At 38.6% G+C, this 144,179-nt stretch overlaps 1 protein-coding gene across 4 annotated transcripts; it reads right to left on the bottom strand.

Annotated features, from left to right (window-relative positions):
• Window positions 1–80,746: 80,746 nt before the first annotated feature.
• Window positions 80,747–130,978, bottom strand: PLOD2 (procollagen-lysine,2-oxoglutarate 5-dioxygenase 2). Of its 4 annotated transcripts, none has more exons than XM_082767080.1 (20): window positions 130,624–130,978; window positions 116,602–116,693; window positions 115,073–115,209; window positions 109,468–109,631; window positions 108,228–108,340; window positions 106,571–106,634; window positions 105,714–105,811; window positions 103,266–103,367; window positions 99,221–99,346; window positions 98,518–98,639; window positions 91,189–91,293; window positions 89,865–89,990; window positions 88,493–88,631; window positions 87,266–87,328; window positions 85,932–86,045; window positions 85,448–85,513; window positions 84,376–84,480; window positions 83,315–83,461; window positions 82,950–83,075; window positions 80,747–81,902 (listed from the first exon to the last, which is right to left on the bottom strand). In XM_082767080.1, the coding sequence occupies exons 1-20, from the start codon at window positions 130,736–130,738 to the stop codon at window positions 81,747–81,749; spliced, it is 2,280 nt and encodes a 759-aa protein (XP_082623206.1). In that variant the 5' UTR covers window positions 130,739–130,978; the 3' UTR covers window positions 80,747–81,746. The 4 variants fall into 4 exon arrangements, with proteins under 4 accessions (XP_082623206.1, XP_082623204.1, XP_082623205.1 ...); XM_082767078.1 differs by lacking the exon at window positions 130,624–130,978 and adding an exon at window positions 116,787–116,841; XM_082767079.1 differs by lacking the exon at window positions 91,189–91,293 and having other exon boundaries at window positions 130,624–130,881.
• Window positions 130,979–144,179: the final 13,201 nt, after the last annotated feature.

The following is a 144,179-nucleotide window of genomic DNA, read 5'->3' as shown; positions in this document are numbered from 1 at the left end:
TCAGTAAAACTGCTGCCTTAGACTTCCAGAGGGCTGACTTTGAGCTGTTCAGGACACTGGTTGGCAGAGTCCCTTGGGAGGTGGTTCTGAAGGACAAAGGAGTCCAGGAAGGCTGGGTGCTCTTCAAGAAGGAAATCTTAATGGCTCAGGAGCCATCTGTCCCCACGTGCTCAAAGATGAGCTGGCACAGAAGACCAGCCTGGCTGAACAGAGAGTTGTGGCTTGAGCTTAGGAGAAAAAAGAGAGTTTATAATCTTTGGAAAAGAGGGCGGGCCACTCAGAAGGACTACAAGGAAGTTGAGAGGCAGCGCAGGGACAAAATCAGAAAGGCCAAAGCTCATCTGGAGCTCAAACTGGCTACTGCAGTTAAAGATAACAAAAAATGTTTTTATAAATACATAAATACAAAAAGGAGGACTAAGGAGAATCTCCATCCTTTACTGGACGTGGGGGGGAACATAGTTAAAAGAGATGAGGAAAAGGCTGAGGTGCTTAATGCCTTCTTTGCCTCAGTCTTTAGCGGCAAAACCAGTTTTTCTCTGGATACCCAGGACCCTGAGCTGGTGGAAGGGGATGGGGAACAGAATGTGGCCCTTATAATCCATGAGGAAATGTTTGGTGACCTGCTACGGCACTTGGATGTACGCAAGTCGATAGGGAATGACGAATGGGATCCATCTGAGGGTACTGAGAGAACTGGCAGAGGAGCTGGCCAAGCCACTTACCATCATTTATCAACAGTCCTGGCTATCAGGGGAGGTCCCAGTTGACTGGCAGCTAGCAAACATGACGCCCATCTACAAGAAGGGCTAGAAGGTAGACCCAGGGAACTATAGGCCTGTCAGTTTGACCTCAGTGCCAGGGAAGCTCATGGAGCAGATTATCTTGAGTGTCATCACGCAGCACTTACAGGGCAACCAGGGGATCAGGCCCTGTCAGCATGGGTTTATGAAAGGCAGGTCCTGCTTGATGAACCTGATCTCCTTCTATGACAAAGTAACACACTTAGTGGATGAGGGAAAGGCTGTGGATGTGGTCTACCTTGATTTCAGTAAGGCTTTTGACACCGTTTCCCACAACATTCTCCTCAAGAAACTGGCTGCTCATGGCTTGGACTGGCATACACTTCGTAGGGTTAAAAACTGTCTGGATAGCCGGGACCAAAGAGTTGTGAATAGAGTCAAATCCAGCTGGAGGACAGTCACTAGTGGCGTCCTCCAGGGCTCAGTACTGGGGCCAGTCCTCTTTAACATCTTTATCGATGATCTGGATGAGGGGATCGAGTGCACCCTCAGTAAGTTTGCAGATGACACCAAGTTAGGTGCGTATGTCGATCTGTTCGAGGGTAGGAAGGCTCTGCAGGAGGATCTGGGTAGGCTGGATTGATGGGCTGAGGCCAACTGTATGAAGTTCAACAAGGCCAAGTGTCGGGTCCTGCACCTGGGGCACAACAACCCCAGGCAGAGCTATAGGCTGGGAGATGAGTGGTTGGAAAGCTGCCAGGCAGAGGAGGACCTGGGAGTATTGGTTGATAGCTGAATATGAGCCAACAGTGTGCTCAGGTGGCCAAGAAGGCCAACAGCATCCTGGCTTGCATAAGAAACAGTGTGGCCAGCAGGGCTAGGGAAGTGATCGTCCCCCTGTACTCGGCTCTGGTGAGGCCGCACCTCGAGTACTGTGTTCAGTTTTGGGCCCCTTGCTACAAGAAGGACATGGAGGTGCTTGAGCGAGTCCAGAGAAGGGTGACAAAGCTGGCGAGGGTTCTGGAGATCAAGTGTTACGAGGAGCAGCTGAGGGAGCTGGGATTGCTCAGCCTGGAGAAAAGGAGGCTCAGGAGCAACATTATTGCACTGTATAGGTACATTAAAGGGGACCGTAGCAAGGTGGAGATTGGTCTGTTCTCCCACATGTACCTGGTGACATTACGAGGGGGAATGGACTAAAGTTGTACCAGGGGAGGTTTAGGTTGGATATTAGGAAAAACTTCTTTACTGAGAGGGTTGTTAGGCATTGGAATGGGCTGCCCAGGGAAGTGGTTGAGTCACCATCCCTGGAGATCTTTAAAAGACGTTTAGATGTTGATCTTAGTGATATGGTTTAGTGGAAGACTTGCTGGTGTTAGGTCAGAGGTTGAACTAGGTGATCTTGGAGGTCTCTTCCAACCTAGACTATTCTGTGATTCTGTGTGAAAACATTTCTGCACATGCTGGACTGTAAAGTGACACTTGCCAGGTGGTTTCTGTGTTTGAGTACATCTGCTCTGCCTGTCCCTGTAACTTTCTAATTGTAAATGCTGTTGGTCCTGGGCATGAGTCTCCTCTTACTTTCACCACTGACATGTTATAGTATCTCTTTTTATATAAACCAAATTATAGCAGTCAGTGCCATGGAATTACTAACACAGTAGTCTCTGAACTATTAAGGTGACTGTGGTGGCAGCATGGAAACCTAAAGTTTCTACAGTCAGCTCTAACATTACACTTGGTAATAGTGCTCTTAGGGGAGGTAGAGAGGAATTTCACACTGTTTTCTATTGCCTGTGATTTAAGGTAAGAAGGTCTTACGCTGTTGGACACAGCATCTCTTATTTATTGAGTGATTCCCTGCACTACATATAAATAATTGCTGGAAAAGCATTAAAGTGAAGTTAATTAATCTCTAGGCATATTTAGGCTCTTAAAAACTTCAGGGCAGTTTTGTTTAAAATGCCAAAATGTTGTAAAAGTGCTGTTTTTGAAGTACCACAGACTCTTGGTTATATCATTTCAAGGATATTCAAAGAAATGTAGCCTACTAAATGTTTAATTTAATAGCTGATCTTTTTTTTATAGATAATGCATCAATATTATGGTGCTTGCTTCAAAGTTGAGATTTTATGGTCTTGGATCCTCTGTTTAACAGTATTTTTTCTTTCACTTTAGTGTGAACCTTTCATAGGGAAGGCAGCTCAGGTGTCCAGACCCTGTTGGCAAAGCACTTCCTTCAGCTTCCCAGGAACCTGGGCTTGTTGGAGACTGGTGTATGTTTGCCTGGGTAGGTGTGTAGACAGTAACAGGCATTGGTTGGGTTGGAAGGCTTAGATGAAACACCATAAAAACATGGTCAGCTTCATTTTCTTTCTGCCTTCTGAATGTATAGCTGGGAATAATATGTACTTTGGAGTTGTGCTTTTGGCTTGGTTCTCTGCTTGTTTGTTTGGACAGGACGAGGGGGAATGGGCTAAAGTTGCGTCATGGGAGTTTTAGGTTAGATGTTAGGAAGAACTTCTTTACCGAAAAGGTTGTTAGGCATTGGAACAGGCTGCCCAGGGAAGTGGTGGAGTCACCATCCCTGGAAGTCTTTAAAAGACGTTTAGATGTAGAGCTTAGGGATATGGTTTAGTGGGGACTGTTAGCGTTAGGTCAGAGGTTGGACTCGATGATCTTGAGGTCTCTTCCAACCTAGAAATTCTGTGATTCTGTGATTCTTTCAGCTGAGGAAAATAGCATTTGTAAAGTGCAGATACATTTTGAAAAACCACAATAAAATGAAAGAAAATAACAATAATTACAAAGACTGACTAAAAGTCAAAGATAGAGTTGATCAAAGTCATCACCCAAACTTGCTCTGTACTTTTCCTGTGGTGCGTCACAGCTCCTCAAACTTACATTGGGTACTGCTGGTCCTGTTTCCTTAACTGTCTTTCTCCATGTCTCTGTCTTTTTGTAGAAGTCCTGAGCCCACAGTTGCATGAAGAAACAATGTACAGACAAACTTTACGAATTCATATTAAACCCACGGTTAGTTTTAGTCTGTAGTTAGTCAGAGGTAATCAGACTGAAAGCATCAAACCTTTTTTATTTTATTTATTTTTTTTTTCTCAGACTTCTCTTACAGTGCCGTTTTGAGGATCCTGGAATTTTTACCATTTTTAGACTTCTTTGACGGTGATTGCAGGAAAAAATGACAAGCATGTAATTATTGAAAAACTGTAGACTCAAGGGATATGACTGGAGGCTCATAGGAGTAATTTAGCAGCTAGTACAAAAAGATCTACTTAGAGATGTTCAGACTTTGGTACATGGGATTTGGGTTATGTTTGAAGCGGTTGTTGGGTGCACAATAAGCTTGTGACCAGATAATATTAGCTTTACACTGACCTTTACATTTTTAAACTTCATTGATAAGGAAATACCATGAAGATCTAGCTGTAAAGGAGAGTTTGTGGCCTGCACCATTCTGAGCAGTAGTCGAGTAGTGGAGCCGGTAAGATAATCATTCTGCCAGTAACATCTGTGCAAATGAAAAGATATGCATAAAATCCTTCACCTCCCTCCAGAGCCAGAAAGCTTGGGAAAGAACATAAGAACATCCACACTCGTGCAACACCAGACAGAAGCTGGGGAAGAGAAGAAAATATTGGCACAAAGAATAAAAATCAAACTAAAGGCTCAGGAAGTAAGAAGTCACAAGTGAAAGCCAGACCTGATATAATGACATAAAGCCAGGGCTGATATAATGGGGAGAAGAAGCTGTTGAAATGTGGACTGTCTCTCTGGTGGGAAGGTTGTGCCCACTCTACCTACAGTTCACTGGAAGAGCCTCTGGTGTTTGCTAAAGGGACCTTACTCAATTCTGAATTGTCTTTGTTGCTAGTGGAATTTTCTTTGGCCCAATACAGTGAAATGTTTCTTAAAAAAAAAAAAAAAAAAAAAAAAAAGAGAGAAGAACCAACAACCCAAAACCACAATAATAGGGTTTAGAAACAAAACCAAATGTTTATAGTAACAGACTGGCTGTTAACCTTCTTGTACACAGATTTTTCTCATTTATTTTTGGAATATGGCACTAAGCTCTAAGATTTATTCAAGAGTGCTCTGAGAAACTTACTTTCACTGTCCTTTATTATAGGACACAACATGTCACAACTCTCTGATCTTGTTTTCTTTCACTTTCTACCTCAGTTTAAAAGACTTTGTCTTCCTGGCTCCTCTGCATAGTATTCCTTGGCTTTTATAGAAGTTCAGTTTCTGCTTGCCAAACTCTTTTCAAATAATGTAACTCAATCCATATGTCCAGTTCATACAATTGAATACAAATCTCTGGCGGATGCTCTCTCAAAATCCAGCTACCACTTCAGCATTTTTTGTCCCATGCATGTTTTAAGAGATTTTTGCAGCTTTAAATTTTGGCAACTGGAAATAAAACAACTTCTTTCCTATGATAAATTTCCTAAAACTCTTAAAGATCGGTTCTCTTTCTTCATTCAAAGAATGGTGACCTGGCAATTATTTTTCTAGTCCCTCCTATTTTCCAAACAAAAGCTAAATGTATGAAGACATCTTTTAAAAAGTGTGGAAACTCCAGTGCTTTGCCTAATGTTCCTTTGCCCTGATCCAGTTGAAGCACAGGTTGGACCTGTATTTTGTGCTTGGTTATAGATGTTGTTCTGCCTATTACTTGCTGTAGGAAACTGCTAAAGAAGTGGTAGCTGTGGGCTGAGTGTTGTGTTTAACCATCACATTTCAAAGAAGCTTGTCTTCTGGACACAAAATAGGTCTGCCAGCTTTCTGCTTCTGTTTTAGACAGAAAAAATATATATTTAAAAAAAAAATCAGACTTCTACAGCAGTCAAATTTTATTCAGTTTCCTTATCTGAAGACTAAAATTTTCATTTTTATACTTGTGAAACAAAGCTATATTTTCATGCATCCTTGTTCTGTGACCAAGATCTGTAAATTAAAAAAATAAAACACTAAAAGATGTGCACACAATGTACTTCTACTGCACTGAGCATGAAAAAAAAAATAAAATAAAAAATAAAAAAATCAAGCTGTAAAAACCATCTGAGCTACCAGAAGGAGTCAAGAGGAAGTATCATTGCTTCCAGAGGTATCTGGTAAAAATATGTGTTTAGACAGTAAATTAATTTCAAACAAAATCAGTTTATCTTGTCTGAAGATTCACATGTAATGTAGTGCAAATGAGATAGAAAAACAAGAACAGGACACTTCAAAATTCTTACTTATTTAAATGCTGCACTAAGCACTTTCTAGTTTGGGACAGGATTTATTTGGATTCTATAAAGCGCACTGGCAGGATGGTCATTTTCTTACCAGCAGGTAACAGCAGTTCCAAAAAATGTGCTTTCTCCAGTGTAGCTGTAGGAACTGTTGCTACTTAGAAACTAGCAAGGTCATTAATCACAACAAAAAGAACAAACTGTTATATAAAGCAATAATTTTGCCAGACAAGTATTTTAAGTCTGTCTAAACCAGATGATCAGAACATATTACCCAGTTCTTGGTTTATTGTCTCCATAAAACATTGGAAGGATACATGTCTGCTCTAGTATTTTATTTTATTTTATTTTATTTTATTTTATTTTATTTTATTTTATTTTATTTTATTTTATTTTATTTTATTTTATTTTATTTTTTCAGGCACAAATATGATGATCTTCTTAAAGTGTTGTTTTTTTGTTTTCAATCCTTCTGGTTCTTGTAACATTTTTACCTTTTCAATGCCTAACTTATTGTCTACTGCAACAATGCATTGAAAATTCTGAAAAGGAGTGAATACCAATGGGAAGCTTCACAGAAGACGTTGTTATCAGGAGGTATGTTGCTGGTAGTAACCATGGAAACTCATTTACGATGACCTGAATTAAGCTAAGGAGACAATGAAAGCGAGTACAGATAACTTTAGACTGATTAGTAGAGAAAATTCATTCTTCATGTTGTACCCTGTTAAACAACATGAAATGCTGCCAGGGAACATGTAGATGTATGAGGTAATTTAAAATTATTTTGGACAATGGAATTTGAGATTCTCTTATAGGAAAGTCTTTTGGCAGGAGAAGGGCTCTGTTGATCTCAGATTCATTTCAGATAACATTAATTACAAATTTTATGATTCCATGAGTCTTGCTCTATACCAGCAGCTTTCTCAGTTCAAGTGTCCAAGTGTCTCACATATATCTTTTTGAATCAACACTGGAAATCCCTGTTCACTGATGATAATCCCACTCTTCTGAAAAATCTTGATTGAAGGAGGAGACATTTTCAGAGACTAAGCCACCAATGTGCTGCTTTAGCAAGTATATAAATTAAATAGATATTTCTTAAGCAGAGGCCTGTAACTGGAACTAAAACAACTGATTTTCTCCTAGTTTACAGCAAGTGAGGGAGAAGAAATAATTTAGTTAGAAACTTGAGTTTGAATAATAAGTTATTTGGTTAGAAATATTTTAATAGTCATTCAACTACTTACTTTGCATTTGTATTCCATTTCAGAGAGTCTGTGAAAAGGGAGTACAAGAAATAAGTAAATGGAAATGTAAAGTGAAATTCAGATGTGGATGAGTAAATACAAATACATTGAAAGCTGGCAAAATGAGGTAAGAAAAAATTTAAATTTACCCTACACAAGCTACTTACTGGTTCCAATAAGCTTGCTCTTCAATCCTTGTTATGCTCAGTTTGATTTTGCTTTGGCACCTTTTCTCTCTTGCTAACCCTGTTTTAAGGATACAGTTTTAAACAATGCCCTGGTTTACTTGTGCCTTCTGCTCTCGTGAATAGGTGAGGACCTGCAAATCTATGTCTGACTTTTCCTACTCCTTCATATTGAAGAAGTATTTTCTAATTTTGAACATCTTAAGGCTAAAACAGTGACTGACACAGATTACTTCCTCCTGGTCCTCTCACAGGCAGTACATTAGTGGTAAAAAGAGAATACTCTAATTTTCTTTATCATACAGTCATTTGGTGTCTGTTATAACAAAAACATTATAATTGGGTTGTAAATATAAAAGAATATAAAAATTTCATTGGTTTCAGTGTGTGCAAATAGAGCATTACAAAGAAGGGTAAAAACCCTAAAAAATGCTTTTTCCTCACTTGCTAAAAAGAAAAAAAAAAAAAAAGAAAGAAAGAAAGAAAAAAAGAAAAAAAAAAGACCTCTCTTGATTCAGTATGCATACTGAGCTTGGTAAGTTGCCTGTGTTGTCAAAAGACAGTGATCTTTTCTGTAGCATTCTCATGAATGGTGGCTTGCACTACACCCTGGTTGGAGAGACAACTTGTTCATGTTATTTTGAAAAGTAAGATGGCAATGAAATGAGACATTTCATTGAAGAAGCTGGTAGACATTTTGGACATTACCTCACTTTTTTGTTGTAGGGCTTTTTTTTCCAATAAAACCAGGAAAGTCACTTCCACAGAGTTTTCCTTCTAAGGATTTTGATGGTAATTTATTTTTATATTAATGAAAAGCAGCAGAGAGAAATCCTAAATGGGTGACTTTCTAATTGATAGAAATGTTAGAAATGATAGAAATAGCCTGTGTTATAAATAACGCTACATCGAGTTGCTATTTAAAGTGCATTTTTATGCAATAAGATTAGATTTGTTGAAATTGATGAGTAGAAAAACTGTCTCCACCTCTCCCTCTTTGCTGTTATCTTTGCTCAACATTTGGAAATGTACAACCTCTAAGAATCTCTTGGAAATCCTAAAGTGATATGTAGGAAGCAGCCAAGTGTTACTAGTGCTATCTGGCTTGTATCTTCTTTGATCCCACAAATGTGATTTAGGCAGCTCTGAACCTGCTTTTACACAATCCTTGTTGTAAGGAAGTCAAATTGTCCATCTCTAATGCCTCAGATTCATAAAAGACACAAATGGTATAAAGCCACCTTGGGTTTTCTTACTAGATGTTCAACTTTAGGCTGAATATATCTCACCAAAGCTGGACTCTCCTGACTGTATTTAGAAATGTTCCACTTAATAATTTGTACTTTTTTCTAAATACTTTGAAGTATTATTTTCAATATATTGAGACACAATTTTTGCTTTGCTGTACTCAGTATAATCCACACGAGTGTTCTTTATATATCCACTTACATTCATTTAGCTTCAAATCTGCACAAAAATAGTATTCAAGTATTCATCATCTATATGATGAAGAAAAAATCAGTCAGCCTTTGAACTGCATTTGACCTACCAGAAACTCAGTTTAAAATCATCAGTAGCCCAAGCTCACAAAGACAATAGAGACTGAGGTTTTCAGCCAACTTGTACTCAACAAGCTCTATAGTTTTCCCTGATCTGTAGCAACACAGAAGTGTATTGACTTAAATAGTCTATAGCCATCTTTTCATTACAAAGATGTCACAATGTTTTTTGTTCAAATAAATTTAACAATGCACTGTTGTTGTCAATTCAGTATCTTCCCAGGTCATTTCTAAATGAACCAATTTAGCAATATATATTTTCATCCTGGTTCTGTTTGAAGTTTGAAGATGCATGGAAAAGTACAGGTATTCCTGTGCATCACCAAAATAATTATCAATGGAGGTCCCATTTCTTCTCATTCTAAGTACTGCTGCAAGTCTAGGAAATAAGCTTCATTTTACTGGAAAGTTTTAATCTCAGCTTCAGGAGATGAAGCACTTCTGCAATAAAATTAATATTTGAATATACATGCTGTTGCACATGCTTTTTCTTATTAGATGAATTAACTTCTAGTTCTGAAAATAAATAAATAAATAAATAAAGTGTAAAAATTAAAGAGGGCACTAAAAACATAGTATTGAAAAGGACATAAATCAGTTTAAAAATAATAACTTCTCTAGTTGAGCTGTTTATTGCCATTCATATTAAAATTTTATGGGACAATAAAAACGTTGGCTATTTCTGTGCAACTGACCATTAAACTGCAAGCTTGCACATTAGTTAGAATAATGAAGTTCAAAGCACATACTCATATCTGAATGGCCTAGTCATCTGGAATTTCAAAATACTTTAAGTTAATGACATAAAGAAATAATGTATTTCAAAGAAGTTATGCAAAGTTAATATAACACAATATAAGCAGGTAAGGAATGATTGACTGTTAGGGAATAAATTGTTTTCTTAAATAAGAAATTTCCGTCGGTACTACTTATAAAGAGCCTTCCACAGAAGTACTCTTGGTTCAGCACAATTCTACCTCTCGAATAACAAGTGTAACAAGAATCTGAAAGGTAATATGAAATCACTGCTAGTAAAATTTGCCAATGACAAAAAAAAATAATGAAGTAGCAGTAAGTAATGGTGACAGATCAGTTCTACAGTTCAGCTTGGGTGATAAGGCATACTTACTTAAACACAAATGACAGACTCAGTGCAAGTGTCCCTGGCTATTACCATGTGTGCTGCAGGAGATTAGACTAGATTAACATAATGATATTTTAGTGGCTCTTGAAGCTCCAAACTGTGTAGTCTTCAGTACAGTAAAAACACCCTTGGTCAGTCTATATATCAGATCTCTGTAAATGATTGTGGAAGTAGTTCTGTGGAGAAGAGGTTTTGTTTTGCCTTTTTTTAAGCTTTATTTTTACACGTAATGGTTTATTGCTTCCAAGATACACCTCATGTTGCTAAGATCTACACATTTGCAAAAAAAAAAAACTATTTTTTATGCACTTTAGGAAAAATGTTCTTTATAGCCTGTGATTGCAGATGGGTTCTGGTTATTATTTTTCAGTCTGATATCACATTCTCCTCACTGAAACTCTTTTTACATTTCCTTTTTGTCACTGTGAATCTGATTATTTACACAAATATAAACCTTTAAGACTAAATACTCAAGTATTTACTAGTGTTTTCAGTAGTTTGCTAACATCTATTGACACACAGTGTCTCCTGCAAAATTTCTTTATGCTCTTCAGTGTTGTAGTTTTAGCTGTCCTAAGTCCTGTTTTGAGTCTGGGGTTTTAAAAGTCTCAAAAAAAAAGGGGAAATATTTAACTCTGGTTTTCACTTCAGAATCATACAAAAGGAGGAGTCTGACATAGTTTCAACATAAAATCTCAAATCAGAACTATTTTTCCTATGCCTGATACCAGAGCAGCTGTTAGAATCTGTAATCCGTGGTGTGATTCATACTATATCCACTTACTTTTGAAACTAGATAAATTTTCAATAATCTTAAATTTTCCTTTATGCTTTCTGTAAAACCAGTAGTTAACCTCTGGCCTTGCTCTCACTAAAATGTCCCTTTGTTGCGGGACTTCTTTCTGTGACGACTCCCTCCCTCCCTCCAAGGTGCCTTTCCTTTCAATGATGATGACAGTGTTGCAGAATCTTTACTGTTTGCTTCATAACATATTTAATATAAATAGCTGCTACCCAAGATGTAAATTCTTCTATGGGACTAAGCTAAGTGATCACTGGCTCAGGGTAAATAAATCCTCTGTGGCTTTGGGCAAGACACTTCAGTATTCTGTAACAATGTTCTACATAACAAAATGTGAATGGCACCACTTCAGTTATTGCTTAAGAAAACAACAGTAAAGCTTTATGCTTCTTGCACTATGATAATACATACCCAGTAGGTGTTTTTGTTCACCAGGAAAGAAATAACTGAGTACATTAGCACTAAGTAATTAACCATGTACAAGTTCAAGATTTTGAGAATTTTATCCTTACACACAAGTGTTTCAACTTTTGAATCCATATGTAGAGACTTGGGAGTTTGCTTATTATTACTTTAAGACAAGTAAACAAAATTGCTGTTGTTCTTTGTTCATTACTGAACCTGCCATGTGGTTATCTGAATTTGGATTTTGAGCTTACATTTGCTTTCCAGTTTTTGAATGCATTGCATTCAATTTGCTTGGTAGATGCAATAAAGATCTGAGCCCTTGAAGTCTGCAGAGAGCTATCCGTCAATATGTCATTATAACATGGGTTCAGGAAAACTACAAAGTCCACTGCTGTGGCACAACCTGTCCCTTTCCACCACACTGAGAAATTCCACACTGACATCACCAAGAATGAGCTGCGGCCATCTGCAAGGAATGCTTGTTTTCTGAGGTGGGAATATAGTTAGGTTAACAATATTTTGTGATTTAACATCAGTATTTTAGTTACTAATATTTATACTTTTCAGAAAACTAGGTTTTCTGAAGGACTCCTTAAGAGGCTTTAACTAACCAGTACCTTTATATAGTAGTATGCTTCTAGGTACATAGGAGGTACAAATATCTTCTATGACTGTAGCTAGGGAGAAGTGCCTAGTTTGCTTTTATATTTAATGTAGTTGCCAATCTTGAGTATTAAAACAATAAACCATTTCTAACTGCCTCACTTTAAGTGATGGGCTGGAATTATTTCTCTTTTTCTTCCAAACTACTCAGAAATAGAGTTTTTTTCTTTTGTTGATGGTTTATGACTTAAAAATAATAATAATAATAATAATAATAATAATAATAATAATAATAATAATAATAATAATAACATCACCTCCCATGGTACCAGTCTTCTAACCCACAGCTCATCTCCATCTTATCTTGCAGATTCACAGGACTGTTCCTCTTCCCCAGACACACTGGAGCTCACATGCAGGTACGTGCTTCCTGCTAAGCCATTAATAAACAGCATGTTGCTGTGTTTCCAACAATTTGCAAATCACAAAATACCAAATACATATTGAGCATATAAATTAATTTAGCTTGCAATTTCTGCAGTAAAGGATTGCAATTGTTCCACACAGTGCATTCTGATCCTCACCGCAATTTCAAGTTAGGTAACTGAGAACCTGCAGATACTCACTGGTGGGTTGGGACAAGAGATTTCCTCATTCTCACCTCAGTCATTGACTCTAGAAACCTCAGATAAATTTCTGCTGGAGAAGTTATTAAAACAGATTCCTACATCTGGGCTATAGGTATGCTGCTTCTAACCATGACTGAAGTTGAATGCAGTGATCTCTCTTCCTACCTGTTTTAAATGTGTCTACAGTGTTGCATATAGAGAAATCTGAGGCTTTTGAAGTTTAGTTATAAAAGAATACCTTGGCTAAGGTAACTTTATTCTATATAATGTTTTCATAATTTCCTATTCTTGTTCGTTGCTAATTTAAACATCATCAGAATATTTTAGCAAGATTTTTGCAATGTGTGAATTGAATCAGATATGTTTGCCTGTCAGGTTCATGAGGCGTCATCTGCACAGGTGAGACTGTGTAAGCCAGAAAGGATTTTTCTTCTGTTCCTTGCACTTTCATTTCCAGAGGAAATAAAGCCAGGCCCACAAAGGCTGGAAGAGAAAGTGCCCTCCAACATTGTCTCTCCTTGATTCCTGATCTGGATAGTCAGAAGCCTGAGACACACCAAAACATACAGGCAGCCTAAAAAAAAAAAAAAAAAAAAAATGCTATGTTATTTCTCTGGGTGCAACGATGTTCCATATGCTTTTCAGAGAGCTGCATGGCTTGAAGTCAGAGAAACCAGAGTTTTTCTTCTGATCTTTCTCATGTCCTTTGTATAATTGTTATTTTTAAATCTTTTGGATTTTTTTAAAGTCCAAGAGTGGGAAAGTGACTTCTAGTTCAATAAGCATTTCTTAAGACAGATAAAAGGGTGCAGAATTTCTGGTATCAGGTTGCCAGTATGTTGAAGAATGACAATAAGTGATTTAAAAGTTGACACAGAGTGAGTCTTTTATTTAAATTCAAATCTGCTGTAAGTAGACTTTGAGTGCCCTGAAACCAGTGAAGTGGAATGCTTTTATGAAAAATTTCATTGATTACATTATTATCAGCTAAAGAGATGACTTCATTTGAAGTATTTCTCACCTCCAGCACCAGCATAGAGGTGCCCCTGCCCCAAAATGGTGCACCAGCAAGACAGCTGGCAGCTACAGCAACCCCTACATCCTGCTCTGGGCTGCCTTTTTTTCCAGGTTACCTAATATGTACTTCACAGCTTGCAGGCAGAAAATAGCCTGTAGGTTGTAAGATTGCAAGAGTCCTTAGATTTTGCTTTCTTTTTATAAAAGAAAACATAATGCAGAACTCAGTAAAAAGGCAGGTGCATGGCTTTGCTTCTTATGTTTTGTTTTATAAAACTTGTAGAGTAGTAATGCCCTGAGCATTCTGAAGAGCCTGGGACATTTGGACTGGAAGATTTTGGTGAAGTTTGATTTTTCTTGCTATTTGTCTTGGTGTGATCTTAGCCATGACTGATCTGGATTACAGAATCAGAAAAACACCTGATGAAAAGGAGTGGCATATCATCCTCCCCCCTACCCCCACCCCCCAAAAAATAAATATAAAATTAAAAAAATGAGGCAATAGGTAGAAAAGAGAATGTTGAAAAAAAAAAAAAAGTGATACTTTACATGCATGTTTCTGGGCATGTCATGCAGGACGCTCACTGTTTTTTACATTGTCTAGTGGCGCTGCAGGGACATGATACAATAAACACTATTGAAAATATGGTTCTGTGTACTGAGGCGCAATGAGAAAGAGGTATAAGAAGAAAGTATGAGAAAAAACGTAGAGTTGCACACACTTGCAAATCAGCAGTGTGACAGTTAACCAGAATAAAAGCTGCTCACCTTAATTATGTCTTGAATATATGCAGTAATTAGGCATGAGAGACTTGAGATGCACTTCTTTCACAACATCAGGCATATGATAAGCATTTAACTCACAGAGATACTTTTTGAATGATTACTCAAGCATGGTTTTAATTTTTTTTTTTTATTTTTTTGAGGAAAAATGTTAGCAGGAGTTAAATTCCTTAGCCTTCGTGCACTTCAGAGATTCTTTTCTGTATCAGTTTTGGGTAAACTAAAAGGCTAGGGAAGGAGTTTGAAATTGTGTTTTCAACACAGTATAGATTTTTTCCAAGTATTAATATTTATAAGAGGAAGTTTAGTACCTAACTAATACCAAATCTATTTAATGGTGTAATACTGTGGCTTTATATACTCTTCTCTGGAATAAGCTAAGGCTTCCTACCAAAAAAATGCAGGAACTAATTTCCTTATCAAATTGTGGGGTAAAGACATGCAATATTTACTTTTTCTTTCTAACCACTCTCTTAAAAATTATTGTGCAAACACATCATCTTCATGCTGCTGAATGATATGAGGCATGTCTCTATATTGAGAATAGACACAGCTGATTAAAATCTTCTTTCTTTCCCCTCTGTTCCTCCCTTCCTCTCTCTCACAGTGCACCCATGTTGTTGTATACATTGTCCAGTACTGATATTTTACTGTTTTTAAGGGCTAGCCACATCAGCAGCTGCTACTAGACTCTTCAATGGCAGAACATGAAGGAGAGGAACTGCAAAAACCCTCCCAGGTCTAATTGGTTTGGATGCTTCCCACAACCTCAGAATAGCAAAACCTCTGGTCTGCTCATCAAGAGGAAAACAAGATAACTTGTTAAAACCCAGGCACCAATTTCTCTGCTTCTGGTGTTCACTAAATCTCAGATACTGGGATTTTAATGCTGGGCAAACCCAGGAACATTGATAATTTCATGGCTCAAGTAAGTACAAAATGTCATTAAACCATTTATGGTTTACTGGTTGGTTACTATATAAAAAATTGCTGTGAGTAGATGGAGCTGTTAGCTACATAATGGGATGACAGATTCCTTTTTCAACCCTGTTAGAGTTATGTAGAGACCGACACCCAAAGTGCTTCACATTAAGTCTTCTGAGCAGTGTGGATGACACAGATCTTGGATGAGCAAATAGAAATAATTTGATAAGTTGTTTATCACTGGTAGTAAGGAAAAGACTCTATATTGTTGAACATGCAATTTATAGATGTATCATGGGTTTTAGTAGTATTTTGATTAGTTTTCAGTATGCATTTTTGTTTGCTGTGCATAGTGAGAATATATAATGAGCAGGCATGGATAACTTTTTTAATATACTTTTCATTTTTCCTACTCTGATATATGCACTACTTTGCCTATAATATTTCTCCACAATATCCTACATAGTGTTTCCTTTTTTCTTTAGCAGGATATACAGGGAGAAAGGCCATAGCGAAGAAAAGACATAAATATTGACATGCCATTGAATCAAAATAATTCAGTATCTATACAACATCAGTATTGTAATCATAAGACATACAGAAATATTAAAATTTGAATTAAACCAGCTGTATCTTTATTATCCTTCAAATGGACCAGGTAAGAAGTAATATTAAAACTGCTAAAACACACACTCGTAGTTTTTAAGACATTTATAATTTAATGCAAGAAAATAAAGAAGATCAATACTAGTCTTAGGTTGTACTAACTCAAAAGTTGGACTAAGTTAAGGATTATAACATGAAGTTGCCCAAATTAGGTTCACCTAATTAGGTTCACCTAATTTGGTGATAAAAGCATGGTCATAAGCATTTTGGTCATAAAAGCATGTCTAACCAGAGAAGAGATGTGAAATTTGCACTACTGATATGCTCAGTTATTACAAAGTCCCTGGGAGGCACCTGTACCTATTCTAGGGATGCTCTGACTTACAACAGGAAATAAAGGAATATAGAAAATGACTCAACTGGGTTTTTGCCTCAGCAGTCTATTCCTGTGCTGGGCTTAGTTCGAGCACAATAGAGATGGAGGCTCAGAACGTATCAGAGCGTTATTTCTCATCAGTCAGAACACTGAGCCTATAAAATATTCATAAAAACTCCACAATTTGAATTGGCCTTTCAAGTAATAAAAGAATACATCAAAGTAATACAATAAATTAGGAGTTCCCTCTACTGCATGTGATATAAAGCATAAGAATTTCTATTAAATTTTTGATTATTGTAAAGTAAATTAGGCTTTTTCTGATGTGACAATTATGGGATTTCATACAATATGATATTAACAAGAAAGATACTGTGTTTTTGTTAATGCCTCTATTTCTTACCATCTAAACTAATGAGCATGTTTGATCTTCCCTGATTTCTTCATGCTTCATTGTTTCCATCATTGTCAAAAGCCCACCTTTTCACTTTTCTTGTGAAATAATCTGAAATAACACAAACTGACTGTTTATGGAGAACAGTGAGTATTCCACTAGCAAGGAAGAAAGGGCATCATTTGATAAAAGCAGACATATCATTGAAACAGTTACAAAATTAGATAATTTTAGCAGAGAGCAGATTTTTTTTTTTTTTTTTGCTGCCAGTCAGGATTTAAATAAAAGAATAATCCCACATTTGGCAGATAATTACGCTTCTCCAAGGGAAAACACAACACTGAGTGAAAAGAGTTAAGGTCTCCTTTTTCTCAGATAATTTTGTTCTTTGAACATTTGCAACTGTTTGTTTAAAAAAAAAATAAAAAATAAAAAATGAAACTGTAGCAATTATTGTTCCAGAGATATAAGCAATGTTCATGTCATCATTATAAGAGTTATTTTTGTTGTTGTTTCTGTTTCCAGACTCCTGTGTCAGTATTTTTTTTTGTTTTTGGTCCCCAGAGCTGCAGACATGAGATGGGATTTCCCATCTCTAAATAAGCTGATTTTTCAAAGTGGAAGCAAATTTGAAGTACAGCTGCCTTCTGCAATGCCTTGACCTGCCCATTCAATGTGTCCAGGCACTCCATGTGTCAGTATGTGCAATTTTTCTGTTTTGTTACACATTAAAGTGCTCTCCTCTCACAGAGGACAGTTTTCAAACTGCACAGCTGCAGCTTGACTCCCCCGACCTTTCTTTGTCTGAAAGTGGGAAAATAAAGCAAAGTTTGTCTTAGGAAAATAAGATAGGAAAATTGTAGGATGCTTTGTTTGCAGTGGGATTGGGACATGGAGCGTACTAAGGAGACTATGATTGATAACTCACTGCTGTGCAAAATATTTTATATACTTTCCGCATACAGAACATATCAATTTGAATTTTATGCATGTTTTGTCTGCTTGTAAATTGAGCTGAAAGGGGGATTAATAATAATAATAATAATAATAATAATAATAATGATAATAATAATAATAACAGTAATGCACATTAAAATGCAGAGGTAATAGGGGTTGGGACAAATGTTTGCTGCACCAGAGGAAAAGATTGTTCAGACTTTACTGGGCACAGAATGGGTTCCAAGTCTCTCTCTCTAAATTAAAAGGCAGTCTTGAAATACATAAAACACAAAGGTATAATGAATATAGGAGGAATTTTCCATTGAATACTTACAGCCCACAGTGCTGGAGTTACAGAGGCAGTGGCTGGAAAGGCCATTTTAGCAGAAACTGATGTGTTACTGTATTACTATCAGTGGAACAATTCTGACATGTTATGTGCTCATTTGAAGACTTCAGGATGTACCTTGCTAGCCTGGTTTCAAGAGAGACAGAATTTGAGTCCAATCCCAGTCTGGTGATAAAGGCTATTTAGGAAAGTCCAGAAAAATCTGTAAACATTCTCATTTTAAAGGAAACTGAATATTTACAATTTTTCAGAAATGTTAACTATAAAATAAATATGGGAGTCTCGCTGCAGTACCTCAACCCATGCAAATCAATATATGTTGAGTACATGCAAACATCAGGTATTAGATTAGATTTAGATAATATTATTCTAAATATATTAAAATATCTCTATATAGATGCCTATAGTTTTTTAAATCATTTTTCTTTATGACCTTTCCATATTACATCTTATATCTCTGTAAGCTGTTGTGTTTTGTTTTGTTTTGTGTTTTTTTTTTTTTTTTTTCCTGGCAGTGTCTAAAAGTTGCATTCACTTCTCTGCTCTGTTACTGAGGCACAGATGGACTGCTTCATGGAAATTCCCATGTTCACAATTTTACAATTTTTCTTTTTTTTTTTTTTTTTTTTCCTTTTCTCTCACATTTTATATTTTACTTTGCTAAGGTAACGGTTACTTTATTGCAAGTTATGCATAAACCTTAGATTAGTAATAGCTAAATACAGAAGGCCAAATTCGTAGCTGAAATGAAAATAGGAATACTTGTGCAGCCTGATTGACTGCCTGAGAGTTATGTTGGCTTTCATGGCCAAAGTGCTACATGGAGAGAAGCTGACTAAATTCTGATGTTCGTTTCTGAAGCCAGCCTAACTGAAAGGTTGACAACAAGAAAACAAACCAAACAAGAGCCAGTTTTCAAAGAGGGAGTAGGAGAGAGCAGCAAGCAGCTGCCTGGAGGATAATTCCCTGGAGGAAGATTTTGTTCATTTTCTTCCCTGCTCGTACAGTCCTGGGGATATCTCGATCAATATCAGAGCTCTAATGCAATATGTAAAAGATTATATTTCATAACATATTTTAAATAGTACCTTTCCATACACAGTCTTAATTTTATTTATTCTTGCATGGATAGAAAGTGATTTTGTTTACTGTAAGTGAGGAGCTGAGGAAAGTCACGCAGCTCAGAGTGGGGAATGATTTCCAAATCTGAGATACAAACGGCACAGCCTGGCTCTGCAGAAGGCTGGTGTCGGCAGGTCTCTGTGTGGTGGGGACATCTCCCCGCCTCTTCTCCATGCACTGCTTGGAGGAGGGGACAAGGCAGGGCTGGGGCTCATGCTGAGAGGTGCAGACTTTCCTGTGTGTGACTGAGTAATGAACACCCCAGTGCATCTGTTGCCTTCAGTGAGCCAACAGAGAAAAAGCTTGCCAGCTGTTCTTATTTCTTTCTTTGCAAAGCACTGGGAGGGGGTGCAGGGGTGGACCGTGTTCTGGCTGCTAAGATCATTCTCTGCTTGAAGTTTGGAAATTGCTTAAACACATATACCCTTTCCCTTTGATAAAGACATCATTACTGAAGTTATTACAAAGTAATATTAGCCTATTTCATATGCATTGAAGAGTGCTACTTCATGCAAAGCTAAAGTGAATGTATCTAGAACAGAGCTCAAAGTTAATTAGCAATGATCATGTTTTGCCACCTTTTTCTTAGTCAGACACTTTCAATCATTGTAAATAAGTAGCACCTAGCATTAATTATTTATTTTTATATAATATTTTATTTATAAGTTCTTAAAGAAAAAAAAGTAGGCCTAGAATCTTGTAAAATTTTAGTCTGGAGCAGACTTCACTGAAGTTAAAGAGCTTTGAAAAATAAGATTTAGCTTGGGAAGGCTGCTAAAACCCTTTTAATTATTAAGAAAAAAAAAAAAAAAAAGAGTACCTTTTTGGCACCAAGAGCATGGTAATAGCTTCAGAGGCAGGGAGAGGATTTGTCTGCTGGCAAAATATTGCTCTGAATAGACCTCTGAAGATCACCTAGTCCAACCCAAGCAGGATCACCCAGAGCACATTGCACAGGGTGGCATCCAGGTGGGTTTTAAATATCTCCAGAGATATATATATATATATATATATATATATATATATATATATATATATATATATATATATATATATAAGGGTGACATATATATATATGAGATATATATATTATATATATATAATATATATATCTCTGTCACCCTCACAGGAAAGGAGTGCCCTCTCATTTTCAGATGGAATTTCCTCTGCTCCAGTTTGTGCCCATTGCCCCACCTGCTACCCTGCTTCCTTCTCCCCTGTCCAGAATGCTCCTTCATTCATCAACACCTGGATGGAGCTCAGAAACTCCCACACCATCAGTAACGAAAGATTTTTTCCCTCCCCTAAGTCCCTGTAGTAAAAGACAGTAAATGTGGGATGTGGATCTTTTCATTATTTTTTTAAAGTATGAAAAATGGGAAAAAGAAAAATTCTGCTTTAGTTTTGCAAAAAATATTCCTGCTATGGAAAGGGATATTCTCTGTTGACCCTATTGCAAACCTAAAAAAATAAAAAAAATAAAAAAATAGTACATATTAATATACATAATAGTACATATACATAGTGGTTATTCATATATATGTATATATAGGCTTACTTAATTACACATTTGTGTAATTAAGTATGATGTATATATCATAAATAAGTATGTATAGTAAGTATACCAAAGGGTGTATTTTCCTACATATGCAGGGAGAAAGGTATAGCTTTCAGGTTGTAACAATAAGTTGTATCAATAAGCTCTTGCATTTTGAAAATGTCATTGTACTGGGAGTAGGGGGAACATTCATTCCATGCTTGCTGTGTACCATATAACATTGCATACCTGGTGAACATGATTGAAAATGATCATAAAACACCCTTGTTCTATGCATTATTTGGGTTTGTCTCTTTTGTTTGTTTGTTTTGTTTTGTTGTTTGTTTTATTTTTCTCATAACCTTGAACCTTTGTAATCTGGACTGAGAAAATTTACAAAATGCAATGGTGAATTTAGGAGACTGACTTTTGTTATCATGTGTCTACACATTTACTTATTTAGCAAACATTTTTGTTTTTTTCTCACGCTGCTTGGTAGGATCATATAAGAAATGACATATAAAGGTCACAGAACCATCACTTCTATATTAAAATGAAATAGCCTCTCATTTTCCAGGCTTCTTCACAGTTTTCAGAACTTAATATCAATAAACCAGTGGCATAAAAATGGCATTTATAAATTCAGTCTATTTTGCTGTAGCTAGAAAAAAAAGAAATGGAAATTAGCACCTTCTGGGTGTTTTCTTGATAGCAGATATTTAGAAAAATATCCATCTACAAGAAGAATTTTTTATCAAACTAAACATGCTATCTATATGTAAACACCCCTACCTGTTGCAGGGATTACTTTTACATTCCCATTTTTCTCCAGTCTTCTTGTCATATTGTAGCACTAGTGGTGATAAAAATGATTGGATCCTGCTGACTGCAGAATAGATGAAAATTCACAGATTAAAGTGAAAATAATTGCTGAACTTGCTCTTGTTGCTTGTACATATCTTCTTGGCAACACTATGTTCATATTAAATAGACAAGTGTAATAGATAAATTTCTCCAGCCTTACTATCTCTGTCCAAAAAAATAATGCCTTACAAAATAACTGGCTACAAACATTAGTACTCCATCCTAGTGGGCGAACATTGTTATGAGATTAGTTACTAAACTTCCCTCATTACTTTTTTGAAATGATACTACCTGCTGCCTGTCAGCACCTAAGTATCTATGACCATCTGGTCCATGTGAATAGATACTTAAAGGGGCATGACAATGGGTAATGCTGGAATGGATACGGTTCCTTAATATGTGGAAAAGGAGAGCTCACACTCCAGACTAAGAAAGTTTCCTGACCTGAAGTACTTCTGAGAAACCTATCCAAAATCAAAGTCCAAGGGCTAAACTGTCATTGGATCCAGCTTCTTGTAAGCAAGCCTATGACTTCAGCAAACTCCATCCTAAGAACAGCTGAAGCAGAACAGCTGCTTTCCTTCTCCTGGCTTGCCATACCACACCTACACTATCTTCACATTCATAATGCACACTCATACTCTTACTGAAAATGTAACATAGTTATCCCCTGTAGAGCCCCTCTGCATTGTCTTAAACCTACCATTTTCCTTTCCCTTTCATTTGGATATCCAAGATTTTTATTATAGTTTTTATTTCCTTTGCATAGTCTGACAACTTCAACTTCCTCCTTTCCCTTTCTCCCTAGATCTCCTTTTCCTTGCCTAAATCTTCTCCCTGGAGCTTTGGCTCCAGATAAGTTCTTTTTGACTCCACCTTTCATTCAGCATCCCAAGAATTGGATGCCATCAGTGCATGTCTTACAATATATGACTCATCCTGCAGCAGAACTTCTAATTTGTTTTACTCCCCTCCCCTGAAGGTTTTTTTGGTTTGGTTTGGTTTGGTTTGGTTTGGTTTTTAATCATCTTTCCTTACTAACAGACATGACATCCTCTCTCCTTATTAAACCTAGTTTTATGACATGACAGCTAAGAAGCTCGCTGTCTCCGTTGATGAAAGGTAATATTTTCATATTAGTAAAGCCCCTTTGTAATATTTCGTCAGTGCAGCTGTAGAATGTGAGTTCTGGATTATTTCTGTCTCAATCCTTAGAAAACCATTTTGTGTTTAAGATGTAATGTGTTTTCCTGATCAAGGGAGATGCAGTGACAGATTCTGCTGGATCGAGTCTCTAGTGTATTCTTTCTGCTACTGTTCAGGTAAGGCAGATGAGTGAGAGATGGGCTCTTCTCTTGTTGTCGATAATTCCAGAATTTCTCAAGAGAAAAATCCATGTTCTTGAATGGAAAATACTGGATTTTCAGTATTATACTTTCCTTAATATTTGTGATTATGAGTGCAGACTATTATTTTCTCAATGAGTAGAAGGAGAAATGGAAAGAACGCTTTGTTGTTCCTTGGTCTGTAAAAGTGATTTTTTTTCCCATTACTTCTATTCATTGGCTATAGAATAGGAAAAGTAACTCCCAGAATTTGGCAATTTACACCCGTTAAAATTTGCAGCAAAACTTCCATTCAATTTAGCAGAGATTGCATGAGAGGGTTTTCCTGTCTTTTAGCAGTATTCAGTTCCTATTCCACTCACCAAAGGAAGTAATCACAATCCAGCAAGGGGTAGCTGTGGTATTTCATTTGTCCGCTGCCTCTCCATGGCATCAGTGAAGTGCAAGCTCAAGTATACAGTAGGTATGAGATATCTAAGGCCAGTTAAGAACATATGAACATAAAGATCATTAAAAACAGTTATGGATCAGACAATGGACTAGTCTGCCAAGAGAAATTTTCCAGGACCATCTCCAGCCACTCTAAAGTTACTCTGGGGTGCAGTAACTGAATTACCCTCTTTTTCATAACCTCTAGCTCAAAACCACTTTGGTTCTTGAGAGCTGGAAGACAGAAAAAATGTGACAAATGTGTATCATGGAAAAGCCACAAAGATACTCTACCAGTGAATCTGATGTCCCTACCATAAAAAAAAAAAAAAAAAAAAAACTATAAGAAAAACAGAAACAGATAAACTAGAGCTTTCTCTGACTCAAGTGTGGTGTAAATGCCTGGAGTAACTAGGAAAATAAAACTAACATTCACATTTTTTGAGGAAAAGGTGCAGCATTGAAGAGGCTTTCAGGGTAGGGCATAACTGCATTATTTGAGCGTTCCTTAGGCTCCCAACCTTTGATGCTATCGCGCTGGGGAAACTTGGTGTGCTAGCTCTAAGGAACAGCACGGAGCGTAGAGTGGAGTGGAGACACCACGGCTAGGCTCTGTAATCAGATGGGGCCTCGATTGTTCTTGTGCACACAGCTGCACTTTTTGCCACCCTAAGCCAAAGACCTGTCATGTTTTGACAAATGCTGTACCCTAGTGTACTTTTTGCTCATTATAATATCATTATAATACCAAAACACACCTCCATCCCAAAAGCTACCCGCCTCCAAGGTGCGACCACCCCTCACTGAGCATGCGCTCTGAATTTCTCGGAGCCTATTACTTTAAACGGAGACGGGAAAACTTTACACCAATCATAACTAAGATATGCTTGACTAGAGCCACTCAAGCTCCACCTAAAAGATAGAAAATAATATAAATTGGCCCAAGAGAAAGGGGATGTTAGGGAAGATACCACCGTCAGGGGAGATACCGTCCCGAGGACAACATCCTTAGGACCTCCTGACTCTTGGGATCAGTCGACGGGCTGAGCCTCTCTTCCCCCCCCATTGGGACGCCTTTGGGTGAGATCTAAATACTTGCTTATAAATCTCTATAGAGTCTTTGATCCTTTTAACGCGTTTATTTCTAGGCTGCGCACCTGTAACATCTATAACACCTGTAACATCTATAACACCTGTAACACCTGTAACATCTATAACATCTATAACATCTGTAACACCTGTAACATCTATAACATCTGTAACACCTGTAACATTTGTAACACCTATAAACACCTGTAACATCTATAACATCTATAACACCTATAACACCTGTGTATTTTATGCATACTAGCTTGCTTTTGCAGACAGTCACTATCGCCGGCAATCCAAAAGAACCTGATTATCTGTTGCTGTAATAAACCATGCTTGATTGCATTGTGATAACTCTCATTGAGTGCAACGAGGGTGAGGGTGGTTATCCGTGATAGTTCAGTGTTCTGAATCTAACCAGACCCCCAGGCGGTTAATGCATTTTTGGTGAATGTCCGAGCGGACCCCCAGATGGTTAATGCGTTTTTGGTGAATGTCTGAACGGACCCCCAGGCCGTTAATGCGTTTTTGGTGAATGTCTGACTGGACCCCCAGGCGGTTAATGTGTTTTTGGTGAATGTCCGACTGGTTCAGTAACCTGAATCTGACCGGGCCTGTAACGGTTAATCAGCTACACCCCTTAACGCGACACTCAAGTAGTTTCTGATTTCAGAAACTGTCTTAGGTCTGTCCTAGGCATATCCTTTCATCATGGATAGAGACGGCATACTAGGATGTTTGGTCTTGACCAATATAACCATTTTTAATGTTTTTACCAAAATGATTCAGAGAATTAAGCACTGTATATCAGATATCACAACTGCATTTTATTTGTTGTTGATGCAGTTTCTTCAGTGTTTTTGTTTGTTTATTTTGTTGTTTGTTTTGTGTTTTGTTTTTTGTTGTTGTTGTTGTTGTTCTTTGTTTGTTTCTAAAGATTTCCATAAGTAATATACATAAGCCTAATTACATCAGGCTTGTTTTCCTTTCTTATGGGTGTATATATCCATTTTCCACCCATTTCATTCCTTTAATCTTAAACTGTGATGTTGCTTTTGTTCCATCTTATATCCTTTATATTTATCTCTCTTTAAATGTTCCGAATATGTATGTTCGTCCAAATCATGGCTTTGTCTAGGAAGGCTAAGGAAGTTTAATATCAACTGTTCTGAACTTGACGGGACATAATTTAACTGGCAGGTTGCGTTACATATGATGTTGTTCTCTACATATGCTTTTGATTTTACATCAGAAGTTTCCCTGAAGCAGCACTTACATTATGATGCTTTTCATAAGACAGGTTAATTGCTATTCTTTTTAATTATCCTCTACTCAGCTTCAAAAGAGTTGTAAAAATACACCTTTATGTTAATATATTTCAGATAAAATTGGAATGAGGACTAAACTATTGAAACTGAAAGTAAAAAAAAAAAAAATCTAGATAAATTAGTTTTTCTCATCAGCTATCTTGGAAGAAATTTGTACAGCATAATGTATTGCATACTCCTTTTGGAGTAAAGCATGTAGGGTATGGAACAGCTTATTTAGAGTGAGAATAATTAAAAAAGTTTGATAGAAGATGCCAGCATATGAAGACTCATAAAAATCATAAAGTCTTTATTAGATTCAATTCATACAGCAAATGGGGCTGCTTCAAGTAATGTCCTCCTTTTGATGTTCCTACCTCAAGATCAAAATAAATCGAAAAATTTTGATAGAATTAGGTCCATGCCTTGAAAACGTCTTAATCACTTTATTGTAGGTTGCCAAAGAACATTATCTGTATTATAAATGAGGGTCTAGTTTGGCTGTTGCCAAGTTATTTGCTGTCTTCCCTTGGCCTTTGAGATATATTTTTCTCTTTTGGCTTTTGTTGTTCTGATTGAGTCACAGCTTTTCTGTTACTCACCATTTCTCTCTGCACGTGACCAAGTTAGCTTTATTTTTCCAAAGCCCACATGCCTCGGGAGTCTTTGAGCACAAAGTGTCTTCAGAGATAGGCATAGACAGATGCAGGATGAAGCTTCATTACCACTTTAGGCTGATCTAGATCATAGAATCATAGTTATAGAATGGTTTTCTACCAGAAAACATGGAATTATCTACACAGAAATTTCTACATAGATTTTCTACTACTTTTAGTGGGGTTGTCTCTCCAGTGTGACTCAAGATCCTCTTTAGCTGCAATGCTCATTTCTTCTGTTATATTTAAGTCCTTCTGTCACCATCCCTCTGGATGACTGCAGGTTTTTTTAAGCATCAGGGAGTTTCATAGACTTTAAGGACAGGGGAGAGATTTTCAAATCTTGTATTCTCCAGACCTTTAGAGTTCATGCACAAACCCTATTGCTTTGCCAAAGTGGCTGAGTTTATAATCTTAGACATGTTTTAAGAGGTGCATACAACACTTGCAGGACCCTTTGCCTGCAGCAGAAGTTGCAAGCAATATCAGACCTTATATCTGTCACTGTGTCCTTTGGATCTGCCACAGTGCAGGAAAGCAAGGGAACTGTCATTTGGTTGCTATATCATCATGTCCATGCAGACCAACATCTCCAGTTGTTGGAAAAGGCACAGAACAGAAAAATAAAAGAGAGAAAATCAGGTTGCTGATCTTTCAATCACCTCAAAACTTGAACCAGCCCCTCTGCTGGGTTTTAGACAAGTCCAATAACAAGGAACACAAAGCTAAATTACAGAGGCCAGTAAACTGATCAGAGGTTAATCGCTAAGGTCATGTCTAAAGTGTGGTTAAAGATATTTTGGTGACTTGTTCTTACAAAGTATGCAAAGCAAATACTAGCCATATATCCCAGTTACAACAATCTTAAAACCTAACTAACCTTCTGAGCATCAGTTCTATTGTAAATTATGCACAAGCCCAAGGCTGTATTATTTCACATCATAACAAGAGAACATCATAACCATGGAAAGAAGTAATTATTTGTTGAGTTCCTTGGGGAAACAAAGACCCAAAGAAAACTTCTGCTTTTGAATTCTGCTTTGTTATCATATGCACAACTTCAGACCTATAGACATTAGCTGTCTTACAGATGCTAGTTAAAATATGTGGGATCTGGCCAGCAAAGAAAAGATACAAAGGCACACTCACTTTCCATACAGATATATTCCCTTCTTCAGCTCAGATAAGAAAGTTACATATTTAATTCATAGAAAAAATATGCAATTGGTCAGTTTAATTAGCATTTATAGTGTATTTACAGGTATGGAGAAAGAAGTGAATGCCTTTGACAAATGTAAACCATTAGCATTATAATTTGATAACTTTCAATTAGCCAACTTGGAGGGTATGTTTCCCAAAAAATGCCTGTACTACCATTCATTGGTCAAAATAAACATCTACTCTTGAACTATCACTTTTTATTGGGATGTGAAATAAACGTTTATAGCCATCTTGCTTTAATTTATTTATTCTTAGATGAAAATATATAGGCTGGAACAGAGCAACCAATGTATGCCCCATCTACATATGGTTTTTGTGCATGAAAATTATTTCATAAGAGTAAATGCTTTAGAAATTTCCCTGGAAGTAAGCCAGTGAAGTATTGCAAGAGCATTTCTCAGCTGTATGCTTGTGCCAAATCCAGTGAAGTCTGTTTCAAATTAGACATAGAAAGTATTTGTTTTACTACCTGTTTGAATATCTGAGAATCAAATTCAAGGATATTCCTTTGAATCCCTTTCCTTCGAGAATAATCAAAACCATCCATCTCATAAGATCAGTAAGGCTCAACATAGCCAATAAAAATGGAGCCCTGTGTTGTATGTCCCACTTATAATTTCTAGATACACATGAACACCTTTTGCTGGGTGAGGTGAATGCATGAGACTGCCATGTCTGCATGCCTTGGCCTCCCTTTCTAGTGCGTGGTATCCAGTGCTTTAATCCATGGGGCAATATAATGTTTTTGCACAAATAATCACTGTCAGTGCCAAAAAGACCAATATGTCTGAAACTAGTTGCAAGTAACTAACAGAAAGCACAGTTCTGGCTTAAGTTGATCTTTTGGTAAGACACAGTAACATCAAACATCTGTTTAATACTTCATATTTGTTTAGAGGTATAACATATTTTTCAAACCTATACAGAAAAATAAAAACAGAGAGGCCAGCATCTCTCACAAGGCTGCCTTTTGTAAACAATATTCCATTGAAAATTTAAAAATGTTTTTTGCTTACGTGATTTCTGTTCTAACATGCCTATTAAATGTAGTTTAATACATGCAAGTCTTCCTAGGATTTTGTCTTTCAGAGGGCTGTAGGAAGTATTTTAGTTCTTGTGTGTCACAGTACTCACTGTTACCGGACTGGTAGGGCTTTGTATAAAAGTTCAAACCCACCCAGAGAGAAAGCATTTTAGACTTAAGTAAGGGCAGTGAGTCCTTACAGATGTTCTTGTCTTGGTCTGCACCACTCTATATCATGATTATACATTAGCAAACATCATAGATAAGTGAGATATTGCCCACCCCAGACTGTCCATTCACAACTACTAGGTTTAACTAAATGTTACTCTTCAGTTTTATCTTTCTCTGAATCTCAAGCATTGGAGTTGTTTTTTGTTTTGGTTTGGTTTGGTTGTTTTTTTGTTTTTTTAACAAAACAATACATCTATGGGCCAAGGTTTAGCTCTGAGATAGAAGGTTGATTGCAGAGTGAACTTGTTTCATATCTCTGCTTTCAACCTTCTTTCCTTAGCAAAGTAGGGCTTGTTCTGGAATAGAAAATGTACTACTTCTGTGCAATTCTTTTGTCAACATTTTGTGGTTGGTCAAAGCCTGTTATTTGGGAGCCTTTTCCATGGAATTTAGCCATTCCAATGACACTTTGTAATTTGCTTTGTTCAGGAGAGGTTTTCAGTCATGCAAGTAGCATGAATATGGAAGACCAAAATAAATACTTTTCCAAACAGTGAGATGTTTATATAGAAGGCTTACCGAGAACTGAAGTAATTATGGGAAGAATCCATATATCCTATGTAGTTTCATTGGCCACATAACAGCTTTAGTGACAAGTGTTTCATGTTCAGAATAACTATTCCAAAAACAAACAAACACACACACTCAAAAAAAAAGAAAAAAACTTTGTCCTGCAATTTTCTGGGCCTCAAAAATGTCAAAGCTAAAATAAAATCTGAAGTTGCAAACTCTCTGAACCTTTGGAAAAATACACTGTTTCAGTGCTTTTTGTTTTCATTTTTCAATCTGTTGATAAAAAAAAATTCACTCCACACAGATTGTTCATTTGTATGATGGTCATGTCCAAGTAGCCCAGGCAGAATGAGGTACAGACATTGTATGTAAGCTCTGTAAATGCCATTAAATTCAACTGATTGCTTATGTATTTTTGTACTTTGTACTCTTAGGGAATATCAAGAATTAAATCTTTGCACAGGCACCTGTTATTTTGATTCTGTTCCATCTTTAAGAGCAATAATGTGACCAACAGAAAGCAGCATACAGTCATTGGACTCATTGCAATATTGTTTGGAGGTTTTTTTGTCTTGTTTTGTTTTTACTTCACCTCCCTTAATAAGACCCTCTCAATAAGAAATACCATCTTTACATCCACCTCTATCCTCCCACTGGATGTGGGAGCCTCACATTCCTGATTTTTCTATTAAGTATTTCCTGTGACATATTTACCATTTGCAGACACCAACATTCCAGGCCAGGGTTCCATCAAGTGTGTGTAAGACCTGCATCTCAGAGGACACCAGGGTTGTAATTGAGTTACGGATTGCTGCTTCCCCAGGACTGAAGTCTGCAATATATATGGCATTTCTAGTCCTTGCCAGCTAAAGCAGAGCATCTTATTTTTACAAGTTTAATCAATAGGGATTGAAGAGTGCAACAAAATATAAATGCCTGTAGTAAGATAGTTTTCCATCCATCCCTAGCATATTGTTACGGCTTTTGTAGATCACTTTTACTTTTGTTCCCAAAGTAGCTATCTACAAACCACTCGATATTCAGACAGAGTGGAAACTGGAAACCCACCTATAGTGATGACAGCTGAATGAATATGCAGTACGATGCAAAAAGCTCCACATATTAACTGGAAAGGAAAGAAAGAAATTCTTCCTATATATGCTAGGGCATTTTCAAACAGGCTTTACCATTATAGCAGAATAAATGCAGTTATTCTTTCTCATAGTTGAAGAAGTATGTTGAAGGCCAAGCCAAGTTGGATGGGGCTTTGGGCAACCAGGCCTAATGGAAGAAGTGCCTGCCCATGGCAGGAGGGTTGGAATGAGATGATCTTTAAGGTCCCATCCAACCCAAACTGTTCTATAATATATCAAAGGAAAGGTGACCAGAGTATCATCGTGGTATTTTCTACGGAAGTGATGTGTTGACCAAGGTTACAGAAGGCAGGAAAAGACAGCAACAGTCAGAGGCTGAACTGCCACTGAAAATATGGGGACAGTAATTCATCAGGCAAGAGGAAATCTTAGTCAATGTATGTCACGACTGCCACCCATTGTATGGTTATATATGTAAATGTATATATGTATTTTTCTAAACTTGACATTGTCCTGTGGCTTTTTTTCATCAGTAGGATTTGTCTGTGCTAATAGTGCCAACTAAGCTTTTAGGTTTTCACCCTTTTCTGGTTGCATGGAGAGGCAGGAATAGCAGTACAGCTTTCCTGCACTGCAAAAGCACATCAACTTTAACAGTATAAAATTGTGCAGAACTCAAAGTCTTCAGCTTCTCTTCTTTTCTGTAGAATTGCACTGCTGGTAGCAGAGAATGTTCACAAAAAATTGCAAAATTTTATGACCAGATATTGTGCTTATTTTTCCTGTCAACAATGTGAAAATAGAAATCAAAATCCTTTCTGTAATAAGGATGTTTTCCTTTTATTTTTTTCTAATAATTTTTGGAGTTTTTTATTTTTTTTAAGGGAAAAAGAAAAAGTCAGGAACATTTTTATAAAGTGTTTTCAAGATTTTTTTTCTTTTCTGTATGAACACTTCTTCCTGTTTGTCCTCCTAGGAAGCCATGTTTCAGTTCTACTCACTCCTTTTCATTCACTTTTGGTTTAGAAAAATAATAATAATAATAATAATGAGATCATCAAGAAAAAAAAAGTTTAAAAAATTGAAAGATACTAGAATTTTCACAATGTTTTTCACAAAATATCAAACATAAGGATTGTTTGATTAAAAAATCTTCTAATTCACTCTAGCAGTGGATATCCCCCTGAAACTTTAGCTTTGAAATTTATTTTTCTAGACTTTCAATAATCTTGAGCAAACATGTCTACATTTTCATTGTATTTGTAGTTTTGGACCAAAATTTAAAATTAAGAGTTTGGGGGCTGGGGTGTTTCTTTGCTTTTTGTTGTTGTTCATGTAAATAGAGGAGGAAATTCTTTTTTTCAGAAAATGCCTAGAAAAGTGAGAAGATACTGCCCTGTGCTGGCCTATTCCAAGTTCTGGTGCACAATACCTTAAATAGCCTTACGTAGCTTTTTCTCCTCTGCGTAAAGGGAGAAGGGAGGAGGATTTCCATCACAAAAGAGAGACTATGGGGGCAATGTCATGGTAGCACATACGAGATAGCTTCTGTTATGGTGTCATGGCCTGATATAGTTTTACAGGAAATAATTTATTATACCTAGTCTGCTATAGGATAATTTTACAGTTGGAAATTTCAGAAATGAGAGAGATGAATTCAATTCTATGATTTTCCACACATAAAAGTTAATGATCATGGAAGGCCAAACTGTTTTTTTTCAAGACTGGATACATCCAATACTAAATGCATACTGTCCCAATTTATATTACCTGTAGGAAAGCACTGGCTGAGTCCAGCATTTTCCTGAAGAGGTCAGTGGACTTTATAACAGTGTCTGAATGCAGCTCAGAAAATAATGATGGTAAGCCAAGAAGAGATGGAAATACCTGACTGTGAGAAGTGATCTATGAGAAAAAAAAATCTGCTCTACAGTTGGAGTGAGTTCTATGATTGGTACTGGAAAAAAAAAAAAAAAAAAAAAAAAAAGAAGGATAGATTGGATGGATCTTAAACCATTCATTGAGGGAAGAATGTAGTTCACATTACAATGGACTTTTTGGTTATAATCCTGAATCTGTTGAAGTCAATGGAAGGACTCATATTGGCTTCAAAGGATATTGAGCTGTGGTGTGGTTCCTGAGCTGCCTTTGGGTTACAGAATCACAGGAATATATGACAAAATTTCAACCATCTGCTGAAATCGTTGCTTGAATAGAACAGTCAACCGTGCACTTTAAACCATTTTCTACTTACATGAAATGATTACAGAATCATTTCATACAGAGTGGGATCTTTTCTTTTAAATAAGTTGTCAAAAATGGCTTTTGATATGTATCAAAGAAATATCTGCCTAGAAATACATGTCACATTTCAAATTGGCACAGTCACCATTGTGTTAGCTTCAACTTACAAAGTTTCACCATTTTTCTCCGGAATATGTACCCATCTAATTTCATTTATGTGTTAAAAATCATCATATGCACTGCATTTAAATTATTTTAACACTCTTTTTTGCACTTTGAAGGTGTAAAGTACATCTAGCCTAGTTCTGAAAATATATTTTACGGATTTATTTGACTGAAAATGATTGTTTCTTCCAAGAAAGCAAAACGCATTGTGATGTACCTTTACGTGTGCTCTGCTGTAAAGCTCACTTAGATTTATGACTTTAATATTAACTGCTCCTGGACAGAGCTTATATGGAGCTGGTGCTCTTCTCTTAAAATAAAGGAGACTGTATGCAAGGGTCAAAATCTGTATCCAAATGCTAAATTGCATGCAGGACTAGACACTAGAATTCTAGATATACCATGTTAATAAAATATTAATATAATCTTAACATTAAACATTTTTCCCTCACTTTTGCACTTCTGTATATCAGATTCCTTAAGAGGCTAAGTACAGATTAAGGTGTATGACATGGTTTCAAAACATTTATGTGTGAAAAGCAAACCAGTCAGTAAGTTTTCGCTGAATATCAAATGTGAAAGTTCCTCTGATAAGTTTCTATTTCAATGCAATAACAAATGATGCCATAATTATTAAGTACCAATACAATTACAATAGCCATAAACTAGCTTTTGTCCTGCCTGCACTTAGGCACAAGACCTGGTCTGACCCAGGCCTGCATGGACTCCCTTCTTGTTATAAAGGCATACTTCTCTCACCAAGCATTTCATGCGTCATGGTTTGTATGTTTTCAAAGGGAGGACTACACTACCCAGAAGCAGCTTCCACTACTCCAGCAAATGTTGCAGGGTTTTAAAGGAAGCACTATATGCTGCATTACCAGAAAAATGGACAGCACATATAGCAACTCTGAAATGTGAAGCAGTTTGAAACAAGGATTTGTATTGATCTGCTAAATAATTGCTACAGGAATTTTCTGTTAAGCATAACTGACTGTTGAATCTCTATTTCCTATCTTCTTTATTTTTTTTTTTTCTGTTTTTCATGCTTACTTCTATTTTCTGGTTCTCCAGATGATGCTCCACTTCCATGATTTTCTGTATCTTTAAAATTCTTTCTCCTTTTGTTTGTTAGGAAACATCAAAGAAGCTACTATCTTTCTTTTAATTACTGAAGTTTTAACCTTTCTGAAATGTCTTTTAATACCTCAAACCAATAAAATGTTATAGCTAGTAGTAGTTCACCATTGCATTACAAAGACAAAGTCCACCTCAGTTGTTACTCCTCCTTAGGTATCTCTGTAGTGTCTCTCCGTAGAGCCAGACATGTCCACCGAACAATTTTGCCAGGAGAAGAGAAACACTTTCTAGGCAGACATTACAGCACTTGGGAGAAGATGAGTATATTTATGTCTTTATTTAATTAGCTAACATGTGCATCCCAATAGTTGCTTAGTCTTTGAAAAATTATAGCTTCCATTAACGGTTTAAGCTTGTTTAATTCTGAAATGTGCTGGGCCTGAGTCCAATTAGTCTGGAAATATTATTATTTTCAAACTCCATTTAAGATCAGTGCCTTAAAAATACCAAGAGCTGCAAGCTTCACTGGGCAGCAGAGAAGTCCATATTGACTAGTCTACAGAACTAGGCTCCAAGCAGAAAAAATGTGCAGATGGGGGGATGTAAAGATTTCTATGATTTTTAGTTAGTTAGTTTGTTTGTTTCAATCCTTTGCTCTGGGCAATGCAGAAATATGACACCAAATAATTCTTGGGTTGGAGGAGGATTTTTAAAATATTCATCATTAATGTTACCAGATGCTTGTGATGGGAAGTGTTGAATTCATCAGGAAAACCTGAGCTAGTTTAGTAACAGAAAGGCTATAGAGCATCTGCCACTGGTGCAACCCCATGATTCCACCCCCAAAATGGCTAACATTAGGTTAACCGTCCTCCACTTGCCCAAGCAGCCACCCTGGAGAAGCAACCTATAGTTAACTGATTTCACAGGGTGCTGTAGCAGAAGGTAAATGAGTTACATATGCGAAAGGAGGGCGCATACTGAAAGCACTGAGTAATCTGTGAAGTTTCCTGAATCATGAAAAATTGAGTATCACTTAATGTTGCAATAGCACTAGATTACTAATGGTATTAACAAAGCCGTGAGATACATTTTTGCAAAATCATGTGTTTCTTTAATGGGTCATAATGGTTTAGTGTCTCAACTGGGCTCTTTTTCAGGCAGAATAGATCATAAAGTATTGTGTCTGGGTAACAGAATATTCCTGATGTTCTTGTGTAACAGCACTCCCAATCTCTGAAAATGCAGCTTCTATGGGACTCAAATTGCACATCTCATATATCAACTTTATGAAATGTAACAAGCCAGCGCTGCTTCGAACTGATACAGAGTGAAGAAACTGAGCCAGAGCTTCCATGTAATTTCATAGGAATGTTGCAGGAAGCACGGCCGAAAGCACGACAGACACCAGTAGAGTCAGATCATGCTCCATTTTATTGCCCGAATAGCCTAACTTTTATAGAGAACTTAACAGGGGTGGACAGTGTTTCACACAAGATTATTGGTCAAAAGCACTCAGACAAACAGCTACAAGAAAACAACCCCACCTGCAAGAAAACAACCCCCTTGTGATTAGCAGTCACATAGACCTTGTCCTTGAGGCCAGCTACTGGTAACAATATTTTCCTGAATTCCTCAATTGGGCGATGTGGGAACACTGTCATGGGAACTTCTCATAGTTGCCCTGGTAGCTTGGTTTGCTCAGCTACAGCAAGCCATGGGATTTTTGCTGTTTCAAGAAATCCCTCAACAATTCCCCCTTCTTCTTTTGAGCAAACCAAGCTTGACACAGCAGTTTTACAAGTAACTCTTTAGCTATACTTACAACACACAACGATGATTACCACCACCATAAACCAAATCCTTAATCCCCTTGTGATTAAACCCAGCAACCATCTACACTTTGTTTCAAACAAGTCAGTGAACCATTGATTGAAAGGATTGATACCATATTGAATCTTTCTCATGTGCTCTTTCAGGAAAGTAATGGATTTGTGAATTGACTCATTATGATCAGAAAGGTTTAAACGGTACATTCCCTTAAAGTCCTCACACCCATTCCTTTGAGCCAAAAGCAAGATCCTGTAAAAGCAGATGTCGCAGACTATTTTGATCTGGTAACATCTCCTCAAGTATCTCTGTCGTGGCATAGGCTTGCCTCTCGGCCCAGCATACCAATTTTTCTAAGTTGTTACGTGTGGCCGCAGATGCCACTCCAGGCACTGAAATTGCTAATGCCGCTCTAGCTGCAACCCCACACAATTCAACATTATCATTGCAATCCAATGCAAGCAATGTCCATTTATGTCTGGTGATCTCACGCAACTGTAACAAGCTAGGAGCAAATACAATGAGTTTATCTATGTAACATGGACATCTGATAGCATTTGCAGGGATACCTTGCCAGGCCCCATCCCCACAAATCAGAAGCACATCAGGAGGTAAGGCCAAAGCTGTACAATTGTTCCAAACACTGTAGTTATTACCCCTTGTCTCCATGCTATAAACCCCTAAACCCTGCTTAGCAGCGTCATTGCAATCACAGGTGTTATTTGTGTCTTTGTACCAGTATGACCTTTTCCAGGTTCCTGTAGCAGGAATCATCTGATATCCACGGCTACGTTCACTTTTGTAGCCACCTTTCAGGTTGATACACATTTGACTACAGATACCAAGGTTTTGACATTCATCAGTGTCTCCACAGTTTCTCTTGTCTATAAACTCAAACCCAGCTGGACAGTCACATTCATTTATGATGCATTCCTTCAGGGGCTCATCACCCCAGTCCTTGCAGTCTCTCTGCTGGTTACACACTTTATTGATATCTATGCATTCTCCACTTCTGCACTTGAATTTGCCAGGTCCAGAACACTGAATAACATTGTTACAGTTTGCTTCATCAGTGCCATACAGACAGTCTCTCACACCACTGCACTGCTTACTCCCATGGACACAGTTCCCATCTTCACATCTGAAATGGTCTGGCCTGCAGGTCCGAGAAGGGCAGTTAATTTCATCACTTCCATCCTTGCAATCAGGATCTCCATCACATCACCACTTCTTGTGGATACATTCACCTGAGCCGCACTGCACCTCACTCGTAGAACACTTCACTGGAGGTGCAGGCTGGCGGCCACACTGCTCCAAAGATTCATCCGAGTGGTCGGAGCAGTCAGCATCATCAACACACACCCAGCTGATAGGGATGCAGGTAGAACTCTTGCACTGAAACTCACGAACACCACAGGTAGGAGGTGCACACTCCAGCTCATCGCTACCATCACTGCAGTCATCTTGAACATTGCAGACAAAGCTTTTGGAAATACATTGCCCACTACTGCATGTGAATTCTGCTGCACTACAAGTCACAATGCCACAATTCTCTTCATCTTCTCCACTGTCGCAGTCCTTTTCACCATCACATTTCCAGGACACTGGGATACACTGGGTTGACTGAGGACCACAGCTGATTTCATTTACCCGGCATGTTCTCATATGACACAGCTCAGCACTCTCATCAGACCCATTTTCACAGTCCGGATCCCCATCACACTGCCATCTATTTGGCACACACCGACCACTGTTGCACACAAAGTCAGATTCAGCACACGTCTTCTTCACACAAGCACTCTCATCACTGCCATCTAAGCAGTCTTCACATTTTGCTCTAGCACCGTCGGCAGCAGTGCACAGGCCAGCGAGGGTGAGCAGCAGGCAGAGTGCCTCGCAGCGCGGCAGCACCCACCGCCGCCCTGCACCTGTGTCACTTATACTGCTCCTATTACCCATGCTGTTAGTGTCAGTGGCATCCTCCTGGTACCATTTCTGTCTTTGTCGCCCCTTACTCTCCCCCTTTTCTTTTTTACCACTGACCATTCACCACAAATGGGTGAGACACATGATTACTAGTTAGGAAAGAGAGTGTAACGTCTGCTATACGGCTGCAGGCCGTGCCAGCTGCAACCCTAGAAGCTGTTTGTGAACCAGCCTGACTGACGGTGGTCATTTGGCGGTGTAATCTGCGTCTCTGCTCTCCTGCCCTGCAATAGAGCTAAATCGTCATTAATAGTCTGTAGAATGTGGCAACCCCACGGAATGTTATCCAGAAACATAGTTATAACACCGATCTGGGGACGAATAGTCTTTTTTTGCATTGCAAGATAACTTCTTATAAAAAGAATGCCAGAGAGAAGCAGCACAGCCGCTGCTGCCGCTGTCTCCATGGTTACGTCAGACAGGCTGCAGGGTCCTGATCTCCGCCCCTCTGCTCTGTGCCGACTCGCCACACGGTGAGGGTCGGCCGCCATTGTCCACTGACGCCTCTGGTCTCCCGTAGCAACTCGATCTCGGATGGCCCGTATCGCACCGCGATTACTTCAATTTCATGCGATTACTTCAAATTTCCCGCGTCCCCCCGCGATTCCGCGTCCCCCCGCGATTCCGCGTCTCACCGCGATTCCGCGTCTCTCCGCGATTCCCTTTTCCGCGTCTCACCGCGATTCCGCGTCTCTCCGCGATTCCGCGTCTCACCGCGATTCCTTTTTCCGCGTCCCCCCGCGATTCCGCGTCTCTCCGCGATTCCCTTTTCCGCGTCTCACCGCGATTCCTTTTTCCGCGTCTCTCCGCGTCCCGTTTCTCACCCCGAGGCCGTTGCCCAGGTCGGTTAGTAGGGTGTTTCTATGCTTCTCTCTGTGCGGTGGTCGGCTTGCCGTGTGCCTCGGATCTCTGTCCCGGCGCCGCTCCGATGTCCCGGCCTCAGCCTGTTCGGGTCTCAGCCTGTTCGGGCGCCGTATGTTGCAGGAAGCACGGCCGAAAGCACGACAGACACCAGTAGAGTCAGATCATGCTCCATTTTATTGCCCGAATAGCCTAACTTTTATAGAGAACTTAACAGGGGTGGACAGTGTTTCACACAAGATTATTGGTCAAAAGCACTCAGACAAACAGCTACAAGAAAACAACCCCACCTGCAAGAAAACAACCCCCTTGTGATTAGCAGTCACATAGACCTTGTCCTTGAGGCCAGCTACTGGTAACAATATTTTCCTGAATTCCTCAATTGGGCGATGTGGGAACACTGTCATGGGAACTTCTCATAGTTGCCCTGGTAACTTGGTTTGCTCAGCTACAGCAAGCCATGGGATTTTTGCTGTTTCAAGAAATCCCTCAACATAGGAAAGTATATGAGGTACAAAGCAGAGCAGACATATGTGGTTTCTGACCCTGTTGGAGTGTTTTATTTCCCTGAGAGCTAATGAAGGAGAGATAATGAAGACCAATCAGATAAAAAACCAAGATCCCTGACCCCTATTTCATGGGTAAAAGGAGTATAAGTATCTTACTGATACTGTTACTTATACTAAATTTTACAAAGCTGTATTGGTGTGAAAATGTTCTCTCAACAGATCAAAAGCCACCTTTATTACAATGTTCCCATGTGAAATGCATCACTGTTACTCACATAGTTTCTGCCCACCCAAAGGCAGTGGGTCTGACTGTGGCAGTGCTGCAGCCAAGAGCAAAGGCTGCTGAAGCCTAGTGAAATTTATATCGTATGTCTCCCTCCTTTTTCTCTTACATATTAAACTTGCAATTATTTCCATCACTTGACAAAAGCAGAGGGTATTGTATTCAAATAAAGCTTAGGTTTGTCCAGTGGTTCTTATAATGGCCACGGCTGGCTGTTTCATTACTAGTAAAGAATCTAGGGGGTTTGGCAGAGTGCTGCTGTGAAGTGGTATCACCCTGACCAGAGACAGCAAGTATTTCAGCCCTTTGTCTCTAGGACTAATTTCACCAAAGACTTTGTTTTTATAGAGAATTTCAGAAAGGTTCTAGCAAAGGCATTCACAACCCATTAACTCTTACACGTCCCAAAAGAGAAGTTTGGCAGGTGGTATATATGCAGCAAATAAACACTGGTGTTTCAAAACATAAACAGGCTGCTGAATAAGACAATTAAGACTTAAGCTCTGTGTTGTTCATTTGGTACTATTCTGCCTATCATTTCCCCTTTTTTCCTACAGCAAACTCTCACTCCTTCCTACTGTTATGGTTCATTATAATCTATTATAGTGTCCTAGCATTGTAGTTCATTATAGTGTTGCTTTGAAGAGCTGTAAGTCAGTCTCTCTGATTGTTCATGAGTCTTTTCCAAAATGTAAAAAATCCTGAGCTTTACATTGCAGAAAATCTTAGAACTGGTGAATTCGGTAGAAGGAAATGCTGGTGCGTAGGTGACACAGAGAAATCTCTCTGACCCTGCGGTCATTCCAACCCCTGTGTTGAGCCCTACAGTCATTCCAACCTCTGTGACGGGCCCTGCAGTCATTCCATTCCAACCCCTGTGACGGGCTCTGCAGCTGTTCCAACCCCTGTGATAGGCCCAGTGGTCATTCCAATCCTTGTGACAGGCCCTGTGGCTGTTCCAACCCCTGTGATCAGCCCTGCAACTGGGTCAGGGAAATAGACTGTAGCAGTGCAAGTTGCCTCTATAACCAAGATGAAACAACAGATGAGAAAGTTAGGTCATTTAGAACACAGAGGAACTCCTATTCAGACTGGGGACGAAGATGACGATGGGATAGGATACTCCGCAGTGGCTGGGCCATCAAATGAACAGGAAGATGAAGAGGAAGATATCATAAAAGCATCAATAACTACCTGGGCCTCCCACATGGCGGGCAAGAATTCTACCATTGAACCACCATATTCCATGCATTTCTCAGAGCCACTCTGTAGCTCTACCATAGTCTCAACTTGCCCCATCACATCTTCTCCAGGATTATTCCTTGCAATCCTATTCATACTGATAGCATTGCAAAAATATATTGTCGTGCTATATGTGAGTAACAGAGGAAGTGAATACAGTTCACCCAAAGTCTAATAAAAAGATGCTTTACTCAAAAAAAAAAAAAAAAAAAAAAAAAACTTGGAGTCACCAATATGAAAAGCTGTTAAAATTGAATGTGTGTTCCAAATATTTAAACCAACAAAGTAGTTTAAAGGAAAAAGAAGTGTCTTGCCAACTGCTTTAAAAACAAACACAGCCAATATATTTAAATAGCTAAGCACTGATTTTCCTCTAATTAAGTGCCTAGAAAACTTATTAAAAAAATAAAAAATAAAAATAAAGTAACTATCAAAATAAAGATGTAATATGGCAGTACCAGCTTTCAGAAGAAGGCTATATACATACATGCTGGTATAAGATCTAATGTTGCAAGCATCTCTGAGGAGTATGTTAAAGCTGGAATACCATAAGAAACTTTTGTTTTGAGACTAAGATACATAGAACATAGTCTTATTTTGGCAGTTATTTCTTTCTTATTTAGATCTCTGTAATGCGTTTGCCAATCATTTAGTCATTCTAGTATTCTTGTCAGCCTAGTTCAGTGATAGCTCAGAGCACCCTAAACTTCATAATTTGGATTATGCAGTTTCCAAAATAATAAGGAAAGAACTAATTCACACAGTTTAACAACATTTGAAAATGTTTTAGACATGAACAGAGTGATAAGACAATCAAATATCATAAGATTTTGAGAATAATACATTTTAGCTATTTCAGTGACATTACACATTAAAAAAAAAAAAAAAAAAAAAAAAAAAAAAAAGTCTACTTGTTTCAATAGCTCATCAAACATAGTAAGAAAATCCATGCCTCTCTACAGCATATTAACAGATACATAATCTACTAAAGATCAGCCTGATAATCATTATCCAGAGGAAACAGAAGAACCAGGAATGTCTTATAAGAAAGAAAAGTGCTTCTCTTAAAGAAATAATGGAAAACAAGGTGGAAAAGGAGATAAGAGCTGTTATAAACAAAAGTTACAGGCAGATGGCAGAGATTTTTTATCCTGTTTGGTAGAGATCTGAACATAAAGCAGGCTCCTTTCAGCTTGTTCTGAACATTTACAGTTCTGGGCTAGCTAAGCCTATAAGGTGCTATTTACACATACATGATTGGCAACCTCAATAATGCAGGAAGTAAATCAAAATGGAAGTAAATGAAAAGTAAGGAATGTAGATATTCTGCTCCTTTTTATAATTTTCGTGTGTAGAAAAGAAATATTTCCATGAAAAATATCATCAACATTAAAAGATCACAAAATAAGAATAATATTATGGTACTATCTACTTGAAAATTGATGCAGGGGGGGCAAACAGAAAAGTATTTTTCCATACTTATCTTATACTTACTCTCCATACAGTAGCTTATTTATTAATACTGCTTCAACAATTATTTTACACTCATCAGCACGCAAAGCTCCTACAATATTTCATGCAGAGTTCATAAAACTACCACCAGAGAACCTGGCTTGCCCAGAAAATTTCATGACAGAAGATTCAAATTACATTTTCTTTGCCCTCCAGCACTTCTTTGTATAGCATGGGCAGATTGAATATTTACTTTTTGCATCAAAGTTGTTTTTTTGAACCATAAAATTGACAGTCTTGAGCACAATTTCCTTCCAGAGCATCGCGCTCTGATGTTTAGCTGTAGCGCACCAAACTTGCAAGTATGCAACATTTCCTAAGGCAGCTGAATTCATGCCAGTCTGGGTTTCACCTGTGCTGCAGCTCCCTCTTTCCATTCCCGGTGTCACACATACACTTTACCACGTGATGAATAAGCATCAGGGGGTGCAGGGCTCCCCACAGGTTCATCTAAATGGGCATTTCCCCCTCTCTCTCTGTGGTTAGCCACTTGAAGACATTCCACCTCAACAGGGCAGGCTGGTGCTTCTTTCACACCTTTGGAATGTGTCTTACATGGCAATTCCTGCTTCACTAAAATGTTATATTAATCCTGGGAAAACCTTTCAAATAACTGTTTTTTTGAGCTGCTCAGAGACAAAAGATATACCAGGAAATGTCCTTCATGTCGATGTGCTGTCCTCACTTTAATCATTGCATCCCCTTTGTGAATTACATAGCTCCAATCTTTTTACAGTTTCATCCCATTTTCTTTACACCTACAGCTTCTTCTGTTGATCTCCTGACTCGATAATATTCATGACCTTAGCCCTCTTTTTTTAGGATATTTCCTCCATTGTGGATCAGAAACTGCCACAGTTATTAGACCTATGTAACCTGTACAGAAATCACCAGACTGGAGTTTTCTGGACTCTGTTTTTACCTCAGGCATCAATGTTGTAGTGAACTCTCAAGATACTTCCTGGTAGTTTTATCTTGGCTTGTTTATGATCTGCTCCTACATCACTTTTTCTGAACGATGCATTCCCCATCACTTCGGTACTCCAGGTTATTAAATTAATTGAATTAAATTCAGCCAATCTGGCTTTGACTCCCCAGATCTAATCAGGTTCAAACCCATTGCCTTAACTGTATTTGTGCCATTTTCCTCAAACACCCATAGCCTGAATTGCTGTCTGCTAGTACAGATTCAATGGTGCTTGGTAACCCCCCAAACGCAACATTTTCCATGCTGCTTTGGAGCACAAAATTGTTTATAAAGTTTCGAAAACTGGCATCATCTCTGTTTCTGGATCTCTAGAGGATGGACAATCTGTCTGGAGAAATATGTGCAGAGTGGTAGCTCTGCTGCGCTTCTGAGTCTTGTTTAAATTAGATTCTTGGTAAATAGAGACAGACTGGAAAAAGAAGGTATTCACATTCCAGCAGACAAAGACCTCAAGAAAACTAATTAACATACAAGCTCAGGTAGAATTTTCAAATTCAAAACACACATCCTGAAAGGATCATTAGCAAAATAAGGGGGGGGGAGGAGGGGGAGAAGAACCAGGAACCGGAAGTGTCATACAATACAGATGATATACATTTTAATGAATTTATGCCCTAGTACGAAATGAAACACCTACATTTTCAGTGCAGATGATAAAGTAGCATAAGGGGAAAAAAATGTGGTTGGTTAAAGAACTGAGACTATAGAAATCAAAATTACACCACATTGAAGGTTTATCCAGGACTGAAATTTATGTGTTCACACAAGGAATCTCCATCTAAAAATACCCGTGGAACTGGCACAGTATCAAACCTGGGATGCCTCATAGCAGAGGAAATACAAAAGTAGGACTTCCATTAAAAAAAAAAAAAAAAAAAAAAAAAAAAGGAGAAACAACAAAACAGCAGAGTGTGGATTACTGACTGATGGATCTTCACTGGATCATTACCTTTAATACCAGGATAAGTTTAGCAAAAATAGTGTAAGGAGAGAAGGTATGAAGAAAAGTAATACAGCATGCAATTCATAGTGCTCAGTTGTATCAAACTAATTGAATTGATCTTTGATGAACATGGCCTTTTTCCTAGAAGAGTAAAAGCCAAGAATTCAAACTATAGAAAATAATAAAAATAATAGTAAATATTAATAAAAATATTTATGCAAATTTTGGAATAGCATCCATTTTTTTCACCCTTGAAACAGTAACTCGCTTTTAGTAGACACTTCTTCCTACAGTTGCTCACAGTGAGATATGGCAAAACAGAAACAGAGCTGGCTTTCCAATTCCAGCCCTCATTTTTGCATGCTTCTTCATATGGTTTTATTTTTAAACATTCTCCAATAGACATGTAACTTACTTTAGGGCTTACTTCAAGGAAGTTCCTTACAAACTCCCACATGTGGATGCCTAACCCAGAACAGCTGATCTCTGTAAATCAGCAGCAGGCCCAGCAGCAATTGCTGACTGTATGGAGTTGATGGGCTTTGTGTATTTGCAGCACAGTCAGCTCACTAATGAAGAGCTGGCAAGAGGCATGATGCCCCCTGGACCTCATTAGAAAAGCTGACTGTTGAAACATTACCTCAGGACTTGAGCTCAGGTTCTGGATCCATGCCGTGCTGCTGAGGGAGGCCCTGCCTCCCTGGCAAAAGTGGTGCCTTCCTGAGGCATTCGGTAGTTAGCTGTCCTCCCTGTGACCATCACGGTCACTGTCTCTTCAGGTATGGCACAAAGACACTTGGATGCAAGTGAATTCAACTCAGAGACCTGCCAATGCCCCCTGTGCAGAGGCTTGGTACAGCATTGGGGGCCACTCTGTGACACCTCCCCATGCCGACAGTCAACAAGCACCTGCAGGCCTGCTCGGGCTTCTCTGCTCCTCTCTGCAGTGCTAAGCGCCTTTAAAGCACCTTTAAATCATCAAATTGTACAGACATAATCATCCTGACATAAGGGGCAGGACTTGAGTGATGGGTGCCCACACAGCCTGCCCCATGTCACGCTGCCTTCCTGGGAGCCCCCACTACCTGAGGAGGAATTAAAGCCCTACATATGTTGACGTTACTCTAGCCAAACCTCATTACTTGGTTCTCTCAGGTATGGGGGCTGTTTAAAAATGAACTGCAGTCAGTCATTAGTGCTTCCTAACCTGCTCTTATTTTCCTCAGCTGTCATGTCCAGGTTTGCTATTTCCAGCTCAGGCACGCTGGCAAAATGGACGCTTATGGAGTGCTCAGAGCCAAATCTAAAGGTCCCTTGAAGCTGCCAATTGTTTTGCTTGGATTCTCATCCCCACTCTGGCTAAGCAGAAGAGTGAAAACATGACAAATTTGATTAGTCTTTCTTCAGCCCTTGAGTACGTAACTTCTGCTGCTGTAAAAACTGGAACCCAAGGCCCCGATTGTGTAAAAATTTATTTAGACAGGAAACAACTACTTGAGCTGTGACAGCAGTGCTTCCAGTCAGGCGGAGGAGCCAAGTTGTAGACAACTAGCCCCATGCCGGATCTTGATGTGCAGTGCCTGCTGACTGTAGTGCCGGTGGCCCCACGTACAAGGCTCTTGCAAAGCCAAGGGGAGCATTAGGCTGAGCAGGGAAGCCTCTGTAGGGTTTTAGACTCCTCCAGTGTTGGGCAGTCTTTGGGACAGTCACACAACACCCAGCAGAAGTGTTCTCCAGACAGGATTCTGCTTTTAATACTGGGTATTGGATTGGAACTTAAGCTGCAGAAATATTTGGAAAATAAGGAAAAGATTTAGGATCTTAACTGCAGATTTTCATTAGCAAAGATTAAAAGCTAAGTTAGCCTAAACAGAGCAAAGGCTCTACTTACTAATATAGCATTTAACATTTCCAAGTCACTATAAGTATAGCTGGCAGTGCAGTGTCAGCTGCTTTGCATGCACGATTACATGGGTGTTTGGAGACCACCCATATTTTTGGTTAATGCAATTGTTGGGCACGATGCTGCAGGTAAAATATCTCGATGCTTATCTATGAACTCAGAGGCAGGGTTTATGCAGAGATATATGAGAAACACTTTTCTGAACAATGGATTTAATACTGTAGACAGGAATATCCTGGCTATGGACATCTAACACTTTTTTTTCTTCTGTGTCTGTATACAGATATATAATATATATAATTGTGTAACATTAGTAGCATCCAGCTTGCTGAGATGTCTGTCAGAGATGCTCAAGCTCAGCGTCACACTGGAGCAAATGCTCACGGCAGCACTCCCAGCTGTCTGTCCTTCAGGACATTTGTGTTTCCCACTGGTTTAGTGAGACACAGCACTCACTGCTGTTGTCCTGGCTCCAGCTTTCCTGTAATTTCCACCTTTTTCATTTGATAGAAGCATGGCATCCTGAAAAACACTGGCAAACTCTCAGTTGTTGTGGTGTGCCTTATTTGACAGACTTCACAGCTCTGCTACTGCTTCAGTTTACTACAGTAAAGTAACCATTTTAGTGCACACAAAGGGTGTTTCTTTTTCCTTTTTAAGTCTCCTGTGCTTCTGATTTATTGTGGTTCCCTTACATGTCTCTAAGGAATGTCTCTCACTGTATTTTCTGCAGATAATGTTGTCTTATGGCAGAGTGCCAATTTAGAAGATAAGCAGTTATACCTGTTTCAAGATTTGCCATTTGGCATCTCCATGGAGAAAATTCCCAGTAACAAAGGAAAAAACTAAGTACTCACAGCTCCCCAGATGCACCCTAGAAGTGTAATTACATAGCTAAACACTGAGCCCTGCCTTCCAGGGATATGCCGGCTGAGGGGCACAGTTTACACTGCACCTTTGGCCACAATCACCTCTGCTGTCACACCACGCATTTGTTGGGCACTGTTGCATTGCTTTAATTACTGTCTTCTCTAAGCAGTAGAGAATATTTTATACAGCTATGTATGAAATAAATGCATGTCATTAATCTACTGCCATTAAACTGCAGTCTTATCAAGTTTTCTTTTCCTTTATTTCATTCTTTCTTTTTTTTAAAAAATAGACTTCAAATCTCTTCACATCTCTTGATTTTCAATGGCAAATCCATTTCTGTTCCCTGTTATATTGCAGTTTGCTCCTCTTACATACAATTCACATCTTAAATAGAGTGACAAGCCGTAAGTCATACTGCATGAATTCATTTCTCCTTATTGAAGCATTGATGATAGATTATTTTTTTAATGTAATTTTAGTCCAAAGACATTTGACTGAGGAGGATTTAGAAACAAAAAAGTGGGGATATCATATCTGCAGTGCCTAATGTCTCTGCTTAGCCTGGGATAACTTTGATCCCAACTCTTTCAGTTCTTTACTGGGCAGAAGCTGAGACTGACTTGCTTTTAGTGCTTTTGATGTTTATTTGATGAGAGAATACTTTCCTGACAAAGCTAAATGGAGCTTTAAGAAACACTTCTAGTTAGCATTAGAAAACTGCTTTTTAGTTTTTTCTAATTTAGATAACACACATCTGTCCAAGTGACCTACAATCCACATAAAATAAAAGCAAAAGTAGAAAATTCGCTAAGCTGAACTCCCTACATAGGGTAGGTCCCAAAGGAACTGTAAGGAGCCAGTGTTTCCTGGTGCTTTCTAATATTTAACCTAATAATAATAATAATAATAATTGGAATGAAGTATGCAGACAAGTTTTGTTGTTTTAGTCCATTCTGCCTAAACACTGACACAGAAAATGATAATGTATCTCAAAATAAACAAAAAAAAAAAAACACGCATATCTAAAAAAAAAAAAAAAAAAGAAGAAGAAGAAGAATTAAGTATCTTTATGGCCATGTTGGTATCGGCAACAAAAATTTCCACTAAAATTAAAATTCAACAGTACACTTCCCATGTTTACTTCCAGAACTTAATGCACTGTTTTTACTTCACAATTTTTTCATCAAGACTAGGTAATAATTGCTCACAGCCACTTACAGGTTGCTTTCATCATTACCTAAAAGCTATCTTTTTTTTTTTTTTTTTTCCTCAGTTACTTTTTTGATATTTTTGTTCACTGGAAAATACTTGTGTGGCTATTTCATACTACTGTTTTAATCAACTTTCATTGGAATATATTCTACATTTTCTACATTAAGTTTAGTCAGTAACTAATAACTTGAACAAATGCCTCTCTACAATAATTCTTCTAAGATTGGCAAAATTGTATTAAGCCTCTTACCTATCTCAAGTATTATGAATCTGAAAATCAGCACACTCTGAGAGATATAGGTGTGCAAATATTAAGTTCCAAAAAGTAACCTAAAGGATTAAGCTATGCAACAGTATTCCTAACAAGGAATGCAGAAAATTGGGAAAGATTTTTCAGATTTCCTCTCGCCAAGAGATCCTGAGCCTCCAAGAACCTTCATGGCCTACCTGACTGCAAGTTGTATGCATTAGAGAGGGGAAAAATCTTCCATGGGTTGTCCTAAAATCAAAAATTTCCTGCTTTACTTCCAACAGGCTCTGTAGAAAACAGGACAGTAACAGTAATTTAAATTATTGCTTTAAAATAAATGTGTATGAGAAATATATTTTTAGACAATTTCTCCCAATAGAACAGTGGCTTCCAGCTGAACAAACTGATTAAACAGATCAGTTCTAGCCAGGGACTTAGCACTAATAGTGCAAACAACTTACACTTCAGTTACAGTCACTAGCTCCCAGTGGGAAAGCTTACTCTTAACTACATCCCTCTAGCAGGGGAAAATAGAAGGAAAAAAAAAAAAAAAAAAGTGTTTTTTTTTTTAATTGTTTGTTTGTTTTGCTTTGCTTTTAGTATTCAACTGCTGAGTTATTTGTCTTATATTTTCTATTTCCAGCATAAATTAAACTCTATACAGTAGATCGCAAGAATAATTGACTTCTTTAAGCAGACAACATGAAGCACGCCATCTTGCAAGAGCTAATTTTTTTGTTTCCATTTGTGGGGTAGGCAAATTATGTACTGTACAGTTTGAACAAACCCATCCATGTGATTTTATCAAAGATCTTCCTTTTGTGGTTATAAGTTCTGCCACACCACTTGATGTCTGTTTTTCATAAATGGAAACATTTCTGGTTGCTGGAGGGTGAAGAAGATGACATTTCCATAAGCAGAGTAGCTACATGTACATTTGTGGTTCACTCATTGGCAAAAATCTAGTAAATGCCAAACTCATGGGGTTTGGGATCATATCTATGTTAGTCACAGACTTGTTTCTTCTCTGAAGGAATCAAAAAAGAGGTTGCTGAAAGCATTTTTCCACCCATTTGTTATACATTTTATAGGTCACGAAGGCTAACTTTGTGACCTACCCTTTATTCTCATTCGGTAAGATTATTTCCTTAAGAAAAGTGAAACTATGCCTTTGAATAAATACACATTAAAAGTAAAATGATTTATTTCAGACAAAGTTTAAAATTGCACAAGTGCTGATTGAGAGTCTGATCCAACACTCCTGAGACTGGAGCACATCGAGTTCTGGGAGGCACTGCAGAACTATATGTATATGTATATGTATATGTATATGTATATGTATATGTATATGTATATGTATATGTATATGTATATGTATATGTAGCCGTCATGTAGGGAGCAAGTCTTCCTCATGGGGTAAAGGACGCCCTGTGTTACAGGGCTTCTGTCTCAACACAACATAGGAAGTGTCTCCTTAAGATGCCCCCTACAACCACCCAGCAGATATGAAGGCCACCCAGGGCTCAAAGGGCTGCACCAGCGATGTGGTGGTCCTGTCTGGACCTTAGGTGCAGATATCTATTTGAGTATGCATTTGGCCTGTGCTGTGGAGGCCCCAGAACCAACAAAGCCTAACCGCTACAAGCAAAGCTTCTGAAGAGCCCTGGGATAAGAAAGGCTGGAGGAAAATGAATTCCCTACAAGAAAATGTGTGAGGGAATCCAATGGCTCTCTAACACAGAGAGGGAACCTAATGCAGCTGTTCAGGTGCCAGATGCTCATACCAGCTCCAGAGGCTCTTGCAGTCTTCTCCCCATGTAACAGTGACACTGAATATGAGAAAAAGTTAGTACTGAAGCAGTGTTGTTTTTTTCAAAATGTCGAAGCAGCAATGTCTTTGTTGTTGTACAAGGCCTTACTGCTGGAAAAATGGATATTCAACACAAGATTTTTTTCATTAATTTTTTATGAGATAAAGGTTAATATTTTTTCTGTAGTTTACTTTGTTCCCTTAGTATTACTTTAGACTATTGGTAGCCTAACTGCCTGCCAGAAAGCTAATTTGATAACTCACATAGCAGGCAGATCCATGGCCTCCAGAGGATATTGAAAGTGCTGGTTTAGCATTGAGGAGGTTATAAATCCACTCAATGGGATATGGCTGAAGCTTCAAGGAACAGCCACAGTGAAAAATAAGTGATTATTTTCTTGTTACAGCCTTGGGATCATTTCTAAGTTAGCTGGTCCCTCTAGAGTCTGACTCATGTGCAGCACAAAACCTTAAGAAATTTTATAAAGCAATCATATAGATTTCTAAATTTTCTAATGTTAAGAGATAAACACATAGATCAACAGAATAAGTAAAAAATATTTCAGAGAAAATGAGTTTTTCTGGGTCTTGGAAAATGTGAACTTTACTGTTCATCCTGAGAGACTTTAACCCATGTGCTTCCTCCTGTTGGGAACCACACAAGCCTCTTGCACTCAGTATCTTACTCAGTACTCTGAGAGGACCAATATATGTGGCTTGTGTTAAAGAACACATGTTCTGGCAATATAGCTTACTTCCTCATTAACATCCCGAGGAATATCCAGACTCTATGTCTCAGAGTATACCCATACACCTGCTTAGCCTGTCAGAATCTGTAGGAAGGAACTGCACTTGTTTCAACAGAATTGTTGGTAACTGGCTCACCTGCCATACAGCTCAAGTAGCAGGTTCACTGCATGTGCAATCACTGTGCTAACTTCTATGTGGAAGTGTTAATAGTAATACAGAAGGTCACCTCTCTAGAACTGAAACTCCTTCTGTGTGGAGAAAAGCACAGAAAAGCAGTGATGGCAAAATAACCCACTAAAGCTACTGTAAATAATACAAGCAGACTTTTCCCTGAGCTTCTCTTCTTACAAGAAAGGATGAACTCTTTGTGCTAGACTATAACTTCTCACAGGTTACAAGTGCAGACAGATCCTCTGCTGCAGTATGGGAATCTCAATTATACCAAATAAAGATGAACTGATTTGTGGGAAAAGCTTGTAAGCTGGTAAGAAAGCAGAAAAGGAACGCACAATAGAGCCATTTCATCTTTCTCTGTGAGGAAAGAAAAAAAAAAAAAAAAACATGCAAGACAACGTACAACTTTTGCATTCATATTCTCTCTGAGAAAAGTGCTTGTACAAAGGAAGATGATAATTTTGTGGCATATGAAGCTCAAGATTTTTCTTAAAGGATTTCCTATGGGTCAGTTTTCAGCTGTAGGAATTTGTCTTTGGATGTGTCTCATCACACAGCTATGCTTCATCTCAGTCAAAAATTAAACCCAGGGAGAACGCTAAGAGATTAGTTCAGAAAGTAATAAAAATTATACAAGAAATGTACCTTCCCTGTCCTGTTCTCCTATGCAAGAGGGGAAATAAATCAGGTAAAAGAACAATCAGAGCCCTGGCTCTGTTGAAATAGACGGCAGAGAAAGACAAAACCCTTTGTGTAAGCCATTTTCCTACATGGTGAGTCAGGGAATTTTTTTCCCATTATGTGCTCAACAAGCAGACTGTCTCAGTGTTAAAATACAACTCCCTCAAGCATGTGTGATCATTCAGGTTGCATGACGCAATGCAACACAGCCAGAAAAGCATTGATGCTGCCAGTCAGCACTTAGGTGATATGTGAGGATGCTCTGTGGTTTCAGTTTAGGCTATAGTCAAGTTATGTGGTTGTCTGGAGAGAGATATTGATTATACTCCTTTGTGTCATTCAGGAACCATACTTCCAGAAAGCTGCTTCTCTGAATTTCACTGAGAGGACAGGAACAGGCATCATTCCCCATGGGCAGAAGCAGCTGAAAGAGTTTTGCAGCCCCATGTGGGACTGTGCCTGGTATGTCTCTGTGTTCACAAGAAACTCACAATTTTTGCACTCAGGCTTCAAGTATGCAACTCCTTCTGAGCCTTGGAGTCACAGCTTCTATATTCATCTCCCACTGCATGTGCTGGCTGTGCTACTATAGATCCTTGTATTGAATTTAGCCCTAAAGCCATCAGAGTGTCACAGGTACTAAATTCACCAACAAAATATTTAAAAATATAAAATAAGGCAGTAAAGTTGTTAATGTAGAACTCACTTGATATATTATCAGCTCTAGGCCTTTCTGAGAAAAAACATGGCAGAAAAGCAAAACAAAGCTAAGCAGCAACATAAATTCTGAGTTTATAAAATGTTCAGTGCATTTTACAGTGTTGATATTTGTTACAGTCCTGTCTTATGCTGCCAGAAAATACTTAAACTAATATACTTAAATATACTTAAAATACTTAAATATATACATGTGATCCACCCTGCCAGACGAATCTATATGCTACAAAAAGACAGATGCAAATGAGCTGTGCATTCTGACATTTGACTGATGAATTGTATCATAATAAAACTGGTTGGAGTCATCAAGACTGTCATACAACTGTTCATATTTATCTAGAAGTTTTCAAGACATTCACTGAAACAATGCGCTTTTTTTTTTTTTTTTTTTTTTACCCAAACAAGCACAGAGATTGAAATTATCCAAGCTGTTCTGTAAGGTGCTAACATAATCAAGGCTTATTGCTCTCTTTCCAGTCACAGAAGGAAATGGGTAGAGTGTAGCAGTCACCAGACAGAAAGAAAAGAAAAAAAAAAATCACTAAGCACTTGGTGCTTACAGCCTGATCAATGCAAAGCAGCAAAAATTGATGACAAATCCCACGAAACATTCCAGAAATAAATGAGGAGGAGCAGGGATTAAAGCTTTGGACAAATACTACTTTGCAGTAAAAATATGTGAATCTTCATCAAGAAACAAATCTAAAATAGGATTTATTTTTTTAAAGGCGGTATTTAAATTAAATACCTCCATTGTCCAGTAACTCTGGGGTTTATAATAGAAGAAGACCATCTGTTTCAGAGTTCAGAAATGCAACCTGTGCAGTTAGTCAGCATGATAGCAGTAGGAAATGATTTCATAGGGGCCCATTACATCTATTTTTAAAGTCTCTTTTAATTATTTTTTTTTTCTGGTAGGATTTATGGTTTAGAAGACAGCTTTTAAAATTTTTGTATCAGTTGCTGAACAGGAATACATGAGTACATAAATACACAGTACAGTGCATGGGTGTTCCTGCACTATTACTACCTCTATGAACAGCAGTTAGGGTTATGTCAGCAATGGAGAAAATTACTGTCATCATAAATGATTACCATAAAAATCTTATTACATGGACTGTTGATTAATTATCATAGAGAAGAGAAGAGAAGAGAAGAGAAGAGAAGAGAAGAGAAGAGAAGAGAAGAGAAGAGAAGAGAAGAGAAGAGAAGAGAAGAGAAGAGAAGAGAAGAGAAGAGAAGAGAAGAGAAGAGAAGAGAAGAGAAGAGAAGAGAAGAGAAGAGAAGAGAAGAGAAGAGAAGAGAAGAGAAGAGAAGAGAAGAGAGCAGTCCATTAACTGAACTACTTAGCTGTTTTTCATTTTTAGTAACTTACATAATTATTATCTGGATATAATTTTGGATAATATTTAAACATTTTGTTAAATTCTGAATATATTTAATGGAAATTTTAATTAGTACATGTTTGGTCAATTTATTTTTTGTCACAAATAGGAAAATGTGTAATAAAAAGTACTACATTGTTCAGAAATCTATTTACTGCCTTTTTCAATAGTAGGAATATTTGTTATAATGCATGTAAATGCATTATAATCTTAAAATGTAAATAATCTTAAAGCACTTAGAGAAAAAAAAATTATCAGATATTTCTGTGGATGGTGGGAGATACAGGGTTGTTTGTTTTATTTTTACAGCAACTTTACACAAGTCTGAGACAAATGTCCTAGATATCGTTATAAGTCATCTTTAATACTTAAGTGAACATCATTGACATTACCTTTTAAATTTACCTCTATAAAGTCTATCTAACTGCTTTCCGGGAAGGACATCCCTGTGCTTTCTTTTCATGGCACAAATGGAAAATTGACCTAAGAACTCTGGGAAATTAATAGAAATAAATGAAAAACGTGATACAGTTACTCTATTCCTGTTTTTCATCTACCAGCACAGGAGGAATTACATAGAAAGAGCCACAGTTTCTGTTATTGCTGAACACTGTAGGAGGAGGAACAATATTACTAAAAGCAAGTCTCAGATGATGCTGATGATCCTGCAATGGATTGACCACCTCTGGCCACATGTGGACCAAATGGCTCCTTACATCACTAATGATACAAAAGTGAAAGAAAGCTGGTGTTTGTTCAGCTGTGTTGAGAAAGACCATGAGAAAACCTGGATGGCACTCTGCACTAGAACTTTTGAGTTCTTTGATTCTGTCATACTGTGAAGAAAACATCTTGTATGTAGAACAAATATAGTTTTTAGAGCTATCCATAAATAATAATAATAATAATAATAATAATAATAATAATAAAGATGCATATTTCTTTTTAAATATGAAAATTACTTTGACACTTAATCTTCATTCATTTTCAAATGCCATAAACACTGAAATAAAAATTGCTGCTTAATGGAAACTATTTCTGTATACTTCTCTAAGACATCTGGATCATAAGCTCAAATGGGCTCCAAGTGACTGATAATCATAATGACTCTAGATCTAGATTTTGGACATTCTACATTTGGAGATTAAATAATTTGTTTCCTGACTATAAGGCATTAAAAACAACTATGGAGTACATTGAATTAATTAATTGTTTCCATGTGGATTTGGAAAACAAAAACCAAAAAACTCTCACTCTTATCTGAGAAATAAATTGATGGAAAATAGAAATTTTGATTCCATACAAATTGCAATAACAGTGTTGCTGTTCATTACACTTTATCTCAGCAACTTGGAAAGTCAGTATGACCAAATGAAAATATATCAATATGCATTGCAGTTTTGTTCCATCAGAAGTATTGGCTCTGAACACCATGTGCCTCTAGACATGTACCTGTGGTGGTTTATAGGATTTTCACCTAATTTCTCTGGAGAATTATGTCTACAAAGAGTTAAGTAAAGTGGGACAGTTAAAGAATACAAAAAATACCAACAAGTATTCTTTTATTTACAGCAAAGCAGGAATGGTTACCTAGAATAAATAAATAAGAAAGAACTGGAAATATTTGAATTACATCATTACTGAAAATACTGTTTATATATTTTGGTCTGCTTTATTATTATATGCAGGATTTTCCCCTTGTACACTCCTGATGAACTCTCACTTGTGTTTTTCCAGGCAGCATGAAGGAATTAACACTACTCAACATGCTTAGAGTTGTACTGTGGCCTATCTGAGAAAAGGAACTCTGCACTAGTGAAGGAACTCACAGTCTTCCCTCCCACACCCCATTCCTCGCTCACGTCAGCAGTTCTCCAGCAGACTGGAATTTCCTTTTCTTGTGGCAGCTATCCCAGAGCTCCATCCTTCATCCTTGGGACCCCAGGAAGTTGCTGTGTCATCTGCTGAAGCCTGGCTACTACACAAAGGGCCAGTGTTGCAACCCATTTCCTAAGTCTAATTTCTTATCCCATTCTTATGGGATAGAGTGTGTTTTAGGGTCTTATGTTCCTTCCACAGAAGACTGAGATTTATCACTGATGGATTTGGAAGAAGGGCTGCATTTACATATTCTGCTTGTCTCAGTATTAAAACTCTGGTCACTAATACTGATAAGAGGGCTACAGCATAAGAAAAGTATGTAACAAAATTAACTGGGCTCTGTCAAGTTAGGGGCATGTTAATAATGATGTATCAACCAGGAGAGCTTGTATTTTTCCTGAGGGAAAAAAAAAAAAAAAAAAAAACTTTGACTTGTTTGTTTTCCTCATCTGTTTGCAAATGGCATGTGCAGTCAGCGCATTGACTGCAGTTGTTCCAACACATGGATCAGCTCTAAGTGAAAGAGCATTCTCTACCATTCTCTACACGTGAGCTCTGCTCAGAACCAAGGCTGGACAGAAAGGATCAATGTACATTTGCAATTTATGAGCAGTTTTCAATCAGCTTGACTTAGGTTGTCCCTAGGTAATGTAGATGAATATTTGAAACTATCTTATTAAAATCAGGCTAATTAAATTAATTTTGAGCCATTGCTGCTGGTTTTTAATAATAAACCACTGATGTGCAAGAAAGTAAATGAGACCATTTAGAATTAATTTTGATTGCAAATCTGATCTTTGCAAGATGGTGCCTAAACTGGAAACTCCTCAGATTCCAATCTATCTTCTGTTTCCTCCTAACTGTTATCCTTGTCATAACAAAAAAATCCAGCTGTGAGCAATTCAAGGACTGAGTTGCTATCTCCACTGCTCTGTAACCAGGGCTTTAAAAAATGCTAATGTAAACACAAAGCTCATGCAGAAAAAATGTATCACTTAGAAAAAATAAAGAGGGTGGAACAGCAGGACAATGTAACTGCAAGATATACTGTAAGTGCAGTAGGGATATATAGTTATGCTTACAGGCCAATGGACATAAACCAAGCACTGAATTCTCCCCTCTGCTTCCCCCCATCCTATTTTCCTGGGTACCAGAACTAGAAGTTACCTAGCAGCCCCTGCAACACTAGGATGAGCTCAAACAATAATGGTGCTATTTAGTAAGAATAGTTGACCAAATCTGCAAGATATTTAGGCCCAGAATTTAAGGTTTTCTTGCAAGTTTCTAAAGGTTATTTAAAATCTTACTTCATGAAATGATTCCTGAGTTGAATTGTTGAAGGACAACTTGTGATCAAATGCTTCCTGCTACATTTGCAATTAAGACTTGCATTATCATGTGGGTCACATAAGGACTTTACAAAACTATAGGGCAATGTAAGAGGCCAGTGGAGCCAGCAGCAATGACCACCTCATTCCATGCTTGCAGTCACTCACCTTACAGGAGGGTACAGATGGGAACAAGCCACGGTGGTCACCTCTGAATTCCAACAGCCACACTCACCTATAGCATCTAGTAAGGCTGCCTCAACTAAACATTACACTTATGCACACACAGTTAAAATATCTTAGGTCTACACCTGACTTCTGTAAGGCATAGGGAGACAGAGGACATTTTGGTACTGTAGCAGAATGCAGCCCTCCTCCCTTCCAGGAGGAAGGACAATCTTCTAAAACATGGTGATCAATAGATTTAAGCCTTGCCTCTCTGCCTAGCACACATGCAGTAACAGCTGGGTCAGCTATGAGAAAATTCTTTCACTTGATTAATACAGAGAAGTAGTTGTTTTGCATTTGTTCCTTTTTTTAATCCCAGAGCATTTTTCAATCTGTATTTTTCCATGCTGAAAACCAGACAGCTTCTCAGGAAAAGAGCAGTAATATTTCTATTTGAGGAACTAAGTGCTTCAGAGGATGATGTGGTTTACTAGACATTGTACACAAACCAGAGTGTCTTCTGTCTGAGGATTTTCAAAGCAGCAGATCCCTCCTCACCATGCAGGATGCTTTAAAATGTCCAAGTGACAAGATCTAAAAGAAAACAAAAGCTACTATAGGATATTTTCCCACTCCTATGCAAATATTATGCTGCAGTGACAGTTTTCAGTGTAACAGGGAAATACATTATCATGGAATGGTAGCCAGGTTACATTATGACAAGTAGGGCACAATGCCCACTTCAAGGCTGGTTAGAAAGTCTGTGCACTAGCTAGCACCACCATTACAGCCACAATAGCAAAGCAGTGTTTTGCACTAAATGGACTTCCTGTGACTACAACACTGAACCAACATAGCTGTGCTACTTTAGGATCCAAGCTGGTGTCTTTCAAGGGTACAAGCTTGTGTTCATGCAAATGTCAAGTAGCTGAGAAGTCCTACACAAGGGAGGCACTGCGAGCAAAGACCTAAACCCAATGGGAATTTGTTATATCTCACCGCTGACATTTGCAAAGAAACTCATCATAAAAAAATATGCATGGAAGTTTTTAGGAAAAGATTGAAACAAGACTATACATAAACTACATGAGAACATCTCAGGAGAGCAACTGTGTATCTTGCAATGCAAGAAAAAACAAAATGAAACAAAACAAAACAAAAAAAACACAGGGCTCATCCACACCGTTGTCCTTCCACAAATACAAAGTGAAAGAGGCAGACTTTTTAGAAAACAGACCAACCTGATGCAGCAGGACTTCTATAACCAGATGAAAGGCAGGTCCAGTCGCAGGTAACTGCAGGCAACTGCAGGGCACAAGCACTTAACTCAGTGCTTTGGGCATGCCCACTGCTTTAACATAAGCTATACTTTTTCCTGGCCTGCTTTTTCTTTGCCAAGTTTGCATATGCAGTAGATAATTTTAGTGTGGAATTAAAGCTTTATAATACCTGAGAATAATAGTATTACCATCCTAGTATTTCTACCTGAAATTCAAATAGATATTCATTATTTTTTACTGTTAAAATTAGGAACTAATTATCCTAGTGAAAATTTTCCCATATCAAGCAGTAACAAAGTCTGCTCTTGCACTAGGCTGAAAACAAAACCACCTAAACTAAATGGAGCAATGTGAGAGATGAGGCAGAACTCTTCACATTCAGTCTCTTCAAGACCTAAACCGCTTGTTTTGCCGTTGAAGGTCTCTCTGACAATGTGCTGAGCAGCAAACCTAACGTGGAAGTCAGACATCAGCCTCAGCAAACTAATCATGTATAAACATCAAAGATCACAGAGCAATTTCTAAGGGTGAAACTACCTGAAACGTGTCTTTTCTTGAAGCCTTACCAGCCTCATTGGTGGTCAGCAAGTGAAACAACCTTATAGCTTTAAATTTATTTCTGTATATTAGCAGTGGAAGCATCATAACCTGCAGTTCTCTAATCTGGTAAAGTCAATCCCTCCCATGAAGGAATAAATTATAGAAAACTACTGTGTAACAAAAAAGGAAAAAAGATATGAGAGTGGTTTGAAATATTAGCAAGTTAATTAATATTTAAATACATTTTTGAAAGTTAGATCTGCAGAAAGTCACAGAAATAAACACAGATATTTGGACATAGATACATAGACATAGATCTAGCTGACAACATTATAGTTATAAATAACATCAGAAAATCATGTGGTTCAAATGAGGAAAATCTGAGTAGCACTCAGGTTTTATTTTCGTCTATAAAAGAGATGTTGAAATCCAATCCATTTTTTTTTTCTTTTTATTTTTCCAAAGCCAATGTTATCCTGACTTTTGTGTTTTTTCCTGAGTTTGTCCTCAGATAGTCTTGAGGGTAGTGCAAGGATTCAGAAGACCTGGTGTTCTTTTGGACAATATCTGTTTTTTCACAGCTGTATCTAATTTTCCTGTACTATAACACTAAAGACTTCATTCAGAAGAAAAAAATATTGTTAAAATTGCCACAAGTTGCCCATCAAACACCTATACGAAAGTCTGATAATACAAATAGTTTCTAAAAACTTTTTCCAGGGGAATAACTTAATAGTTTAGTTAAAAAAAAAAAATAATCATGAAACATAAAATACAAAACACATAATCTATGTTGCAAAGCAATGGGTGGCCAAATAAAATAAGAGCAAAAACTTGAAAACAAGTCTCAATGGTGAATTGTCAGAGACTGTACATCAGTTTTCATTCTGAAACAGCAATTAGAACCTTTTTATTCATTTACTCAGCTAATACTAAATACATTCAGAATACACATGAATGTGGAAAATATAATCTGAGGAGTAGGAAGAAATTTTCTTATTCCCTTGTGTAAGCTACAAGTCCTTAATATGTAAAAGCAAGTGAATTGCTTAAAAATTAGCTTTATAGCCTTAAAGAAGGACTGAAAAAATATATATGATTTTTGTTTTCTTTTTGAACAGTTAGATTTCAGCATCAGGGAGGATTACTACAACTTCAAATCATCTACTCTGAATGCACACACACACAAAAATTATTCCATTCTGTATAGTATTTCTGATAGAAAAATAAATAAATAAAATAAGCCACACTGAAATATTTTAATGATAAAAATTATAATTTTTTCTTAATGACTAAAGTTTTATTTTCTGGAATCCATTACTAGTCCACTAGTATTATTAAAGCAAGAAGCAGAAAATGAGGGGGGACAGGACAAATCTCTTTCCAAGAGAAAGAGTTAACAAAAGCATCTTTCACAAATACTATAAACCATGAATATAAGAAGATATACGTTCCACCTTTAAAGAAATACAATCTGGCTTTTACTGAGAATATAAACTGCATGTCTTCCTTTACAATTAAGACATGTCTGTCTTATTTTGTGCCAAAATTATATTTAGGCCTCCATTACATTAAAGTTAAACCAAACTTACATTAAAGTTAAACCAAACTACCAAAAGCAAAGAAGTTGGTTAACCTAAAATTCTGAGTAGGTATTTTTCCTGTAATTAGTAAGTACGTGTTTTGATTAATCCCTACCCTTGAAGCCAGTGGAGTTTTTATGAACAGTTTCAATTGTGATAAGCACATATCTAAAATTTATAAACACTTTAAGATGCTTTAAATAAATAAATATGATATTTAAATGCTTTATATATATATTTCTAAAATTTATCTTTACACTTAGAATAAATGATGGAAAAGGGAAAAAGCCCCAGTTTGAATATCTTTCTAAATATTTCACCTTAAAATACTGCCATCTCAGGATATAATGGTTTGTCTGTTTCTTTTGGACCCTTATAAGGGTCCAAAACAAGAGCACAAAGCACAGTGAAAAAGGAAAGACCCTGCTTATTTGACTTGCAGAACTGGAAGAATTTCTCCTTATATACCATAGCCATACTCATATGTATGATGTTGGATAACCCCTTAAGGACGGGATAGTCTGGATGAGTTACACTTACTCAGGCAGGTCCGTGAGCTTGGATTCTTAGGAAGCTAGGCTGAAAGAAAGAAATAAAATAAATAAATAGATAGATAGATAACTACATAAAGGTGTCTGATGGATTAAACTCCCTGTCTATCCTTGTGGCATTGAGCTGAGATGTGCAAGCAGGAGATGTAAATGGTATCAGATTGTACCTTGGGGAACAACGTTATCTGGCTATCACTTTCAGAAACATCTTTCTAAAAGATGAGCCTAGAATCAAAGACATTTTAACCTTGGAATTAAAGAGTTCAGAGGAATTATTCCTCAAAGGAAACCACCCTTGTAGTTAATTAGCAAAGAACCTTACCATGATAGGGTGCTTTTTATTATACATATAATTTTGCTTTCACTGAGCTCAAATTGATTGTATATTAGCTTTTAAAAATGCTTTGAAATGAAGATTTGGGGACTTAATACAAAGCAGGCATAAGAGAATGTAAAGGGGGTTAAAAGTTCAGGAAGATAGTTGAGACAAATAATTGCATAAAACGTGTCAGTACATTCTTGAGGAGGAGAAAAAGCAATGGTCGTTTATGAATGTTTAATGATTTTACTCCAGGATCAGCGAAGTCTTAATCAAAGTCGGATGCATACTTAGCCTGATCAAATAATGCATGAAGATTCAAATATTCTTTCTGAATACTAATGTGGTATTATACTTGGACCTTTAAGTAATCAAGATTTGAAAAATGTCAAAAAATCCCCAGAGAACATGGCAGAAATACATGATCCAGTTAAACATTTTAAATTTCATGTCTTCAACATGGATATTATCCTAATCACTGAAATTAAAGTGTCTACTAATTTTTTTCAGGGAGACTCAGGAACACTGCATGTCATTTGGCAAGTGTACTGTTGGCGAGTTGTCTAAATGCTCCTTTCTGCATCTGAAGATATTTATCTTCTCCAAACAGTATAGTAGGCAATGGTAATGTGTATATGGGAATGCTGAAAGTTAGGATCCTCGACACTTCTCTGTTACAGCAAGCATTGCTATACTTACCTTACTTACAGATCTCATCCTCTCACGTTGTTTCATCAAAGGGAGAGTTTTCTAAATTATTTATATAGAAGCAGCAGTATACATATTCACATACATATCTATAGATGCAGTGCAAGTCAAAAAACAGGCCCACAAAATCACATACTTGGCTCTAGATGTCCATAATATCACGATAAACAAGCAAAAAACAAGCTTTTTCTCCAGTCAAAAATCATTTAATCTGAAACTTTATGTCTTATATTCAGAGTACTTGAAATCTCAACTGACATTCCAGGCCTGCAAACTGTGCATTCAGTTGTTTTCAGGTTTGGAGAGGGGAAAAAAACAGAAATAACAGATGGGATTTTATGTTACATCAAAATAAGTTTTCAAAATTTTGGTTTGATTTTATTCCCTGAATGTGTATATGCACAATATGCAAGTCTGCCTTTTTGTTTTCCCCAGTCACATCACAAGGACTTTTACTGAGGAACACCAAGACTGCTCTGTGTTCTACCCGTCACCAATGCTAGGGATCTGTATGCAGACACAAGCTAAATATTATCCACCTGCACTAGCACTGCAACCTTTTTGATTAAAAATAATAATAATAATAATTTTGTTTTTATTGTTGAGATTTTTTTCCCCACTTAATTTACTTTCCTTTCTAATCAATGCTATTACATCTAATTCCAAATGTAGCCTGACACTTTTTGAGGTTTTGTAGAGCATTAAGGCTATAGATACAGAAAACAAGATCTTGACTTATCTCTGCCAAACTGGCCATTCTCCAAAGAAATCCCAGTATGAGTGCTTCCATACTCCCAGGTTTTGCTTTTACTGTTTTCACCATTACCACATATGTATACACACATTGTCTAAATCTGAAAGGAGAATGTGAAATCTCTGAAAGGAGAGGGAAAACTCAATGAAAATTTGAAGATGAACAAAAAGCCCAGCACAAAGAAAATTGTTAATTCTTAAACTTTGGGAAATGAATGCTCCTCCTATGCTTACTTTAATAAAAAACAGGATTAGCAGTTCCTTCATGTATATATATTGAAATAACTTGCCCTTTTAGGAAGATTACTAGGTTTCTGCCATTTATTATGATTAACATGCAGTACCTGTTACTGTTCAGCATTATTATGAATTAAGTTTTATTCCTATATTCAAATAAGTGCTATATGATTATTTTTTTAAATTATTCCAGTGTACATTTAGAACTGCTAACAATCTACCCAACTGCTTGTCCTTTACTAGAGTCTTTGAGTCTTTTACAATATTTTCTGGAAAATGTTCCACTGATGTGATAGTCAGAATACATTGCTTTAACTACTATAGCTTTGATGTTTAAAAAAAAAATAAATAAATAAAGAGCCATACCCAAGGAGATCTGGATCCAAACACACTGACTATTCTGGCATTTGTGTTGGTGATATTTCCTTTTATGGCTTGATGGAATGAGTCCTGCAAGTATGAAAAATTGTCAACACTCACAGCAAACTCTGGAAAATATTATATGAGCTGTGTTTTTGAACTTGTCTTTGCTCCTGGAGGTGGCCCTTTCAAAACACAGCTGAGCATCTTTGCCAGTACTCAGTGCCAGGGCTGATATTGCTCATTTTATGCATATAGTGAATTCATAGTTTCCACCACTGCTGACACCTGGCAGAATTTCTTTTCAGAAAGAAATGAAAGAGAAATCCTTATTTTGATGTACTGTCTGAAAGAACGTTTTTCAAACAACAAAAAATCTAGCACAACTTTCTAAAGGTAGATATTTCTGTTACAGAGTTCCTAAGGGCAAAGCATTCAGTTCAGTTCAAATAAACAGCATCTTACTAGTATCAGGTTTACATGATGCAGAGTTTGTGGATTAGTGGTATTAGTTGTGTTTAGCCAAAAAGGAAACTACAACTTATTTAGTCTTATAGATTCCTTATTCAATAAAGGAATTTGGCAGCATATATTTAAACCTGCAGTCAATAACTGATTTCTGGTCACTGTTCCCAGTGGTTAAAGGATTACCCATGAAGACACAAATGCCAGCCCTGAGGCTCTGCTCTGCAAGTCAACATTAGGGTATTGCTGGATCCAAAGGTTCCTAATGATAATTTGGTAACAGAGGGCACAGATTTATCTTTATGGGCTAGACAGACAATTGCTTCTGGCAATTAGATTGACAAATCCTCAGAGAACTTAGTCTGAAACTAGTAAAGCAGTAGTTGTTTTACTTTCTTTTCTTTATGGTATTTATTCTTGTATAATTTTTGTTTCTTCCCCTAATAATGCAGATATTTTCAACTTATAAGGTAAAGCAAATACATAGGGCTTCCCCCAAAAGGGAGCAGCACATGCTCCTTCTAGTCACTGTTTTCAGATATATTGGCTCCTTGGTTGTGGTGCTTTCAGAATGTGTTGATTATAAAATATTTTGATAAGCATTTTCTCCAGAAATAACATTTGTGCTAAAAACATAAGTAGAAACAATATAAGAAAAGGTTGTTTTATTATCTGTGGATCTCTATTGGAGGTTTTATTTTCTGTCACTATAGAAATGAGAAGTGTTTAGATCTTGGGAAAAGTATCAATTATTAACAAACGTGGTGAAGAAAGAAAGCACAGTTTTTCATGACAAATTACTCCATAAGCAGAGTTCTGTTCTATACCCACAGCAGTCTGTTTGTCTCAGCCTCCTAAATACCTCCATGCCCATTATGTATCAGCATGATGCTCGGTGCTGTCATATCACTTCATTAGCCCAGAGCTTTGAGGTACATAGGATGCCCCATGTGCTTCTCAGACTGCTCTGACTGCCACACTTCAGCTCTGAGTTTGCTCACTGCATGCCCCTGTGCAGTAATACAGGCACACATCATCAACACCCACTCCCATTCCTGCCATGTCCTGCCTCTGTTTTGCTTATTATTTCTAGCAGATTCTACTACCTGTACCTAGAAGGAAACACTTTATTTTATTAACTGACTGCAATCTGAATACATCACATGTCCAAAGTCTCAGACAGTGTTTGAGTGCCAAACTCCCTCTGACATTGGCTTCTCAGCTGCTTAGGACCTGGCACATCTCCTGCTTCACTGCTCAGCTTCTCCCAAGTCTGGCTCCTCAGCCTCAATGAGAATCTGGCTCCAGGCTTTGCTCAGGATGTATGGAGACTATAAGTTACTGCTGAACGGGGACCTTTGTGTAGGTACACTTCCTATTATCAAGATTATACAGTTCACATTCTCATCCTGTTATCCTTGTAATGTTTTCCTCAAGACAACCTCACAATTCCATAATCCTAATAATCTTTTTTCTGCAACACACTTAACTATGCAATACAGTTTAGGATGAGAAGCACAAAGAAAAAAAAAAACAGAGCCACTATCTGGAGCCACTATCTATAACATACAACTTTGCCTTATTCTTTACAACATATTCTCATTGGCCACAAATGATAAAAGTGATTTAGGGCAATTACTGATTAAGCACAAATCAACAAAACACAAAATCAGAGTAGATGCAGACCAATGCATCAGTAAATAACCAGAGTCTATAACAACTCTAAATTAGCTAATTTGCTCCAATTCATTAATTTTTGAATTAGTAAACTGCACACCTGCATTTGGCAAAGCCTGCTTGTTTCAGCTGCAGCTCAATGTTGCCCTCCTGTGGGCTGAGAGAAGGGAAAGCATTGGTTTCTTCACACCTTTGACACACCAAGAAGCATATGTGCGTGGACATCTTTCCAAATGTGGTGGAGTGAATGAAGAGGAGCCAAGTCCCTGTGAACTGTACATCCTGTGAACTATACATCATGTAAACTCTACATCCTTCCCCAGATTTATTCACTTCTGGTCTTCTTCCAGCACAAATCTGCTCCAAACTAACCATAGGAAAAAACATTAGCATCTTGCCAAATTATCCACGGCTCACAATGTGGTATGACTTTCTGGTATGACTTTTCAATATGGCTGACTTTCTCCCAGGTGAGGGAAGAAAGGTTATACCTGAAGTTTGCAGGAACAATGAACTAATCTTCTAAACATTTTCAGCAAGTTTGTGAATTTGTGTCATCCTTTGCCTCCTGCCAGTACAGGTGCCTTACAACAGGTTCTTCAGTCTTGATGATGTCCCTGTGTAAAAAAACCTTCTGGCTTCCATTTTGATGAAGGCCTCTCCCTTGCCTATGGCTGAATTGCTCTGGGAACAGCACGCAGCCAGCTCAGACTCCAGTGAGCCTTCCCCTTCACAAGGACAAGTTAAAGGGGCAAATTCCCCACAACCAGGAAGTAGGAAAACCTGCAAAAACAGGGACTTGTGAAACAAAGACAGCCCTTAAGGACTGACAAGACAATAATAGAGTTCTTCATGCTTGAAGCAACAGCTGAGAGACATGATAGGAGTACCTCCATTATGGGCTATAGAGGAAAAGCACACACTCCTTTTTTTGTGTGTGATGCAGGAGTTGCAAGAGCTGTAAGGATATCAGGGTACCTACAGCATTTTGTTGTTCAAACCTTTAATCTTTCTTCCCACATCAAACCCACTACAGAACAGTGCTGGCTATGCTTTTCTTCCAGAGCATGTCAGTCACTGCAGCCAGGCTGATCCCGGAGCCTCCAGCAAGGCCTATCCAGGTCTGAGGGAGGGAAAAGGGGCCTGAGGCAGCCATGTGCAGAAACTGAGCTCCAGTCCCTGTGGTCAGGGCAGCAGAGGCCAGCTCTGGCCAGGGCCACCTCAGGGAGACACAGTCCCAAGTCCAGCCTACCAAGACAGACTCTCCTACTTCTGAAGCTGGTATTTTTGTCTCTCTGGAGCAAAATCACATTGAGTTCTGGTATGTTTATTTTCACTGAAGATGGAAGTTGCCCATAGCACTGTCCTAAACTAAAAAAGAAGTTAAATAGCACTGTCCTAAACTAAAAAAGAAGTTAAGAAGTGTTTGAATCTACACGTAGTCAACATGAAGCAATAGCTTGTGTAGTCTTGGGTCATTGGTAAATGCCACCTCTGACTTCATAAATGAACTCTGTGGCTGGGCTCTGTGCTATAGGCCAAACCAAAATCTCAAATCCAAACATAAACCCAAGCTGAGGAAGCTGAGGTCAGAAAATTGTGGCTTGGTTCTGTGTCTGGTTGCTACCAAGTCAAAGGCTTCCCTCTGGAAAACAGAGTGCTAATGATCAAGTGACAATCCAAATACAACCAACAAAGAAGCAACAAGAAAACATCTGGAAGCAATACTGGTTGGAAAAGAACACAGAGACGTGGCCAAATGCTTCATTGCCAAAGAAGAAAAAAAAAAAAAAAAAAAAAAAAGTATATTAAAGTATATTAATGACAAGGCGCTTTTCCCCATCTGCTTTCAAAGAACATCAACAGAGCATCTGTACAGAAAAAAAAGACTAAGAGAGAAAGTACATACGTGGCTAGGGAATGAGAAAAGAAGAAGAAACTACTAGAACAACTTCACAGTGAAGGGAAAGGCAGCTGTTTAGCACATAGTCAGTTAAGATCTGTGTGATAAATAGCATAATCAGTATTCGTATACTTCTGTCCAATAAAGCATGTAAATGCCCGCATTTTTCCTTAGCAGTCACCAAATTTATATCAGAAATTACTATGAGCTAGCAAACAAAGTCTAACTTCTCAAATTTCTATTGCTGCAATCAATCTGTTGATTAAGCATCAGAATAATGCAAGGAGTCAAATTAGTGAAAAGCACTGCAAACTTTTACATTAATACATAGTAGTGGATGCTGGTAGCATGAATTAAAATTAATTCCCAGAGACTATATGGCAGAGAAAATATTTTGAAGCAGAGACAAATTTTAAGACAAACCTGTGTACTTCCTGAAAAGGTTATTTTGCTACTGTTTGTTTGTAAAAGCCTGATTTTGTTGTGTGAAGGGAGAAGAAAAAAAAAAACAAGAAAGAAAGAACAAGAACACCACCTCTGTTTCATTCTCCCACTGCTCCTTTAACAGAGTCATCACTGCCTGTCCCCTGGCAGGTCCTAGCACAATAGAGAGAGATGCAGCACAGGTATTTACTCTGTGTTGTGGAGTAAGTGGCACTAAAATGCAGACTTGTTATGGCTCATAAAAAGAGATGCGTTTTGTCATGTTGCCTGTTGCCCATTTCCCAGCTCCCAGTGCCCGTCTCTGGGTGGCTGAGGCTCCCCCAGGACAGTGGTAGCCCTGTCTGCTCCTTCCCCCTGTCCCTTCAGGCAAAGATCATGGTGTGTGTACTCAGGGACAAGCTTCAGTTCATGCCTTCCTGCTGAGCTCTCACCTCACAGCCTACGAACACAGCGTACAGGAGCCAACACCCCTCACAAAAAGTCAAGACAGGAAAATCTTTTGTCTGCAGGCTTTTTGAGGATCTAGTTCTACAGCTGAAAGCACTTTAACCTACTGTCAAATTGTGTAACAGAGCAGGGAACAAATTATTGCCTCTTTCCAGCTCTGCTCAAGGTGAGTTCCTCAGGTTTTATTTTCTCCCTGAATCACTTCAGCTCTAGCCCAGTCCTCCAGTTAAAAACCCATTGCAGAAAGTGCCTTTATCCAAATGACAATTCAAATAAAATATATTGCATGCAGACATTTATTTGTCCTTAAAAGTACCTTCCTTGATGGATATATACTTTCCATACACCTAGGAAATGAAACCCAAACAGAGAAGAATTTGCAAGGAAGTGAGATCTGATGAATAAGCAGCTGCTTTATTAGCAGCCATACAGCTCTTGATTTAGAGGTTTCATTCACTCTGAGCTGAAGAACATCTTGTCTGATGCTATAAATGTTGGCAAGAGCTAAAGACAGTAACAAGGACATTTTCATTGCAGCTCAGCCCTGTCATATGGGTCCAGTGAAGCTGAATGGGTGATAGAGGATGATGTAGCAGCAATGCAGCAGTCATGAGCTTCCATATCTCCTTCCTTCCTGCAGTGGAGATGGCTCTTGGGGGACAGAAGAGCCATGAAAAGCAGCAGCATTCCCAGCAGCTGCCTGGCAGCACTGGATGTTCACTGCCTCTGCTTGTGATTTCCAGCCTCTTCACCAATGCAATGAAATTCTGGTCTCTCAAGAACTGCTTCATACTTTTAGAACTATCTGGATCATCAGACCTATATTCAATCCTGGCCAAGAATGAGCTCTCCAGATAAACACTGCATGAGTTACCTGGCTGAAAGCCCAGCTGTGATGAGTGCTGTATGATGGCCAGGGACTCGGGGGACACTGGAGAAGACCGTGGCATTTGTGGAATGGTGCTGCCCTGTGGCACAAAAGCTGCTCAGCAGACATTAATATTACCGCAACCTGTTCGTATGTCTGTGTGCACTTTGTTTTGTTTTTAATTAAAGAATCTCTTATTTTTTCTGCCTTAACCTGAGTCAGTACAAGTAATCACAGCAGTCCCTGGGTAACTGAACAGATACTTGCTATATTTTGCATTCTTACAGGAAAGACAGTTATTAAACCTTTATGGTCCTTAGTGCATTTAGAAGGAACAGAAGTAACCACCTTAAGTTACCACGAAACAGGATGAAGATTAAAACCATCAAAAAATCCTTATGGTTAGTTTATGAATTTCTTATTTTTCAATCATTATTTTTAAAATGCTATTCCCCCTCACCACAGCTGAAAAGGAAATCATGCAACATGAAATGGTTCCATGTGGTCCAAAACCATAAATTCTCAGGTCATAAGGAAGAGGGAGTTGTTAATCTCCAGTAAGAAAGTGATTCTACTGTTATACCCCTTGATCTGCTGCACCATTAAATTCAAATTCCAATCCAAAAATTCAAACTGGCTTTAATAACTAATTGCCTCTTCTCATGATAATGAGTTCCTTTGACAATGAAATTACATTGAAAGAATTTAACTTAGCCAAGAGAAAATTTATGAGATGAAAAATGAAAACTTGGCCCTATCAGACAGTGGCTCAAGATCTAGCCCAAAGCAGCTAAGGGAAATAGAATTATTCACTATTAACAATTAATCTTTATAAAACTTAATAGTATGAGCAACTTACAGTTTTAAGGTTGATGTAAATAATTTCTCCATTTTGTCTTTTCCCCTGTAGCCTACACACCACATAACCAGTTAGTTTACTCACTGAAATCTAGCAAGTTTCCATTTAACTTTTTTTTTCTTTTGGCTAAAGTGAGTAGGAAAAAACATCAGATTAGAGCTGATAAAAGTGGCTCTATCCACCTAAAACTTGTTAAAGGACTCCAAGAAAGTGTTCTGTAGAAAGATTTTGTTTTAATATATATTTTTAAGTTCTATTTTTTTTTTTTGAACAGGCTTTGGGAAGGTACAAAAACATACATATGCAACAGTGCTCATGTAAGATATTTGACACTTTTTTGATAAGGAGTTGAACAATTAAAACAAAACAACAACTTCAACTTCTGGAACAGTAAGTCATTTTAAAGAAACAAGATAAAACTTTACTTTTAATCCTTGGTGAGAAGTTATTTTCTCACATACAAATAATTAGAGGAAAGACTTAAGAAAGTGTTCCCACCTCCCAGGTAATTCATACATACCACATATGCCATCTGAAAAGGTAAATCCAACCAACATCTAGGAAAATAATAGACAATTTATTTTATCTGTTGTATATTAACAAAGTCCCTATATTATTATTATTCAAACAAAGGTGTAAGTCAGAAGTACTAACAGTTCATTTGAGTGCCAAACGAATGCATTAACGCCAGGTGCAGTAGAGATTTGGTGCCATGGATTTGGAGTGTTCCCCACATATAAGATGAGGAAAGGGAAGAGATGCTCCCACAGCATTGTGTTGGCTGGCCTTGCTCTTGGCTCCAATGGTCCAGAGATTTTGCTTTCTTACCAGGAAACATTTTTAGAAAGAAGCAGAGCTGGACCGGGGAAGAGATCCCGCACTAGACATCAGCATGTTGGGAAAGTTTCTCTTGCTTTCTGCTTTGTGCATTGAGCTGGCTGAGAGCTGTGTCTGGTATTTGAAGCACGTCCCTTCCCACCAGCCCCCTCCCGTCATCCCAGGCTGGAGAGGGGCTGCCGGGAAGGCGCGGATGTGTTGTGGATGCTCGCTTGGCCACTGAGTCACTCAGCTGGAGGTCAGAGCCAAGGCTGCAAGCTGAGACACTGCAGCCTCTTCCCAGAGTTGGTGCCAAACAGTATGAACAAATCATTTTATCCTGAGCTTCAATTTTCCCATCTAGTTGCAAAATACTTTGACGCACTGAGATGAAAGGCTATACTGTTGAAAGGCTGTACTGCTGTATGAGCGGACACTACTTCATCCCCTTTCAGACTATGCTTTGCAACTACTACCTAAAAACGTGGTTATGCAGGCATTTTTCATGGTTTTCTTTTTCTTTTCTTAAGGCACATGCATCTAAATGGACAGTGTTCATAGGTGAGTATTACCAGACTTGAATTCTAAAATTGTACCTTAACTGTTAAGCTTAAGTATTTTTGAAACTATTATGTCTACCTTAATTTCTAATATCATGATCCCTTCCTTTCTTTAGTAAGCATCTGTAAAATTCTGTGTTGGCCACAGGATGGCAGACAGTATAAAGGCACTATTATGTCTTCGGCTTCTCACCAGGGAAAAAGCATGTACATAAGGCAAAGCATTTTTTTTGTTCCACTGTCCCAGTTTGCTCATGCTTTTATTAACTAGGTTAAATACTTTGACCTCCCCAGAAAATTATGGAAGACCATTTATAGAACAGACATACTATGGAAATAAATTGAGAAAGGTAATTTTTAAGAAGAAACAAGTCAGATGTGCAACACAAATCAGATGTGCAAAAAAGCAGCAATTTAGAGGTGTGGGCCCAAAACAGATGTCCTTATTTTATTGTTCATACATAGTGATATTTTTATTGTGTGAAAATTAAAATTAATATTTTTTTTATTCTTGCAGACAGCCTTAAGTAACCACCAAGTTAATTAAATTAAGGTCATTAATTAAATCAAGGTCATGATGTTGTGGGAATTCTCAAAAATTACTAACAAATTAGAAGCATTTTCTTCCTTACTGTTATTCTTGGTTCAAGTTTAGTGAATTTGAGATGAATAGTCTTCTCTAATTAGTAGCCCTAACCTCTAAAGAAAATGAGCACTAAGTATCAGTAAATGTTACAGAATGCTTTCTTTGAGTTTCTTGTGTTCTGGTTTAGTCAAAGCATAATGCACTCTAGCTTGTAGAGGGCAGCAGTTCAGTTCAAACTGTTATAATGGTTCTTCAAATAATTTCCTGAGAGGTAAGTACAGGCTTGACACAGTGCAAAGCAGTTCATCTAGTACCTATACAAGTCTTCCTACAGTCCTGAAGCTATTTTCAGTCTTAAAAGCTAAGGAAAGTTTTTCTTTGGCTTTTGGTTTGACTACATTTTTTTCTGAATTGAAGGAGGGATGGAGACAAAGAGGAACTGGAGTATGGAAAAGCATTCCATGCAGAAACCTTACTTCACACTTAAGTACCATTTATATTGCCAGTGCTACTGGTTGGATGTTGGAGTGTTTTCTCCCTTCCCACAACACTTTAGTACAAAGAAAAATATTCATAATTCAAAACTTAGGAGGTTGGAAAGCTGGCTGAAAAGGATGAATATTCTCTTTATCAAAGTTCACTTTATACAGAAGCTACCAACATGCTGAACTAAAGCCAGGTGGGAACACAGAAAGAAGCTCTGTATCTACAACCAGTTTCCAGGTTCTTGAAAAAGTGAAATGTTTAAAAAAGTGGTCAGGAAGGACTGCAGGCATCTCTGTAATCGCTTTACCAGTGGACCACAAGGCATTTAGGAAAATACTAGATTCAAGAAAGACATTGGCAAAAAGTACAGAGAAATGCCATGTCTTAGTGCTCCACTTGTAACATGAAACATTCTACCAGGCAACACATGCAGAAGTCAGTACAGTGAAATTAAAAAATAATATACCAAACTCATCTAGAAGCTGATGACAAGGAAATAGAAAAGTAAACAAGTTGGGGAGGGGAACTCTAGGAGTTCCTATTAGTGGCCTTATGAATAATTCTTGGTGCTTTGGATGACAAAACATGGCAAATGACAGCAGACAAGTTTGTTGGGGAATCAGCCTTATACTGCAGACAATGAAAGACAGCAGAGGATCTGCTTAACTCTGACAATACCAATCTTTTTCACTATTACTTAGAACTTAGCAACTGGAATGAAAAAAAAGACACTAAATGCTATTTTTCTACTTAATAGTAGAGCATGATATGCCACGTTGGTCACTCACTTACTCAGTTCCACTGCCTTATACTTTTTTTTTTAAAAAACTGCAATAATATTCATTTCTTATGCATGAAGGCTTAAAACTGTACTTTGAATACAACCACTTGGCTCCACAAAAAAAAACAAAAAAGTTTTGTTTCTTCCACCACAAAAAAAATGAAAACCAACCCAGTTTTCTGCAGTAGATATTTTGGATCTGCAAACTTCATTATTGAAAGGAAAACATTCTTATGTTTAGCAATAAACACTCCTCTTATCTCTTCGTGGACATTTAAGAGAAAAGATGAAAAATCCAGTAACGTTTCCTATAAAGTTTTTCATAGGCAAATATTCTGTGGAAGGCATTCAGTCTAGAAGAGCTCCCTTGGCTTGCCTTTAAAGTAAATGAGTAGAGCTACAATATAGCACACTGCACATAAAAACTTCATCTTGAAGAAAAACATCAAAAAACAAAACAGCAGAAGCAGTAGTTTTGTATATAGGAAAGATAAAACTCAACTTGTCTTTATAAAGTAAAAGTAATTACACTGTACCGGTATCTATGTATGAGTTATAATACACACAAAGATACCCTTCTCTAAAGTTTTTGTGAAGTGAAATATTTTCAGCATTATGAGACCAACTCCTTTTGCATGAACAAAAAGCTGCAGTTCTCCTTTGCATATAGCATTTAGCTCCCATTATGCAAGGAAATCAAATAATTCTCTAATGGAATCTCCAGCACAAAACACAAGCTTTGCTTACTGCAGACCTCCAGCCTCAGGGGCACTGGATATACTTTGTCAACAGGACTTTCCTTATATATGCGCACTCAGGCTATATATTTTATGTATTTATCACTTCTCGCATTAATACATTAATTTCTATAGACCTAGGGGCTTGTATTGCTTAAGAACTGCATGAACTTCCTTACTTCTTCTCTTAAGTAAAAAAATACATAAAAAACATACAGTGTAGTAGACTACCCCACACCAATGCAGTGAAAAAATCAGATTGGTTGTCTTATCTGATTTTTTACTTTTTTTTTTTTTTTTTTTTTTTTTTTATTAATGAAGAGGCTTTTTGTAAGGATACACTGTCTTGGCTCTACCTTCTTTAAACTGTAAATTAATTTTTAAACTTAACTCCAAACACTGCTACATATTCAAACCTTTCTTGCATTTTAGATCCATCTTTCCTACCTTAAGTTTCACTGCCAATATCCAAGAGAGGTCTTTATTTAATGTTTTCAGGAAATCCACTCAAAGCTCCAGGATTTCTACTGAAAGTTCACTCAAATTGTACAGAAGCTCTACAGTAAAAACACCTTCCTACTAAGCATAAATCAGTTTCACAAGTGCTGTTGAAAGAGGACTTTGCCATCCACAAAGCTTTATGCAATTTTAATACAGCAAAGAAGTTATGAATTAAAGGATTTTTTTTGGGGGGGTGGGGGGACTGAGACCTGAAGAAAAAGAATACTGGCAACAAACTTGTGTGAGACCAAGGCTCTTCTGTCCAAGACAAGCAGAAGAAGAGCAGCTTCTCCATTTCCTCGTGGTATTGTGCAGAGGTTGAAGTTATGAAAGCACTGGCCACAGTGGGACAGGACTCTGTCTTCAGCAATGGTCAGAAGCAGGTCCCTGGGCAAGAGGTAACAACAGAATAAAAACACAAGTCTTTACCTAGGTGGGCCCTTAAGCACCTACAGTTTGGGGATGTCTTCTTAAAAACCCTCGGGGGCTCTCTCACCCATGACCTTGGGCAGTCTGCTCTGACAACCTGTGAACATCCACGTCTCAAATACATGTCATGCAAAAAAGCTTCAGACCCACTACTTTCATGTCATGCCTCCTTGCTTAATGTCTCTTCCAATTAAAGGACTACCCCACTCACCACCTCCCCTCCATTTGAGGCCTCACAGACCTCTCCAAAATCTCCTGTACCCAAAGAGTCTCAATACAAACCAACATCACCTGCTTTGCAGGAAAGAAATTGATGAGCACTTCAGGTATGAATTTTTTGCTAACTTATCAACTCACAGACAATTCCAAGTAAAGGATACTTTGAAGCTGTACACACGCTCACTCCAGCTGAAATTAATACTTGTATCAGCAACCTGCATTCACAAATTCAAATTATTGCTTAAAATCTATTCAAAAACAGATTTCTCTATTTGTCTTTAAACTGTTAGCCTAGAATAACTTACTTGTCATGGAGTTTTAATGCCAGGCCCGAGCCCCATTAGGCAGCAGTGCCACATGCAGTAGCATGCCCAGGGAGCTTCCTGGCTGAGAAATGATCACAAGGCTGCAAGTCCAGCCACATGGTCAAATACCTATGCTTTATGCTAACTCATATTTTTGGTTGTCCATGAAGAGAGGACCCTTCAGGAAGCATGTCTGTAGCTACTTCCTGATCTTTTTTAAGAATTATTTTTAAAGAATGCTAAATCCACACAAAAATAAAAATAGGCCTTCAGGGTGTGGTATTTGGACAATATTCCTGAAGTGCCTCCTCAGGGTTCTGGTCATAAAATACTCCATGCAGGGAGTAGCTTTGACATCTTAATGGCTGTAAAGTTTCCCTTTCCTCTGCAATATAATTTTATTTTATTTTTTTTTCCAAAAAAAGAGCTTCTGTTTCCCAACATTTGAATGGTGCTGTAGCTTTATAATGCCCTTTTTGTTCCTTTCAGACTAAAAGTAAATAAGAATGGGACTAACTTGGCAAGAATAGAACCATTTATTTGCTTAAGCAACATTTCAAGAATACCTGCAGAGCTATTTTGGAAACACACTGGTATCTCTATTCAGCCTTCCACATCTGCGTTTTCCAGCTTCAGGTAGGTTATGTCTGCCTATCGATGCAAAATGCACAGCATTTCTCTCACCTCTGTGTTCAGCTTGTATCTTGTTTTCCTACTTCTCCTTTAGAATTTCTTTTAATGTGGATCAAGTTCCTGGAAAGTTCCTTTATGTCAGTTTATTTACATAAAATCAAGTCTTGGCTGCGTGCTTCCCTGTGCTCCCTAGCTTTCAGAACGTGGGAAATCCCTTTTTCCAAGTTTGAGAAGCACAATGAAAAACATCCCCTTTGTTGAACAAGACTGAGATACAGCCAGGCTTCGGAAGAGATCAAGCATGGATTTGTGTACATTCACGTGGACTGATAGATCATGAGGTGAAGACTAAAAATCCTCACTAAACACATACCACGGCAGTGAAGCAGCTCAGTGGTTACCTGCTCCACCAACCACATGACAGGGCAGGACAGAAGGCTCATCTGCAGCACCAGGGGAACGGCATTCACAGTGGCTCACTCTGTCCATCTCATTCCACTGGCTCTATAAACTGAAAAAATAAATAAAAGAGTGATGAGGGCACAGGCAAAGAGAACCAAGAGTTCCTAGCTCGTGTGGCCAAAACACTCATACACATTAAAGCATACTGCTGCACAAGTACAAGTAAGAATTTTCTCTTGTTGCAAGTAATGCTATCAAGATCTCTATTATAATTCATGGTGGCACAGCAAAGTCTGAGGCAATATGAATCTGGAAATTTTAAGGCAGAATGTTTTAGGTATTAGGACCTTGACTGCCTGCCCCACTTTATGTGGTGCGTGTTTTAAAGAATGACCAACTTGCTTTATATATCTCATGATCCCTTGAGCTTGCAGAAGCGTCTCAGAGATTAGTCTCTACGTTGGCTGTGCCAGAATTTCAGCATTGCGTTGTGCACCCACTCACTGCATTCACCACTACTCCAAATTCTTCTAAGTGTTAAAATTAGCTTTTAGTAGCTTATACTTAACCCTTTCTGCCCCAACTTTCCAAAAGCAATAAATTAGTGAGGGAGAAAGCAACCAACAATCAACTCTCTACACATAGCAGCCTTAGAAGCATATCAAGAAATCAACTGCTTCTCAGGTCTCCTTGTGCTAGCTTATGGTCAAGGATCATGCTGTGCAGCTGTGCCAATGCTGCAGTTCTCTGGGAAGAATTTTGAGGTTTCCTGAGCACTGACTCATCACCTCCTCATTTCCCCCTCCCAGGAATCACTAAAAGATAGACATCAATCTGTAAGTGGGATGTATTTACGCAGATGTTAAAACCTATATCAAATGGGAATATAACTACAGAAGACAGAAGAAAAAAAAAAAAGAATACAGGTAACAAATAAAAGGTTTCAATTAAGACAAGAGAAGCATTTCTTTCCAATTGTGTATAATGTTTGATTTGTATTCAGGATTTTGAAAATTGATAGTGTTACAAGTTTCTCCATTACTGTTGAACAAGACAGTCTGCTTCATTAGATCCAGAATTACTCATTAAGGGGGGTTTTCTAGAGTTCTCCAAGTATCTTTATCTCCTTATTTCCTACACATTGAAAAGAAAGCTGTTGTGGAAGCTCTGCTTTGAATCAACATTTATTCCATGAATACTGTAAACTGGAGAAAAGACATGGAAAAGGCACAATCAATTTGACTTTTATTATTGCCTTACTGAAAATCCATCTTTCTTTTGGTCTTGTCAGTCTTATTCTTATCAGTTCACAGTAAGAGTGGAGCAGCAATACTTTGGGGAAAAAAAGTGACAAATATTCCTCGTTGTAAGTGATGTAAAAGATTAAAAGTGTGAAAGTATTACTAAGTATTCTGAATGTTATTTAGAAGTAGCAGTCTCACAAATATGAAGGCAATCTATATCCTTTCAGTTAAAGTAGTTAAGAAATCCTCTTTATCCATATACCCCCTTCTACCACCTCTTCCCCACATCATAATCTTAAATTCAAGTACTTCACAGTGAAAATGAAAAATAAAGCCAGCAAAAGCAAAACAAAACAGGTACTTCACAAATGTCTCATCTGTTGCAGAGCACCTTCATGTCCCTGTACTCCCAAGGTCTCTCATACACTTCTGGGATTAAAGTTACTGCTTTCTTTCTGAGGCACATACATGTATGCATGTCTCAAAACACACACTGTTAGGGGACTGAAAAACCTTTTAAAACTGCTTTTAAAATTAATGAAAGTTAAAAATAGTTTCTGAACAGTGACAGTTGGAGCTAGTGCACTGACATAATAGTGTAGCAAAGCTTTCAGAATGAATTCAGGTGAACAATTAAGACCTTATTTCCTGGTATCTGTTAGTTCTCAAGAATTGATTTTAGACAATTCTGTACAATTCAAGCAAGTGGACAACCTTGTCAAGAACTTTTTAAAAAATATTTTTTTTTTTTAGTAACGTGAGCATGGGTATACACATCTCTTCCAGTGAGTGTGCAATACATTAAATAAAGCATTACATCTGCAAGAAGATTAATAGATGAAAACAAATTTAACAGTAAGCACAAATATTTATGTTGTGGGGGGAAAAAGGCAGAAAAAAAATCTAATGTGACTGAGTAGTATGAAATACATAAAACAAGTCATGAAAGAACACTTTAAAATCTTTCCATGTTTTGTGTTAAAGGATTGTCTTTTTTATTGTTGTAGTTGCAGCTTTTCAAGAAAACTCCATTTAGAATTAAACTGTCTTTAACTGATCCAGTGTTAAATAACACTACTCCGTTCTGAGTTAGTCTAACAGACTGCAGGCAAATGCTCAGGAAAAAAAAGCAATTAACACAGGCTGCTTTCATTTCAAACTCGTTAAGATTTTGTGGTCTGTAGTATTTGCCCAAGCACAGGCTATATATCCACAGACGCTCACTAAGATGTGTTTTGCGTCTGGAAACAAAGTTGGGGGATATATTTGTCAACCTCTGATTATTATCCTGAAATGGAGAAGGGTTGGGAAATGTATGGGAAATGAAAGCAAAGTTTCCTGTGGGAAAACAGGTTTTTTCAAGCCAGCTCACTTGTGTATTATCAAAGTTATTACTTTTTGATGCATTTGCTTCAGTGGGACGAGGTATGGTTACAACCTACTCTTCAAAACAACCTGGTATGGAAATAAACATGCTTATTTGGCGTAATATAGTCTTTGAACTTCGCTCCCCATCCTCTCAGCTCCAAGTAGAACTTCCATTTAGTAGAACTTGATATGAAGCTTCTTCAGCAGGTAAAAAGTGATTTACTATTTAGATCCAAAGCCTCTCTACTAAAAATGAAGGAAAGTTGGGCAGAGACAAGAAACATGCATCCTGCTGGGGTTGTTCTGAAAGTGTAACGCAATATTTGGTTCATAGGTGCCAACTCACAAGAGAAATAACTTCGACAGTAACAAAGCAAATAAGCTGAAAACCAGCACCATCTTGGGAAGCTTCTAGCAATCTAAGTGCATCTAGAACTCATTGAAAAACAAATTTAACTTCTGTAAGAATAAAGACAATATGCAAAAAACCCTAATACATTCAAGCAAAAGGTGTGTAGTGGGTTTACATGGCAAGGCTTGGGTAGCAGGAGTGGCTTCTGTGAGAAGGATCTAGAAGCTGCCCCATGTTTGATAAGGGCCCCACTGCTGACCAGAGCTGTCAACAGCAAGTGATGTTGTTTTGCACCTCTGTGAGAACGCATTTAACACAGGAAAAAAAAAAAAAAAACACTGCACCACACAGCAGCTGGGAGAGTGAGACAAGTGAGGAACAGCCTTGCAGGTGCCAAGATCAGTGAAGAAGGAGGGGGAAGAGGTGCTCCAGGTGCCAGAGCAGAAGTCCCCTGCAGCCTGTGGTAAGGACCATGGTGAAGCAGGCTGCCCCCCTGCAGCCCATGGAGTACCCACAGTGGAGCAGGTGGACCTGAACCAATGGAGACTGCAGCCTGTGGAGCAGATTCCAGGCTGGACCTGTAGCCAGTGGAGAGGAGACCATGCAGGAGCAGGAGACCTGGCAGGAGCTGCTGCCTATAGGGGATCCAGGTTGGAGCAGCTTGCTCCTGAAAGATGGACCCTGTGGTACAGACCCATATCTGCAGCAGTGCTTGAAGAGCTGCTGCCTGTGGGAAGCCCAAACCAGATCAGTTCATCAAGGACTGTATCCCATGGGAGGGACCCCACAACACAGGAGATGAGAGTGACTGAGAAGGAGCAGAGAAGGAGAGCTATAGACTGACCATAACCTCTGTTCCTCCGTTCCCCCTGTGCCTCTAGGGGAGGAGGTGGAAGAAGGTGGATGGAGGCAAAAGCATTTTTGGTTTCTTTCCTTTGTTTCTCACTTCTCTAGTGTGTTAGTAAGACTTATTGCTTATTACTATCTCCCTATACTGAGTCTGTTTTGCCTGTCATGATAATTACTGCATGATCTCCTTGTCCTTATCTTAACCTTTGAGCCCTTTTCATTGCATTTTCTCCCTATTCCTCTTTGAGGAGGGGGAGTGAGAGCAGGTGTGGCAGAGCTCAGCCACCCACTTGAATAAAACCACAAGGTGTTACATTAATTTAAAATTACCCTTTATTTTTCACAAGATTTTCCAAGATGTGCATTTTGGCACGGTAGACTTTGAGATAGTTTGCTTCAAGTTTCTTTAAATTACAAACAGTAGATACAGTAGGAATATTTTAAATGTATTTCTTTAAAATAAACAGCAAGTTAAGACCCTTAGGTTTAAAAGGGACTTCCACAATTTTTTCCTGATACAAAATTCAAGTAACTTTAAATACAAGTAGAAAATTGTCTTTATAAAAGATCCTGCTATTAAAATTTACCATCACTGAAAATAAACACCAAATTTCTAGCATCAGTTGGGTTCAATTACATACTTAGAAAAATAACTATTTTAAGTGAAGGTCACTTGGTGAAGAGAAGTAATTTTAACACATTGAGTTCTTAAAACAAATGATAAAAACATTTTTCTTAGCTGAATTATTTAATCATTACTCCATCTCTGCCTTTTTTTCCCCTAAAATACTGAAATGTGTATCTTTAAGTGAATTAAGAAAACAGGCTACTGAGATGTTTTCCCTTAAATATATATACCCATCTCCGGAATTATTGCTTAACCCCAATAAATGCATGACATTCACTTTGTTTTTAGGCTGTGCTTTTTAATTAGTTGGTACCAAATATACACACTACACGATTTTAAATGTGTCACTTGAATAAAAACCACAATAAGTTTCAGATAATTTTGCATCTAGGATTTTTCCCAAAATAGAAAGATTCATTGTAAAATGATTTTCCATTTTTCCTCCTTACCTACTCTTTAAGACAGCAAAATGGAAAGATAAGCAGGACATGTTTACTTTGTGACTCAAGGCTCAGAGCAGATACTGAGAAATTTAAAAACTTTTGTTCTTTAGCCCAAAGTAACCCAGCTGTCTAGGAACAGTAACTTAATTTCTTGTATCACCTTCTTCCAGAAGAAAACTATAAATAAATGTTTAGGTAAAGAATCAAACACTGGTGTTGAAGAGGGCAAAATAAAATTATGGGTCAATAAACGATACTGCAATGTATCTTGTGCCATTCAAGATAGGAAGTCCTTCATGTAAATGAGTAAGTCTTCCTGGGTGCATGAAGCTCCATCCTTTCCTGGGTGACTCAATGGAGCAGTTGTACCTAAGAAATTTACATCCACCTCCCTGTAGCAACAAAAAACAAAAAACACCACACTTATGATAAATATTTATCCACAATTTAAAATGATAATAATAGGCTGTTACGGTAAGTTTTGTTTAAACTATGCATACTATTGTTCAAATTACTGTCTTCTGAGCAACTCATAACAGGCAAGCTTTAGCAATAATTTAGACTTCCCCTTACTTTAGCATTCCCTGGATAACAACTCATTCAGTCAGCACCTCCGAGAAACAGATTTTCAGTAACATTACTGCAAATGATGCAGAGAATAGCAAACCAATGTTCATAGGCCCTGTTCTAGAACTGCATCTCTATCCATGACATCATTTAAACAATGCTAATTAAATTAGTCTAGTTGTTGGTTTCAAGCTGAAGCAATATTTTCTAAAGGAATAAATTTGAGAAACATACATATGGATGTTAAGTGCAAGTACAAATAATACAGGACATGGCCTTATAAAAAAGAGGGTTAAGTTTCTCTACCAGTCAAAGCTGGATGTTACTGTTACTACCCTGTTTGTCTCCATTTCCTGAGGGCTGTTTCATTTGAATAAGTATCACAGCAAAAAATTTATCTTAGGGCAAAAAGAGAAAGTAGTACAACTGTACTACTTTGTCCTTAGTGAAAGTTTCGGTTTTGTGTCTGGCCTAAAGAAATTTTTAAAAACAAAAAACTGTAAAGAAAAGCCATTTAAGAGAACTTGGTAGTATTTAAAAAATGGAAAAAAAATTGTATTTCACTACATTAATTGTTTCAGAAATGTTAAAAGTGAATATCTCCAAACTTTTTCCTCAACTCCTTTCCTCCATCATCTAAAGCCATTTTGACCAACTCAACTTTAGTGCATTAACAGGCACAGATCCTGCAATAGAGAAAAATTGATTCTTATCAAAACCACCAGGAAATAAAATCTCTCTGCTTGCATTGCATATCTTTTCCCCTTCGACACAGCTTTTCAGTATATCCATTTGGGCTCTAGTTTGAAAACAATATTAGACAACTCCAAGAATGACTTTTTTTAAATTCAATAAGTTTGTTGCCAACTTACTTGAAAATCCTCTCCTACTTTGTTGAGTGCAATATTGATCGTGAACGTAGAGGAGTCGTGATGAGGTCTGAGTGACCGCTGTCTGTCAGGGCTGTATTTTACAACAAAATTCAATAAAGCATATCCCTGAAACAAAATATATAGTCAGACTTCAACATGCAAACTTCCAAGTCACACATAAGGTTTTTTGTTGCTGTTGTTTTTGTTTCTCCATTTAAAGCTGAGTTAACAACACAATATTCATCTATAATTACTGCTACGTGGCTTGTAAATGTGCCGATCAACCTAAATATGATACAGTTGTTAAAACACTTAGAATTAGTAATTGCATTTAGAGATTATCTGCAATACTTTTAAACACATACCTTGGTATAATAGCCAGCAAACACTTTTAGTGTCACTGGTGCAATGAACTCTCTTATGAAATGCAGCCATTCATTATCCAGTCCAATTTGCTTCATATGAATATCATCAGTTGGGACGTTTTCATAACCTCCAGAAATACGGCTGTCCTAATGAAAACACCATAAATAGTCTTGAAATATGGGCATGGAATGCTTCTGGCACTTCTACAAGCATTCATGATTCTGCAGAGCAGTGCATATGTAAGTTTAACATACAGTAATCTCACAGCTAACTGCTGTAATTGCTGAAGTATCAATGATCAAGATCTGGATGGTTTTTAGAAGGTGAGTGGACACCTGCCTTTACAGGCAGCACATCTAAATGTGCTGCCTGTAAATAAAATCAGTTCCCTAGTGAAACTCTTAATTATTGAGATGTAGATCAGATCAGAGCACAGGCCTCAACTGTCACGATAAAAATGTTAAAATAATTTTAAGATTAAATAAGATTAAGTATGCTTATAATTAAATATGCTAAAATTTTAAGATAAAAGCATTTTAAGAAGCCTTTCTAGAGGCTACAACCTGCAGTAAAATCGTGACTGCAACATATCTCCTTTCCAAGCATTTGCAAAATTGATAGACCTTTGTTTTTAGAACTTGGATTTAAGCAGTAGTTATGAATACTTATGAATACTACTTTAAGCAGTAGTTATGAATACTTTGAACCTGGTGCAAATACAAATAGTATCTTATGACACCTGTAGGTAACCACTTAGGGGGGCAAGTCTGACAAATCAGGATTTGAGGTGAATGAGTAAAACTTCTCTGAACAGTTAAAGATCTGCCTTGGATAACTACTACAGTAGCTGCAGTACTCCTAAAGTCTGAATTTGCTACTTTAAGGCTAATTGAGGAATGTCTCAAACTACTGAACAACAAGCTACGTAGTAGACAAAACAAGGCATTTTTATACCATGCAGCAGATGTCTTGGGTCATTAGCATTTGTTGCAAAGTTTATTGCAGTACACTATGACTTATTATAAATGTACTCTCAATGTTTATAGAGGCTGATACTTACTTGGTGTTTTCCGCCAGACCATTGTCCAAAATGTTCCATTTCTTCTACCAATTCATCACAGGCAGTGTCAGAAAATATAGGAAACCAAAAAACATCCGGACATGGCTATGAAAACATGAAATCTACATTCATCTCTTTTAGTGGAGTTAAGTTACAACAGTTACCTTTTTATTTTCAGCTGTAAAACCAGCTCATGCCAACAACACTTTCACTTTTTTGGTCACTAAAGAATATCAGCCATTTTCTTCTGAGCCATAATTCAGATCCATTTAAATAATCAAGTTTTGTCTTGGTCCACAAGTGTATTTTCACAGAATGAAGCAAAAGCTATGAGCTACCTTAGAAGTTGTGACTCAGCTTTAACAGCTGCGCTAGTGCACCCAAATATTGTGTCTTGGTTGATTTAATAGCCTGAGTCTTTTACATAAGAACTATTAAGAAAAACTGTTTCAAACTTAACGTTTTTAAATACAAAAGCAATTTATCCCAGCTTTTAATGAAGCCAAGTTTATTAAAACACTGTGCCTAATTGTCACAAAAATAGTCATCCAACACCAGTAAACAATTATCATCATAAAAGCACTGTGTCCAGCCCAGTTACATGAAAGCAAGCAGACAGACAGGAAGGAAAAAAAATACTTAGTATCCAGCAAAAGGCTTCATCTTGGGTTGATGGTTACCAGATCTTATAGAATCCATAGGGAAATGCAAACCCCAAGAAAATCATCTGTAAGAGCTTGACTTTACTAGATACTAAAACCACAACAATCTCTTACAAAAATTTTATTAGGTCTTTTGCTAGTGGTACTAGCTTACTCAAATAAGCTACAATTTTATTCTGGAGACGGCAATTACTTCTACAATTACATTAATCTGAACAATCTAGCAAATTTTTTTTTTTTTTTTGGACTTCTAGCATCTCAATTTTCACTGACAAATTTAGTAGTGATCCAAAACAAACTGTTCTGCTGCACACCAAAGCATTGGCATATAATAGCTGTTTCCATGCTAACTTATCAGTCAATCCCCAAAATAAGACAAGTAGTCTTTGTCTAATGATAGTTATACTCACCTGTTCTACTATGTTATCCGTGAAGATCTTTGAATAGTTGGGATTTATGTAGGTTTCCTTCCAGTCCTGGCAAGAATAATTTTAAAAGATTAAGAATTAATCTACTAAAGAATCATTTGTTAATTTGTAGAATCATTAAGAATTCATCTACTAAAGAATCATTTGTGCTCTGTTCGTGTGCTCTATGGAAAGCACGAGAAACAATTAAACAATTCCTTATAACCACAAAAGAAATGAATTTCATCATGTCTAAATCATGAATCCACAGCCTACATCATGGCCATATCTCCAACTCCTTACTGCAGTCATCAGTGGACTTTGATATTGTCAAATGAGTGGTAGAGAACACCACTAAATATACAACCAATATTTAGTGCACAATACACACATGTTTTCTGCATAGTCTTGAAGTTCCAAGTACTTTATAATACATTGTATTTGAAAGTATTTGAAAAAAGTGTTTAATCAATAATTAGATGCATACCACAGGATTTTCAAATATCTGCCAGAGGTCATTGTTATAGTGGGAAGTATTGTAATTGGCTGTGGAAATAAGTCTTCCAAATTCATGTCTGTTGGTGATGTACATGAAAACACCCTACACCAAACAAAAAATATCATTAGCAAAACCATCCATCTTAGCAAAATACTTGACTCTAATCAAAAACTTGATTTCTTGTTTACAAGCATTGAATTGAATATATCTTTCAAGACAGTTAAACAAAGACATATTATTCATAGTGCAAAAATATACAGAAAGGAGAAAACAGACAAGAGATTGTTTTCCAGAAAACCTAAGCAGCCACACTAGAAGTATCTGTTCTCAAACTGAAGATATTCACACGAAAAAAAATCAACATCTAAGTTTTAGTTTCTAACTAAAAGCCAAGAGAACAAGCTAACAGAAAGTCCTAATGGAAATCAAAAGAAGAAACATTATTTCAGAGTATTCACTGTATCATCCTGGTGAACTGGCCTGAAATAAAAAAAGGTATTTGCAAATACAGCACAAGAATATTCAGATCAGGGTGCAAAGCGACTAAGCACTTTCAAGTATTATCCCCTTAGTAAACATTGGAAAAATATGTACAAAATATGAAGTGTGGTAATACAGTTTTATTATCAAACTGCTAACAGAAGATATTAAAAACTATTAAAAACTTGATTAGCAATGGTAGCAGAAAATATTTTAAGAAATTGAGTATTCATTAAGTTTACTGTTTTTCAGACTTAAATCTCATTTCAGAAGCATTTGTGACCTAAATTTGCAATAAATAAAGACATCCCCATTTGGATATTATTATTTCTTGGATATTTTTATTTCCAAGTTTTTGTCTGAAAAAGAGTTAAATTGTTAGAACGATAATGATTGTTAAATACGTGCCCTATTTTGGGCACCTATCAAATCATAAAATAGCTGCAGCAGGGAGAATAAGGAAGATCTGGCTCAAGAAAAACAGCTTAAAACGACACTGATTTCACAGCTACCCTATGTTCATGGAGGGACCCTGGCTGACCTGGCAGGAATTTTAGCTTTATTCCGTCCTAGGCCTGCTGAATCAATTTTATCTGCTAGAAAACTGCTTTAGCATGCCATGACCCCAGGAGCACTGAGAAACAATCCTGGGGAAATAACAAGCATAAGTCATTTGAAGCTGGTTGTGAAGAACCTGTGCTGTTGCAAATTGGAATCTTACAAGACTAAAGAGAAAGCTGTAGTGATATTCTGTGAAGAGTAAGTGGACAGAGGAAAAGGATCTTCCTTTGGTAGAATAGCACTGCATGTAATAAGAACTAACAAATAAAAAAAATCAACACCTTTGGGGGTCTGAGCATATGGAATGTTTCCGAAGAAGGGGAGTCTTTTTCCCTTTGTAAAGTCTAAAATGAAGGAGAATCATCACATCAGTTTTCTGATATAGTTTCTTTTTTTTGTCCAAGTACTACTAGGTTTCTACAGTTACAATAGGGAAATAGCAGCCTTCGATCAAAAGCTGATATGCCTTTACAGACAACATGCATCTCCAAGCAAAGCTTAACATACAAGTCAAAGCTGTTTCCACCAGCCCCTTCTTATCTGCTGCAATACAAAAACAAGCATGTACCAAACAATCTTACAGCACAGACCAGGAAAGAAAAAGCAATTTCCTGATGAGCCACAGTCAGATTAGTTGAATGAGTGCATGGGAAGCACAAGTCTGCAATAAATGATGCTGAGAAGGTTTGAATACAAGAGAATTGGATGGGGAGGTTGAGGAGTCAGCACAAAGAAAGGAAATCATGCCTTGTTATGGGGGGACAAATTAATACTTGCCAACTTTTCTTGTTCAATTCAGCAGAATTATTTTTCAATGCTATAGTGTCTGGAAATAGGTCTTGTTTAGCTCTTATCATTTCTGTGCTGAAACTAGTGTAAATATCAGTAGAAGTGTGGATTTACATACTCATTTTTACAGTACAAGTTAAGTTTCTCATTAGTTTACTGGAAGTAACAAGTTTCTGATAGTTTTAATCAAACCTAGAAAAATTAATGAGTAATTCATATCCCCTAAGAAGATTCCTACCATACCACATCTGTTTTTTTATATTATTGTCCATTACTAGATTAAAAGTGTATTAACTTATAAAATTGCAGAATATTCCAGCTTAGTCTTCTAGAAGTTTCACATTCTATCAAAATGTGCATAGTAAAGGTGTGCGCATTGATAAATTTGAAGTCATGCACAGCGGAGAAGTTGAGCTTTCTTCCCTCCTGTTGAGGTTCCACCACCAAGGAAGGTCTTTAACCTCAACAGGAAGTTTTAGCATGTTTAAATAAATCAAAACTACCACATAGTCAGTGCACTGCCACTGGAAAAACTTTTAATCTGTTCTTCTCAACAATTAAAAAAAATACACCTAAAATGTTCTGTGTCACAAAAATTGGCCAGTACTTTGAATTAGAAGTAAAAATTTTAAAACCAAGATTAAGTGAAATGGTCAAGTATAGCATAACACAAAGAAGCCCGTGTGCATTTAAAGCAAGCCGTTATAGATGTACATTACCATTTCCCTGGCATTCCTGCAGAAAGCCATATCAGGATCCAACTTATCACGTGTGAAGTAGTTCTCTTTCATCTCTGATCTAAGGGTTTGTCCCTTAATCAAGTATACATTTGCCATATATGGAATATTCCATACTCCTCTGTAAAAAAAGGCAAATAACTAGTTTCACAATAATTCAGGAGTTGGACTCGATCCTCACAGGTCCCTACCAACTTGGGATATTCTATGACTGATTTGTTGTCTATTCTAGTAAATCAGCATCTCTGTATTTGCTGGTAAGACAAAGCAAGTTTCAAGGCAATGAAGCTAAAACATTCCCAAGACATCTGAAGAATTACAGCTGTGCATCAAGAAGTCACTTCTCAAATGTGAGTGTAGGCTGTAATCCAATTTCTACAAATTATTTTCATAAAAAATAAGGTCAAGTTCCCTGAAGAGAGTTTTTAACTACAAATGTACTTCATGTTTCCATATTTAAGGCAAACTCTTAAATTATACTATTATTCTACAATGGCAGATGGAAAAAGTAATTCTGAAACAGATTTTTAAATGAGTTGAAAGACTGTACTAAGGCTTCACACAGCTCATCTGACCCCCTCACATAAACACCCACTGACCACAGCAGGCCATATATTTATGTGAGTTGGGCCAATATCAACAAAGCAGTGCTGCTATAATGAATGCTTTGCAGATTCCCTCCCTCCCATGGCCAGGCCTCCCAGCACCATGAGCACATCTTTCAGTGCTATTGAGAACAAGCCAGTTCTGTTCAAGCAATCTGTTTCAGACCTTTTTGTTCTTCCAAGGGCAAAAAGACATCACCACATGGGAAAGTCAGGCTTGGAAGACCTTACATAATATTCATTTAGGGTAAGGACAAGCATAAAAGGCTACAGCAGAAAAATGTTTCTCAAGAGGTCTGTAGGATACACTTGACATTATACAAGAAGAAACACCAGAACAAGGAAGTTGCAATCATTGTCACTTGTTGATTAAGCATTTGCCTCAAAAAGATGAAGACATATGATGAATGCAGAGATCATTTTTGACTAAGATTCCTGGGATCCAGTTGTTTTTTGCTATTTGTTTTGCTATTTTCTGTATTATACACTACCAGCATAACCAGACAGGTACTGGTAATGATTATATCTATGATGAATAGCTCATGTTTGCTTTTTTTAATTTCAAAATGTGATCTTGGAAAAAAAAGAAATAAAAGTTTCTATGAAATAGAAAAAGCTGAACAATACAAATAACTTAAGATCCTTCAGAAATAATACAGAAATAAGATTGTATAAAAGTCATATAAAGTATGTTCCTAATAACCATACATGGGTACCTTGACTTTAAAAATTAGCTTATAATTACTTACACTCTTTTCCCTTGGACAATATCAACATAATCTTCTGACCGAGCATAGTAGCCATCTGGGCTCAAAGCACCCCAGAAATTGGACCAAAGCTTCCCATGACGTGTTACAAGTGGAGCAATTATCTTTCTGCAAAGTGACATTGAATTAGAAAACATGAACTGTGATATGTAAACAATGTCAAAATATACCAGCTTTTCTCACCTCAGAAAAGAACATAGTTAAAACACCAGTGACTGTAAAACCTTATAGCAGCTATTCTGAACTTGAGCCAGATAAAAAAAAAAAAAAAGCATTCAGGCTCTCACATTCCAGAGATAAAAAAAACAGTATAACAGAAGCAACAATTCCTATAAACCAAAGGTGATTTGAATTTCCATAATCAAAAAAATACTACTTACAGCACAGTGATATAAAAAGCATCAATGTCAGAGACAAGAAAAAAACAATAAAAAAGGGTGAAACTTCAGGTACCAAAGTTATTCCAGGTTGAAAATTAGCTTACCCAAAATTTAACACTGAATCAAAATAGGCAAGTCCAAGTATGTGACATACCAGAAATACCAAATTTGTTACCAAGAAGCAAACACCACCAACCTAACATGGGGAGTTTCAAATTGGCAGAAGTGCCCAGACTGGGTACCATGGCGACAGCATATAGATAAGCAGGGTCTCCTACTGGGCTGGGGCTCAGTGAGGCAGCACTGGGACTGCCAGCAGGGATATCAGCTGGCCACACTGCTACACACTGCATGGCAAACAGCACTTCCACCAGGTGAAGCTGCCAAAAGCTGCCACTGGCTAAGTCACTGCTCAGTACAGCTTAAGAGATCATATTAAAACAAGGAGACACTGGTCATTAGAGATGCTTCATCTACAATAAAACATTTCTACTATTTTATCACATTTATGATTTTAAAATAATATTACTGCAACACCAATAGTAAACTATTGGTTTATGGTTTGTGGGTTTCTTATTTTGTTGGTATTGTTTTCATTGTTGGTTTAAGCCTACTGCTTGAACAACTTTGAAATTGTTATTCCTTAAAGTATTGATTTATTTCAGAAAGCCTGTTTACACCATACCATTCTCTCTAGATCAAATTTTGAAGCATTTGAAATTCACATCAGGAATTGTTGCCTGACAGGAACAAAATGCTTTGTGAATTGTTGGCCTCCAAGCCTGTTATGAGCCATGGCAATCAAATAGCACAGGTAAACAAAGAGGATCTAACATTACAAGAACAGACAGGATCCTATTTTCACTGTAAGGGCCCCAGAGAATCTTTTCAAGTTGGAAGGCATTCTGTAAAGAGATACACTACACCTGTTCTGTTCTATCAGTAACTTTAAAGTCTTCGGGTTTGTCAATACAACATCTGCATCTATGCTGAAGTAATATTCACATGCTTTATCCTGGCGACAAAGATCCCTAAAAAGACAAAAAGGAATGGTTAGCTTACTCATGTCCAGAAAAGGTGCCAAATGCCAGAAAAAATACTGCAACCAACTATCCTAGTTGTACATTGCATAAAAATCCCGTCATGTTATGCAGCAAAAGATAAGTTTAGATCACAGTACTGCAATAAACTAAAAAAGCCTAAAAGCATGGATCAGATGTCTTGTAATTCTCTTTATAAAAGTGGTATCAAGCCTTCACCAAGTCCTGTAAGAGCTACTACACTTAGTACTAATAGGAAACAGAGGTCAGGGCACTACAACAGACACCTGGATACCAATGCTGATGCTCAGTAGTGGATAGCTAAAATATGAAATGTAAGCTTCGAGGAAATAACTTGCATGTGGCTGTCACACTGTCAAAGGTGGCATAGATGTGATCTGTTGATTTGAATAGTAATTTAATCTTTACACAGAGAATGAAAGGCAAAAATGTAAAAAAGAAATATGTAAAGACCTTTTCTGGGTTGTTTTGTGACATACAACACCACCGCAGTTGTTACAGTGAAGAATAAGACAAATACATGGCTGCTGAACAGAATTTGGACAGAGGTGGTTTTTTGTCCCATACACTATTCCCATCAGTTATGATTTTGATTTTATAAGAATAAGTTATTTGCACAGATTTCCACATATTCAACAGAAAGCTTCCATCAAACAAAAATGAAACATTCTACCATAAATATAAGTCTAAGACACAGACTACATATGTTTTTAGCAGAAATACAATTACTAGGCAAAGATTTGTTAAAGTGAATTGAGCCTCTCTCCACCAACAGAGTAGTAGGAGATTATAGCAAATCAAAGGTAGTTTCCAAGAAATTGAAACAATTCCTCAAGTCATACAAGAGCAGCAGCTTTCCATCATGCAAGTGGTATTATTGATTTTGTCTATTCTCCCCACTATTATTTACAGACTTGCATCAATTTCAAACAGTTTGAAGTGTTAAAATAATTTTACTTTCATGCTTTGAATTGTCTACAAACAAGGTTTTGGTTCAAGTTCAATTTGACTTGATTGTTTCTGCCTGGTTTTCTGCAAAGGAAGAGATCTGTCACTTCAGGAGAAGACAAACAGCAGACATGACAGGTTACGTACAAGTCACAGCAATCACTGGAACAGCTCCCTACTTATATCTCCTCCATTCCCTTCCACTACGTAACATAACACTTGGATCAGTATTTAGGATGTCTCTTGTAAGGATTTGTCAACAAAATTGGGATCTTTTACCAAACTTTCCTATATACAAAGGATTTCAGATGTGTGACTTCACTGAAATCACAGAAGGTGAGGTGTTTTCCATCCATAAATTTAAGCAATCTTTCCTCTTCAACCACTAAAGATGTGATAATGACTCAAACCAAATTTTTAAAGTACCAAAGTGATAGAAATAGCATTCCCACTACTGCAGAAGTCAGTGTTTGGACACAAACCCACTGTTTAAGTCTTTGGTCATTCTCCATTTTTGTCTTAACTTCTCCTTCACCAACAGTTTGTCTTATTAATACACTCTTATATGACTGCAATTCCTTAATCAGCACTTTCTCACATAATTGCTCCAACTTAAAGTGGCAGGTTTTATTTCTGACATAACACAGCCCAGCAATTCTTTATAATATTTCCCATTACTAGCCTACTCCATTGAAAGCTAAAGCTTTACAACTACTGAATGCAATTCACCTGTAGCTTTTATCATTACCATAACTACAATAGTTAGTAGTAACTTTTTATATTGCACTTGACATTAGCTAAACTCATTCCAAAAATATTCAAGTATCTTTATCCCCACTCTACTACTGAGGAAACTAAACCTGACAGTGACAGACCCTGTCAGTCCAGGCTTTCAGCCACAGCACTGCCCAATACCTCCCCAGAAGGAAAAAAAATCTGCTGCCATTAACAAAGATATGAATGGAATTCATGTTTTTAATTATGAACAATGTGAAGAAAAACAGAAGAGATTTGTACGTAGTCATAGCCAAACACAGCTGGAAAACTTCATATTATTTCAGAATTTACGGTCCCTTACCATTTACCCTTTCTTAAAGAGCCAGAATTCCATTAAATCTGGTTCAATGTGTTATGTTGACAAATCTTTCTGTTCATCATTCACATATTAATCCAAAGCAAAATACTAAATTAAGAGTTTCAGTCACTAATATTAAGAAAGCTCTAACTTCAACCTTTATAAACAAGAATATTAAGTACATTTTATCTTTATATCTATGATATATATTTATATGTACATATACACAGACTAAGAGGCCAAAAATGAATGCTGCTACTGTGACTTTTTTCCTCTTATTTCCTTCTATACAACACTGAAGACTGGATCACCAAATGGCAAATGTATTAAGTGATGATTATCCTTGCATTTCTAGGTACTAATCAAATGTAAAATAAAAGTTTTGCCTTTGCATTTTATGGTCACTAACAAAAGCCTCCATTAAAACGCTTCCAATTTCAGGTATACAGAAAACTGTAAAGATTTGTCAAAATGAATACAACAAGCTTATTCATAGCAAATTCATGCATCTTTTCTTTAGGATTTCAATGTTGGCAAGTAGCTCCCCTGAAGGGATTTAAATAATCTTGGATATTGTGTTGCTTTAAAGTATTACATTCTTACGATGTATGCTAACCTTCACAGATACAGAAATGCCAGATTACATTTGGAACTATTTAGTATGTGCAATCAGGCCACAGCAAGGAACAAGTGGAAAGTGCTTTCTAGCAATACTCTTATGTATAGTAATATACTTCTTAATTGGCCTAAACTTTAGTGTACTTAAATGGCTAAAACCTTTAACATACTTTCTTTACACTTTGCTTATAAACAAAGACCAAATGTTGAAAAGAAAGCTTGTTTTTTGTACAAAACTTAGTTATTTCAGTGTAGCTATTTTGTACATGTAGCACTTTTAGTAGAACACCAAGATACTTTATTGGAAGTACAAACTAAAACTCAGCAGATTAGTTTACAGTATTTTACACTCAGAACTACGACTTTACTGACAAACCATGAGCCCATCTAGCAACTGACCTCATTCAAGAAGGATCAGGGTCATGGCTTTTCTGCTCATGAAGCTTTCCCCTGAGGATCTTCTAATGGGTTACTTGTTAATATGGGAACATACTATCTACTCAATTGCATTAGCACTGAGTCATTTACATTTTGTTTAGATATAGTTTGAGTTAGCATTTCATCATTTTCATATTTCTCACAGTATGGAAGAATGATTCCAAATGTGGACTGTGAGCCAAAGAGTACTCAGGCCATTCAATGGACCCCTGTAAGGAAAAGGGCCTGCAATGCTCATTGACAGACTTGGCATCGTTGCTGCCATTTAGCAACTTTCAGTATCTCAGCCATAGCCATTGCTTTTCCTGAAGAAGCTCCTATCACCCTTTACTGAAGACGAATAAATGTAGCCCCAGAATAGATAGAGCACTAACATTTGGCTTTGCAACTCAGACTTGGGTAACATCACCACAGTTACTGCAACTGGAAACTAATAAGCAAATATTGGCAGGAGGTTTTTTTTCCTTTGCAAGGCTGAAAGTTCAAAATGCTGAGCCTGAAATCCAAAATCGCTAAAGCATTCAGAAGCAGCAGCTGTGGAAAATCCAAGTCTGACACTTGACATCCAAGACACACACATTTTATCTCCGTTCTTCCTTTAATCACAGCCAAAATATCAGCCTTATGGGCAGGGCTAAAAGAAGTTCACCTGTGTCCAATCCATCACTTACCAACACTAAATGGGAGCCCTGAAACCTTGATGTAATATCCTGACTTTCAAGAAGCACACAAGAAAACACAGCTCAAAATCTAACAGTGAGGTCATTGAACAGCCCAACTAATTTCAGTCTTTCCAAAGACTTTTGAAACCTTTCAGTATAAAATTACATTAAAATTCATATTCCGACTAAAAGCAGAGGTAAATCACATTTTCAAGGAGTTCAGAAAAAAATTAGTTCTATTGTTAATCATTTTCACACAAAAAAAATCAAAAAATAAAGAATCCCAATGTAAGTACTGGGAGGAAAGTTTAGAGAAAGTAAGCTTTTTACAAATAAAAATTCAGAGAAACAAATGAGAAATTCATCTCTCTCTACTTCCTATTATTGCTTGAAAGTATCTCATACTGTTATTTTCCATTTTGTCATGAATTCTTTAAAGATGGTTGGAATCTTAACTCCAAATAAGGCAAAACCACAACAATGAACCCAAGTGAAAATTTTCTTTAGAGAAGGAAAAAACGCTGTTAGAACTTGTAAACATAGCTTAAAGGGTAAGAAAGATGCACTTTGAAAGGATATACATGGAGAGAGAAACTACTCAGAAGATGTGCAGCTAACATTTTCTTCTTTTTATTCTACTTTACCTTATCTCCCCATTTCTGCCTGTTGTAGCATAAGGAAAGCTGTACACTCATGTTGCTGCCAATGTTGCTGAATTGTCCAAACAAGTCCTTGCTGACTACACAATTGTGTGTCTTTTCCAACACCCATCCAACTACCCCAAGCTCAGGAGAGGGCTTTTCCATATCAGTAGGCAGCAAGAAAGTAAATGCCTTTTTATAGTTCATTATGTGAATGAGAAAAGTAGGTAGAAGTTTGCTACATGGTTATGGAAGAAATTAAAAAGTTATTTTCTCACATTTATATTGACATAAGTCTCATTCACTGAGAATCTCATGATTTATCACCAGTTTTTACTGAGCCAAACAGTGGAAAAATTAAGTAAGAAGGTTGACCAAGTGAAATACATACTCAAAAGTATTCTCCTGTGTGTTCAATTGAAGTTTTCTTTTATTTTTAACTCTAGGCACCAAATATGAACTGAAGACTATTTATCTGAAGGAGTAAAACAGTTTTTGTGGGAAATGTGCAAATAAGGAGGCCAAACTCATTTTAAATCTGCTATATATTAATAGAGAAAAGTTAAAACGGCTAAATTGGGAAAAAAAAGAGATGGAACAAAAATATCAGTTGTGGATAGATACAGGAGATACATTAGTGTCTGTAAATCAAACCCTTAAAATTTGAAGAATCTCTTATCAAGTTATTCCCACCACAATACTATTAAGATACAAATGAGTATATTGGAAGCTAGCTGGAGGGTTGAAAGCCAATGAATTGATTTTTTTTTAAAAAGCAACTGCCCTTCCCATAGAAATCCCATACTTCCATTTTAGATTTGAGGAAAATTAAAGTGTAGTTATTTTAGATAAATTGATAAGAAGGCTAGCCAAGCAAACCAGGAATGCAATGGAAGAAGCAGATGACCTGAAATTGACCTGAAATAGGGCGACGAAGCTGGTGAGGGGCCTGGAGAACAAGTCCTACGAGGAGCAGCTGAGGGAGCTGGGCTTGTTCAGCCTGGAGAAGAGGAGGCTCAGGGGTGACCTTATCGCTCTTTTTAGGTACCTCAAGGGAGGCTGTAGCGAGGTGGGGGTTGGCCTGTTCTCCCACGTGCCTGGTGACAGGACGAGGGGGAATGGGTTTAAGTTGAGCCAGGGGAGTTTTAGGTTAGATGTTAGGAAGAACTTCTTCACTGAAAGGGTTGTGAGGCACTGGAACAGGCTGCCCAGGGAAGTGGTGGAGTCACCATCCCTGGAAGTCTTCAAAAGACGCTTAGATGTAAAGCTTAGGGATATGGTTTAGTGGAGGGCTGTTAGCGTTAGGTTGGAGGTTGGACTCGATGACCTTGAGGTCTCTTCCAACCTAGAAATTCTGTGAAATTCTGACCTATCCCAGCCAAAATGAAAGGAGCCATCAAATTATATCTACATTATTCAAATGAAAGATCCTACTAATAATGCTCATGCTTTATAAACACATGAATGGCTGCTTCTACAGCCATGGACATTTGTAATGTTTCCTAGAAAGGCTATGGGAGAGACTAGGAGCTCAGCCAAATATCAATTTCTCCGTGGCTTCAGGACAACAAAACCCCATTCAAATGAATTTCCAATAGCATCTAAGACTAGTCCTTTCATTGTTTCAGCCGATACTGTGAACAGCCTATGCAGTGCTCTTCACATCTGAATATAACAGAAAGAGGCCTCAAATTTATCTCTGCTCTTTTCATTCACTGAAGACTGGGAGGAAAGATGAATGCAAGAATTATATGAGAATAAAGCCTGCCTAAGTACCACAGCAAGGTCTCATTGGGATCCTGGTCTGTAAGACACTATAACCTGATGAATGGACCTGCAGGGAGAATCACGAGCAACTCCAGCAGTGGCCAGTGCTGCAACCATTATAACCCAGTGGCCCACAGGTCTGATACAGGACATGTCCCAGGGTCAGATTCAGGCGCCGCAAGTGCCAGGTGTAAACCTAAAGTCAGACTCCCTAGCAGGAGGTAGGAAGACATAAGACAAAGTCAGCTGGAAGTTTTCTTTTTCTGAAAGCAGAAACTTGTACTAGAGCACCTCTAGAAGATCTCCATCTTTTTGATCCATAGGAAGAAATATAATTGTCACCTGTATACCCAGGTCCAGCTCTAACCATATTTTTACTTTTTGTTGTGTTTTGTTTGTTTTGTTGGCTTAGTCCAAATCTGAAATTAAATGCATATCAAGTGCAAGGTGTAATTCTGTTCTGTAGAATCACTGACAACTCAGCTTGAAAGTGTTTTGGATAAAAACATACATATTTTGAAAATGTGGTACTTAGAATTTCTACTTCATTTGCAACTACTACATAGTTACTGCTACATGTACTTTTCTGCACAAAAAAATTATTGAAGTTCATTGTATTGCATCACTTCTTTCATTTGAGAATGAAAAATTGAAAGCTTTAAGTATTTAAGCCTTAAGAGTTCAAGCTGGTGACAGATATTTAAATATATAGTTTGTGCTGAGTATAATGTAAAAATAAACTGACATCTGTTATTTCTTCAGTCTACTATTGCCTGTGCCTTCATCAAAAGATGAAGGACTACTGAGGTGGAACAGTCCAAACCAGAAAGATGTTTTCCACAAATGACCAACAGCTTTTATATTAATCAGACACCATAAAATACTCAGTTCATATTTGATATCTAGGGTTTGTTCTACCACAAAAGCTCATTTCTACACTTTAAGATGTAAAATTGTTAGTATTTAAGATATAAAGTAACATACATGAAAGATGAAAAATGTTAGTGTGCTCATAACTATAAAGAATTTATAAATTAGAAGTTACATTCCCATGTTCCGGGCTTCTGCTTGACTCAGATTTTCTTCAGGTCCAACAATTTTTATATTTCTGATAATGTTCTTGGCTTTTTCCCAGAATTTCTTGATGTGCTTTTCATGGTAAACCTCCTGTAATCATGTTAACATTTTTGTAATGAAAAGTACAAATTGCTGTGGAATCATAAACAGTTTCCAAGAACAAATTGTATTCTATCCTAAACAAACAGATGGAAAACAGTATTTGAAGATATTCCAATATAGCTATCATTAAAAATCAAGCTCTTTTGTCCAAAGTTTTGGCAAGAGAACCCAACACATCAGCTATATAAATCAAAGCTGTACATCTAGACCAACAACACAACTCAAACTGTTTATGCAGTATTTTATCATAGTACTTTAACCCCCATCCTACAGTCTCATAGGCACAGAGGAGTTTTTAAAGCACTCCAGAAGGGCTTCAGAGAGAAGGAGCCTGTGCCCAGTCAGCAGAGAATGGCTCTTTGGTGCCCCAGCCCCTGCCCATGACCATCCCTACTCTGCCATCCCCAGGGAGAGATCACCCAGCAGGAAGGAAGCATTCAGTGTTACCAAGGTGGCTGGGGATGAAGCCACACTCAGTGATATTCCAAACTTCCTTATTGTGAGCACAAGCTTTTAATTCATACCACAACATCTAAAAATGGCATTTTGCAGAATAGTAACATACTTACATTATTATGAATGAAGATACTGAGGGCCTCCTTTGGGTAGTCCAGTGTCAACAGTCTGTCTAAAAATTTAGGTAGGAAAGGAGTGGGTTGTTCAATGAAAACACCAATTTTTACTCTTGGATGCTCCTAAAAAAAATTATATTTTGACACAACCAATAAGACTTGCCTTCTTTCTAAGGTTATTTTTATTAAAAAGCAACTAACATCATGCTGGAGTAAGTTAGGCCACACATCTTCCCAACAATAAAAACAAACCAACTCTAGGTGCGATTGCCCATGTTTATGTTCATTATTTGACAAAACAAAGATGAATTTAAAATTGCTTCAAAACTTTGAATTCCAACAATAGAAAATGGAAGTAGTAAGTGTAAAAAGACTTGTAAAATATTTACTTATAAAAATATTAAAACAGCAATAAGTATGTAATGAAATACACCTAGAACTGTAAAGCATGTTTTTTTTAGAGCTAACATATATATTAAACTTACGAGAAAACATGGAACTATTTTTTAAAGTACTAGTTAAAGAATAAATACCACAACAATATTTTAGTTATCTGTATCTTCATCCGAAGACTGCAAAACACTTGCACACACTTTTTCATGCACTATACCCACCATCCCACTGCCATCATAAATGAGTTGTGTTACTTCCCTGATGATTTTGTCAAGACCTGTGATAAACTATCCAGAACAACTCCCCTTACAAAGGATACTGAAGTTTTCTCCACCATCTCATATGTTCATATCTTTTAAACTCCTAGTTTGTATGTGTTCAGTATAGAGATCATGAACACTAAAGCAAAACTACAGTCTTAAAATTCTATTACATTATTTGAAACAGAAATTTAACCTTGAAAGGTCTTTAATCGTGCAGAAAGGCACTGATTTAAAGCTTTTTTGCACCTCTAAAGTAGACAGTCAATATTAACACCTAAACAACTACCAGAGGCTCAGAGAGAAAGCTTTTATATGCATATAAGACTGCCAGTTAGTTTTCCTTGAGCAAGTCTACACCCACTTTAGAAGTGTCTGGGTAAACAATCAGCACATGTTAAGGTTTCAGTGTCACTGTCTACATTGGAAATCCAGAACACACTAGCAAGTGCACCAGCTAGGAAACATTAAAGCACCAGCTCTTATCCTGACTGCTTCCTATTTACAACTTCATTTGCAAACCCAACACACTCATCCAATATGCACTCATGCAGGCAACCTAATAACTTTCGAACAGCTGATGAAGACATGGACTCTGACATGGCCCAAAAGAAGTGACTGGAATATTTACTGGAAACCACCCCACTGTAACCTGGGTCAGAGTAATCAATACCAGTGATCGCAAGCAATGAGGGGAGCAGCCTTGCCATAAGACTTACTGAGCTGAACAAACACATGTGTTACCAATAATAGAACTGCTACAATAATTTCTTCTGTATTTTTCTAATTCTAAACCATTGCCCTCTTTTTTTTTTTTTTTTTAGAGAAGGAAGAAGGTTCAGGCTAGATATGCAGAGGTTATAGGGACAAGCAGGAGTCACTAATACTCCTGCAACACACTGAAGCATGAACTACTTGGCTCCAATGTCTACACATATATATCTAATGTATAAAAGACCATAGATCTCTGCAAAGTGTTTTCCCATTTTATCTCCTCAAAGCAGAGTTCATTGATCTAGACCCTGGGTCACCATGCTTACAAGATTCAGATTACACATTGAGGTCAGAATGAACAATTTTAATACCCAGAGCTTTCAGCAAATCAAGCCTGAAGTTTTGGTTCTTCCCAGTTATGCTCCAGCAAAACACACAAGCCTCAGTAAGCACCCAGTCTATACTGGTGGATGCTATATTTTCTGACAGATTCTCATTTTCATAGAGGTCATATGTTCACCTTTTAAAGTACGCTTCTTCCACTAGCAGTAGGTGAGCTTGTGATGATTTTTGGAAGAAACGCAGGACAGTGTTCTGCACAGTCAGAAGACAGAGTCCAGGAGCCCTTTTGACAGAAGGTGCCAATGAAGCAAGAGGTAGCAACAACATTATCCTTGCTGCTCACACCAGGAAGCCTCCACATCAATAACAAGTGTCAGGATTTAAGAAGTAGCTCTAGGGCCATTAAGTTTGTTACTCAATTTAATTCAGGTTACTAAAATTATATCCCACTAAGTAAGGCACCTACTCCAACTGCCTCCAGGTACATCTTAGGCTCTTCTGCTCATCTAGTGCAGACTGACCTGCAGAGCCCACCACAATGCTTCCACCCACCTCTGCCTTGCATACATTACCCCAACCTTCACAGAGGGAAGAACATCCTTGTGGCCATAATGGAAACCAGTATTGTTTCAGCTACTTGTTTTATATCAGAGTGCATCTGTTTTGTACTACTTCAGTCAAAGTCTGTAGGTAAGGCCCAACCCAAAATGGAACAACAACAGCTAAGCTCATCAAGTCAAGAACCCATGCCAGAATTCATCTGAAGAAACTCAAAGCCCATCACATATCAACAAATCTGATCCTGTACTTCCTTATGAAGAGAACCAAGAAAGTTCTCAGGAGATGAGTGCATCAATGCAGAAAGTCAAACAAAACCAGAGCTGCTATTGCTCTTTTCTGAGATTTCTTGTTAAGTAGCAACCAGCCAGGCCAGAACAGAAAGGGAGTTCTGAAAATGAAATATTGCTTGTAGTCAGAAAAGCCAGAAGTAAACACTTCCACAAAAACCAGGGAAAAGTCTTGCTATTTCTGCTGGCAGAGCAAGTGAGGTATAGTATCCGAAGAATGAGTTACAGTAAGGAAGACACATTCCAAGTAGATGTACTTGAACTATACAAAGCTATCCAGTAAATCATTGCATGTTACTCCCCATTACTGGCTTTAAGGTAAACTTCCCAGCCATGTTTGAACTGCCAGCACTGTCAGATAAAACTGAGATAATCTCTCTTCCTGAGAAAAACTTTAAGTTAGAGCTGAAAGTGCAAACAATTTGAACAGAACATCAGTAGAATACTGTATTTTCAAATCAAAATTATATATATGTGAAAAGAACCTGAAAGTGATTACAATTTCAGCAATAATTTTTGAATTCATATTCTATTTCATAAGCTTCTTATTGCCCAGAAATTTTCACTTTGTACTTTCAGGGCCAAACCAGCCACCACTTCTTTCATGATATCCTCAATCTTCACAACACTCTAAACACTGTTCTCATTCTCATCTTCACTGCAGACAAAAAAATGAAACCGCTTTAAGAATAATCTGAACTTTCTTTCAAGTACAAGCCTTATATTTCCACACTGTAGATCCTAATGTTTACCTAAAGTTTACTTAATACAAACTGAAAACTGTGCAAAGACATTAGAGGTGTCATACATGGAGCCAAAGAGTTAAAACAAGTTCCCAAATATCAGATACATGCACATATGTATTTAGGTAGGTTTGTCCTATGAGAATTTCTGAGACTTCACTAATATCTGTATATCAATATATGTGGAATAAATCTGATGAAAATGAAAACAGATATCTGTATCATCCTTCATAAGGCAAAGAAACTGATTATTTCCCTATCTCTCTCAGAAAACAGCAACTGCAAGCATGTAGCAGCTAACTGTTAATTACTATTTGTAACAAATTATTAAACTGACGCATATTCTAGTGTTTTGCTGTTGTTTTTGTGAAGGTATTTAAAGTCTGAAAGATCTAAGGAGTTTCCATACCTCCCAAAAATTCAAGTTATTCACTTGCATCTTGCGCGATTCAGAAATGATTCATTCATCCCCAATGAACAGAAGTAAGGATCTGGAAAGCTTTTGGGGGAAGGGACTAGATTCAGTAATATTTGGGAAATCTATATTAAAATGCATGCATGAAAATATTTCTAGAAGTATTGATATTTCCAGTAAACTAAAATTCCTTCCTTCTAGTTTCATATATCAGACAAAATATCCCCAGGTATCTACAAAATGTAATACTGCATACTGAAGACATTTTGCTTTAGAAATGACTATATACCTTTCAAAATAGCGTTGCTCCAGTGAAAGTATTCTTACCTTTACTGTTGATAGATCTAGTAAATCTAAGTCACAAATACTGCATCCAGTTTCCCGTGTCCAAGCATTGGGGATATAGTTTCCCAAGTAATTCAAGTGAATCTGGTAAACAAATGACCAATTCAGGTTACTGAGATGTGCATGTAATCAGTGTTACATGCATTAATTCTGTACCTTTTACAGAATTCAGGCTTAATCATTTAATCCCACATACCTAATGGCAATAGGCTGTTTTTTTAATCTAAAAATCAAACCAATATCGAAAAATACCTGGTAAGAGTTTTCTTTTTTATTTATAAACCAGAAATGATATTCTCCTAATACCTAAATTTATGGTTTCAATTAAACAAATTGTTTCAAGAGTGCTTGTATGATGTACAAGAAACATGCTATAGATCATCTAACTCTCAAAAGCTGCTGTGCATGATTTCAAACTAAGAAGATTATTATAGCTAGTTCTTTTCCCAAATATCGGAATCAACCCTTAACACAAAACACACAGACTGGCTATATGAAAAGCACATGAAAATGTAGGTGTATTTCCTGATATATGTTGGCAGACTATACCAAGATTCAGAAGCCAGCCAATGGAATGTTTTAAAGCAGCATCTACCTTCTTAACACATTTTGAATTGGCATAGAACAAACTGTACTTTTTCTGTTCATGGACTACCTGGGCTGCCCTGTCCTCCTGGATTCAAAAATTTGGGCAGAGCTTCACACTTCTCTACTACTATTTGCAATGGATCTCATACTACAGCCAGTATGCCTGAGGAAAGGCTGCTTGTCTACTGCTTTTATCAAAACTGGAAGGATAGATTATCATTTTGCACAGACACAGTCCAGACAAATATTCAGCCTGCATTTTATCACACTTCAGAAGGTTTGTGTACATTGAAAGCCATTGACAGATTATAAATAGAATTGTTTCAGAGATATACAATAAGGTCTAAAAAAATTGGGCAAAAAAATGCTATAAGTCACATAATTTGGTCTCTATTTAAAAGAAACATCTCTGACTAGTGCAATTTGTTAATCTGCAAATCAGATTACTTACAAGAAAGTTCTTATAAATACAAAACTTTTTGGAGTTGATTCTGGGAATTAGTTTAGTGCTAGTTTATTTACTAACTACTGAAAACTTTTTCCAATCCCATTTTATTAGTCTTTTTAATACTATTCTGTGCTTAAAACAGAAGAACCTAATCACAGACTGATAAAGTGGTATTTAGTAAGATTTTATTTTGTTTTAAAAATGACAGTTACATGCAGAGATTGAGTTTTGTTTAATGTAGCATAGTTTGTGGATTAGTGTAAGGAGTTTTGGCCTAAACTGTTTGCCCCACTGAAAAATACAGCATCTTTCTTTTCACTGGTAACATGAAAACCCCCACAAAGCCAATGATGAACCAAACTGCCTCTAATTGAGGCAAAATAGCTGAAGCAATATAGCTATAAGCATACAGCTACATATGAAGCCATATCAGGTAATATATTTCATCACTACTGAGTAATAAATTATAAGCCAAACAGATAATGACATTAGTAAATTCACTAGTTCATTATATGAAATACCATGGACACAAAAAAAACATTTGTTGGGATATGAATGAGTTTCAAGAACCTTTCATTCTCTTTAGAAGTATTTTTCTGAAAGTAATGAGCTACATTAAGGAATGTGCATTCAGAAGAACTTAGAAAGTTGTGGTGCCCAACCCTTCTAATAGGCTCTTTAGGCTATTAGAGATAATAGCCACATGCTTCAAAAAATGCAGCTGCTATACAACCAAGATGTGGCCATTTCTCCCAAAAGAATTATGCCTGGTCCTTTGGACCACCAAATCCCTGTAAGTGGGGAGAACGTCAAATCAGATATTTCATATGGCAGAAACATGGTCCCAGAACTAATGAGTCATGGTTACATTGAAGATAGTAATCAGTGTCACTGAAGATGCAACAAATGTGAACCGTATGTATGCACCTATATGCAGTATATTTTTAGTGTGTGTATACACACGCTCACTTAAGCAGGTCTGTGGTAGGATCAGACAATTGCTGTTTTGTACCCCAGTCTGCAGCTCTTGCTTAGACTTTTCTTCCCTTCAAAACTTTCTGATTACCATTTAATAAACAGATAAAAATTCCTCACTATCTTCAAGAATTATTTTGTGATAGCGAGAAAACTAGCATCAGCTTATTTGCTTCTAATATCTCATGCTCAATGAATTTGGGAGCAAAGTGAGCTGTTCCAGCAGTGATGTCAAGTTAGTGACAACAGAATGACATGACAGAGACTGCTGGTAGAATGGTTTATCCCCGCAAATTTTATTAACATTAATTGGAAGTGAGCAGTAGTGGTGTGCTACAACTGCTTCAGATTCTTCCATTGTTTTTGCCTGAAACAAAATTGCTGTCTTTGCACAAAACCAAAACCCAACTGTCACTCACTTTAGTTGGACCATTTCCAAGAACAGTGACTGGTAATGTCTCATATGCAGAATTCCTTGCTCTTACTTTTCCTTCTTCAAATTTCAGAAGAACTTCATCTGCAAATTAATAAGGAACATACTGTAAAAAGTTTATAAAAATCTAAAACTTCAGATTTCTTTAAGTTCTTGCCGATACAGTATGTCCTACTGTAGCTATCATTTTTAATGTTACTTATCTGGAAGTTAATCTGAAAGTTTTTCAGTTTTTAACCAGATCTTCAACTCTAAGTTCTTTACACCAAATGAGGCTACATTAAGCTTCAGTTTGCCATCAGCAGCTTTCAAAATTTGAATAAAGCCTGATTAAAAAACTAATTTTGTCCAAGAGCTATTTATAAAGAAACTGCATGGTTATTTTAGATATGATCTGAATATAAAGCTGTTCTATAATTGGAGTATAAACATAAGGAAGGAAGTTTGTACAAATGTAGTTTTCAATTTTAATTCAAGACAGTTAAAGAAAGGAAATTGCATATATTGAAATGAATGTGGAATGATATAACATCGAGAATGCAATTTTAATTACCATCCTTACTGTTGTAATTAAGTTTGTGAAAGGCTGATGGAAAGTTTCCCTAACTTTATATTTATTGTTAATTTCATTTATTTAAAATTTTCCTATCTTAAGTCATTATTTTGTCAGTTGAAGCAATCAATTAATAGAAGACCTGAAGACCTGTGATTAATACGGTAATCTGGTTTACCCATACAAATATTTATTTGAAACAAAGAAGCAAAGGAACTATGTTCATGGTAAAGCAAAGAAAGTGTTAATAACACATTTAATGAAATACAATATGCATATCATACACTTACCAATAGCCCCATTTAGAGTCTGGAAAATGGTACATTTGTGGTCCAAAGTAATGTTTATGTGTTCCTGAAATAAAAGTAGCAAAAATGCTGAGGTATTCTAGAAGTCAACACTTTTACTGTCACACTACAGGCACATTACAGTGACAGCAAGTAATTGTGTTAAACTACTTTGCATACTTAGCTCTCAGATTTAATTCTTGATTTTCTACTGTTAAGTTTTGCAGTTCTATAGCAATAAGTTTTATATACACAAAAGCTTTATCTAGACTTGAACAATAAAGATAACTCTCCAAAGAACCTACAATTCGGCAATATAAGCCAAAGAAAATCTGCATCTTATCTTAAAGGATATTTACAATTCTTGGACAAGCAACAAAACTTACTGGCACTTCTTATCAAAATCATTGCATTTCAGTTTAAAAAAATAGAAGAATCAAACATAAGTATCATATCAGAACAGAAAATACCATTGACTTTAAAACACACTCCTAGTAACAAGTTATTATATCTACCTGCATTCCTATTTAGTGTACCTTGTTCTAAAGTTTCAAGATGTTGATAAAAATACATAGCCTTTAAAATAGATTTTAAGGCACTTATTTAGATATGACCGCTTTGAATCGTCCAAGATTTCCTTATATATTCTACTGCTCTGGACATAATCATACAGAGAATCAGTGCTAATGCAGGGCATTGCATCCCAAGCCAGAACTACAGAGGTGTTTTGAAGCACAGTGTAGTGGTGCTCTGTGCAGAGGAACACACTTTGTCTACAATACTCTGTTCAGACAACTAATTGTTATTACTTCTGACTTCAGTGCAGAGTCAGCTCTAGTGTCTCTACTCCGTCTTTTCAATTGTACGTCTAGCATCTGACTTAACTTGCATAAAGACAGTTCAAACACTTCTGTACCTGCACGTACACGTGCTCTACACTGCAGGAACAACTTTATAGAACTTAACACATGTATTTCGAAGACTTGACATCTGATTTTGAGCAATTGTGTGCTTAAGACATTCTCAAAATACTGCAATATCAGCTTGTAAAAGTCCTTTTGCATCAAACATCATTAAAGAGACTTAACTCTTTTTCCAGTATCAGGGCCATGTTTCTAACCTGCCATACTGTAATGCTATGCCACGTGGCAAAGACCTTTGCTAAGCTATGGCTCAAAGGGGTATCACCCCACAATTTATAATGCAGTCTTATAGAATGTATCTGCATAAAAAGCTGAGGAGCCAGAGGCAGTTGCAGGCAGAACCTGAAATGGCAGCAAGCCAAAATTCAAACAACACTAAATCAGCAAGTAGTTTAGTAACACTCTGGAAAAATGCCACATTCTCCACCTGTCAAACTGCAGAGTACATGGTACCTTCATTCAGATGAATGTTCCTGATCACATACCTCAGAACTATTAGCTCTAACAACAAAGTACAGCCCGCCTGGATCTGCTGGCAGCCTGAAATATTTCAAGTCATGACCCTTCAGAAGCCTGTTCATCACTCTGACAGTAGGAGCCTCCAGTGAACAAACAAGACTGGCAACATGGCATTCAGAAAAAAGGAGACAGTGCTCCTTTGATTTTTATCTCCTGATGTTTTGTGAGGAGCAGCATGCTATTTCAAACAGAAAGTGAGAAAGCCAATCACTACTTACCCGTGTCAATGGGTCAACATAGATTTTGGTGTAAAACAACTGGTCGTCATCATTATCCTGCAGATTCCATTGCTGCACAATACGATTTATATATGGAGCATAACCAATAAATCCTGCAATATCACACAAATTATTTTCATAAAAAGCACTACTCTGCCAATGTTATCCAGCAGAGACTTCATTCAGACTTCTGGTGCCACCAAATGAAAAGAAGTTTACACAACTTGGCTCAGCAACATGCATTAGTTTTGTTTTATGTTTGTGAGTTCATAATTAAGGGTTGTTTTTATACTAACACTATTTTAAGGGGAAAAATAGGAAATAGAGATGTGCCTTAGATGGTCCTGTGAGCTCCACAGCATAAGACTGGGCTACTACTGCTCCCAAGAAAGAAGCCCATCTGTAGGAAAAAAGCTTTGTTTTTATCACTTCCTTCTGGCAGAGAAGCCTGAATCTAATCCTGACAGAAGTACAAGTGGAATACAATTCAAACATGAAATGCATTACATTTAAGTGAAAACAGAAAGATACAGATGATAGGTGAGGTAAAGGGAGAAAGATGTGGGGACAACCAGATCTGCACAGTGCCCAGCACCACATACCCAGAGTGATTTACTATGCTCTGTAGCAGGTAAATGTCAGCATCAATGTATGCATCTGCTAATCAGCTGCAAAATTAAAAAAGCTGGCATTTAAAAAAAAGTGACTGCAAAATTAAAACTGCATTGAGATAAACTGGGAGTAACCCACACTTCTCTTTGAATGAATGGCTCAAGCTGTGCTGCACCATCAGGCAGCACCATCACCAGGGTATGGAGATCCTTCAGAACAAGAGCAGGGAGTTCTGTGATACAGCTCATGACATGCCCCTGCAGATAGCATGTACTACTTTGGCTTGTACCCCTAAATTGTTTCTGAAGTAGATCCAGTTGGTTGCAACTGGGTGATCCCTGCATAGCATTTCACTGCAAGGCAGAGTTACACCCTAGACTGTACTTGATTTATGTGCTTTTCACAACAGTATTGCCAAAAACACCCTAAAAGTTTGAAGGAAATCTTTTCCTGAGCACAGATGAGCAGACATTCAAGGGGCAGGAAGTGGTAAACAGCAAATCCAATCTCCAAGTTGTTCTTGGGGAGTTCAGGAACAACTACACAAAAAAAATACATAGAACAGACAGCCAAAGAGAATCAACATCAAGTTCAAGAGTTCAATGTGTTCAAAAAAAATCACACTTGCCTCCAGAGTTCAGGAATTGTTTTCCACTCCTGACAACAGGATACTTGTCAGCTAGCTTTTTATCTGGCCATATTAGTCCATCTGCTGCAAACACCACTTTATGATTTGTCTCCTGAAATTTCCTTAGCAGTTCTTCAGGCCCCCCTGCAAAGATAACGTTGTAGCTGAAAATGCAGAAAAGATGTCCATTAGATTCATGTGTTTTTTAAACACAGAAACATTAAAATAAAAAGGATTGGATTATTTAACTTTTTAAAATCATATAGACAGCCATTTTATTCTGAAAAGTGACTCAGGAAATAACTACATGATGATACTCAGCAAGTATTATGTAAAAATCCTATACACTTCTAAGAAAATAATCCTCAATACTATTTATCTAACAGTTTCCTCTTCTATTTACACTCATTTTTCTGAGCCTTCTACATTTTGGATGTTCTTCCTTCAGAGTTTGTCTACCTGAAACTGGCTTTTAGATTTCACGTATTGAGTAATGTTTAAGTATATTGTCCCCTTAGAAAACTTATGTTTAAAAGAACAAAATATTTACACATGAAAGAGTAGGACTGAAAAATGATTTAGGTGACTTCCCAGGAAATGCAAGATGATTTTGTTCCAAAATACAATGACACAGACTCTCTTCTAGGAAGTCTTTTTGAGCATGTACTCTTGTTTCTCAACACAATCTAGTTATCCACAAACTTCAACTGTGCTGCATCCTGACAGTATACAGATTTCTGCTTTAATGGTTTTGATGCACTGAATACTTCAGAAGACTCTAAACTTCAGAGTATCTATTTATAAAAAAAAATCACCTGCTTTTATGCATTAGTCAGATTTGACTCCTAACTCTCAATGAGATCTACTGGTGGAGAATTCATGCCTAAAAACAGTAGTTATCCATATCCAGAGATCAGCACTAAACCAAAATAAAAGATACACACAGGTTTAGCAAAAGGTCATGTAGTACCACAAACCTAGCAGTTACATGTTGTTGAATCAAATCTAGATTAATGCCACTGAAAAAAATCAAGATGAGTGTAAATGATTAGAGTATAACTCTCCTTTGTACTTGATAGTACATATAAAAGCATGAATGCACAAACCGCTTCAAGATTCATTTCACATAGCATTCAATGACAAATATCGGAACCTGATCATAGCAGACTAATCTCTGGCAGAAAAAAGTATTTGGATTTAATGTTACTGTCTCAGCAGCAACATGTGGGCATGTTCTTACTCCACAATCTTAGTCACCAAAAGTCAGCAATCCTGGAATAGAGCAGAAGAAAGGTACAGGTCTGACCTTGATCAAGATCTTGTTCTAAGTATTTGAGCTGGGTTGAAAGGAAGGGCAGTAGTACCCACTCCAGCAGTAAACAAAAAACTTTTTGCATTGCAATGTATTACTCAGCAATAGTGCCAAGAGACCAACCCTTCCTGCCTTCTAGTACTTGGCTATTACAGTTCTGAATTTTTAAAAGCCCTTTCTTCAAAGGGGATTTTATACAATTGGACTAAGAAAACTGAACAGCTGGATTACAAATGCAACAGATCTCCACCACAGAGCAAAGCATGAGCCCTGGAGAGAAAGTGTATTATGTAGTCTATATAAAGCAAGTGGTTTTCTGCAAACTTTTGTTTTTTTTTTTTGTAACTTTGGCAGAAGAATGTATGAAAAAAGTATAATGTACATTTTGGAGCTTCCCCAGTTTTACAAAAATGCCTATTTCAGCCCAAAATATATAGAAAAATACTTCCCTCCCTTTCCCATTCAATTGGTGTAGCCCAATCAAAACCAGAATGAGCACAAAGATCAAGGAAGAAACAGGAGACAATTTGAAGACGACAGACAATAACACAGATTTGTCTGAGGCTTTAACTTAATAGCTTGTGGCAGGCTGTGCTTCTCCTCTTTGATCAGGTTAGAGGAACTGCAGGCAGGCACGAAATATCCCTAGAACATTGCTTCCCAAGTTGTGTCATTCTGGAAAAGAGCCAAAGCTGTGCAACACACTGGGCTAGCCACAGTGTCTGCTTGGGAAGGGGATGTGCTACTTAATACAGCACAGTTTATAATACAAAGCACAGCACAGAGTTCAGCTCAGAACAGATAAACTATATCAGCCATTATTGTAAACTTTACAAACTAAGGGATATTATGCAAGAGCATGAATCCACCACGTACTTATGTTTTCCAATGATTTTAAGATCATAGAATCATAGAATGTCCCAGGTTGGAAGGGACCCACAAGGATCATGGCCTTCTGTTTGGCAAGGAGGGCAAGTAAAGCTGTAACCTGCAGGCTTATTCCACACTCCCTCCCCAGGCAGTGCCTCCACCTCCTGCCCCTTGCTGCCAATCCCTCACCAGCTGCTTTACAGCATTTTCTCTCCAGGCAACAAGAGAACTTCTAGAACCAAGCTAAAACTGATATAGCAACCATTTGTCTTGTTTATCTGCTACATCAGATTATGTTCAGTGTATCCAGCACTTAATTCCTACCATAAGGGAGGACCCACTAAGATCTTTGCCACTAAGGCAAAGTTTAGGCCACTAAGATCTTTGCAAAATGGGTCCCAGGAGAGCTGATACTCTTTCTAGGGAAGGAGGAGTGTGCACATGACTTGTGGTTTAATTTTGAGCAGATCAGAATTGGCCAAAGGAGAGAGTTATATCCAGGAAGAAGCAGGCTGTCCTGGCAAGCTGGAAGAGCTCACATACTCTTATTTATTCTTCATAAATCCTGATTAACTAGAAGGCGAGGGAGGGGGACGCAGAGAGGAAAGAGTTTCCAGAACTCCAGCCCCATTTCCTGAAGCTCCCAGATGGCAGATGTTCAGGGCTGGAATCCTTCATCCTTTCTTCCTGTTTTGCAGCCACAACCAGAACTGAACATGTGACTTTTGCACCTACAGCTTTTACAACAGTAAGGATTTGTTACTATTTGAGCTGCAAGGTAAGAGCTCAAACTACAAGCAAGAGGGGGCTTGCTGATAACCATGCGCATTGGCAATTCCTGTCTCACATTTTATATTACTTACATGGACTATTAGGCCCCACAGCCACCTTGCTGTGTGCAAAGTATCTCCACCAGAACCACACCTGACTAGCATTTTCTGCACATCTCCAAATGGTTACCCTTCACTTCCTAAGGAATGTTTGAAAAAGTGATTGAGATTTCAGAAATCTTCCATGACCCAAGCCAATTGCTGTGGGAGTTCTGAGTGAGCAGCCACAGCACCAACCATTTCAGTCCAGTTATACTGGCCTTTAGCCAGTTCAATCTGAAATGCTCTGAAGTAAACCAGCAGTTAGCTCGTGCCAAAACAAGCCTAATTTAAATATTATTCCATCTGCAGGCAGAGTGTTTTGCTATCTGCACCTAGACATAAACCATTCACTAAGGAACTGAGTAAGTTCAAACTATTTTCAGATTTGCAAGCCATGTAAAAAAAAAACTCAGAAAATGGCAAGAAGCTACATTTAAATAAACAGCTCACTAGAAAGGACTTGCTTAGTTACAGTAAGTAAACCAGATGTTTCCTTCCCACCCCTCAGTTTAATATTTCAGATGCCTGAGAATTAATATAATGAAAATACTTGAAAAAGAAAGGGAGTTCATTATATTTGACATTTCCAAATTTAGTGCTGTTTCCCAATATTTAAATTACAAACCAGGATTCCTAAAAATGAAAACACTCATTACAATTAAAACATAAGGCTAGAATCAGAAAGAAAACTCTTTCCCCCTTATTTGGAGGCTGTTCCACTAGCTTTAAGTCAATATATGCTTGGGATTATTGTCTTCAAGAATGTGGAAGCCTGAAATTGCAAATTTTCATGGAAAGAAAGATTATGGCATCTGTACTTCAACACACGTAGTCCTCTGTACACTCTCATCCATCCCTATCTAACAGCCCACCCCAAAGAGAATAAATTATGTTGGAGAAGAATTTCAGCTATACAGAAACTGATAAATTTGCATATTTTGCCATATAGCAAGAAAATATTGAGGCATCATGATAAAAATTTCAAAACAAAAGTCAGAGTACATAGCAATCATTCTGGAAACATTTGATTCATCTGAGTCTCGTAAAGAACAAAATCACCAAGATTACACTTAAATGCATGTCAAGTTTTAGAAGATCAGTAGAACAGTATAAACATGTAATATTTACTTTATGAAAGATACTTGATTTTCACGTATTGAATGCAAAACTGCTAATCAAGTCAAAGAAAATAATTGAAGAAAATGAATGTATAGCTCTAAACTGTATGCTATTTTTAAAGTCACTTTTAAAAATAATTTAAGATATTTAAACCATTTCCCATATAAAGCTTGTTCATAAAGTGATTAAGATGACTTAGACATAAGCTTTCTAACTACCTCCTACTTATCACAAGACGCTAAGTTTAAAAAGAAAAAATGAATTGCATCTTTAAAACTGCTGCCAGTTTAATAGGCTACTCCAACTTTAACTTCGGCTAAGCGACAAGTGAACTTTTCATTAAATACTACTGTCTGACCACTTTTTCCTTGTGATGAGGTTTGCTGAACAGATCCTGACCAGCTTCTGAATTGCAAAAGGGTCCCTCAAATTCTTGAGCTACCAAATGGAGAGGCAAGTTAAGTGCTGAAGAGAAATCCAGAAGCAGACACCCCAAAACAAGTCAGTAACAGAGCACCAACCATGCACAGAGCTCTAGGCTTGCACTCAGCTGCTCCCAAAGAGCTGGCTGGCTGTGCTCAGGGTTGCATGCCTCTCATTCAGGGCCTGGTCCTGCAGCCTCCTGTAGGATTCCTTCAGTGCTACGAGCCCACTCTGGCATGGAAGACCTTGGTGATGGCCTGAGCTGAGTTCTTAGCTCCTCAAATCATGCTCTTGTCACAGAAGCAAGAGAACAGGATGGGGGAAAAAAGGCAGAGAAGCTATGGAAAAAAAAAAATCTGGTTTTGAACACGTTTGTGCTCCCTGTTTTCTGAGGCAGAAAGAAACCTATCAGGCCTCTAGTGAGGATGTTCAGGCATAGCCCTGCAGCACTCTCCATCCATGCTTCCACCACACAGGCAGCACAGGCACCGGGGACCTATCTGGCACGGAGTCTCCTGTTTCAGTTCTCTAGCATTGAAGGAGATGTCTCCATAAGTGCTTTCCTCAAGAGCCCATTTTCCGTTTTCCTCCACATCATTGATACTTCACGAACAAGATCACGCTCTGCTGCTGAGCACTTGATTTTTGGAGCTGCTTTTGCCACCCCTCACTCATAGTTCACAGCCACATCCTGCATTACAACAGGGGAACAGGGGAAGGATACATGGTTGCCTGAAAGCCTGTCAGCTCCAACAACATTTTCCACTGCCTCAAGGCAGCAGAACTATGAGCAACTCTTACATCTGTAAATCCTTTAAAAATACCAAAAAAAAAATCAATGACTGCTCCAAGCACAATCTACTATTTTTTATTAATGGAGAAAAATAGAAGCAAACTCAAATAAACAGAGAGAGGGAGAAGCAGCATGCAACTTTCAGCATGCCACATCAGATACTTTTGAGTGACTACCCAGACTAAAATGTAAAGGCAACACACCAGGTTTGCTCACCATTCGACAAACATGACAATCAAGTCCTCTTGATCAGCATAGCTTTCTATGCCTTCTTTCAGCAGTCGAACTTTCTGCCCTCCACCAATAGAGTTAGCCAGCTCACCACCTCTCCACTCTTCACCTTTTCCAAGTACCTGGAATAAGGAAAAAGTGCTTTTTGCTGGTACCAAAAACAAGAGGCTTTTTAAAGTAGATCCTTATTGAAAACAGATGTTAAAGCAGAAGCAACACATTAAAGCACATCAAGCCAGCATTTCCAGCATCATAAGTTTTTCATGTCTGAAGCAGCATTCAGCACAATGACATCACTGCAAAAACATGAGACACATTTCTTAACCAAATAAGAAATGAGCATGCCTTCTTCAGAAAAAAAATAACTGTTTCAAAATTTGTATTAGAAAAAACATTCTGAATGAGACCTTTAAAAGACAATTTAATTGTTTTAGAAACAGGAAGCATAAGAGATGTTGGATCAGGATATTATTAATAAAAACCCAAGCTCCAGTCTTCCCAAAATCCCTCCAGAACACTTCTATAAAAAGTATGGATTTCTCAATTTACAGAGTGCTGCTAAAATCTGGTAAACAAAATTATCCCCTAGCTAGGTCTTATAACCTATTACACCTTAAACCTTTTGTGGGTTTTCAGCATAAAGAACAGAAGATTTTTTTGAACTCCTAGTATATGCAAGAACTGCACTGCATAGTGTTTCAGACGACCTGCAAAACTAATCGGCATACCCAGAGCCCAGGCATCCCAGGTGCTTCAGCACTGCATTAACATATTAGGAAAGGTTCTCTCAGTCTTCCAAGTTCAGCATCTGATATTAAACTTCAGAGACCCAAATTACGTCTTAATTATAGTTTAGACACTGTGGTAAGCAAGTGGAAAGTTATCACAACATGATCTGAATTCCTGAATTTTCTCTTGCAGAACCAATTTGTATAGAAGTTTACAAGGAGGTTAGTGCTTTCCTTTTTGCCCCCAAGGTCACGTCAAGGCCAACCTCAATATGTGACATACGGAAATGCAGAACAAGGCATAAAGGGCTGGGAAGAATGACAAACATTTTGTGCTCTCTGAGAACTACAAGTTCTCAGGAAGCACAAGGAAACTTGCAGTCTTGCAGTTGTGACCCTCCCTCCTTCCCCACAGCAGGGCCCCAGCCTTGGTTAAGGAGTACAGGGACACCCAAAGCCTTTTGTGCTGCCACTGCAGCTTCCAGAAGCAGTCATGCACCTGCTCAAACAAAACAAGGAGCACTGAAAAGCAAGGCTACATGATAAATCACAACAGAGCCTACAAGCAACTGTAGACACTGGCCATGGTATTTACTAACCTGCAAAAAAAGTTCTTAAGGCAGTAGAAGAAGCACCCCCCAGAGCACAGGCAGCAGGGCCACCAGCAGGGCTCTGTGACTGTCTTACCTTATCCCAGAGCATGCCCAAGCCAATACACCTTCATCTACTACTGTGCCATCTTAAAGGCTGTGCAGTATGAATAACTGGCATGAGCACATACAGTACCTTCACTGTGTAGTTGAAGTGCCTTGCAGTTTGCATGAAGCGGTGAAAGCCATCAGTTTCTTTAGTTGCTACAGTAAAAACTAGGAGTTTATCTGTAAGACAAAAGGAAGGAACATAAGTTTTCAGGCCACAGTTATAACAAAAGGATGCTGTACAGCACCGGATCAAGGGGCTTTACAACTCACCTGCATCTGATTCAAAGAGATGAGGCAAACATGCTGTCATATTACAGGCAGGACAGACAAGAACACTGCATTTAAAATTATCCTCAGGAAGAGGAAGCAAAGTAACATCTGCTCTGTAAACAACTGGCTCAAGAGATAAAAACAAAGCTAGTATGACCGCTGGACAGGAAGGAATCTTTGAAACAAAAGTAGTTTATTACTTCTCCATCTGAGCAAATCCTGTCACAGGACTAAATGGTACCAAATGGTACCAGAGGACTTCACCCAGCAGTGAGCAGAGGAAACCAGTCCCCTAGCAGGTTGCATGCAGTGCTTTTAAGTCCTTGATCAGAGACAAGAGCATGTGTGTTGTTTTTTTTTTATTATTTGTTTTATTCAGAATCTGATGTCTGCAGGTTATACCAGGTGTAATTTTGACCTCTTAACTGCATGCAAGCAAGTGGCCATGCAACCAACTTCCTTTTCATATCCTAGGGCTTTTACATATCCTAGGGCTTTTGACATAGTTCAAGTGAGGCCATGAATTCCCACAGAACAGTTTGATATTTTCCTAATGAAATGACTGGACAATGTTCCATACCTTATGCAATATACTGCATAATCAAGGTGCATAATTGGAAACTATCAAAGATACAGGACCCCTATCCAACATCAAGTTTTTAATCAGACCTGCCTGAATCCCAGAGCACATTGTAGCTCTCCCATTTGGCCCGAGTTCAACAGATGCCCTCTGAACACAGCCCAGGGGATCAGTCCATACAGAACATGAAATTAATCACCTCTAATGGGTATTCTAGACACAGTGCCTGTTGTTGCCTCACTTTCCTATAAAACATCCTCTGGGTTGATCCTCACTAGCACAGTAATACTTGCTAGAGGTGGCTGCTGTGAAAAACATTTGTATTAACCCTTCGGTCTCTTCCACTCTTGCAGACTTTGCAGCCCTCAGATACACGAGAGCTCATCACAACTAAACCATGCCACGAAGTTCTACATGCACATGTTTCTTGAAGCCCTCCAGTGATGGTGGTCAACTACTTCCCTGGTCAACTTATTCCAATGCTGCACAACCCTTTCAGTAAATATATGGTATGTATATATGATGCTTTCTCTACCAGTCTCAGTTTGTAGGTTTTTGTGACCTGGATGTGGTTTCTCTATACCCTGAACCACTTGATCCATTTCTTCACCTTGCTCTTACCTAGTCATTCACCAAACTGATGTAATCTTTAAACAATGACAGCCACACATGCCCAGTACCTACTCCATGAAAAACACAATTTTGCTTGTTCAGAATAGACCTTTTGCAGCTTTGCACTGGCACTGCCCAAGTTCAGCTGCAGACAGCGCTACCTGCCCTACCCTCATTCATGATTTTGGGGACTTCTCTCATATCCTTCCCACCCAGCTTTTGTGGGGACACACCACTCACTGACTGGTCCTAGAGAAGATTTCACGTGCTGGCTCTGCCAACCAGACTGATACTCCTGTAACAGAGTACACAGCAAAGAAACTGGCAATACTTAAAATGCTTCAATCAACTCAACCTGGACACCCAAAAAATTGGAGAAGACAGTTTTAAAAGGTGTATTACACCATCTTTTTTCCATATGAGAGCTAGGAGCCTTTTGTAAGCAAGAATCAGAACAAAATCCCATGAGTACACCTCAGAAGGGCAGCAGAACCCTCACAGAGGATTCCAGCACAATACACTCACACTGACTCACAGGCAGACATAAGCACAGCAATAATAGTTCATTACGTTCTTTTAAAGGTCACAATCTAAAGTAATTCTACAGGAATCACCACAGAATAGTGGAAGAACATGATATCTTAGATTATGGCTAAAACAGAACTGATTACAGAAGGTAGGATTTTTCACTGTGGAACAGATAAAGGAAAATCTGATCATACCAGACTGCACCACCAAGCCAAGTGAATCCATTACTGACAGTTTCCTAGATGAACAGAAAAGCACTAACTGTAACTGCAAAATTTGGTAGGGGTAGACATTTTTCCATCTAGTCCTAGTCTTCAGTGGAATTTCCTGAGTAATGCAAAGAGCAAGGATCTCAAAACCAGAACTTGACTACATGATATAAGTGATAAGATGTGGACTGCATCAGATCAATCTTATTTTATCCCCCACAGTAGCTAAGTCTAATAGAGACAGTATTAAATATACAAGTACTGTCTGGCAAGTACAAAATAATTTAGCATTCTATGTGATACTGTTACTCCATTTTAAATGAGACCCACAGTAATTCCACCTACACACTGTTCATGCATTTCAAGACTCACTGTGCAGTCTGGTATGTTACTTGAGTTACATTGACATGAAAATGAAAGAATCAGTATGACGCTCATAGTGAATGAAGCCATATAAATAGACTGCCTGTGACAGTTTTACAAACATTCACAAAATAAACAGGAAGCTATTTTTATAAAGGTTCTGTTTACTTTGGAAATGCTTTCTTTTCATTATACTTGCCAATGTTTTTTGTTGATGTTCGTGTGTTTGTTTTTTTTTTTTTAAAAACAGATGAAGAGATTTAAAATGCATTATTTCAATGTCTATGCTGTACTGCCACAGACCTTTACCTGCATGTGGTACTTAAATATTTTTTATGTGCAGCAGAATTGTAATTACATCATTAGAGTATTTAGAATTTTTATTTAGAGCCTGTAAATAATCTCAAACTCTAAGTAGACTAATTAGTCTTAGTGGTTGTTTGTTTTGGTTCTTGGTTGGTTGGTTTTGTGCACACAGACTGGCCTGTTTCAAATAAAGGAGCAGAAAAGACATGCTTTTATCCTGTAAAAAGTGGGCACAGAGAAGACATGGCAGAGTATATCTGTGCACTGCTAGCCAGTTTCTCAGACCCCCCAGCAACCACTGTGGCCAAGTACTCCCCAGTTGGTGAGCTACAAAATTCTCAGCCTCCACAGAAACACTGTGATAGCCTCCAGCTGAAGCAATACAGCTCTGCTTTGCCACTGAGCTTGGACACAAACCCCCACCCGGCCCTCCACCCAGAGGCCTTCCCACAGGAGCTCTGCTGCACAGTCTTACACCCGAGACTTGAGCTATCTAGCTTCTGTCTGATTGGCCCCCATAAGGAGGGACAGATGTGCACATGGCAGTTCTCTCCAACTATAACAGCATCCCCAAAATACAAAAATACAGGCAAACCCACAAACACAGCAGGCAGCCACTGCCCTGCCCACACAGGCTGCCCAGCAGGGCCCGCAGCCCACCACAGCTGTCACTGCAGGGGTCACCATGCCTGGCACCCGCTCCTGCGAGCGGAGACAGTCTGTGTGAAAATGGAACACAAACCCTATACTGAGGTTCAACAGGAAGGCATGGGAAGAAAAAGAATCTCTTCAGAGCTTCATGCCAGATATGAGGGTGCTGAAGTTACTACAGTGCAATTATTCCAGACAGCTTTCAGATAGTTACATTCACAAAACAGCTGTTCTGTTTTGAAAACAAGCCTGAGAGCACACGTTCGGCCAAGAGAAGTATATCCAGTGACAAGCAGAATTCATTTTTACATGCAAACTAGGAAACCTTTTAGTTCTCAAGTTGTGAAAGACAACAGTAGAGCTCAGGCAACACATTAAGAAACCCAATGAATGTTTATCAAAACACTTCACTCCTTTTGTGCTGCTACTATCATGGATCTGACTGTATCACAAATATTTATTTTTAGAAATAAGAGCCATAAGACAGAGCCTTTGTTTGCAATGATTTGCATGGTGAGGTCTCAGCCTGTGCTGCCATGGCAGGACTGCGCTAAGTTGTGGTGACCTCTCTGCTCATACCTTGGCAAAGGAACAGGCCAAGTGCTGCAGTCCTCACACACCTACATGGTTCTTATTTATTGTGAGTGAACACTGACAGATTACTACATAATTCCTACCAGGGGTTATGGGCACTAGCACAGTACCTTTAGAGCAGCCAAGAATGAGGCTGTTGCTTACAGCCACAAGGGAGCTGACATTTAGCCCTCGGATTCAACTGCCAGGGACTTCTCTGGGGTAGGCATAAGCTGTGAAAAATCAAACAATATCTGCACACAGCACCATGTTATGCCATTGAATCCTATGCCTATCTGTAAAACTAGTGGCTTATAATGGTAAATAAATGACTGGTTCTTCAAAAATGGTTTGATCCATGTCCTAGTGTCTATAGGAAACAGTCTTATTGCAAAGTAATCCACCAAAGGTTTCCAGCAAACAAATGGACAAATTGCTAGAGGCTATGGAAAAGCTTTGGGAACTGGAAATCTAATAGGAACACCTCCATGGATTTTAAAGACAAATATATACACACTGTAAAATACACATATTACAGTTTTCTAGGGAAAGCCTGGTAACCTTGGCAGTTGTCTGTGTGACCTTAATCCAAGGCATAGGCTTGGGCAGATGCCTGGAGGGGAGAAGGCACATGGACACATTCAAGTGCAATAAAGAAGCTATGTAGTTGTATCTGTTATTTCTCCCAGACCTCTAGAAATGGGGGAGATAAACAGGATACAATTTAAAAAAAAAGACTGGATTTAGCTTGCCTTTAAACCACACTGGAGTATGCTTCATCACTGGAGAGATGAACTAAAATGTACCACAGCTGAAAGTGTTTTCAGTCTGGATTCCTCCTCTGCCACACAGCAAGAGAACAGTCATAAGAAATGTTTAAAAGCATGGTAAACTGAGAAGTAGCTGTCAGAATGACACTAAACAGTCCCAGCTAACCACAGACTTCTGATTGAACTTCTGCTAATATTTATTATTTCCACAGATTAACTGTTAATAAGAAAAAAATAACGAAAAGTTTGTTTGGTTTTTGATTACAGCTTTCAATGTGCCTGCTTATTCCCACAGCAGACAACCTACCCCACAGCCAGTCACCAGAAACTGAGCAATGCCATCCAACGTCTGCATCCAGAAGGGAATGAGAATGCAGCCAGTGGCCCAAGTGGAACCTGAGGACTTGTCCTCACACTATTTTCCTTCCTCATGCACCTCACATAAAGCACATAGTGATCAACAAAATATGTTCTGAGACTTTCAGTAGTCTGAATTAGAAACCAAATGAACAGATAATTAGCAGTTTACTCATTCTTTCCATCCTCCCTGCTCTTCTGAAAAGGGAAGATTTGTGTCTAGAGGAGAAATCACCATCAGCAGCCATGCACACAGCATAGAAACTTGCAAACCAGCAGCTCCTGGGAATACCTCCCAGCATGTCACCAGCCCAGGTGGTTTGTAGAGTAAGCCATTTTAACATCATTGCCCCAAAAAGCAAGTGGAGTTAAAGAAGGACAATAGTACAGGCTGAGCTGTATGCAGGTCAGCTAGTACGCTGTGAAAGCATGATCCACACATCATTATAGATTCTTATAATTTCATGATAGAACAGTAAGTTTTGGAAGAAGTAAAGGATACTTAGTAATAGACTACAACTAACCTCCTGTAATTTCTCTAACAGATGAGAGATATTTCTGGAAGTTATCCCAGAAAAATGTGAAATCCTGTCCAATATCTTCTGAACAAGACAAAACTTACATAGATCCAAACAACTCAAAACTACTATGCCAACTAAGAAGTCAGAATGCTAAAGACCACTTTCAAAACTCAGACTTTTAGCACAAAAGCTTTTACTTGTCTTTCAGGAAGACAGTATTAAACTTCTCAAAAGGAAAACTTTTTCCTCTAAACAAAAAAAAGTTATAGCCTTAACCTTGAATCTTAAGCCAAATAAACTTTTGAAAATCCACATACTCTAAAAAGATGAGTTGGAAACAGAATAAACTCATCACATGTAATGTAGCCATAATTACAAATTATACCTACATATATATACCTGGCTAATGTAATCCAGCAGCAAACAAGATCTTCAGTACACAATGTGAAAAAACACGAACTTTAACACATACATCTATCCCATGGTACTTTACATGACTTCCAGTCAAAGAAAGCAGTAAGCAATTCTGGTAAGAGTTTCTGGTCAAATAAAGCTGCTAGCAAAACAAGGTGGAAGAGTCACATAAAGCTGTTTATTTCACCCCAGATTTTCTGAATAGCACTGGATATACTGAATAGCCAGCATGGTCTTTCGTAAGAAAGCTGTCCCTAGCCAGGCTACAGGACTAGTGAAGGCAGAAAGCCTTCAGAAACAGTCTAGGGAAAAAATATAAAATGTATAGAATGTATAATTGCCCAGTTTGTTAGTTTCAAACAGCTGGTACTGTTACAATTTCCTCAGTAACAATACACTTTGCCTGCTTCTGCTGCTTCTCATGTGTTTTTTTGTTTGTTTGTTTTTTTAAAGGAACAAAGAAGCTGCACTAGCAGAAATTAGTGCTTACAGTAAGCAAAAGTTGCTCTGAAATTTTCTCATAATACAGAACTTATACTAGATTGGCACATACTAATACACAGTCCCTGAACAGGGTAGTAGGTTTATTTTTCATGCTATGTGAAATTGATGCTCTCTACTTAGAAAACTCAGAAAAAAAATAAAAAGATTTAACATTCAAGAGTCCCCTTATTATTAAAAACATCCACAATCTAAATCAATCTATAAAGAGGCAAACAGTGTATTTCAGCATCTAAAGTCTGCTATAAAAATAGTAAAGATTCCTCATGCAAAGAAATCCTCTCCCTTTAAGTCGCAGCCCACAAGGTGCAGACAGGCAGTTCATTCCTCCATACATCCCAGCTCCACAGCAAGCCTGCGGTTCTGCCGCTTACTGCCTGCCTTCTACCACATTATTTCTGGTGTCACCTTAATAAAGCATCTGAAATGTTTATATGGAAGTGACTAACTGTTGAATATAGCTGGTTTGAAAAATAATAATAAAAAACACCACCTGATGATCAACTCCAGGTGAGGCACATACACACTCAGATAAAGATCAGCAACTACTCCCAATATTAATACACAACCATTTTTAAAAAACATTTGCAAGTTGGCTCCGCCTCAGCTATTACACATATATATTAATTTTTAAAAAATTATTTTCAATTCAGTGGTACTGCAGTCAACACAGGCTCATTAAGACCTGTGTGTGCGCTCATCAATCACTCCAGCACTGGCCACTGCTCAGGCCCGCACTCCTAATGTGAGACTTCCTGAACAAACCCAGACACAAGCTGCAGCACTTACAGGGTTTTTCCACCAGCTGCAGGAGACTTGGGTGAGACCCTGTTTACTGAATCAGTCTGTAGTAGAACAAAGACAAGACCTATTTCTTAGTCTCCAGACAAGGAAAAGAATTATTAATGAATGTTTGCACATGGTATCTTTGCAAAGCATGAAGCAACTCCTCCAAGGAGAGCTGCCCAGCTTCCTGATATGCAGCAAACAGATTGGGTGATGGGGTTACAGCAGTTTATGAGTGCCCAGATGGCAGTTAGACACAGAAGTCCCTCTGAGAGAGGCAGGGATAGAGCCACAACAGCAGCTGGGCTGGGTGTGTTCATGCCTGATGGACAGTCTGACTGTGATCTGCCACAGGCTGCACAGCTGGGGCCAGGGGACAACTAACATCAGCTGCTTGAGTGAGAAAGGTTACTCAGCTTCCACCTTTTAATAGCCTTGCCCTTTGTCTCTCTCATAAATGTGTGTCTGTAGAAGAGCATGCTGTAGAAGAGCAAGGCTAAGCTGTTATTCAGCAAGTCCAGCTGTTTAAACAAGCGGTGACACACAACACCAGGCATCATTAAATCTTGTTTGTGGACAGCTAATCAAGCCATCAGTGAAACTCTGCAATTAAGATTTGCAATAATGATTTTTCCTTTGACTATTATTTGTTTAACAGAGTGGAGCTGGAGCTGTCTTGAAGAGGCATAACCAACCTGGATGCCTGCACTCTGTCCAGCCTGCTTCCAGACACTGGACATGCAAAACACAACCTCTGATCTCCACAGCCCAGCTTGGACTGTTTCAGTAACTGAACAGAAATGCAGGCCCCACAGCTCTGGGAGGAGAAAACCACACTTTTTGGAGGCCTTTTCTATGTGAAAGAGGGACTACAACTCCACATTTGCAACAGAAAGGTAGTGTCTGTCCCAAGCAAGCCATTCCTTGAATCACAGAATCACAGAATTTCCTAGGTTGGAAGAGACCTCAAGATCATCGAGTCCAACCTCCAACCTAACGCTAACAGCCCTCCACTAAACCATATCCCTAAGCTCTACATCTAAACATCTTTTGAAGACTTCCAGGGATGGTGACTCCACCACTTCCCTGGGCAGCCTGTTCCAGTGCCTCACAACCCTTTCAGTAAAGAAGTTCTTCCTAACATCTAACCTAAAACTCCCCTGGCTCAACTTAAACCCATTCCCCCTCGTCCTGTCACCAGGCACGTGGGAGAACAGGCCAACCCCCACCTCGCTACAGCCTCCCTTGAGGTACCTAAAAAGAGCGATAAGGTCACCCCTGAGCCTCCTCTTCTCCAGGCTGAACAAGCCCAGCTCCCTCAGCCGCTCCTCGTAGGACTTGTTCTCCAGGCCCCTCACCAGCTTCATCGCCCTTCTCTGCACCCACTCAAGCACCTCGATGTCCTTCTTGTAGCGAGGGGCCCAAAACTGAACACAGTACTCGAGGTGCGGCCTCACCAGAGCTGAGTACAGGGGGACGATCACCTCCCTAGCCCTGCTGGTCACGCTGTTCCTAATACAAGCCAGGATGCCGTTGGCCTTCTTGGCCACCTGAGCACACTGCTGGCTCATATTCAGCTGACTATCAACCATCACTCCCAGGTCCTTCTCTGCCTGGCAGCTTTCCAACCATTCCTCTCCCAGTCTGTAGCTCTGCTTGGGGTTATTGCGCCCCAGGTGCAGGACCCGGCACTTGGCCTTGTTAAACTTCATGCAGTTGACCTCAGCCCATCGGTGCAGCCTATCCAGATCCTCCTGCAGAGCTTTCCTACCCTCAAGCAGATCGACACACGCACCTAACTTGGTGTCATCTGCGAACTTACTGAGGGTGCACTCGATGCCCTCGTCCAGATCATCGATGAAGATATTAAAGAGGACCGGCCCCAGCACCGACAGAACAGCACCCAGGACTTCTGCCCTGCTTCTGACACCAAACACCAGGACACAGTATGAATGATGTGTATTTCAAGGCACTCATAACAAACAGCCAAGACTAGCAACTTCAGTTACTAGGTTTATGGACCCAGTCCTGATCTTACACAAACATGTTTTACAGTGATATAAAACAGAATTAGTGAACTGCTTATGAAAGCCTAAAGAAATACTTTGTTGTATTAAACTTTCATGCTAGATTCAAAACTACACAATCCAGTTTCACTTCTTTTTAAATGGCAGAGAACTTCAGTTGCTAAACAAGATACATTTTATCTTCTGCACAGTTGATTTCAGTGAGACCCTCTGGTGGTCAATGTACTTAATCTGCTACTTAGACCCCCCCAGGTACAAAAATAACTCTCAAAGGAACAGCACTTAAACACCAGATCTATTTTTGTTTAGCACTTTCCTGTCTTTTTTCTTGGTTTGTTTGTATGTTTTTCCCTAATCAAATGTCTGCATTACTTATAAATACTGCATATGTCAGCTTTAAAAGACATTCGCAGTTACATTTCAAGGATCACTACTACCATTAAAATGGACACACACCCATGTCCTACATCTGTTTTCTAAGAAAATCCACAGTGGACCAATTGAGTTGCAACTTATTACAAGGAAAAAAAAATGTTAGAACACTTTCAAAGGATAGCCTGAAAGAACTGGTGGGCCAACCACTAAAAGTGATTTTCTTTACAGTTTTCCTATAAATTAGGATGTTTTAACTATGGCAGAGTTCTATTGATTAGCCTTAAACTATTAAAGAAGTTGATATGTAATTACTTTGTATTACATCACAAAAATAGTTGTTTGAAAATAAATTTAAGCAATCCACAGTAATCTACAGTATTTTTGATTTTGATTTGAGTAGGAACATATTGAAATGATCATATGTTAACTGCATAATTTATCTGCCAATAATCTAAATAGTTCAACAATTAGTAGATACCTGAATTTCTGTAGTGCTTGTTTTGAAGCACTATGAAACTCTTAATTAAAAATAAAGACATGCAAGTAGACAATGAGAACGTGGAAAAGGCAGATTACTGTCAAGATATCAAATTAAAGATTTATTCTATTTCTTTGTGTTTGCACCCCTCCCCCCCCCCCCACTACAAATTATTTCTTTTGAGAAGCTAGAGTTCATGTTATAATCTGTTGATTTTATTTACATAGTCTCCTCATGGCCAGTATAGTCTCTACTTTTAAAACTGAATTCATCATAAAGAAATACCAAAAAGCAGTTCTACCACAGAACTTACAGCATATACACCACAGTGGTGTCAGACTGTGCTTGCAAGCACGTATTCCTCGATGATTAAGTGTCACTTATTCTACAACATTCACAACATTCCTACGCACACAGACACATTCTTGTTACGGATCTGTTTGGTCAAGTTGTGCTCCGTGCTGAAGGGAACTAAGCTGTGTTTAAATTAAGAGAGAATAAAAATATTCTTCATTTTCAAAATCTCTCTCCTTGCTGGTCCCTCAAGAACTATAAAAACAAATATTATAAATTAAAATAAAAATGCCCTGATTGTGACCATACCTGCTCCTCATGCCAAGAGAAATTACTTGACACACTGCTCCAGTGAATTAAGTTTTAAACAGATTAGCAGCTCAACAGAAATGCAAAGGTGTTCCTTATGATCATGCAGTGTAATAGCAGTAGCTCAACAAACTAAACAGCTCCCTATGAAAAGGCTGAGTCACTTAAATAAGTAGGAGTGATGGTGAAAAAAAGACAAGAACTCAGACAAATTATGACTCTCCAGAATATTCAGCCAGTGCAAAAATGTTTGAGAAATAATCTTAGTTTAGATCCTTGACAGAAACATTTCAGGCAAAGCCTTCCTGGCTAGCATAACATGGTGGTCATTCCACTGCACTTTTACACAGTAACTTACAGCACCACTGTTACTTACAGCTATGTTACTTTTTCCTGTTTTAATTAGAAATGCATTTTCTGGTTAAAGATCCGGTGATCTTACTTGATTGCACCGCATATCTCAGCAAGAGCAATATCATATCCACCACAGGAAAGTAAAAACCTGACCAAAAAGCTCAAGTTCATTCTTCTTCATCAGAGGCTTCCATTATGCAGCCTCTCAAACAGGTACTACAAGGACCTCAGATTGCCTACACAGTCTGCCTTCACACACAGCAATATATTCAAGGGGAAAAACATGTGATAGAAGGATGACTTTGTACCCTGATCCCAAATGCTCCCCAGAAAATTGTGATGAACATGTCTGGCACACAGGTAAACCAGCACAGCTAGGGCCCTGGGCACAGCCATGCCTTTACCCCTCAGCTGTTGGAAGCAGGTGGCAGCACTCTCCTCCTGTCCTCACAGGCACATCCTGTACAGAGGCACAGACCTCCTTAGGGACAGCACCAGCATAGCTTCACAAGCTCTTGCAGCAGTTTCAGATACTGTGGTGACAAGCTGGGACAAAAGCAGTATCAGCATAGAAGCACAAAATAGAAAACTTTGCAAGAGGAAGATGGGGAGTGCTGTACTTATGGCCTCCACCAAATAATCTTTCAGTTTTTTCAGTATGTGTTTAGATGCTGAAGTGATCAAATCCCCTTGCTTCTTTACTAGAGAGCCTCAGTGAAAGGGCTATAATCGTAAATCACAATGATCAGTTTGGCTGACCTCAAAATACAACAAGAGTAATGGCAATAGTACATGCTGCATCTCCGGGCAAACCCCCCCGTAGCTACACCCATTACCTGCTATTGCCCAAAGTGCTTGCAGCCAGCACAAGAAGCCACACTGCCTAGCCACGTCAGCACTGGAAGCCACCTCTGCTCTCCACAACAAACCCTAAATCCTCACCCCTGCATTTGGGGAAGCACACACAGATGGCAGCAACACCCAATCAGCTCAACACTTGCCAGTTCACTGCTTTTACAACCTGTAGCAGCAACTTGACCACGCAGCCAAGTGACCAAGCCCACTGCCTCTGGGGAACAGACCCAATAACAGCAGGGAAATCCATATTCTCAGTGGGAAGTGAGAATGAAAAATGTCTTTATCACTCCCTTTCCACGTCTCCTGCAGCACTGCAAGGTAAGCAACAGGAATACACTGATGCCATTGTTCTACACTAAAACTTCTACGTCTTCACCACCCAGGAGTCAGAGTCCACATTCACACACAAAGAATAAAGAGAAGTAGACTAGACTAGAAAGTAAAGTCAGATTCTTAGAACTGAAAGCACACTAAGGGCTGTTCCTCTTCAAGCAAACACGACAGACTTGGGGATAACATTTAATGGTTAAAACTAGAATGAAAACGAGCAATGCAGCAGGCAGCAGCTGGGGTCAAGAAACCACTCCTTGAGTAGCTTCTACTCAGCAGTTTGCTACAGTAGAATACAGACTGTTTTTGTGTAACATTTTTTATTATTTATCTAGATGTAGCAATTTGTTTATAGTTTGCTGAATCACAGTGTAACATCCACCACTCTGAACTACAGTCTGATTTTCACACCTTTGAACACCAGCAGGATTTAAAACCAGAACTGGTTACTAGGCCAGCCGTTAACTTACATCGGCCTGAGATCCCACAGCTAAAACACCTAGCTTAAAAATACATTGAATAGATATTGCAGAGAACAAATGTAACTGTGATTGCTACAACCAACTGCCAAGGGAGCCTGCCCTGACCACAGACTGCGCTGACCACAGACACAGGAGCTCAGTGTTTTGCCCAAAACACACCCTAGGAGGCTGCAGCTCTGCGAGCCTGCCCTGGCCCAGACAGCAGTGCTCAGGGCACTCAGAGCATGAGCAACAGTACACACTGCAGCCTTCAGAGAACCCCACAGAATGACCAAAAGTAGCAAAAGAAAAAAGCTGGGCATGAGCAGTGCTTGATATCCATCCACACCAAGTTTTTTCTTACACTGGTTATCAGCTAAGGCAGCAGATTTCCAGTCAAAAATCAGAACTTGCTGAAAACGAGATCATAGAAAGCAGAGCTTCTTTCAGCACACCAAAATGAAAATTAAGCCAGATAATAAAAATAACTGGATTACACTCTTGAGTAAACAAGGCAGGAAATAAAATTACTTCAGATTTCATGTGGTAACAGTTTAGTAGGATGGAATACCTTTCTATTTCTAGAACAGAAATACAGACTCTAAAGCAGCACTGGCACAAGACATATGTTCTGGCATATAGTCTGATGCACATGTGTTTGGACACCTCTCTTTGAGGGAATTTCCTGTATACATTCTTTTATTTTACATGCTGAAGATAAAATTGCTTTCTACCTTCTGGCTCCTCGAAGCTAAAGAGACTACAAAGCACAAGGAGCAATGAGAGAACAAGACTCTGAGGGTCGGCTTACTTTTTGCCTGAAAAAGTGCACTTCTCTAGGAGCTTCTAGTTTAGGGCAGAGGCAAACAGGCTGTGCTTTCCCTAGCAGCGGAAAAACCCGTTTCCATCACCACCTTGTCGGTGAAAAGGGAAGAAAGCGAGGGGGCGGGAGAAAGGCATAGCCTCTGGCTTCCCAGCAGGGGATCTATTTTTACCCTCGTGCCTAGGCTGAGCCCTGCATCCCTCTGCGGGTTCCGGCGCTCCTTCCGACAGCAAACTGGGGCGCTGCCGACCCCATGAAGCACAGACACGAATTAAACAATTAACCCATAACCGAGGCAGCTTCCAGCCTGGGCAGCGCAGCCCAGAGCTCTCCCTCCCGCACCGCTCCGCGCCTCACCTGCGGGGCCGGGGCTGGGGCCGGGCCCGGGGCTGCGCTCCGCCGCCGCTGGCAACACCAGGGTGAGCAGCAGCAACAGGAGGAGGCGCGGGGGCCGTGCTCCGCTCCTCGCCATCTTCCCCCTCCGCACCCGCCGGGCTGCCGCCGCTCCCCAAAGCTGGGGCGGGGTAAGAATAAATATTTTAAAAAGGTGGGGGGGGGGGGGGGGGGAAACGGTGCTGGGAACCCCGCAGCGCCGCTCCTCCTCCGCAGCAGGCAGGAGCGCGGGGCGCTGCTGTCCGCCCCAGCCTTTATAGGGCGACCGGGAGCGTAACGCCAGCCGCTGCCGCGCCCGGCCGCACGCTGCCGCCGCCACCGCCGCCGCCGGGGGCGGGGCTGTCCCATAAACCACGCCCCTTTGCCCGCTAAGTCACGCCCCTTTACCGACAAGCCCTTCCCTCTGCGCTAAGCCCCGCCTCCTCAGGGGTCGCTAGGCCCCGACCCCTGGCGAGGAGTACCCGTCCCCGCGCAGCGGTGCCCCGCGTGTGAGGCGGTGCGTTGAGTGCAGCAGCAGCTGGCGGGCGTGGATGGCGCCTGGGAAATGTTCAAGCGCTGAGGACTAAATCCAAACGAAAAATAAGTGCTGAACGCAGGATTCATGTATTTAAGACCCACTTGTGTAACAGTCAGGGAGACACCTCATTTTTTATCCTGAATGGTTCTATGGGCCTAGCAGATGGGCTTTTTTTGGACCCACGGAGTAAAAATTAAAGAAAAAAACAAGGGTGAAAGAAGGGAAAGCTTGACCCTGGCTCCTGCAGCAATAAGAACAGCATGCTTTTGTCTGGAAGCCAGAGCAGAAACGAAGCCCAGCACTCCGTGCCCAGATGCTTTCACAGTTCTTTGGCAGGACTCGCTCTGTCCGGCCCAAGCAGCACACACAGCTCAGGGGGAGAGTGAAGGAAGAGGGCAGGTCCTCGGTCCCACCAGCTCCTGGTGCAGAGAAGGCCCCATGGCAGTGGGGATGGGGAAATGCTGAAAACCAAGTAACACAATGGTGAAGGTGCAGTTGGTAACTTTGGGAAAAACAGCAAAGCCCCTCACGTTCTTGGGCAATTACTTGTGACCTACTTTCTCCTGCCACCTCTGTCAGGCAGGCAGAGATTCACCAGAGAACAAACATCTTCTGACTGCAGACAGCATGAGCACAGCTCTGCACTCACCCACGTGCAGCCTCTGCTCACTCTTCCAAGGAACAGCTCTGCTGCTGCTGAGTGCTCCCCAGCACTACACAGGCTGCGCTGGCTGCTGGTGAGCAGTGCCGTGGCTGGGATGGCATTGCAAGCACTTCTCTCTTGGTTGTTTTGTTGTTGTTGTTGTTGTTGTTGTTTGTTTGTTTGTTTAAAGAAAAAAAATCAAAATATCAAGTAAGAAATTGGGCCTATGAAAAGTGAAGATGCAAAAAAGTAGTTAGTATGCTACAGCTACAGTCTTAAGGTAGAAAATGGGTAAGCAACTTTTAGAAAGAGGTCCTCAACAGATCAAACCTCACCTCAGATCCAGAACAGCTTAACAGTAACACTTGTACAGAGAGATATACAGAGTGTGTCATTATCAAGCTGAAAAATAAGAAGTCATCGAGAAGAAGTTAAATCAAAGGAGACATGTAGAACACTTAATACTACCAACCATGAAAGAAATGACAGACTTCTATAATGCCTGAGGGGAAAAAGGACAGTTGGTCACCATTTCAGAATACCATGTAGCTGAGGTCACAGCTTCCATGGATGGGATGGGACAGAAAGCAGGCAAAGCTTCAGCCTTCAGGGTTGAGGGTAAAATCATCAGCTGAGTGTCACGTCCACACTCAGTGTTCTGAGGAGCCACAGCCCAGCAGCTCACCTCTAGCAGCAGTAGCACCAGCTAGTTTCAATAGAGATTGATACACAGGTCCCAAAACAACACCATTACCTGGACACCACTGAACAAAACAGGAGGCAGCATCCGAGAGAAAGCCTAGGAGGTATTTTGTTATCAAAAGTGCAGGTAGACAGTAGAAGGGGAGAATGAAAAGTGAAAGAAGGATGTAAATATACAATATTGAAAGAACAGGAGATAGCTGGCAAGGACAGATTTCTAATGCATAACAAAAATGGGAGAAGAGAACAGTGGTAGAAACAAACACAAGCCATATGTACAAGTTCAAAGCCGGAATTTGACTAGAAACTTCTACATTTTCTTATTGTCCCTGGTCTCTTATAAGCTAATTCTATTTTAGACTTCTTAGAAAATTCAAGCTTTTCCCCCAGGACAATGCAGAGTTGAAAGCGGTGCTTTAAAAGTGCTAGATGTGGCCAAGACATCTCCTACCCCCAGAGGCTTCACTCAGACACTGCCTGATGGAAGGAAAAATGCCTGTGAAACTCCAGTGCTGAACTCAAGCAGCTACGGAATGTCCAGGAGCTCTGTCTCGCCCTGCCTCTGCAGACACTCGGGTTAGAAATGCCACTGTTGTCCACAAACACCAACTTCAAGGCGTAGCTGGCAGATGGTGGTTAGCAGGGTCTGGGACTCTCCTGATATTATTGCAAGTAGCTCCAGTACTGTTACCATGTTCAATCATTAAGTGTTCACATGTTAAGTGTTCACACATTAAGTGTTCACTCGACACTTAAATCTCTGAACTGAGTAGTAATTTATCTTATTATTTAAAAAATAACACAGTGTGCAACGTGCTGTGCAAATATGCATGTTGTACTACAAAAGTTAACTCCAGAAACAATTTCTAGAAGTGTCCCAAGAAATAGTCTCACATTGTCATCATTTGCTTCTTTGACTTTTGACCTTATCAACCTTTTTTTTTCATAAAGAATAAAAACTTTTTCCTTTGCAGTAAGGCAATTTCTTCATGAGAAATTAATTAATTTGGTTAAGCAGGCATGGAGGAGAGGAGTTAATTCATTCCTGTTAGTTGTGGAGTTCTGAACATGGGAGCCCAAAGGATTTTCTTGTTCCAAAACTACAGCAGCAGTGAGCAAAACCAGAAAAGGGAGAAACTGCAAGCAGTCCTCTTTTCAGATAGTCACTGTGACAAGTAATTTTCTGTAACCACACAGTCGGTTGCCAAGCTGTTTTTTTTGTTTTTTTTGTTTTTTTTTTTTTTTTTTTTTTTGCAGGCACAGTGCATTTTCAACAGATTAGCAATAACATCTAGGATTCAGCTGGCAGATATTTGGGCAAAATTCGATGGGACCTTTGCAGGAGACAACAGCTTCCTGATTTTTTTAGAAATCTCCATTCCTTCAGTGACTTTTTCCTCAGATGTCCAGATACCTCTTCTACAGTCTCAGTGACTCCCTGACTGTATTTGCATATCCCTATCTCCTTCTCCCCATCTGTTTTCTAACTGTATGAAATCATAGGGCTGGCAACTTCCCTCTTCTCTAAACCACCAACAATTTAACATTTCAACATATGCATAACTGGTGCAACGTGGAATGGAAACAGACATTCATCACAATGCAAGCCCATCATCGCAGCCAGATGGAGGTAGGTCCCATCATAGGAAGCTGCCCTCTGAGTTTTGAAAGCTGTAGCTGTGCTTTCTAAGGACCAAATTGCAGCAGGGAAGGAAAGATCTTACTTGGCCCATGTAAATCAGCGGTAGTCAGAGCTTTGTTGGTTGCTTGAGATGTGCTAAACAGCTAGCACCTATAGTGCAGTTAAGAGGAAAGGTGAAAGGCTTGTGAAATCAAAGACAAAGGTGGCAAAGCTTTTACATCGCACTTAGAAAGGAACAGCAGCTCTCTTTCTCTCCAAAGCAAGTTCTCCAGCGCCCCTGCACTCAGACATGGTGCATCTTCTACAAACTTTTTGCAGAGAAACTGTAAAAATTAACATGTAGAACAAGCCATTACTTGCAGAGATTACTTGCATCTTTTTCTAAGAGATCTTTTTCATATCTTCCAACTACTCTTTATTTCACTCTGTAAGAAAAACAGAAAATCACAGACTGTGCTCCTGCTGGGCTTTTCCTGTTCTTAGACTCATCTCACTCCACAAGTTTAGGCCTTCAAACCTCTTCCTTCATTCAGGAGCCCCACTATCATTCCTTTTCCACAGGTGCTGAAGCGAGGCAGCAGTGCTCATATGCAATATTGCAACACTGAAGTTGTTCAATAGACTGTAATAGAATTGTCAACAATTCACTATCAGCAATACTTTGAGAATAAAAAAGAAATTTAATGCAAGAACCCTAAGTCCTATACCTCAATAAAGATCATAAAGGGTTTTCTAACAAATAGCAAATTTGACAAGTAATAATCCAGTCTATTTTTCTGGGCAAATGCCAGCCACTCCTCACATATTTTCAATTGCAGTAGTCATAACTTATTTGTTATGAAGAACAAGTTCATTCCTCTTCCATTCTGTTCCACCTTGTCCCCTCAAATGTCTTTCTAGTTTTATAACATTTGTCCTCTTCGTGTGTCACAGAGGTAATTCCATATCTCTCCACTGCCTGGCTCAAGTACATGTAAACGACAGAATTAAATGGAAGGTTTTGGCTTCATGTGGTTATATCACTGTTCTAATTTAAGATAATATTTTATTATTGTCCTGTAATAAACATTCGGTAACCTGAGTTTATCTTTGAGCTTAGATTAGTAAATCACACCTATTTTCCCAGTTAAATTATTTACTTCATGTAATTTCTGAAAATACTGGTTTTGAATGATAAATTCAACACACATATCAATATTTTACATGAGTCAGAGGTAGCTGAAAATAGCAGGCTTCTATTATAAAATAATACTAAAAAAAAAATATTCCAAAGAAATAGAAAGCTTAAAAAACCCTTTTCAGTTACAGAAAAAAAAAATGTTCTATAGGTATATATCATTTAAATGCTTTTGTCTGTTTAACTTGATCATAAGTCTGTGAAATACTAGAACTAAACAAAAATGAAAAAACAGCAATACATGATTTTTTTTTTTTTAAGAAGAAAAGATCAAAATGAGCTTAAAGGCCCATCTTGCAATACTATAGCATTAAAATATGCATCACATTGCCTGACCTACTCTTTAATAACAGCTGCATTAGCAGTTAAACCATAATAAATCTTCCATAGACAATTTATTTTCAAAGAATCAGACTTAATGTTACCAAAATTCCACTGTCACTGTATGAAAATAGTTTCTCTTTGGTTGCTTCCCTTTAATTTATCCTCAACCTCAATCAGAACCGTCCTGGGAGCTGCTGCCCCAGTCTTGTTATTATGGGTGTGATCCAGCCTGTGACCAAGAGGCTCAGCACTCCTTGGGAGCACTCAGAGCCGCTGAGTTCAGGGGATGCTCAGCACCTTGCACTCCTGAGCATGAAGTGAATCACTCGAGCTAAATTCATCGTTTCTTTCCCAAACCACCCAATCAGAAATTACTTTGTTTCATTCACTAATTTATAATTATAGCCATAAACAGCCCAAATGAGCAAAAGATTAATAGTGTTAGCAAGCATTTCCAGGGTATAATCAGCTGTCATCCCATAATTACTCAAAAGATTGACGGAGTGGCTTTGAAATTACAAGGAGAGTTACATTCCTTTACTGAGACTGAGCAGCAAGACATGAGTGCCAATGAAAAGCTGTGCTAAGTTCTTGTCTGTGGTCCATCCTTTGGCATTTACGACATGATTGCTCCAGCCTCGAGTTCCAGTCCTGCACTACTGAAGTCAGCATGCATCATAAGTGAATAAATCCTGCTGACCTGACCTTAAACCAGATGCCCAGTGAGGGAGGTCTGGTTTAAGGCCAGGTCTGATCCCCATTTTTTGCTTTCATTGCATTCATTTGTGCATGATTTATATAGGCACAAAAAGATGAGAATTAAACCCTGCAGAGTGTATCTTGTAAACCCTGCTGATCGGGGTTGATCTTGTAAAAATTTCATTCCCGTCACCCCATAAACTATAAAACTCTTTGCAGAGCCTCAAATGAGTGGTGTTGAAATGGACAATTAATCATAATGAGCAAGTTAGTCTTGCTTTTGTTATAGTTTAGAGATGCAGAAAAGAATATAATGGAAAGGAACTGACATTCAAGAAAACTGGCTGAAAGAGAAAAAAATAAACATTTACTGTGGAATGAATAGAAACTGGTGGGAAAAAAAAATACATTTATGAAATCATCTAAAACTGGGAGTCTATGTGAGTGTTTGTGTCTCTGTCAACAAACCATCATACTGTAAAAAATGTTCCTCTGAGTAAGTCTGTGGTATTAAACAGACTGAAGAGTGTCCCATGTGTTCAGCCAATAGAGGAGGGACAGTCAGTGTGCGTTTTACAAAAGTTACCCTAAAGCCTACTCTGGTTTCTCTGTGATTTCAGAAGCATGGTCGAGGCTCCTAGAGCAGCAATTTGGGAAAACTGCAGGAGCAGGGAAGCTTGTCCCACAAGTATTCCCCTAAGGGAAGACATAGCAATTCATATTCTCTGTTACTGGAATGTTTTTGGTCTAATTTTCTTTTCCTGACCCTTCTCTGGTAGTTTTATGACTGTTCCGCCTGTTTGCAATGATCTCATTCTCTCCAGCTGACTTATTTAAGGTAAATAGAAACTGCTGCCTGACAAAACCTAATTTTGACAGGTAGGTAATTTTTTAGTAATTTAAGTTGATTTAAACAAAATTACAATTGACTTAGTAGTCCTATTTCCTACTTCCGGTGTGACCTAAATGAGGAATCACAGATGGCCTCAGAATGACTTTTGGCATTGGATTTGAGAAAGAAAGACAGGAGATAGGCTGGCGATGATTTTGCTCCTGCTACAGTCCCCTTACAGAAAGCCTTCAGCATTCCAGTTTTCAGGAGTCATTGTGTGACGGGCTGACCACAGGAAAGGAGAGGAAAAGCTGAGAGTCACAGATCTTACTTAATTTAGTGCCTCTCTGGTTGGTCAAAAAAATCATATGGCTTTGCAGTGCCTAACTGTTTTGGTCTTCAAAAGAAAACCTTTTAAAGGGAAATAGAGGTGGCAGCCAATAAAAACAAAGTGTGGAAAATAAGAATTCTATCTTTAAATGAACAGTTAAATACCATTACCAGGAAAGTTGTGAGCAGCAGTGTGCTTATGGTAAATGCAATCCACTCTGCATTCAAGACAAATAATATGCAGTTTAGTGCTTGCCTATCTGCTGTTCAGGGAATGATGGACTGGAATAAATTAAGAACTTCCAGTAGAGCCTCAGGAAGGTTCTTTTCGAATGATTTGGTAATTTAATTTATATATATTTTTAGCATACCACTCAACAGAAGCAGAACGATGGCTACTTTGGGTCTTTGAAATAGTTTCTCAGAGACTGCAGTTTTGCTGCTTTAGTTTGGATGCTCAGGAAGACAATGATAATTCTGATGACATGTCAGGTTGGCAAAACCTGTCATTTTTGCTCCTGTAGTCTGGGCTGTATGAGGGTATTTTCAGAGGTGATCTGGCAGCTTCGCTTCCAGATAATCCTTGAGCCTGTATTGCTCAAGACAACCTACAGATTGATTCTACATTAGGGAATGTGATGGAATGAAATTCCTTCCTATTTAAAGAAAAACAAACAAACTTCTATTATGTACTGGACGAAGGCAGCAATCTCCTCCAGAATGGGGAGAAGGTTGTGATCAATAGCAGGAGTCACAAATAGCCCAGCAGTGCTCCAGTGCTGTGAATGGCTGTTCATAAAATCACAAGCAGGATTAAGAATGAAGCCAAAACTGCACATAGCCGGAGAATCACAAGCCAATAAGCCTGGGTCATTGTCTTGCTGGTCCTTCTTCCTTAGGCCATTAAAGAGGACTACTCTTTAGGCCATTAAAGAGGCCATTAATAGGGGACTATTAAATGTGTAGTATAGAAGGCTGCAGCCAACATCACTTTCATGGAGTTTATAAGTGTAGAACTCACAATACTCAAGCTAATAGTGTCCACAGGTACACTGTGCAGGCAGACTGCATCTGCGGGTGCCTAAAGAAGGAGAGAAAGTTGGTAGGCACAGAACACACATCCCCAGCACACTCCTTGGAAGTGGCCAGGTAAAAGCAATCCTGTTGTCATAGCACAGAAAAGTGGTATACAAGAACCCTTTGCTTGTATCAATGTAGGAATAGTCTTGCCTTTGAGATATTTACACTTTAACAAAGTACTTAATATAGCCACAAAGAAATACGGAAAACCTTATAGCCTCTATACCTGACTCTGGCACGCAGCTACCTAGCAAATTATAACCTCCGCAAAACCCTTACTTACAGAAAAGTCTTACTTACTAGCACAGTTCTCATATTATGCTTACATCTCCTAGAAATGAGAATCCTGCTGAAATAAGGCCTGCAGAACTCACTATGACTCAGCTGTAACATTCACGACACATAGTGGGGAATGTCATTCTTAATTCTTGTATTTGGGTTCCCAGAGTGGGATTTGTACACCTGATCCAGGGAAAAAAAAGGTAATACTGTTCTCGTTGCACTGCTCTTAGCCTAGCCTCTTTCAAAAGCTCTGAGCATCAGTACATATTTCACAGAATCACAGAATCACAGAATTTCTAGGTTGGAAGAGACCTCAAGATCATCGAGTCCAACCTCTGACCTAACACTAACAGTCCCCACTAAACCATATCCCTAAGCTCTATGTCTAAACATCTTTTAAAAACTTCCAGGGATGGTGACTCCACCACTTCCCTGGGCAGCCTGTTCCAGTGTCTAACAACCCCTTCAGTAAAGAAGTTCTTCCTAACATCCAACCTAAAACTCCCCTGGCGCAACTTTAGCCCATTCCCCCTTGTCCTGTCACCAGGCACGTGGGAGAACAGACTAACCCCCACCTCTCTACAGCCTCCTTTAAAGTACCTGTAGAGAGCAATAAGGTCGCCCCTGAGCCTCCTTTTCTCCAGGCTGAACAAGCCCAGCTCCCTCAGCCGCTCCTCGTAGGACTTGTTCTCCAGGCCCCTCACCAGCTTCGTCGCCCTTCTCTGGACCCACTCAAGCACCTCGATGTCCTTCTTGTAGCGAGGGGCCCAAAACTGAACATAGTACTCGAGGTGCGGCCTCACCAGAGCCGAGTACAGGGGGACAATCACCTCCCTAGCCCTGCTGGTCACACTGTTTATTATGCAAGCCAGGATGCTGTTGGCCTTCTTGGCCACCTGAGCACACTGCTGGCTCATATTCAGCTGACTATCAACCATCACTCCCAGGTCCTTCTCTGCCTGGCAGCTCTCTAACCACTCATCTCCCAGCCTGTAGTTCTGCTTGGGATTATTGTGGCCCAGGTGCAGGACCCGGCACTCGGCCTTGTTGAACTTCATGCAGTTGACCTCAGCCCATCAGTCCAGCCTATCCAGATCCTCCTGCAGAGCCTTCCTACCCTCAAGCAGATCGACACACGCACCTAACTTGGTGTCATCTGCGAACTTACTGAGGGTGCACTCAATGCCCTCATCCAGATCATCGACAAAGATGTTAAAGAGGACTGGCCCCAGTACTGAGCCCTGGGGGATGCCACTAGTGACCAGCCTCCAGCTGGATTTGATTCCATTCACAACTCTTTGGGCCCAGCTATCCAGTCAGTTTTTAACCCAACGAAGCATACGCCAGTCCAAGCCACGAGCAGCCAGTTTCTTGAGGAGAATGCTGTGGGAGACGGTGTCAAAAGCTTTGCTGAAGTCAAGGTAGACCATATCCACAGCCTTTCCCTCATCCACCAAGCACGTCACTTTGTCATAGAAGGAGATCAGGTTCGTCAAGCAGGACCTGCCTTTCATAAACCCATGCTGACTGGGCCTGATCGCCTGCTTGCCCTTCAAGTTCTGTGTGATGACTCTCAAGATAATCTGCTCCATGAGCTTCCCTGGCACTGAGGTCAAACTGACAGGCCTGTAGTTTCCTGGGTCTGCCCTCCGGCCCTTCTTGTAGATGGGCGTCACGTTTGCTAGCCGCCAGTCAACTGGGATCTCCCCCGATAGCCAGGACTGTTGATAAAAGATGGTAAGCAGCTTGGCCAGCTCCTCTGCCAGTTCTCTCAGTACCCTTGGGTGGATCCCATCCAGCCCCATCGACTTGTGCACATCCAAGTGCTGTACCAGGTCTCCAACCATTTCTTCGTGGATAGTGAGGGCCACATCCTGCTCCCCATCCCCTTCCACCAGCTCAGGGTACTGAGTATCCAGAGAACAACCAGTATTGCCGCTAAAGACTGAGGCAGAGAAGGCATTAAGCACCTCCACCTTTTCCTCATCTCTTGTAAATAAGTTTCCCCCCGCATCCAGTAAAGGATGGAGATTTCATTCTCTTGTGTTTCACGACAGGGACACGTGACTATCTGCAGCTCAGTCCCCTTTTGTCATGCTTTATCTTTTGTTCTACCAGCTCTGTATGGAGATGACTCAACTGCTTCTAAGTCTGCCAGTCTGTTCCAACCTGGACCGGAGCTCAGAAACAGCAGCATTCATTTCCAGGCCTTTGGTAAATGCATTCAAAAATGAATACAACATTTCCAGTCATGTGGCCTTCATCTTTTTTCAAGATCCTTTTGAAGCTGTTAGTTCATGAGATTCAAGAATGGGGTCCCAGGACTATAGATCACTCAATCATCTCTCTCTGGCTGAATTTTTCTTCTTGCCAGTTGGAGTGTGCATACCTAAATGGAACACGGGTCAAGGGAGCTGCTGGATCCAGCCCCTGCAGGTCAGTGCCATCTGAAAGATTTCAGGCTGCCAGATAACATAAAAGCCATGGTTTCCACTTCTCAAAGTAGTGTCTGGGTAAGTCATTTTGAAATTGTAGTGCATGCAAGAAACTAGGAACTACTACAGATGTTATTAGTTTCTCATCTGAAGGCAAGGTGATTTGTTTTAATCCTGCCATCCTAAGTAGCACATCAATATTATAAGCACTTTTGGAAGATTTTCAAGATAATAAAAAGCACTAAAGGAACGTCTTTCTTCAGACAGGAACATTAAGGAATCCCAGTAGATTATTATTAATTCAATTTTATTATTGCTATCAGTTTGGTAAATTTGTTACTGCTTGTCTCTGGAGGATCATCAGACATCGTGCATCACAGTGATGGTCTACAAAAGCCCACCGAGCAACACCCTGGCTAGCAGGGGACAAGCCAGCTGAATGATAAGACTATTATGAAATATTTACTGAGCTATGAGGGCTCCTCAAAACACTAGACAAAGCCATTATGAGGTATTAGTATTGCCACAGACTGTTCATATTTTTAAGGTTCAACATTCACAGTTTTAAGGTTCAACACCCCAAGATATAATAGTGAGAACCTCCCCAGCTTTCCAATCCCAACGATAGAAATCACTTGCTCACAAACCAAAACAATCTTTAAATTGCCCCATGCTTGAAGTAGCTACTAAAGCCAGAGAAAACACTATGATGCATTTTCCAAAATAAAACAAAGACAAGACAAAGGCAGATAAAAACTCCCCTCTAAATCACAGAAACCCAGGAAAAAAAATGTATACCACTAAAGCTAGGCTTCTGCATAATCACAATTGCTGCCTTTTTCTCTTCTTGATACCTTGTGAGGGTTTTTCCAAATTAGGGTCAGACAGGATGAAGATTCACGCTGTTTTAGTAAGAGCAGACTATTTAATCCTGCTCTTTGTATCTTCCTTCTGTTGTTCATTAGCAGCCCAGCTTGCTGTGTGTCAAGATGCATTTGCTCTGCTGAGTTATTACAAATGCTTCTCCACTGTCTAGTATTTATTGAAAATGTTGCAACTGTTGAAACTGTTGGGAAAGAAAGTAAAGATTTTTTTGGCTGCAAATGAGGTGGGTAAAGGGAGAGGAGGGGAGGGATGTGGCAAATCAGACAGTTCTCCAACATAATTTTAATGTGTTGTTCCCCCTATGCTCTGAGACTATAATTAAGACATCTGATGGTGCAGCTGAATATAAGCTTCCATAAACAAATGCTGTGCATTTGAACTCAACTGCACGTAGGCCATCCACACACTTTTTCCACTCTGTCTGTTTCTCCCTGTAGCCAACTGAGGAAGATGTTTTGGCCACAACTCTGCTGTAGATTACTCCACATTTTGGTCTGATTAGATCGAGGAAAAAAATACTGATTAAATGTCCATGATTTTCAGCCAGCATGCCAAGAACTTCAGAGGAGGCTCGCTCCTTCTTCTTTGAAAGGAATCAGTGCTCCCAGGCTGACCTCCAAAGCAGAGCTCTGCTTGTGAGAGCGTGTACTCTTTGACAGTGAATTTACTAAAACCTTCAAAATTTTACTGGCTCTGATTGCTTCTGATATAGTACAGACAGGGAATACTAGGCAGGGATTAGCTTTACAATCACCATTTATATAATTTACTCTTTTTCTTTTTGTCCCAAAGAAAGCCTAACCTGTTTCTCAAGGAATTTCTCTGAAGTGAGTCACAGAAGTCAGCTGCTGTCCAGGCAATTACAGGAAAGATGGGTTTACATTTTATGTGCATTTTTAGGAAAACTCTTCTGTCACACCATACATCTCAATGACTAAATTAGGTCATTCCTTTCCTTTTTGCCTCTTTGTGTTGTAGAAGAAAAAAGATGTGATCTATCAGTCTGTCATTACGGAAGAGATTGATTCCAAGTTTGTCCATCTACTTCTCACTCCACACAGACCACAGTCTGTGATTCCCATCAGTTTGGTCCTCCATAACCAGAAAGCATGTCTGGGCAGATAAAAGCTTTGATAGTTCGGTGAGTAAACATTTGAGAAACACCTAATTTAGATAATGGATGGATGACAGGAAGGCTGCAGCATCTCTCTGTGACATGGTTTTCTCTTAACCCACTGAAAAATATTTGGCATTCAGCAAAGATTCAGAAAACAGGTACTAGCAAATAAGGGTTGCTCCTCCACATATGCTGTGCCTGAGATGTCTGTCCATGACAAGTCACTTGGGATACAGCATGCATCACTGGGCAGCAGGAACTACAGCCACGCTGCACAGCACCTTGGTCCTCTCCAGGTGCCCCAATTCTGCACCTGGAAGCAATGCTACAGGGAATCCTGTGCCTTTTCAGTGGTAATAGGAAATGCAAATACAGCTTTAAAGAGGATGGTTCCTATGAATGCCTTCTACAGATTTTAAACTTATGGAATAAACTCTTAATCTTGCACTAAAAATCACCCAGGAATTGCATACCAAAAGTTTCAAACAAAAGTACCCCTTTGCACTAGCCATCTGCTCAGTCACTAGCAAGGGACTAATGGGACTTAGCTCAGTTACTGCTCTACAGGCACAGGGATCTCCAAGGAAGAGGCCACTGTCTAACTACATCTGATGCAATCATTAACTCAACTATCGTTATCTAGAGAATTTCATGATACCTGAAAATATTAATACCCTAACCACAAAATGCTGGATTAACAGGAGTGTAGCAACGTCATAATTCTACTTGGTCGCTCTTATTTCTTTCTTTTTAGGGGAAAAAATGTAGGTCTTTGCAAGAGACACTTGATGACTTGTTCTAACCTGAATGTCACACTCAATACATTCCTCTTACATACATATTAGAGACAAGCAA

Source organism: Aythya marila (assembly GCF_965140915.1).
Source record: "Aythya marila genome assembly, chromosome: 9".
In the NCBI taxonomy this organism is placed as follows: domain Eukaryota; kingdom Metazoa; phylum Chordata; class Aves; order Anseriformes; family Anatidae; genus Aythya; species Aythya marila.
Note: the sequence above shows the minus strand (reverse complement) of the source record. Positions and strands in the feature narration are given on the sequence as shown.

What these genes read in the sequence shown, in the direction of transcription:
- PLOD2 (XM_082767080.1), bottom strand. Translation starts at nt 130,738, where the DNA reads ATGGCGAGGAGCGGAGCACGGCCCCCGCGCCTCCTCCTGTTGCTGCTG. An exon ending in GACTCTAAATGGGGCTATTG is followed by an intron (nt 105,812 to 106,570) that starts GTAAGTGTATGA and finishes ATTAATTTGCAG; the next exon opens with ATGAAGTTCTTCTGAAATTT. An exon ending in ATTGTCCAAGGGAAAAGAGT is followed by an intron (nt 88,632 to 89,864) that starts GTAAGTAATTAT and finishes CTTTTTTTACAG; the next exon opens with AGGAGTATGGAATATTCCAT.